At 41.7% G+C, this 144,179-nt stretch overlaps 1 protein-coding gene and 1 pseudogene across 4 annotated transcripts; both read left to right on the top strand.

The window, feature by feature from the left end:
• Positions 1-47,350: 47,350 nt before the first annotated feature.
• CD96 (CD96 molecule) lies at positions 47,351-136,863 on the top strand. Of its 4 annotated transcripts, XM_020905643.2 has the most exons (13): positions 47,351-47,521; positions 49,281-49,637; positions 61,391-61,515; positions 72,868-73,075; positions 76,775-76,830; positions 89,272-89,362; positions 91,320-91,508; positions 98,673-98,765; positions 121,111-121,182; positions 129,747-129,809; positions 130,554-130,643; positions 134,422-134,545; positions 136,457-136,863. In XM_020905643.2, the coding sequence occupies exons 1-13, from the start codon at positions 47,461-47,463 to the stop codon at positions 136,563-136,565; spliced, it is 1,638 nt and encodes a 545-aa protein (XP_020761302.2). In that variant the 5' UTR covers positions 47,351-47,460; the 3' UTR covers positions 136,566-136,863. The 4 variants fall into 4 exon arrangements, with proteins under 4 accessions (XP_020761302.2, XP_070311014.1, XP_020761303.2 ...); XM_070454913.1 differs by lacking the exon at positions 121,111-121,182; XM_020905644.2 differs by lacking the exons at positions 134,422-134,545; positions 136,457-136,863 and adding an exon at positions 131,170-131,595.
• On the top strand, positions 126,847-127,387 carry LOC139031034 (cytosolic 5'-nucleotidase 3A pseudogene; annotated as a pseudogene).
• Positions 136,864-144,179: the final 7,316 nt, after the last annotated feature.

The following is a 144,179-nucleotide window of genomic DNA, read 5'->3' as shown; positions in this document are numbered from 1 at the left end:
CTGATTTGGAGTGATGAGAATAGGAACACTGTCTGGTCAAAGTGAAAAGTGTGAGTCGCTTAGTCATGTCCAACTTTTTGAGACCCCCTGGACCGCAGCCCGCCAGGTTCCTCTGGCCATGGGATTCTCCAGGCAAGAATGCTGGAGTGGGCAGTCATCCCTTCTCCAGGGGATCTTCCTGACTCAGGGTTGGAACCTGGGACTCCCGCATTGTAGGCAGATTCTTTACCATCTGAGCCACCTGTTATGACTTATTTTGCTGGACTATCTCAAGCAACAAGGAAACCAAAGTTAAGTAAGAAATCACAGAGAGGCCATATTTGTTGGTAAAGCAGAGCATAAGAGCCTTTGCGTGTGGTAAGCCATCCTGACAGATTGATTCTAGTGAGTTAGGAGAGATAAAGGCAAAAAGAAGCCACACACGCACACACACACACACACACACACACATACACTTTTCTGTGTATTTCTACAAGCTTGAAATATAGAATTAGTTTTTAAACCATAAGAAGCTTCAAATTGAGTATCAGGTCCAGGAATTAACATGAATAGTAATAAAGTCAAGCATTATTATATAGATTTACAAAGAAACAGAGGAAAGGAATATGGAAGAACTTATAGGTAAAACTGACTCATTCAAAAAATTTTTGATGGAACAAATTGTAATTGTGTATATTCCATAAAATTAAAAATCAGAATCTTTATCATCTCTTAATTGTCTTTAAAGAATTTCTCTAAAATAAATGGGGAGATGTGACAAGGCAACAGAAGGAAGTAATATCTGAGCTTTCACTAGGCAAGAAGTAACAAAATGTATTTTTTAAAAAAGTATTTAAAACCCTAACAGAAATAAAGGACACATTAGAAACAAAATATTACAAATTGCTGAAAACACAGTAAAAGGGACAATGATAGGCTTCAGGAAAAGGAGTAAAATGAAATAAAAAACCAAGTAAGATGAAAACTACCAGACTATCTTTATGGAAAACAGACAAGGGAAATCCTACATAAGTCCAATCTATTATCTCCTCTGTGCCACTCTAACACCATAAAAGAGATCTGAAATAATAAGACAGAAATTATTTAAAGATATTTATAATCCTGTCCCTTCCAGAACTGCATCTTTAGTCTATAAGGGCACATCATATCATGGAAAAAGTATTTACACTTCTGTCACCACTAAGAAATATATTCTCATAAAATTATCAACTTCAAAGATAAGAAAATAAGACATTGGCCACTGAAAGCTAGTTATCTGTTATGGGAAAATATAAGATTTATTTCAGATGTTTCCAATCCAACTTTAAAATCTAAGTGCTATAAAATCCTCAAGGGAAGAAATTGTGATCCAAACTAGTGCACAATTGTACTCATTTCACATGCTAGCAAGGTCATGCTGAAAATTCTCCAAGCCAAGGTTCAACAGTACATGAACTGAGAGCTTCCAGAAGTTCAAGCTGGATTTAGAAAAGGTAGAGGAACCAGAGATCAAATTGCCAACATCCATTGAATCATAGATAAAGCAAGAAAATTCCAGAAAAACATCTACTTCTGTTTCATTGACTTTGCTAAAGTCTTTGACTGTGTGGATCACAACAAACTGTGGAAAATTCTGAAAGAGATGGGAATACCAGACCACCTTACCTGCCTCCTGAGAAACCTGTATGCAGGTCAAGAGGCAACAGTTAAAACCAGACATGGAAGAAGGGACTGGTTCCAAATTGGAAAAGGAGTACGTCAAGGCTATGTATTTTCACCCTGCTTATTTAGCTTATATGCAAATTACATCATGTGAAATGGCTGGATGAATCACAAGCTGGAATCAAGATTGCCAGTAGAAGTATCAATAACCTTAGATATGCAGATGACCCCACCCTTATGGTGGAAACTGAAGAGGAACTAAAAAGCCTCTTGATGAAAGTGAAAGAGCAGAGTGAAAAAGTTGGCTTAGAACTCAACTTTCAGAAAACTGAGATCATGGCATCCGACCCCATCATTTTCTGGCAAATAGATGGGGAAACAATGAAAACAGTGAGAAACTTCATTTTCTTGGGCTCCAAAATCACTGCAGATGGTGACTGTAGTCACAAATTTAAAAGATGTTTGCTCCTTGGAAGAATAGCTATGAGAAACATAGATAGCATATTAAAAAGCACAGACATTACTTTGCCAACAAAAGTCCGTATAGTCAAAGCTATGGTTTCTCCAGTATTCATGTATGAATGTGAGAGTTGGACTGTAAAGAAGGCTGAATGCCAAAGAATTAATGCTTTTGAACTGTGGAGAAGACTCTTGAGAGTCCCTTGGACTGAAAAGAGATCAAACCAGTCCATCCTAGAGGAAATCAGTCCTGCATATTCACTAGAAGGACTGATGCTGAAGCTGAAGCTACAGTACTTTGGCCACCTGATGGGAAGAGCTGACTCCTTAGAAAAAGACCCTGATGCTGGGAAAGATTGAAGGCAGGAGAAGGGAGTGACAGAGGATGAAATGGTTGGATGGCATCACTGACTCAATGAACATGGGTTTGAGCAAGCTCCAGGCAAAAGACAAGGAACCTGGCATGCTGCAGTCCATGAGGTCACAAAGAGTTGGACACGACTGAGAAGCTGAACAAGAACAGTCTGTCATTAAGCTATAAGGGTAATGGATAAGTAGTTTTAAACACACCGAGTTTTAAGATATCTTGAAGACAATTGAAACCACTAAGAAAACTTAAGCCAATCAGGGTATAAATGCATACCTTACAGAAAAAGATCTTGCTATAAGTATTTGATTTCATTTAGCTATCAACCTGAAACTAATGCAAATACGAAGATAATGATTATAAAACAGAATGTAGAGTTTAAGCCCAGACAGTGTAGAGATGAAGAATCTAGTAGATAAATTAGAAAAATAATTGTAAAAAACAATAACTCCAAGTAAATGAGTTAATGTTAGAATTTATTAAAAAGTTAGAAATTAGAACTAATAAGTTAGAAATTAGAAACTGGCTGAATAAATCTAAGAGCTGATTCTTTGATAGTAGTGAAAGAGCAGTAATAAAATAGATAAATTGATAGACAATTAAATTTCTAGAATTGGAGATAGCAAAAATTTACAAAATAATTATAATAACTACAAGGAAGTTTTTTGTAATCAACTTTAAGGGACTATATTTTAAGATTTGGATAAAATGGATAATTTTCTAGGAAATCATAACACCCAGCCTTGACCTAAAATAGAAAAAACCTGAACAGATTGATTACCAAAGAGAAAACAGGGAAAGAGATGTTGAAGAGCTAACCTTAAAAAAAAAAAAGTACCAGTTCCTAGATGGTTTCACAAGGTAGTTCCACTAAAGCTAAAAGAAAAGGATAATTTCAAATGCTGTTTAAAATGTTCACTAAGATAGAATAAAAAAGGAGCCAACTAAATTTTTTTTACAAAGTAAGTATGATAATGATACCTAAACCCCAGGCAGCAAAATGAAACAAAAAAATGTTGTTTACAAAGGAAAAGAACCAAGTGAACCTTAATCAGCTTGACACTGAACACCAGACAGTCACAAAACAATGAGAAACTTGTGCCCCAAGAATTTGAGTCAGAAAATGTGGTCATTTAGGTGTGAAGGAAAGAGAAAAACACTTTTAATATGCAGTGGCTCAGGAAATACACTACCTATCTAAAGTGCCTGTGAAATCGATCAATATCTCAAATATTTTAACCAATGGAGGTAAATGAAGTACAGAATCACAGAATGGGGGAAATAATGGTATAAGAGGACTGCCCTTAACACTGAAGCCAGTGATAAGGTTCAGCTTCTATATGTGAGATATATATGTGTCACTTAAGTATACATCTATCTATGCATAGAGATGATAGGTGTTATGTTTAGAAAATTTAATGCCAAATATAACTGTGTGTGTGTGTGTACATAAAGTTTGATGCGAAATGTTCATCTGTGGATCTACTTAATAAAATGGCAATAAATGAAAAATTTAAATAAAGAAACACTTTCTACCAACTATAAAAGAAAAACCACTGGATTGAATTAAACCAAAGGGCTTCCCTCACATTCTCCAGGATAGACCATATCTTGGGTCACAAATCAAACCTCAGTAAATTTAAGAAAATTGAAATCATTTCAAGCATCTTCTCCGACCACAATGCTATGAGACTAGATATCAATTATAAGAAAAAAAAACTGTAAAAAACACAAACACATGGAGATTAAACAACATGTTTCTAAATAACCAACAGGTTACTGAAGAAATCAAAAGGGAAATCAAAAAATTTCTAGAAACAAATGACAATGAGAACATGACAACTCAAACCTATGGGAGCAGCAAAAGCAGTCCTAAGAGGGAAGTGTATAGCAATACAATCCTACCACAGGAAACAAGAAAAACACCAAATAGACAACCCGACTTTACACCTGAAGCAATTGGGAAAAGAAGGAAAAAACCCCAAAATTAGTAGAAGGAAAGAAATCATAAAGATCTGAGCAGAAATAAATGAAAAAGAAATGAAAGAAGCAATAGTAAAGATTAATAAAACTAGAAGCTGGTTCTTTGAGAAGATAAAGAAAATTAACTAACCCTTAGCCAGACTCATCTTGAAAGAAGGAGAGAATAATCAAATCAACAAAATTAGAAATGAAAAAGGAGAGGTTACAACAGACAATGCAGAAATACAAAGGATTATGAGACTAGTATGAACAACTATATGGCAATAACCTGGAAAGAAATGGACAGATTCTTAGAAAAGTTCAGTCTTTCAGGACTGAACCAGGAAGAAATAGAAATTATGAACAACTCAATTACAGGCACTGAAATTGGAGCTGTGATCAAAAATCTCCCAAAAGACAAAAGCCCAGGACCAGATGACTTCACAGGAGAATTCTATCAAACATTTAGAGATGAACTAATGCCTATTCTAAAACTCTTTCAAAAAATTGCAGAAGAAGGAACACTTCTAAAACCAGGCAAATTCAACACACAAAAAACGAAAATGACAGGCCAATATCACTGAAAAACATAAATGCAAAAATTCTCAGCAAAATTTTAGCAAACAGAATTCAGCAGCACATCAAAACACACATACACCATGATCAAGTTCACTTTATTCCAGGGAGGCGAGGATTCTTCAATATATGGAAATTAATTGATATGATACACCATATTAACAAATTGAAAGATAAAAACCACGTGATCATCTCAATAGATGGAGGAAAAGCCTTTGACAAAACTCAACACCCATTTATGATTAAAACTCTTCAAAAACTGGGCATAGAAGGAACCTATCTCAACATAGTAAAGACCATATATGATAAGTCTACAGCAAACATTATTCTCAATGGTGAAAAGCTGAAAGCATTCACCCTAAGATCAGAAATAAAACAATGGTGTCCACTTTCACCACTATTATTCATCATAGTTCTGGAAATCCTCACTACAGCAATCAGAGAAGAAAAAGAAATAAAAGGAATCCAGATTGGAAAAGAAGACATAAAGCTCTCACTGTTTGCAGATGACATGATACTGTACATAGAAAACCCTAAAGATAGTATCAGAAAATTACTAGAGCTAATCAGTGAACTTAGCAAAGTTGCAGGATACAAAGCCAATACACAGAAATCACTTGCATTTCTATATACTAACAATGAAAAATCAGAAAGAGCAATTAAGGAATCAATCCCATTCACCATTGCAACAAAAATAATTAAATATCTAGGAATAAATTTACTTAACAATATGAAAGAACTATACACAGAAAATTATAAAATACTAATGAAAGCAATCAAATACGACATAAACAGTTGGAGAGCTATTTCATATTCCTGGGTAGGAAGAATCAATATTGTGAAAATGACTATACTACCAAATGCAGTCTACAGATTCAACGCAATCCCTATCAAATTACCAATGGCATTTCTCGCAGAACTAAAACAAAAAATTTCACAGTTCATATGGAAGCACAAAAGACCCCGAGTAGCAAAAGCAGTCTTGAGAAAGAAAAAAGGAGCGGGAGGAATCAGCCTTCCTGACTTCAGACTATACTACAAAGCTACAGTCATCAAGACAGTGTGGCACTGGCACAGAAACAGAAATACAGACCAATGGACCAAGACAGAAAGCCCAGAAAGAGACCCGTGCACCTATGGGTACCTTGTTTTTGACAAAGGAGGCAAGAATATACAATGGGGCAAAGACAACCTCTTCAGTAAAAGGTGCTGGGGAAACTGGATAGCTACGTGTCAAAGAATGAAATTAGAACAATTCCTAACACCATACAAAAAGATAGACTCAAAATAGATTAAAGACCTAAATGTAAGACCAGAAACTATAAAACTCTTAGAGGAAAACGTAGGCAGGACACTCGATGACATAAATCAAAGCAAGATCCTCTATGGTCCACCTCCTAGAGCAACAGAAATAAAAACAAAAGTAAACATGTGGGACCTGATTAAACTTAAAATTTTTGCACAGCAAAAGAAACTCTAAGCAAGGTGAAAAGACAACCCTCAGAATGGGTGAAAATAATAGCAAATGAAACAACTGACAAAGGATTAATTTCCAAAATATACAAGCAGCTCATACAACTCAATACCAGAAAAACAAACCAATTAAAAAGTGGGAAAAAGACCTAAACAGACATTTCTCCAAAGAAGGCATACAGATGGCTAACATCATTCATTATTAGAGAAATACAAATCAAAACTACAATGAGGTATCACCTCACACCAATCAGGATGGCCATCATCAAAAGTCTACAAACAATAAATGCTGGAAAGAGTGTGGTGAAAAGGGAACATTCCTGCACTGTTGGTGGAAATGTAAATTGATACAGTCACTATGGAAGACAGTATGGAGATTCCTTTAAAAACTAGGAATAAAACCACCATATGACCCAGCAATCCCATTCCTAGGCATATACCATGAGGAAACCAAAACTGAAAGAGACACATGTATCCCATTGTTCATTGCAGCACTGTTTATAATAACTAGAACATGGAAGCAACCTAGATGTCCATCGACAGATGAACGGAAGAAGTTGTGGTACATATACACAATGGAATATTACTCAGTCATAAAAATGAATGCATTTGAGTCAGTTCTAATTAGGTGGATGAACCTAAAACCTATTATACAGAGTGAAGTGAGTCAGAAAGAGAAAGATAAATACTGTACTCTAACACATATATACGGAATCTAGAAAAATGGTACTGAAGAATTTATTTACAGGGCAACAATGGAGAAACAGACATAGAGAATAGACTTATGGACATGGGGAGGGGGGAGGAGAGGGTGAGACGTATGGAGAGAGTAACATGGAAACATATTACCATATATAAAATAGATAGCCAGCAGGAAATTCTGTATGGCTCAGGAAACTCAAACAGGGGCTCTGTGTCAACCTAGAGGGGTGGGATGGGAGGGAGATGGGAGGGAACTTCAAAAGGGAGGGGACATATGTATACCTTTGGCTGATTCATGTTGAGGTTTGACAGAAAACAGAAAAATTCTGTAAAGCAATTATCCTTCAATAAAAAATAAATTAATTAAAACACACACACACACACACACACACACACACACACACACAAAGGCTTCCCTCATAGCTCAGTTAGTAAAGCATCTGCCTGCAATGCAGGACACCCAGGTTCAATTCCAGGGTTGGGAAGATCCACTGGATAAGGGCTAGGCTACCTACTCCAGTATTCTTGGGTTTCCCTTATGGCTCATCTGGTAAAGAATCCGCCTGCAATGCAGGAGACCTGGGTTCAATCCCTAGGTTGGGAAGATCCCCTGGAGAAGGGAAAGGCCACCCATTCCAGTATTCTGGCCTGGAGAATTCCATGGACTGTATAGTCCATGGGGTCACAAAGAGTCAGACACGACTGAGCAACTTTCACTCAGTTTTAAGCATTTGGGTTTCCGTATGTCAATTGCAACTTCCTAATCCAAATCTCTCCATACAATGTCAAAAAAGGATGCAGATCCACATAGAGAGTAAATAAAACCACCCACCACTCATTGTTTTAGCCAAACTAGAAGATTGAGCATAGTGCATAGGGAGTTCAGTTCAATTCAGTCGCTCAGTTGTGTCCACCTCTGCGACCCCATGAATCGCAGCATGCCGGGCCTCCATGTCCATCACCAACTCCTGGAGTCCACCCAAACTCAAGCCATCGAGTCAGTGATGCCATCCAGCCATCTCATCCTCTGTCGTCCCCTTCTCCTCCTGCCCCCAATCCCTCCCAGCATCAGGGTCTTTTCCAATGAGTCAGCTCTTCGCATCAGGTGGCCAAAGTATTGGAGTTTCAGCCTCAGCATCAGTCCTTCCAAGGAAAACCCGGGACTGATCTCCTTTAGCATGGACTGGTTGGATCTCCTTGCAGTCCAAGGGACTCTCAAGAGTCTTCTCCAATACCACAGTTCAAAAGCATCAATTTTTCGGTGCTTAGCTTTCTTCACAGTCCAACTCTTGCATCCATACATGACCCCTAGAAAAACCATAGCCTTGACTAGACGGACCTTTGTTGGCAATAACCCCCAATACTCTAAAGTTAGCTCTAGAATCATGCCATAATAGAGAGTAAAGTAAAAAAATATATAAATGAGAAACCACCATGACAGAACACAAATAAAATCACCCTCATGAAAGAAGTCCCCATGCTGAGTGTGAAAACAGAACAGATCTCAGGCTAGATGGATCAGAGCACATGCTCCTGGAAGAGCAAAAGGAAATGACTTAAAGAGTGAAGACTAAATTCTAGCAATCTTGGTAAGATATAATTTCTGGAGAAGAGGTGATAACTTGGACAGGAGAGACCTTTCTTGGAGGCTTGGGGTAAAAGGAATGAAGGAAACTGCAATACAAATTAAGATACAGAAACAAGAGAATCCCCAAATCAGAAAATGGATCAGCCCATCCTCTATCCCCAAAACATGCCACTACTTTAAAACATTTTGAATCATTCCTCAGTGGCTCAGCTGGTAGAGACTGCCTGCAATATGAGAGACCTGGGTTCAATTCCTGGGTTGGAAAGATCCTCTGGAGAAGGAAACAGCTACCCACGCCAGTATTCTCGCCTGGAGAATTCCATGGACTGTGTAGTCCATAGGATCACAAAGAGCCTGACATGATGAGTGACTTTCACTTTACACCAACAAAAGAAGGTCCTGTTGAAGCAGGAAACCTAGTAAACATCCCAAACACATTACCCCTTTACATCGGGGCTGGTTAGAAAAAATTAACACCTTGAACAAAAATGTCTGATAGTATCCTATGAGACTGCTATAAGGAAGAATGATGAGAAGGAAAACTGGTGAAGAATTTCCCCAAAAACCTAACTACAGAGTGGAGATATGTTTAACAGTTCCTCTCCTTGAATTAAATATCCTTAAATAAGTTAATAAGTTTTTTACAGAGGATTTTTTGTGTGTATGCACCATATGTTTTGTGGGATCTTAGTTCTCTGACCAGGGGCTGAATCCCAGGCCCTGGCAGTGAGAGCACAGAGTCCTAACCGCTGGAAAGCCAGGGAATTCCTTTCTGTTAGTGTGTGAGTGTGTGTGTCAGAAAAAATTTAACCAGAAAAGCAACATTAATTGAACAAATAAAGTGAGATATGAGAACAATAAATAAAACCTAGGAGAGAAATGGGAGGGGGGGCAGAGCAGAAGGAGAAATATCATCTCACATGGGAAGAATAATTTCAAAGTCCTCAAGAAAAAAATGAATTTGCCTGAAAACTTAAGAATTGAGAAAATAAATGGAGAATTTCAAGGAAACAAAAAAGAAGATAAAAATATCATAGAGAAAAATAACATAGAAGATACATAAGAATATGAGACTTATGTACATTGGGACTTCTGAAAAAGAAAAGCAGAACAATTGACAAAAGAACTAATATTTAAACCATAATCCAAGAAAACTTTCTGTAACTGTTAGAAAACTTGAATCTATGACTCTAAGAGCCCTGTGTACATGGTGGAAATGACCCAGAATGGTCAACTCTAGGACACAGTCTATTAAACCTCTTAGACTTAAATACATAGAGGCAGCCTTCTGCCTTCTGCAACAAGGCCAAGTCACTTACAAAGGAAATAAGATCATAAAGTGAGAAAACAGTGGAAGAACAATTTTAAGAGACTCAAATAAAAAGAAAATGTGAGCCAAGTGTTTTTATATATAAGCAAGCCATCTTTTACATATCAGTCTATAGAAATGTAGTTTGATGTAGACAGAAACTCAGTAAATATTAAAAAAGTCTTCCTAACATTTTTTGAGATACAATTAAAGGAGTGATTGGAGGAAAATATCTATCTCTACACACTATGATGCTTAGATAAATAAAATTAAAAGCTGAAAATAAATGAATAAAATCCCCAACTTAGAATGGGGAGAAGCAGAAAGAAAGATTTAGAAGTAGAAATCAATGAAACAGATAGCTGAAAAATGGTAAAATTAATAAATAAATAAAAATGCTAGTTCTTTGGAAAAAATTAACAACATAGACAAACCACTAGTTAATCTAACTCAGAAAAAGGGGGTACAGCATAGTTGCATAAAATAAAAAATGACACAGGGGAAATAACTTGAAACTGTAAATTTTCAGTCATGATAGAACCTGCTGCCTCGAGAATGGGAGCCTCATAAGAGGCAGGGGATTGACAGATAAAATCAACCCTGAATATTCATTGGAAGGACTGATGCTGAAGCTGAAGCTCCAATACTTTGGTCAGCCTAATGCAAAGAACCAACTCATTGGAAAAGACCCTCATGCTGGGAAAGATTGAGGGCAGGAGGAGAAGTGGGTGACAGAGGATGAGATGATTGGATGGCATCACCGATTTGATGAACATGACTTTGGGCAACATCTGGGAGACAGTGAAGCACAGGGAAGCCTGGCGTGCTGCAGTCCATGGGGCTGCAGAGAGTCGGACACGACTGAGTGACCGGAAAACAACAGATTATTACTCCCATTGTACAGATGAGAAAGATGAGGTTTTCGGAATTTGGGGAGTTTGCCCAAGATCAATGCCCAGCCGTTAAGTAGTGAAGTTGGGATTCAAACCCAGGTCCCCTAATATGGAAACCCATGTACAGTAAGGCTGCTGGTACCCTGCTCTGGCCCTCTTTACCAGGCTGGCACACACATTGGCAGCTGCTTTGAGAGTTGACTGCTCACAGCTCACAGCTGCCCTCTTCTCCTGAGAATTGCCTTTGGCCCCCAGCAGCCATTTCATCAAGAATACCTAGAAGATGCCACTCCCACCCAGGGAAGACTCTAGGAAATAACGGGTTGGTTAAAAGCACACAGTGCTGACCGTTCCCAGAACAAAGTGCTCTCCCCAGGGAGGACAACTCTGTGGTGTCCTTCATGCTCTAGAGCTCCCCATGGGCTCAGGCTGAGGCCAGACTGTGGCTGAACCTATGTCTTCACTTAGCTTCTTCCCCACCCCCATCCTATTTTATTCCCTCCCAAGTTTCTCCTGGGAAAGGAGCAGGGACCCCATAAGAGACTGACCCAGACTTGCCGGGGAGTGTCCAGTGGAGGTGTGGTGGGTGGCGGCCTGCTGCAGGGTCGGGGGCAGTGAGTGTAACAGTACACGCATGGCATCAAGACTGAACGTCGACACTCCAGGAATCAGCGAACTAAGATGGGCTGGAATGGGTGACTTTAGCTCAGATGATCATTATACCTACAACTGTGGGCAGGAATCCCTTAGAAGAAATGGAGTAGCCATCATGGTCAACAAAAAAGTCCAAAATGCAGTACTTGGACGCAATCTCAAAAGTGACAGAATAACCTCTGCTCGTTTCCAAGGCAAACCATTCAATATCACAGTAATCCAAGCATATGCCCCAACCAGTAACGCTGAAGAAGCTGAAGTTGAATGGTTCTATGAAGACCTACAAGACCTTTTAGAACTAACACCCAAAAAAGATGTCCTTTTCATTATAAGGGACTGGAATGCAAAAGAAGGGAGTCAAGAAAGACTTGACGCAACAGGCAAATCTGGCCTTGGAGTACGGAATGAAGCTGGGCAAAGGCTAATAGAGTTTTGCCAAGAGAATGCACTGGTCATAGCAAACATCCTCTTACAACAACACAAGACTCTACACATGGACATCACCAGACAGTCAATACTGAGATCGGATTGATTATAATCTTTGAAGCCAAAGATGGAGAAGCTCTTTACAGTCAGCGAAAAAAAAAAACAAGACTGGGAGCTGACTGTGGCTCAGATCATGAATTCCTTATTGTCAAATTCAGACTTAAGTTGAAGAAAGTAGGAAAAACTGCTAAACCATTCAGGTATGACCTAAATCAAATCCCTTACAATTATACAGTGGAAGTGAGAAATAGATTCAAGGGATTAGATGTGATAGAGTGCCTGATGAACTATGGATGGAGGTTCATGACATTGTACAGGAGACAGGGATCAAGATGATCCCCAAGAAAAAGAAATGCAAGAAAGCAAAATGGCAGTCTGAGGAGGCCTTACAAATAGCTATGAAAAGACGAGAAGTGAAAAGCAAAGGAGAAAAGGAAAGATATACCCATTTAAATGCAGAGGTCCAAAGAAAAGCAAGAAGAGATAAGAAAGCCTTCCTCAATGATCAGTACAAAGAAATAGAGGAAAACAATAGAATGGGAAAGACTAGAGATCTCTTCAAGAAAATTAGATATACCAAGGGAACATTTCATGCAAAGATGGGCTCGATAAAGGACAGACATGGTATGGACATAATAGAAGCAGAAGATATTAAGAAGGTATCAAGAATACACAGAAGAACTATAAAAAAAGATCTTCACGACCCAGATAATCATGATGGTGTGATCACTCACACTCACGTAGAGCCAGACATCCTGGAATGCGAAGTCAAGTGGGCCTTAGAAAGCATCACTATGAACAAAGCTAGTGGAGGTGATGGAATTCCAGTTGAGCTATTTCAAATCCTGAAAGATGATGCTATGAAACTGCTGCCCTCAGTATGCCAGCAAATGTGGAAAACTCAGCAGTGGCCACAGGACTGGAAAAGGTCAGTTTTCATTCCAATCCCTAAGAAAGGCAATCCCAAAGAGTGCTCAAACGACTGCACAATTGCACCCATCTCACACACTAGTAAAGTAATGCTCAAATTTCTCCAAGCCATACTTCAACAGTACATGAACCGTGAATTTTCAGATGTTCAAGCTGGTTTTAGAAAAGGCAGAGGATCCAGAAATCAAATTGGCAACATCTGTTGGATTATCGAAAAAGCAAGAGAGTTCCAGAAAAATATCTACTTCTGCTTTATTGACTAAGCCAAATCATTTGACTGGATCACAACAAAATGTGGAAAATTTTTAAAGAGATGGGAATGCCAGACCACCTGACCTGCCTCTTGAGAAACCTGTATGCAGGTCAAGAAGCAACAGTTGGAACTGGACATGGAACAACAGATGGGTTCCAAATAGGAAAAGGAGTATATCAAGGTTGTATATTGTCACCCTGCTTATTTAACCTATATGCAGAGTACATCATGAGAAAGGCTGGGCTGGATGAAGCACTGCTGGAATCAAGATTTCTGGGAGAAATCTCAATAACCTCAGATATGCAGATGACACCACTCTTATGGCAGAAAGTGAAGAAGAACTAAAAAGCCTCTTGATAAAAGTGAAAGAGGAGAGTGAAAATGTTGGCTTAAAGCTCAACATTCAGAAAACTAACATCATGGCATCCAGTCCCATCATTTCATGGCAAATAGATGGGGAAACAGTGGAAACAGTAGCTGACTTTATTTTTCTGGGCTCCAAAATCACTGCAGATGGTGACTGCACCCATGAAATTAAAAGACGCTTACTCCTTGGAAGGAAAGTTATGACCAACCTAGACAGCATATTAAAAAGCAGAGACATTACTTTGTCAACAAAGGTCCATCTAGTCAAGGCTACAGTTTTTCCAGTGGTCATGTATGGATATGAGAGTTGGACTATAAATAAAGCTGAGAACAGAAGAATTGATGCTTTTGAACTGTGGTGTTGGGGAAGACTCTTGAGAGTCCCTTGGACTGCAAGGAGATCCAACCAGTCCATCCTAAAGGAGATCAGTCCTGGGTGTTCATTGGAAGGACTGATGCTGAAGCTGAAACTCCAATACTTTGGCCACCTGATGCGAAGAGCTGACTCATTGGAAAAGACCCTGATGCTGGGAGGGATTGAGGGCAGGAGGAGAAGGGGATGACAGAGGATGAGATGGTTGGATGGCATCACCGACTTGATGGACATGAGTTTGAGTAAACTGCAGGAGCTGGTGATGGACAGGGAGGCCTGGCGTGCTGCAGGCCATGGGATCACAAAGAGTCAGACCTGACTGAGCAGCTGAACTGAACTGAGAATGTTTATATATTTATATGCAAACATATTTAAAAAATTAAATGAAATGAACAGGTTGTGACAGAAATATAATTTGCCAAAATTGACCTCAGTAGAAATACAAGATTTAATAAGATACTTTTTCAATAGCAAAATCAGTGAGGTATGAGAAAATTGCCACAGGAGAAGTACCAAGTCCAGATTTTCTCAAGGGTGTTCTAACATCCTTCTCCCGAGCACAGAAAATGAAAGGAAACTTCCAATTTTTTTGAAGAGAGCAAGTATAACACTGGTGTCTAAATCACATAAAATATAAAAAGAAAGCTTAAGTAGCCTCATTTTTAAATATGGATGTCAAAATTCCAAGTAAAACATCAGTGATTAAAGTCCAATGGTATATTAATTAAAATATACTCTTTAATAGCCAAAGAGAAATAAATGATTATTTCTGTAGACACTAAAAAGTTCTTGACAAAATGTAGCACCCATTCCTGATTTTAAAATATACACTCAATAAGTATTGATTCTTCTTTAACACTAAATATATATAACTCACCTTTTAAGCCATAATTTTTTTAATAGGAAAACTTTACAGATAGTCCCAGTAGGGTCAGGAAAAAGTTAAAGTTGCCCACGTATCTTTGCTATGTTTAGGAACATATTATATGATTTAGCCAATACAGTTAGGCAAAAGGAAATAATTCAACACATGAAAACTGTCAAAAGAAGAAGTAAAAGCTATATCCTTTTAGAGAGACTATGTTTATAAAACTCAAAGGAATCAGTGATAAAACTGACACAAAGATAATGTCGGAAAATATGAAATTAATATATGCAAATATATAGCCTTCATATGTATAAATAATAACCAACTAAAAATATAATCATATAATGAAAGTGAAAACCCATTTATATTAATATTTAAAAAATAAAATGCTTAACAGTAAGCCTTAAGAGAAGTAAGCATACTGGCTCCAGTTCTGGCATGATGGCATAAGTCTGCTACAGTCTCCATTTCCAGCTGATTTCAATTAGAAACCCTGGGGAAAAATACAAAAATGAAACCACCTAAGGCCCTTATATTAAACAAAAGCAAGAAAATTGTGGGGGGAAATCAAAACTTAAAGTAGATGCCACATGAATGAGTTTCTCAACTTGCTTTTTGATGGACTTTGCACTCAGCACAGAGCCCCCTGAAAGTGCAGGGTGGTAAGGCACTGAAATGCCAGTGGAAACCCTATCTTTCTGGTTAGAGGAACCAGCAAGAGGAGACCAAGGATCAGAAGCTCAAGAAGGGAAAAGTCCTGGAATAGGAAGGGATCCCTGATTATGCACATAAATCTGCAGACCTGGGCTCACTCCTGAGTTACACACGTGGGGCCGAGCCGGAGCATCGGAGCCGGCAGAGGCTTAGAGAGCTCGGATGAGATGCCAGCCACAGCCAGGGAGAAGTGGAACAGTGCTGGGGGTCTGAGCCTCTGCGGGCCTTGCTGGTGCTCAGTCACGTGGTCCTGTCCGACTCTCGGCGACCCCGTGGGCGGCAGCACGCCAGGCCTCCCTGTCCTTCCCCAGCTCCAGAAGTGCATCTTAAAACCAATCATTAATGCTCAGGTCTTGGTGTCTACAAAGAATTTCTTCTGTGTTTTCTTTAAATTTTTGGCTGTGATTTCATGGATATGACACCAAAAAGCATAGGCCACAAAAGCATAATTAACCAAGTAGGACTGTATCAAATTTAAAACCTTCTGCATAGCTAAGAAAACTGTTAAGAGAGTGAAAAGGAAGCCTACGGAAAGGGAGAAAATATGTGCAAATCATGTATCCGATAACGAGTTAGTCTCCAAAAATGTATAAGGAACTCCTCTATCTTGATAGCAGAAAACCTAATAACCTGATTTTAAAGTGAGCTAAAGATTAGAATACATATTTTCCCGAGGAGACATACAAATGACCAACCGGCATATGAAAAAAAAAGAAAATTCAGTGTCACTAATCATCAGGAAAATGCAAATCAAAACCACAATGAGATGTCATCTCATTCTCACTAGAATAGCTATCATCAAAAAGACAAGAGGTAACAAGTGTCGGCAAGTTCGTGGTGAGAACCCTGTGCGCCAGCCGTGGAAATGTAGAATGGCGCAGCTGCCATGGAAAATAGTACAGCGGTCCCTCCAAAAAGTAAGGTTAGAAATACCATGTGATCTAGCAATCCTGCTCCTGGGGATTCATCCGCAGGAACTGAGATCAGGATCTCAGAGAGATGTTCGTGGCCCATGTTCACCATCAGTCAGTCAGTCAGTTCAGTCGCTCAGTCATGTCCGACTCTCTGTGACCCCATGGACTGCAGCACACCAGGCCTCCCTGTCCATCACCAGCTCCTGGAGCTTGCTCAGACCCATGTCCATCGATGGTGATGCCATCCAACCATCTCATCCTCTGTCGCCCCCTTCTCCTCCCGCCTTCAATCTTTCCCAGCATCAGGGTCATTCACTGTAGCACTGTTCATAATACTGCAGCCCTATTCCATATACTAAAAACAACCTAAATTTCCACCGGCAAATAAATAGATAAAATGAGGGTTTACATATACAATGGCATCTTATTCAGTCTTTAAAAAAAAGGAACTTCTACAATATGTGAGAACATGAAATAATCTCGAGGATGTGGGGCTAAGTGAAATAAAGCAGTCACAGAAAGCGAATACTGCATGGCTCCGTTTACTAGAAGTGTCTGAAATGGTCAAATTCATAGACTTGAGTAGAATGGTGATTGCCCATGGCTGGGAGCAGAGGGTAAGAGGGAAGCTACTAATCTACAGCCTTGACATTTCAATTAAGCAGGTGAATATGTTCTAGATATGTACGTTGTTCTACATACAACATTGTACTTACAGTTAACTATACCATACTATGCAGTTAATCATCTCTTAAGAGGGCAAGGCGTGCTCAGTAGATCTCATGTTAGATTTTTCTTTCCACAATAAAAATAAAGCTCAGAGCACTATTCAATATAAAAAGGGTTTTTCTCAGAGTTGAAAAATACTTTTTAAAACCACCCAGTTGTTTGACTTTCAGTGTTAACAACTGCTCCCCTCTCCCAGTGACATTAGCAGGATTACATTAGGTAGATGTAAAAATGATTCCCACTACGTCATCTTATGTCAGGGTGGGATAGAGACAACGTTTGGAAGAAACTAGGCTGTTTGTTGTTCAGCATCTTTTTCCCCTTCAGATTCCGATCTTGTGCACTTTTATGTTAAGAAGAGGGACAATGAGATGCGGCTGCTCACGTTGCTGTCACGTCTGCCGTCAGTCTCAGAAGGGAGGCTGCGGCTGGTACGATAGCATCACACCTCCAGCTTAGATCAGGTGGAAGAGAACGAGAGAATATCATGGTCTGTAGCCATCCTGTAAGAGAAAACTAAAGTTAGCTCATCTTTCTCTCCCTGTGTTCCTGCTATAGTAGTCTTAACTTATCCGGGATTTTCTTTGAGCTTCCTGTTAAAGACATTATATACTGTTTAGAGACTTCTCTATCTTCACCCAGGCTATGATTTCAATGCAGAAAAATCAAACTATGAGTTTCTTGAAGGGAATCATGTTTTATTAATTTTTTTCTCTCCAGTCACTTAAGAGTGACTAACACATGCCACTGCTGCTCTTTAGCGGCTAAGTCGTGTCTGACTCTCTGACCCCAGGGACTATAGCCCACCAGGCTCCTCTGTCCATAGGATTTCCCAGGCAAGAAAACAGGATTGGGTTGTTATTTCTTCCTCTAAGGGATATTCCCAATTACCATACAGAAGACCCCATAAATTCTTAAATTTGGAATAAATAAATAAGAAAAAATATTGTGAAAAATTATGCAGAGAAATCCTTGATTTTTATTTTTCACTAAGAAGAAATGTATGCCTAAAATCTAAATTAATAGTCTTTATTCAAAGCAAGCTGAATTTGAGATGGAGTAAATTAAGGATAGATGAGGAATAAAAGGATTAGTAACTTTCATTTGCAGGAAGTGACATCACTCTGGAGAAGGTTAGTTTTTTCTGTTCTCTATTCTTTACTTTCAGTGACTATTATCAACAAGTTATCCTGCTGAGTCCCCGATGATACAGTCAGTTACAGCCTTGAGCTGTGCTAAATAAAGGAACAATTATAAATTTCACAGTGAAGGTCTCTCTGACACACCATTCTTCTGTGGGGAGGTAGATGAAAGAAGGTGGAGGAAATATCATTTTTTTTTTTCTGATTGTGTCCTTTTTCCTCCTGCCCATTGTGTGTTTTACTGCCATCCATCAGAGTTATCTCAAGAATAGACTTTACCTGAAATATTTGGAGAGCACCGTAGTCTGTCACTTACCCCGTCATCAAGTCAATTTGAAACCTACTGTCTTCTAGGTCAAAAGGAATTGCTGATATTTTTAGAGAACATGATGGATTAAGTGAGGATTCTTAAACAAAAGACTAAAATAAAATATCAACATTATTTTCATTTCTGAATTCAATGGAAGAAGAATGGGAAAAGTATAGATGACATGTCTCACTCTACCTTATTTGCCATTTATTTTGAAAGGGAAGAGGGTAATGGGGATAAGCCATCATTTAAAAATGTGGCCACAGGCACTTGTTATTGATGTGTCATTGCATCACGCTACTTGATAAAATTTAAATGCACTTTTTTTTCCTACATCTGATTTAAGGTTATCTGTACAGAACTCCTCCAGGGATGCTTCCCTCTTTGTGCCTTCATTTTTCAAGGAGTGTGAAGCTGACACAAAACTTCTATGAAATTTGGCCCTGAAATCATAGAGGAAAGAAAATTAGTGGTTTGTGGACTCAGCATCCTCTGGTATAGGGCATCACTCGGAAACAGATGTTCTTCCCAGCTGACTCCTTAACTAACCAGAACCACTGACATCTCAGTCTTGTGTTGCATCCAAGATATAGCTTTTAATTCATTGCTTCAAGTACACCTAGTTAGTTTCTAAGGTTTTAGTTCCCTAGTACAAAGGTTCAGAAGTTGGTGTCTATGGAACACTGGAAGGATCAATAAAAGGACAGAAGAGAATATCAAGAACTTGTCAAATCTGCCTTCCACTCAAAGTTAAAATTAGAAAGTGAAAGTTAAGTCGCTCAGTCGTGTCTGACTCTTTGCGATCCCGTGGACTGTAGCCCACCAGGCTCCTCTGTCCGTGGGATTCTCCAGGCAAGAATACTAGACTGGGTTGCCATTTCCTTCTCCAGGGGATCTTCCTGACCCAGGGATTGAACCCAGGTCTCCTGCATTGCAGGCAGATGCTTTAACCTCTGAGCCACCAGGGAAGCCCAATCAAAATTCATTCTCAAAACTTCTGCCTTTATTTATGCCCCAGGTGGCGCTAGTGGTAAAGAACTCACCCACCAACGCAGGAGACATAAGAGATGTGAGTTCCATCCCTGGGTTGGGAAGATACCCTGTAGGAGGAAATGGCAACCTACTCCAGTGTTCTCGCCTGGAGAATCCCATGGAAAGAGGAGTCTGGTGGGCTACGGTCCACGGGGTCACAGAGTCAGACACGACCGAAGCGACCTAGCATGCATACACACGCATGTTAAGATTAATCTACATACTGTGTGGATTAAGGAAACTACTTGTTTAAAAAGTTGGAAAACCATCCCAATTTAGAATAACAGAAGAATTATAAAACTTTAGAGCTAAAAGGGATTTAAGTGACAGTATAATCCACTTTTCTGATTATATGAATGAGAAAATTAAGCTTGGGAGAAGTGACTAGACATGTCTTAGGGCTCATGGTTATTTGCAGACATAGATCTGTTGATGTGTTATCCAATATTTCGGTTTTTTGCTCTATTATGTCAGAGATACTTGAATGAAAAGTAAGGAAGTGTCCTTGTGATAGCTAACTAAACTCCATGATGTCGTTAGCTACTCTGAAGATACGATGGAGTGTTAAAACAAATTAGTCGCCATTCATTCTTCCTTCCATCCTTTCTCCCATCCATCCATTTATTAATCTTCTAGCCAAGCAAATGTAGGTCAACACTAGAATCCTGTTCCTGATTATATTTTAATAGGACAAGTAATATAGTAAATCCATCTAGTCCCCAAATACTTAAAGAGCTAAACACTAGAAGCAAGTCTTTAAGGATTTATAGGTGGACACATATTCCAGATCCTACATTTAGGAGAATCCTGAATCAGATTATGAACATACATATAACATGGGGCTTCTGATCACAGGTTGTTCCTGGGGACTTCCAAAAACAATTTACATGAAAAAGAGGAACTTCCTCCCTAGATTTTACTATGAAAATCTGGACACCAGTACGTCAGGTTGAACTACATACTGATGCCACTTTTTGTTGTAAGTTCTCCGTGTGTCTTCAAGCCACTGATTCCCTCTCCTGGGCATGAGCTACTCTCTAGAGACCATAAAACAAGGGGATTACGTGATGTTAAAAACCTGTGGTTTTCATCGGCTCTTCCTGCCCTCTGCTATGATCATATCACCAGCTCTCACACCAGGCCCCCAGCCCTCAAGTGGTAGCTCACATATGCTTCCAATAATTCTTTTAGTGACCAAAAGGCACATTTCCTTTTTTACGGTCTTCTGTTCCAGACTCACTCAGGGACACGAGTGAGTTTTCCAGGGCCTCTAGGGGATGCGGATCCATGTGAACCTGCCCTGCACCAGCTGGCAGAGCCCGCAGCGGTTCTCTCTCTTACAGGGCGCTCTCGGTCCTGGGCGTCAGCATCAGCTCCACGGGGCCCTGGTGCTGCCCCTGGGCATCACCGCTGCCTTTCCCTGGCCCCCTTCTTTCAGAGTGCGGTCAGGCGCTGCTGCCACAGTAATCTACTGTCATCCCAGCACTCCCCAGCCACTGCGGCTCCCGTCTCCTGCGTGGAGACGCTTTTGCTTACAAACTCTGTCCAAAGGTACACGGGACTCTGTGGAAAACCATAAAGATTTCTTCTCTCCACCTTGTCTTCTCATTAAGAAGAGATCAGAAAGGGGCTATTTCGGTCCTAAACTCTACTGAGTTTTTCTTGAAATGGGTTTGGTGGTGTGAAATTAACATATAGATATTCACAACTTTTTTCCTTTTTTTTCTACCTACTTTGTTTTTTGCCTCCCTCCTCTCTGAAGAGCTAAAGGACGAAATCTAAACGGATTGTTTGAGAAAAGCAAAGAAGCACATCCCCAGGTTGGGGAGGAGGAGTGTTTGGGAGAGGGATATGCATATTGTAAATGCTCTGTGCAGAGGAGAGAGGTGGCTGAGAGACCAGGATGAACAAGACTATGTGGATGGAAGTGAAAGTGAAAGTGCTCAGTTCTGTCCGACTTTTGCAACCCCATGGACTATCCATGGAATTCTCCAGGCCAGAATACTGGAGTGGGTAGCCTTGCCCTTCTCCGGGGGATCTTCCCAACCCAGGGATGGAACCCAGGTCTCCTGCATTGCAGGCAGATTCTTTACCAGCTGAGCCACAAGGGAAGCCCATGTGGATGGGAGAATTCTTCTTTTATCCTTTCTTTGAAAATTTATTTATTTTAATTGAAGGATAATTGCTTTATAGAATTTTATTGTTTTCTGTCAAACCTCAACGTGAATCAGCCATATATGGTATACATATATCCCCTCCCTCTTGAATTTCCCTTCCATCTCTGGATGGGAGAATTCTGTTAGGATGTAAGAATGAGAGACTTCCAGGTATCTAAGGATGTTCAAGAATGTGGAAAAGGCAGGAGGTTTTCACTAGAAGAGCTATGGACTGAGTTTCTTTGTTTACCTAATGCTTGAAAGACAAAAAAGTAAAACCTTAAATTTCAACCTAGACTGGTGAAGTTTTATATACACTGTGTAGTTATACCCATATTTATGTCCTGCCCACCACCGTATCCTCACTCTATTCCTCTCCCTTCTATAGACTAGAACGTGAGTTCATAAATACTAGGTCAGGAGACAAATGTGAAAGAAAGACACCAAGATACATCCAAGGTTCTGGCTGCCTCTTGGGGCTGAGTCTTCACTACACAGCCAAGCTTGGCTGTCTCTCTTCTCCCCTGAGATGAATTCTCACCAAGACTGCTCTTGGTCTCATGCACTTCTGGTAGATCCACTCCTGAGTTGGCCAGAGTTGTCTTTCCAGCCTTGCCTGAGTCACAGCCAAAAAGGAATAGAGTTCAGGCTCAACTGGGAGCCCCACTAAAAAGCAGGATTGTGTCTTGGACCCTGGGGGGGCTCTTGCTCATGTGCGTGAGTTCTCTGGGTGCCAGTGTAAGCAGACACTTTCATTGTTTCCTCATTCCTACATTCCAATTTTATAAGTCTCCAAATTAATTCAGAGCAGCTGAAGACGAATCTGCTTCAGAAGACTGCACACTTCTCAAAGTATCCCAGTTGATTTAAGGGCTGATTTATTGTAGACTTCTGGGCTCACCAGCTCTTAACTTCACTTTGCTTCCCAGATCAGCATCTGTGTTTGTTTAACAGTCACTGGTTGACTGACTCTGAGAATCACGGATGCCACATGAAGGCTCAGGAGCCACATAGCTCATCTTCTGAAGTGACACTGTGGGTATTTCTGTCACTCATCACACTAGGATTTGTCACGTGGAAATTGCAGTCAAGGATTGAGCCTCCCGGTTCCCTGGAAAACTGAATCTCAGAATTCACGATGCCATGAAGGGTTCTCCAAGCTTGTCAACATCCTTTCCTCCTAAAGCCAAAGCAGGATGATGTCATTTCCTGAGAGCAAGAGGCTGTTTTAATTCATGTGTTCAATGCCTTTCCATCACGGACATGATAGCGGTCCCCAGGCTGTTTGTACCAGGAACTAACTTCACGGAAGACAATTTTCCCACAAGCCAGGGGTGGGGTGGTGATGGGTTGGGGATCATTCAAGCGCATTGCATTTACTGTGCACCTTATTTCTATTGCGATTACACCCACTCCACCTCAGTTCATCGAGCATTCGACCCCGGGGTACTAGTACTGAGCCCAAGACTAAGTACCGAGGTCATGGAAGGACGCGCACAGTCTCCGTTCTCAGCTCAGTGGTGACCCTGCCTGCTAAGGGGGAAGAGGGCGCCCGTCGCCACAGGCGGAGTGTGATGCCGGGTCGAGAGGGGCACCCTAGGTGCGTGGGCAGCCAGGTTCGACTGTGGAGGAAGCAGTGGCCCACGGCGGAGCCGGACAAGGTGAGCACACTGGGCTGTCGTCTCTCGCGGCGCCTCATATTTGCCGGGAAGAGAACACTTGCCTTAGACGCCCCCACCCCGGTCTTTCGTGCGAGTCCCTTCCATCTCCCGCCAGCGCCCTCCCCCGAGGCACTGTGGTGGGTGCGTGTGAAACAGTGCAGGCACTGTTGAAATCCAAGACGCCCAAGTCCCACCACAGACTGACTGAAAGTTGTCCATGCAAGGAGGCTGGGATCTCTGTTACATAAAGCTCTTTGACCGGAGCACCCCAGAACCCCAGCTGTGCAGCCGGCCACCCCAGATCACCCCAGATCACTCCAGAGCACCGCAGCGGTGCGGCCGGCCACCCCAGATCACCCCAGAACCCCCCAGAGCACCGCAGCGGTGCGGCCGGCCACCCCGGCACAAGTCTTCCCTGTGGTCTCTGCAAAGCGCTGCTCTGAAGGGTCTTCCCAGAATCCCATCAGAAGGGCTGGGTGAGCATTCTCTGAAGTGCATCACATGACAAAACCTGCGGTTAAAGATGTGGCTGTGGGTCCAAACTGAAGATGAGATGGCTGGGGGAAAGAAGCTCTGTGCTAAACTTGGAAGTCCACCAAGTCTATGTTGATCCCATTCATCATGTCCAGACTCTCAATTGACAGCAAGTAGATCTGTCTAGGACACAGTCAGTCAGTCAGATCACAGCAGGTCATGGGCATGAGTGTATGAGGCCAGATCTAGGTGAGCTTCAAGGTTAGCTCTCAGCCCCTCCATAGTTCCTGCAACTGTTTATTTGTTGGCTGGATCAAGGACTTCTTTTTCTGTTGTGATTTAAGAACATTCCAGGTTAGGCCATTTGCTCAGATCAATGACTGAAAACTTGCAAGCATCCCTGGACCTTCAGGCTTTAGAGACACCCTGTCCATATGCATTTCTTATGTCCCTCGGATGCAGTAGGATCAGCATGGTAGCAGAGGAGACTCTGGACTTGGGAGAGGAGACCTGGTTTCAAATCTTGACTGTACTACCATGTCCCCATGTGTCTCACTTAACCCCTCTGTGTCAATTTCCTTGTCTATAAAATGAGGGAATTGGATTAGAAGATTGCCAAGGTCACACACCTTTTCACTGGGATAGTATATGATCGATAGTACACTGGAAACTGTTAGAAAGTCATTTACATAGACTTTTGTCTCTGCCAATGCTAGAGATACCAAGAGAATATTTCATGCAAAGATAGTCACAATAAAGGACAGAAATGGTGTGGACCTAAAAGAAGCAGAAGATATTAAGAAGAGGTAGCAAGAATACACAGAAGAACTATACAAAAAAGATCTTCATTAAAAAAAAAATATCTTCATGACCCAGATAACCACGATGGTGTGATCACTAGACTAGAGCCAGATATCCTGGAATGTGAAGTCAAGTGGGCCTTAGGAAGCATCACTATGGGCAAAGCTAGTGGAGGTGATGGAATTCCAGTTGAGCTATTTCAAATCCTGAAAGATGATGCCGTGAAAGTGCTGCACTCAATATGTCAGCAAATTTGGAAAACTCCACAGTAGCCCCAACACTGGAAAAGGTCAGTTTTCATTCCAAGCCCAAAGAAAGGCAATGTCAAAGAATGCTCAGACTACCGCACTACTGCAGTCATCTCACACGCTAACAAAGTAATGCTCAAAATTCTCCAAGCCAGGCTTCAACAGTACATGGACCGTGAACTTCCAGATGTTCAAGCTGGGTTTAGAAAAGGCAGAGGAACCAGAGATCAAATTGCCAACATCTGTTGGATCATCAAAAAAGCAAGAGAGTTCCAGAAAAACATCTGCTTTATTGACTACGCCAAAGCCTGTGACTGTGTTCAGTTCAGTCGCTCAGTCGTGTCCGGCTCTTTGTGACCATGAATCGCAGCACACCAGGCCCCCCTGTCCATCACCAACTCCTAGAGTCCACCCAAATCCATGTCCATTGAGTCAGTGATGCCATCCAGCCATCTCATCCTCTGTCATCCCCTTCTCCTCCCGCCCTCAGTCTTTCCCAGCATCAGGGTCTTTTCAAATGAGTCAGCTCTTCGCATCAGGTGGCCAAAGTATTGGAGTTTCAGCTTCAGCATCAGTCCTTCCATTGAATATTCAGGACTGATTTCCTTTAGGATGGACTGGTTGGATCTCCTTGCTGTCCAAGGGACTCTCAAGAGTCTTCTCCAACATCACAGTTCAAAAGCATCAATTCTTCAGTGCTCAGCTTTCTTTATAGTCCAACTCTCACATCCATACATGACCACTGGAAAAACCATAGCCTTGACTAGATGGACCTTTGTTTTAAAAATAATGTCTCTGATTTCTAATATGCTGTCTAGGTTGGTCATAACTTTCCTTCAAGGAGTAAACGTCTTTTATTTTGTTTATTTTTTTATTTTTTATTTTTTTTAATTTTTTTTTATTTTTTATTTTTTTTTCCATTTATTTTTATTAGTTGGAGGCTAATTACTTTACATCATTACAGTAGTTTTTTTCATACATTGAAATGAATTAGCCATGAATTAATTTCATGGCTGCAGTCACCATCTGCAGTGATTTTGGAGCCCTGACCTGCCTCCTGAGAAATCTGTGTGCAGGTCAGGAAGCAACAGTTAGAACTGAACATGGAACAACAGACTGGTTCCAAGTAGGAAAAGGAGTACATCAAGGCTGTATATTGTCACCCTGCTTATTTAACTTATATGCAGAGTACATCGTGAGAAACGCTGGGCTGGATGAAGCACAAGCTGGAATCAAGATTGCCGGGAGAAATATCAGTAACCTCAAATACGTAGATGACACCACCCTTATGGCAGAAAGCAAAGAAGAACTAAAAAGCCTCTTGATGGAAGTGAAAGAGGAGAGTGAAAAAGTTGGCTTAAAGCTCAACATTCAGAAAACTAAGATCATGGCATACGGTCCCATCACTTCATGGCAAAAAGATGGAGAAACAATGGAAACAGTGACAGACTTTATTTTCTTGGGCTCTGAAATCACTGCAGGATGACTGCAGCCATGAAACTAAAAGCCGCTTGCTCCTTGGAAGAAAAGCTAGACAGCCTATTAAGAAGAGAGACATTACTTTGCCAACAAAGGTCCATCTAGTCAAAGCTATGGTTTTTCCAGTGGTCATGTATGGATGTGAGAGTTGGACTATAAAGAAAGCTGAGCGCTGAAGAATTGATGCTTTTGAACTGTGGTGTTGGAGAAGACTCTTGAGAGTCCCTTGGACTGCAAGGAGATCCAACCAGTCCATCCTAAAGGAAATCAGTCCTGAAAATTCATTGGAAGGACTGATGCTGAAAGCTGAAACTCCAATACTTTGGCCAGCTAATTGGAAGAACTGAAAACACCCTAATGCTGGGCAAAATAGAAGGCAGGAGGAGTAGGGGATGACAGAGGATGAGATGGTTAGATGGCATCACTGACTCGATGGGCGTGAGTTTGAGCAAGCTCCGGGAGTTGGTGATGGACAGGGAGGCCTGGTGTGCTGTGGTTCATGGGGTTGCACAGAGTCTGACACAACTAAGTGACTAAACTGACTGAATGATATATGTATTTAGAAGTGTGACTTATAGAAAAAATTTTCAAAGTTATATTTTGTTAATTAAAATGGAAAGGAAGATAATAGCCTAATATTTTTTTATGTCTGTCAAAAATGTCATATCACAATATGTCATATCACATATTGTTTGGAGTGTTTCTTCTTTCTTGATTTCAATCTAATCTCTCCTAAAGTCCAGGAAAATTCTTGTTCCAGTCAGAAAGCCCTGGAAAATTCTCATTTCGGACAAGAAAGCCGACTTATAAGTAAAAGAGCTTGTCTCAGTTTATAGCGCTAGTAAATGACAGAACTAGGGTTCAAGTTCAGGCTTTGTGATTCTAAATCCAGTGCTGTTGATAGTTCAAATTCTGTTATAACCCTGCAAATAAAAGCACGCCTTCCCATCAGTTAGCTGGCTGGTCCACCTCAGTGGGCAACGACTGTGGATAGCACCACGTGAGGGTCAGGCGCTGTGTGCCCTTCCCTTCAGCTTTCCTTCAGAGCACATCACGGGAAATGGACCAGCCTCCGTGAGGCTTTGGTTAGCAACTCAGTCTGACAACGACCAAATGAATGCCTCTGTCTCCTTTCTGCTCTCACTAACTCCTCTTTCTTTAAGAGGAAAAATTAAAAAAAAAATAAAGCATAGCTAAGTGTTGTGGCAAAAATCAATGCTGTGGTTTTAATCAAGAAAATGCCAGCAAAAAATCCCAAGTTTAAAATCCCAAGGGAAACATAGCCAAGCCCATGATAGTGGCAGAGGAGAAATCATGCCACAAGTGCTAATGAAAAGGTCTAAGTGTTTGCCAGGACTCTGCACTGTGGTCACATAGGGCATCATGGCATTATTCTCTGCCTTTCTGTGTGATTAAAATACCAATTTTGAGGCTGTAAGAATTTTAACCATAATTCTCTCCCATTTTATTAGACATTCTTTAAAAAATGCAACATCATTATAAAGACCTGAAATAGTAAAGGGGAGTACATAAAGGTGTTATTGGTTCAACTAACATTCAACTGGATGGACATGAGTTTGAGCAAGCTCTGGGAATTGGTGATGGACAGGGAAGCCTGGCATGCTGCAGTCCATAGGGTCGCAGAGAGTCAGACACAACTGAGCAACTGAACTGAACTGAACTAAACATTCGCAAAAGATGAGGAAGCGGTTTGAAATGACTCTGAGGTCACACAGTAGGGCCTTTAGGTGGTCAAACCTCCATTCACACTTGGCACCTGGCAAACCTTAAACATTTTAGCAACATGCCTGTGAGCAGCTGGCTGGGCAGATGCACCATTCATTGCCCCCAGGTCGGGCGTTTTCCTGTGGTGGGTGTGGAAGAGGCACCAGCTTGACTGTCTCCTTGGCTCCAGCATCCTGTCAGTTACCCAATGTCCAATTTCCCCTCATCTCCCACCACTGCCACCGTCATTTCCATGTCCTCTCTCTCACAAAGTGTTTTTGTTTTCTTTTTAATATTCACAGTTAGATGGGTCAACTCCAGAAGTTAATTGTCCTTGCCAGTTTTGCTGTCAAATAGACACACCTTTCTTTCTGTCTGCCTATAGTATTAGTCTCTCAGTCATGTCTGACTCTTTGAGACCCCCGTGGACTATAGCCCGCCAGGCTCCTCTGTCCATGGGATTCTCCAGGCAGTAATACTGGATAGGGTTGCCATTCTCTTCTCCATAGGTTCTTTCCGCCCCAGGGATCAAACCTGGGTCTCCTGCATTGCAGGAAGAATCTTTACGGTCTGAGCCAGTCCATCCATTTGTCAATAGATTGTACACAGAGTTCTTTTGGTCTAGGACTGTGAGACTTTCCAGGTATTTTACTTCCTATTTTACTTCTCAATAGATTTCGCTGTTGGGTTTCAATATAGACTCAGGCATGACCACTAGATAAAGTAGATACAGCTTTCATGGGCTTGCAAGAGTAATTGCTTTAATGAGGGGTCTGATGCGCTTCTGTTGGTCTCCCAGGAAGCATGGCAGAAGGGACTGGGTTTATAATTGACTCTAATCCTCTCTAATCTTCCACCTTAACCTCCCCAAGAATTAAGTAATTGATTTTTGGTCTCTTGAAAGAAAACAAAGACCTCCTGGGATGAAACTTGGCAGCTGCTAAAAGACAAAGAGACGATCCAGGGCTGGCACCATTTGTATTTGGATGTGGAGAACTTTCTGGACCTAATCAGGTGGTTTCCCTGCCACGTTCCCTTAGAGTCCCAGCGTTTGGTTCCTAATCGAGCACCAGCGTGATCCTGGGTCAGAGCTCAGACAGAATTTTATAACCCTGTCTTTAGCCTCAGTGCCAGACACCATTAAGACGAACATGGCAGAGACAGTGAAGGCCAAGGTTATTCTTTAGCACTCTGCTTCCTCTAAGAATCACCGCTCCCTCCCTGGCCCCCACATCCAAGGCCTGTGGTTCCAATCTGCCCCTCTCAGGCTGCAGGCATCACGCCTTTTCTCCTCCGCCCCTCAGGAAGGCCAGAGCTTCTGTCTTTTCCTTCTCACAGTCTTTTCTCCATGTAGGCATCAGCTGCTACAACAGTGAGCTGTGGAGATAAGGAGAAGCTAAATTTTAAATTGGATATTATTCACACAGTTCTTGTTCTTTTAAAATCTACTGGTGAAAACGGGACCACAGTTATAAACCACTGCGGGTGGAGAATGACACACGCTTTGGGGGAAAGTTTACCTCCTTCTCTCTGACCTCGCTTCCCTCCGGCCCTCCTGGGCTCCCCACCCCGCAGCCATGGTTTGAGTCTCCGTTGCTCCTGTGGAGCCCAGAGTCAGCAAGTCAATCACCTTCTCTCCTTCCTTCGTGGCCCGACCCCCCGACCTCCTGGGTTCACCACCTTGCAGAACTGCAACCTCCTGTCGTGCTGACACCGAGGACTGTTGATTGCCGTCCAAGGTCAACCTGTCATTTCCTGCCACATCCTCACCTCTGCTCAGGAATCCTTTTCCTTATTTCTGTGCCCTCTTGGCATCATCCTCCCCAGCCCGCAATCCAAACTCCTTTCTCCCCCTTTCTCCCGGCTTCTCCCTCACTGATTTTCAGCAAATGATCCAGCTTCTCCTCTGTTTTTATATCATGTTGAGGGCTCAGATCTGAATGTCTTCAACTTTCTTACTCTCCACATTCCAATTTTACTGTAATATTTTTTATTCTCCCTCCCAAAGCAGAAGCAATTCCCACCCCCAACCCCTTTTTTCTTTGCGGTCTGATCACTCCATCTGTGCTCTGGATTGCAGCCCTCTTCATCTTTTCCCAGACATTTTCCTGTAAATTTTTTACTCTTTCTTGAATTATTAGTGTCTTCTTCATCATCTGCTTCCCCTCAGCCTAAAATGAATGCTATATTACCCTAAATCCTATCCTAAACATACTTAACTGTTTCACCTTCCTGCTACCAAACTCTTTTTATTTTTTCCCCCTGGGGGCAAAAAAAAAAAAATCCTCTATTCAGTCTGCCTCTCAAATTCAAGTTCAGCCTCTGTGCACACCCTCCTGCCGCTGCCTATTTAAGCTTTCTAGGGAGAAACAGAGGAGGGAGGAAGTATAGAGAGAGAAGGAGAGCAGAAAGGAAAGAGAACTTCAGGAAGACTAATATTATGGCATGGAAGGTTGCATGGCCTTTGGAGAAGAAGGCGAAGGGTCAGCCACACGGGTGTGTGGCGTAGGGGGTGGGAGCAGAAGAGCTCTGCTACAGACTTGCCCACAGAGGCTGGAATGCATTTCACAGGGGCCCCACCCTCTGAGCAAGGGGAGTCAGGGTGGGAAAGAACCCATGTTCCATTCCAGCCAAGCGAACCCCTAACCCAGTCAGCTGATGGGCAAGTGTCTGGGTCAGAGCAGAGGAGTCCTAGTGACCTTGGCCTCCTGCCAGACACTAGTGGGTGGAGGGATCAGTCAGCTGCTGATGCTCAGTCCTGGATGCAGCTGCTGAAAGATGAAGGCCTCTCCTACCTAGGTGATGTGCCCCCTCAACCTCCCACCCACAAATCCACGGCCGCCTCTATCCCCAGGAACATCAGTTTAAAAAAGCGTTTATTCATTTCTAGGCTTCCGTGGTGGCTCAAAGAGTAAAGAAGCTGCCTGCAGTGCAGGAGACTCTGTGTCAGGAAGATCCCCTGGAGAAGGCAACGGCTACCCACTCTGACAGTCTTGCCTGGCAGATCCCGTGGACAGGGGGGCCTGGTGGGCTACAGTACACGGGGTCACAAGAGTCGGACATGACTGAGTAACTGACACCCGTTTTTACTGATTTCCAGGTTGCGTTCTAAGTTTGTTTAGCCTTAGTGTCTGTGTCAGATGATGTCTTTTTTATTTAAATTAATGAAAAAACTTTTTGGTCTTCAACCGAACCAGCAAACTTAAAGACCTATCTATCATCAAACGTACATGTCCAAGAAGAAAAGCCAGACCAAGACTTGACTATAATTTAGAGGGAAGAGAGTGTCTTACTGTTTTGTCACAGAGGCCTTGATCCAGACAGAGCTAGTTCATGTCAGAGAATATTAAAGGATCAACTCTGCATCTTGTGGATTTGGGGGCACACGCCACATTTGATGTGGTAAAGAGAGGCCTAGCTCGTGATGGGGTGTAAGGGAGGTGTCAGAGGCGTGTGTACCCAATAGCGACCGAGGAGGAGATGAGAGGAGAAACCAGTGCAGAAGGAACCCTTGATCCTTTCTCAGCCAAAAGAAAAAAAAAAAAAGCTCCTTGCTTAAATAGGCAATACTGCACTGAGTAAGAATATCCATCTTTATGCTCCCGCTCTCTTTTACGGTGTCATTATTCCAGGCGAGGATTATTCCTGTCTGGTTTCCACGAAGCCCCCAAAGTCACGGACACATAAACACCAGCTCGCTTAGGGAAGCCACTGGCAGCGGAGCCGGGGAGATTGTGTCATCCGTTTAAGATGTCTCACATCCCAGACACTGTTATCCCGGCCGGCACCGGCTCCCTCGAAAGCAATAAGCAGACAATATAGGAAGCTGTCAGAAAATCCAATATCTGAACCCAATATGAGACGGCGGCCCCAATCTAATAAGAATAGATTCATTTAGCTTTGTTCCTATTTTGTCACCTGCTTTGCGGAGAAAGTGAAACATGATAAATCAGATCATTATGGTCATCTCTGAGTACATATTGACTCATCATTCCCTAAACTTTTATGCTAAATATTTACAACCATGTAAATTCGTGGAGACTGAGTTTCTTAATGTTCCCTCCTTTCCTTGACAGTATTACAACCTTCCTCTGCTAAGGAAACTAAAAGACTCCCTCAGCTTAGCTTAAACAACTTGATTGTTGGATGATCTGGGACTAATTTAAATTCACAAATGAACTGAATAGAAATGTAGATACTCATCTGGTCTAGAGTGAGTCACCTTCAACCAACACCACTCCAGGAAGCAACTATATTTGCTAAGTTGCCTATGATTTCTGTGAATCCATAGTTTTATTAAAACTATAATTTGATTTGAGAAAAATTGCTAAGGAGATAAAAGGATAGAGAACCTGAGACCTCGGACTCTTCCAATTTATTATTTTTTTTAAGTAGATAGATTTATTAATTCAATTTAAGTATCTTTTATGGTGGCTCTATGCCCTAACCAGTACAATCTGTATATTGGGTGACTGTTTACTTTAGGCTTTGATTAAGACCTAGTAAAATCTTCCTATTAATCCAGTCACTACAACGAGCTATGACTGACCTACTGTAGCACTGCTTTTTAAGGATCACAGGAAAAGCCTCAGTTGGGCATGGGGCTGTGGGGAGGAGTATTAAGGGATTACAGGCTGCATCTGCCAGAAGAAGATATTCATTCATATAGTTTATTGTAATTTTTGTGATTTATGTAGCCTATCATCTGTATATTTCATGGAAATCTTTTATTTTATAACTTAATGGCAAGCCATGCAGATTACTCGGCTGGCTCTCTAAAAGTCATTTAGTGATGACCATTAAACTCGTCTTGAATCAATGAACTAGAAAGCAACTTTCATTTGTTTAATTTTTAGCAGTTTACTGTTTTACTAAAGAAGAAAAGTTAAATGACCTGTCTGTCCTACCACACTGATTTGGAGAAAGTTATGTCCAGAAACTGTCTTCCTTCTCTTGACTTCTCTCCTTTGGTCTTATTTTTATTAATAATATTCTGTAGGTAAAATAGGGGCCAGGCTTTGTACCTTTCATGCATGTGGTCTCACTGAATTCTCACAGCGACCCTGGAGTTTGAGTACTGTCATTATCTTTATTTTATATGTAAAAAAACTGAGGCTCAAAGAAGTTCAGTGACTTCACCAAGGGCATTTGACTAATAGCTAGTGAATCCTGGATGTTAAACTGCAGTTTGTTTCAAACCAAACCCTCGGTTGCTCACCATACCCCGTACGTAACCTTGCTTAGAAAGATGACGTTGCAAGGCTCTCGTGGGCTTTCCTCCGTTCCCCAAGGCCTCTCACATGACTTTCTAAATTCCCATGGTCGGAGTCAAATCCTTGGATCGCCTTTTGCTCCATATGTCACTGTCTGTTAGGGATTCAGAACTTGCTGGGAACTTGAGTTAACAATGATGGCACCAACCCAAGCATCAGTCACCTGTCTCCAGATCTTTTGAATCTGCAGTTGATACAAGTAGAGAAAAATAAAATGGTTTTCATCAAGGAAAGAATGAGGCAATAAGTGCAAACTAACATTTTGGCAAAACGTTATTGCTATCATTAGAAAAACAAAGTGTAGAAGGTCTGTGCACTTTGTGTTGGTAATGCTCATCTTGCAGCGGTTTTACTTTGGTTCCAGGTGTTTCACACGTCGGGCATACTTCACACCCCCCTATTTTACAGACATGGCCGCTCAGAGAGGCTAAGCATCTTGTTTCAGGTCACAGATGGGAAACGGCAGAGCCAAGAGCTGAAGCAGATCGAACTATAGAGCCCACATTCAACACTCATTATTCCCAATTGATGAAGTGTTTATCTTTATATCTATATACAGGTTTTGGTGTGATAATCCTTGTGATTAGAAACATGAGGTAGGGTGTTAAATACACAAAGTTGGAAAGAATGAAAAAAAGATAGAAATAATGCTTTTCAAAACTTAGAAGGCTAAATGGCTGATTAGCAGTACTGAGTTTGAGTAAGAGGAATTATCTTAAAGATTAGAGAATATAGAGATGATTTTTTTTTAATTTAGCACATCTTTAGTGTGTTTGAATGGTATCCCCCCACACCTGGCAATATATATATATATGCAAGTCTCAATCCCCAGTACCTATAAATATGACCTAACTTGAAAAGGGTCTTTGCAGATGTCATTAAGTTAAAGATCTTGGGACGAGATCATCCTGGATTAACAGGGTGGGCCCTAGATTCAGCACTAATGCCCTTGCTGGAAACAGAGGAGGAGATCTCCGTGAGGGGGAGGCCCTGTGAAGGCTGCGGCATCACACTGCACTGATGCTGACAGACCCCCGGGCTCAGGAGCCAAGGAACAGATTCTCCCCCAGAGCTGGCGGTGGTGGGGAGGCCCTGCCGACACGTGGTTTGGACTTCCTGTCTCCAGAGCTGCTGCAGAATAAACTTCTGTTGTGTGAAGCCACCACGTTGCTGGTAATTTGTGATAGCAGCCCCAGAAAACTAATACAACGTGGTATACCTTTAATCTCTACCTAAGAAATTATATTTTTAAAACCCATAGTCTCCAAAACCTCTATCCAATGAATTTAGTGACCATGACAACACATAAGGATCCAGGATTGCATGTCTTCAGACGGTGGGATGGAATGTCTTGATAGATATTCATGAAAGGAGAGTCTTAGTCCATAGTTTGTGACTGGGTCCTGCTCCACCTTAAAACCAGTCAGATTCTAGTTATTTTGCCCATTCTCCAGCATTCATTTCCACCATGACCTCCTGTTAGATCATGGGAGTATTTTCCTGCCCCTTATTCAGGCTTCATTTCCATGTTATAAAGGTAAAGAATCTATTGGAAAAATCCAAAGGTTTTCCTAAACAAGAATTTCATATTGATCCCAATGCTCACTCTCAAGCTCTCTGGGGAACTTGATCCTACCGAGAATGTTAAGACCTAATGGAAAAAAGAAGTCTTTTAAATGGTAACACTTGGTGTCCCCAAGGCATGCTCTTGACGTACATGGAGGTGACAGAGTGGTGGATCTGAAGGGTGCTGATTCTTCACTTGTCTTTAAAAACAAGAACTAAATGATATTCTATCATGGTTAGAGTCTCAAAGGCGTGTCTCAGTCACTCTATACACAGAGCACAATGACACTCTCCTGATTTCCACTGTTTCCTTCCATGAAATCTGGGATCCTCTTGAAGGCACTACCAATGGGGGCGGGGGCTCCTCCCTGTGAGAGGACACACCTCATCGCGCAAGACTAAAGTAAGTGGCGCTTGTTAGGCCCTTCTCAAGGGAGGAAAAACATCCTTTCCTGACTTCCATCCATCACGCTCTGGGTGGTTCTGAGGTGCCTCCTTGCCGGTAGGCTGGGCACTCCCTAGAAAGCCCTGTCCTCGACCGGATGGACCGGTGAAGAAAGCCTGCAGCTTTTCCTGTTACAGTACCTGGGCGCTGTTCTGGATGTTGTCTGTCTGTCCCCTGGATCCATCACGCTCATCGTCCTGGGAACCTAAGCTACGTGGGTATGGAAATGAGCTCCCTTGACCTCCAGTCCAGCCAGTGGGTACACATAAATATCTCTTCTTCACTCTCCTCCTTCCCTCTATCTGATGAAATAGAAATTAGGTATTTGTCAAAACTACCTGACAAAATGTACGTAGTCGCTCAGTCGTGCCCGACTCTTTGTGACTCAGGCACTGTAGCCCGCCAGGCTCCTCTGTCCATGGGGTTCTCCAGGCAAGAATACCGGAGTGGACTGCCATTCCCTTCTCCCGGGGGTCTTCCCGACCCAGGGATCAAACCCAGGCCTCCTGCGTTGCAGGCAGATTCTTTACCGTCTAAGCCTGCAGCGAAGCCTCGCTTGACAAGACAGAGCGAGGGAGAAGAGCCAGGCTGACACGCGTATATCCCCGGCCCCTGCCTGAGAGCCTGCCCCGGCGTGGCTGCACTTCCGCGCCGAGGACACGCTTCCTGTCAGGGGCCCCTCTGCCCACAGACGCGCTCTCTGCTGACGCTCCTGTTTTCCTCCAGTCCTGAGAGGGAAAGTTGCCCTCAGCGTTGCTGTTCTGAGAACCCTGCCACCCTTGTTGCCCCATGCCCTGCCACCCCTCTATAAGTAAGCTCCAGGCTGGACTCCTCAGTTATCACCTCTGTTTTCTGCTGGGAAAGGGTTGGCCGACCAGCTCCGGGGTGGTGCACTTCCCAGGGAGCTACTGCTTCAGTGAATTGCTAAGCCACCAGTGACAGCAAAGGTCACATTACAGCTGTCCTGATGTTTCTAGAATATTACGTGCCTATGTGTAACAGGCCCAGAGTTCACCGCATTGATCTCCTCATAGTTACAACAGCACACCATTTAACTCTGGCTATCGGAGGAACTGTGGACATGACCTCGGCCAAGCTTCCGTGAGGTGGTGAGGGACAGGCAAGCCTGGGGTGCTGCAGTCGTGGGATGTGAAGAGTCGGGAGTGACTTGGTGACTGAACAACAACGAAATCGGAGAAAGACTTTTGTCATAGGTAGAGGGAAGTTTCTCACCCTTATTTTAATCTTATGTCCATGACGCGTGTGACAAGGGTTTATGGGTTCTCTATAGTTGATCTGAGCATTTGGCAAGTCAGCCATGAAATGTTTTTAAATTTATATTCACTTCATCAAGGTATATAGCCAGCTGTTTTATGAACTGCTAATTTCCTTAGTCTAGTAGCCTTCATGGGGAACTTACAGGTCATAACTGGTGGCAGGTCTGGCGGGGGTCCTCACAGTAGTCATCACTCTCCTTGGTAATGCTGAAGACACATCAGGGAAGAGAAGAGGTTCCGTATCTTTGTTCCGTAGGTCACCCCTAGTGCCGGACGGAGCTGGAGCCCGATACGTGGTGAGATGCTCATCAGAGTGACGGCCACATCTTATTCTAGGACAACTTTACTAGCTTATTTCGGTTTTGTGCGCGTGGTGAGATGAATATGCAATACTGTCCTCATTGATGGGAAATGGTGTTTTTTAGTGGAGAGAGTTTCACCTCCCTACAAGCACTCACATAGTTTCCATGGGGGCTGGAGAAAGAGCAGGGAGCAGGGAGACAGACTTGGTCTCCAGAAGCACAACCTGAGGATGACACTCTCTGGAACAGGAACGGGGGACTGAAAGCAGTGTTGTAAAGAAGGACAAGGCGGTTCACGGGCGTGTGATTAGACAAGCGACACGGTGGACAAATGTCTGCGTCCCTCTGGTTGCCTTCTAGAGAGCCGGGCAGAACATTCTCGCGTGAGCCTCACCCATGAGCGTCAGAAGAGGAGGGATTTATGCAGCAGCTCCTGCTCCCCGCCGTGTGCCCCGGCCCTGCCGTGGGGCATTAGCTCCTTTACTTTCAACGCTGGGCCTGTGTCAGAGGGGAGGGGACCCTGTGTCTCTTCCCCAGAGAGGCGCACGTCGGAAGGGAAGAGGTGCTCAGGGCAGCTGGGGAAGGGCGCCTTCAGGCTGCGGGCGGCAGCTGCCGATTGCCTCCACAAGGGCGGGAGGTCACAGGTGGGGAGAAGGGCTGCTTGTCAAGGCGGAGCCTCGTACTCAGGGGACTCTGCATGAGTGCTGCACTGTGTCACACCGACAGGAAGGTCGGGAGCTTCACCTCCAGCGATGAGCCTGACGGAGAAGTACGGCTCTCAGTGAGGCCGAGGCCCACGCTGGGAGGAGGTGGGGGCCGAGTCACGGAGGTGAGGAGGGGCCTCCAGGGAAAGGGCGGCCCCCAAATCCAGCCATGTGGGGCTCCCGTGGAAGGGTGTTGAAAGCAGAGGAGACGGCAGACGCAAGCACGCGGGGCTGAGTGAACATGGAGAGCCTGAGGGAAGGGAGGAGAGAGCGGCAGGAGAGGGAGCGGGGCCCTCGCTGAGCTGCCGGCCCCTCTCCAGGCTGCGTCTGGCCCAGGGTGTGCGCGGGAAGGACCCCGGACACACAGAGCTGACAGGTGCGGTCTGCGTCTCTCCAGTGTCTCTCGAGGTCTCTGAGCAGTGTTCTGTCACAAAGGCACACATGTGCGATATGTGCGCTGTGAGGCTGATGTGGCAGGGGTGAACTGCTTCCCTGCGGACTGAGTCTGGTTGACATCCCAGCCCCACACTTCAGCCTGCTTCTGTGGTCCTTCACTCATGGCCTCGTACCTAGCAACATCTGTGATATAATTCATCCTTCCTTCTGCGGAGAAAATAAAGTACCCAAGGTAAAGCCAAACTCTCGAGTCCAATATCTACAGTACAAGTAACTCTTGTGAATCAGGTTCATCATTTCCTTCCCTGGACACCAGAGTCCTCGTTTTTAGAATAAGGGAGCTGATTCTTCTGAGGTTTCTTGGTTCTATAACTGTGCTTAGAGTGTGAAATTGATACAAATAACTTCTAATTCCAAGTAGACTCTATCTTTCTCAGAAGCAATGACCCATGATTCTCTTTTAGGGGGAAAGAAGCTTTTCTAACATTCTCAAAAGTGACAAAACATGATTTTGTTTTGGGGGGGGAACACGCCTTGAGGATTTTCAGCTTGCTTCAGAGGACTCTCCACACACAGCGTTTTCTTTGTGGTTTGGTTTACTCCAGCATCTCACCCTCCCAGAGATATGCCTTCCCAGGCAGGTGCTGGGTTCCCCACTCAGCTCTAATTGTGGGCACTGGGGATAAATGGGAGACTGAAAAGAGAAAAAGAATTGCTCAGAGTTGTAAATAAGAGACCTATGATGCCTTCTCTGAGCAAAACCAGATGGAAAAAAGATAAATGACTAAAGAACAGTGAAAACAGGATAAAACTGATGCTGAATTATAAACACCAGGCTGAGGTTAATTCAATAACTTTAATTAAAATATAGCATGCCTGGTTTCACCCAAAGAAATAGTCAGAATTCCTCCGGGAACCTAACTTGAAAAGCAAGCAAGCAAATGCACAAACAGAAACTTTTCAACAAGTATACATGTATGTGTTTACATATACTGAGTATGACTATGTGAATATACATGTACATATACAAATATATACATATAAATCACTCACTGCTGTTTCCTCTGTAACATACAGGTGCAGGTTAATAGAGAAAAATGTCATCAGTTCAGTTCAGTTCAGTTGCTCAGTCATGTCCAACTCTTTGTGACCTCATGAACCGCAGCATGCCAGGCCTCCCTGTCCATCACCAACTCCCGTTTAGCCAAACCCATCTCCATCGAGTTGGTGATACCATCCAGCCATCTCATCCTCTCTTGTCCCCTTCTCCGCCTGCCCCCAATCCCTCCCAGCATCAGGGTCTTTTCCAATGAGTCAACTCTTCCCATGAGGTGGCCAAAGTATTGGAGTTTCAGCTTCAGCATCAGTCCTTCCAATGAACACCCAGGACTGATCTCCTTTAGGAAGGACTGATTGGATCTCCTTGCAGTCCAAGGGACTCTCAAGAGTCTTCTCCAACACCACAGTTCAAAAGCATCAATTCTTCAGTGCTCAGCTTTCTTTATAGTCCAACTCTCACATCTATACATGACCACTGGAAAAACCATAGCCTTGACTAGATGGACCTTTGTTGGCAGAGTAATGTCTCTGCTTTCTAATATGCTGTCTAGGTTGGTCATAACTTTCCTTCCAAGGAGTAAGTGTCTTTTAATTTCATGGCTGCAGTCACCATCTGCAGTGATTTTGGAGCCCAAAAAATTAAAGTCAGCCACTGTTTCCACTGTTTCCCCATCTATTTGCCATGAAGTGATGGGACCAGATGCCATAATCTTAGTTCTGAATGTTAACCTTTAAGCCAACTTTTTCACTCTCCTCTTTCACTTTCATCAAGAGGCTCTTTAGTTCTTCTTCACTTTCTGCCATAAGGGTGGTGTCATCTGTATATCTGAGGTTACTGATATTTCTCCTGGCAATCTTGATTCCAGCTTGTGCTTCCTCCAGCCCAGCCTTTCTCATGATGTACTCTGCATATGAGTTAAATAAGCAGGGTGACAATATACAGCCTTGACGTACTCCTTTTCCTATTTGGAACCAATCTGTTGTTCCATGTCCAGTTCTAACTGGTGCTTCCTGACCTGCATATAGGTTTCTCAGGAGGCAGGTCATGTGGTCTGGTATTCTCATCTCTTTCAGAATTTTCCACAGTTTATTGTGATCCACACAGTCAAAGGCTTTGGCATAGTCAAGAAAGCAGAAATGGATGCTTTTCTGGAACTCTCTTGCTTTTTCGATTATCCAGTGAATTTTGGCAGTTTGATCTCTGGTTCCTCTGCCTTTCCTAAAACCAGATCGAACATCTGGAAGTTTATCGTTCATGTATTGCTGAAGCCTGGCTTGGAGAATTTTGAGCATTACTTTACTAGCGCGTGAGATGAGTGCAATTGTGAGTAGTTTGAGCATTCTTTGGCATTGCCTTTCTTTGGGATTGGAATGGGAACTGACCTTTTCCAGTTCTGTGGCCACTGCCGAGTTTTCCAAATTTGTTGGCATATTGAGTACAGCACTTTCACAGCATCATCTTTCAGGATTTGAAATAACTCAACTGGAATTCCATCACATCCAGTAGCTTTGTTCATAGTGATGCTTTCTAAGGCCCACTTGACTTCACATTCCAGGGATGTCTGGCTCTAGGTGAGTGATCACACCATCGTGATTATTCTGGGTCATGAAGATCTTTTTTGTACAGTTCTTCTGTGTATTCTTGCCATGTCTTCCTAATATCTTCTGCTTCTGTAGGTCCATACCATTTCTGTCCTTTATTGAGCCCATCTTTGCATGCAATGTTCCCTTGGTATCTCAAATTTTGTTGAAGAGATCTCTAGTCTTTCCCATTCTATTGTTTTCCTCTATTTCTTTGCATTTGTCACCGAGGAAGGCTTTCTTATCTATCCTTGCTATTCTTTGGGAAAATGCCATAGGAATATTTTAAAAACCTATGTTTTCTAGATTGTTGCTTCATTGTCAAGAATTTGAAGGCAATTTGCATATTAACTTGAAGAATGGTTGTTTTCAACTGTTGAGAACATAAAGCTGGATTTTTTAATAGTGTTGAGATAAGACCCAGGGGGCACTAACGGTAAAGAACCTGCCTGCCAATGCACCAGACCTAGGAGATGCAGGTGTGACCCCAGGGTTGGGAAGAGCCCCTGGAGGAGGAAATGCCAACCCACTCCAGTATTCTTGCCTGGAGAATCCTATGGACAGAGGAGGCTGGCAGGGTACAGTCCATAGGGTCACAGAGAGTCAGACACAACTGAAGCAACTCAGTATAGCAAGTAGTATAGAATTCTTTATAAAAAAAATCTTTGACCTTGGGCAAGACAATTTTATCTTTTGTACCTCAATTTTTTTATCTGTAAGATGAAGTATTCTGTCAATAGTAGGTAATCATACAATTGCTTCTAGCTCCAACATTCTGTAGATCTTGGCAGAAAATATTCACGTTTTGTGTGCAACCGCATTTATGCCTCTGTTTTTGACCCTTCCACAAAAGACAAATGTTTGAAAAGTTAGACTATTCTGGAAGTGGGGAGTATGTTTTTATTCACAACTATCCTCTATGTTCTTTTGTTCCACTCTGAGGTCTGAGGTTTAGAACAATATCCCTGGTCTCTGTAAGAACCTGAGTCACCAAATAAAATGAGTTAATGTTCATTACAAGGTTTTTATTGATCCAGAATGAGAAGCAATACCTTTTAAAAAGATGTTCAGCAATGAGGACTTTCTCTCTGACCATTTCCTCTCCTCCTTACAATCCTTCCTCCTCCAGGAAAAAAAATTGGTTTAGCTCTCGGTTACCCTAGAAATCTACTAATCACATCTTGTATTTCCTGATAGCATTATTTAATTAACATTGCATTAGGTTCACTACAAGAAAGAGAGAAGGAAGGAAGAAAGAAGAAAAAAACCTGACATGGTCTCTTTTCCTCTCTTTACCTTTCTCACTTAGTCTCAAACTTAGAGCTTCACTTAAAGCAAATTATTGGGAAAAAAGAAAAGGGGACTTACTGACAAAGGTCAGACCCAGTGCCTGGCTGACTTTCCCTAGCCTGTTGTTTTCACAGAGTGTACTAGCACAGTATCTCTACGTGAATCTGTAGTTTGTGAAAAGGTAATGTGGCTAAAAGTATGTTTGCAGCAGTCTACAAGAGCTGACTCATTGAAAAAGACCCTGATGCTGGAAAGACTGAAGGCAAGAGGAGAAGGGGACGACAGAGGATGAGATGGACGGATGGTATCACCAACTTAATGGACACGAGTTTGAGCAAGCTCCAAGAGATGGTGAAGGACGGGGAAGCCTAGTGTGCTGCGGTCCATGGGGTTGCAGAGTCGGACGTGACTGAGAGACTGAAGAACAACAAGACGATCAGGGTGTGTGACTTTGCTCCATGCTTTCATTTTTTAAGCCCTAAGATCAACTGAACACATCTCAATCTTTCAAGGTGTTTTTAAATTTCTCCATTGAATGTGAAGAGACATTTGAAATAAATTTCATTGCTTTGAAACCAGATAGAATGTAGAATTTAAAATATTTCTTCTAATTCTGTTTATGCCAACTTAACCCTAGAAATGTTAATGGTTTTTCAAGTGTATTTCTGCAAAAGTCGAAATTATTGAGTTATTGGATCATTAGCTTCCCAAGGCTTTGGAAAAATCAGGAACCATCTCTCTCTCTCTCTCTCTCTCTCTCTCTCTTTTCTCTTCCCCTCTTTATTTCAACTTGCCACTAAAAAGAAATATCCAAAGATTACTTACTATAATTATTCAACTGAATTTTGTAATTCTGTTTCTCAAAATGAAAAATGTTTTAAAATTTACTTAAAAACAGTTTTCTGGACTTCTGTAGAATAATATATTATGAAACTATTTTAAAAGGAATAAGTTTGTTTTTGTTGTGTAACATATATATATATGTCTGCAATATAGTATGATGCCAAAAAAGCACAAGTTAGTGTGCATGTGGTAAAGTGCATAGAGAGCGTCCATTTTCTTCATATATAAACATTTATGTGAATGTCTAGAACAATGTAAGACAAAATATAAGTACTTCAGTTGTCTTTGGGTGCTTAGAATGCCAACTGATTTTTATTTATTTATTTTTATCCTTTTAAAGTGTTCTCTTGTACTGAGCAGTTGTCCTTAGAAAGATGGATCACATTCAAACCAGTCCTCAGCAGATGGACTGAGCATGATGGCAATGATGGTGATGAAAGAGATTGTTGTGTGAAAAGGCTCATGAAATTCTTTCTCTTGTATTAGATGATCATTCTCAAGATTCAAACATTTGAGTGAAAAGCAAAAGGAGGATCCTCGCCCTCCTGGAGGCAGGGCCACTGCCTGCGCCCAGTCGGGTCACTTCCAGCTGGAAGCCGGGTGATCTCTTGATGATTGTTCCCGGGGAGGGCAAGGGAGCAGGCGTTCTCCCAGCCGGAATCCCACTGTAGGTGGCTTTTCTTTCCTTGTATCCGGGTGCCTGAGAATTCAGAGGAGATTTGATTCCATGTGCAGTTGGATACCAAGCCTCACCTCCTCTTTCTCTGTCATGTCCACGCCCCATCACACTGTACTAAGGCAACTGCGAGGAAAGCGCTCGTCCTCAGGTGCCTAAGGAAGTACAAAATTCCTAAGAGATCTCCTGCCTCTTTCTTTCCCTTCTTTTTTTCAGTCTACACATGTCTACCTACTAATTCACCTAATTTATCCTACTAAAATGTTACTTTTAAGTACAATACTATTTTGCTGAAAATCCAGTAACTCACTCTGACATGAAGAAAAAAATCTATAACCTAGAAGTCAAAGCTCTCCAGAACTTAAAACTCACCCTAGCATGATTTGCCTCAACACCCCCAAGAAAGCCTTTGCTTCATGATAACAGCTAACTCACTGAATTGACCTTGAAATTCAATACTTCCAAGTGTTGGCTTTTCCTGTTTTCTCTCTCTGGAATGGCTTACCTCACGGTTTCCCCCAGATTCACTTCTACAATATAAAGCCAGGTTAAGATTCACACTTGATATGTTTCTAGCCCACTGATCTCTAAGAGATCGCCCCCTTTCCTGAAGACCTGTGCCACCCACTCATTCCCTTCTGTGCTTTATGTTAGTTGACTTCTTTGGTGCATGCGGACGTTTTCTCCCCAGCAAAATGATCTGTTGTCTTAAGGACATGGGCTGTGTTTTATCATCTGTATTTTAAAATCACCGAGAACTATGCCTCTCCAGTCATCCCTTGAGTTGGCACTAAAATGTGTTTTTTGTTTTTTTTTTTTTTTGATGAACTGAAGCATTAGCTAGAATGTTTTCTAAGCATTTGGTAGAGAAACATGTACAACAGTAGAACACTCCACATTCCTGCTTTTTTTTAATGTAAGTAGTTAAAGGATGAAATCTAAGACTAATCAGTCATATTTTGAGTTAACCTCAGTGAAAACCACAAGAGTAAGACTACATTTTGCTCAGCTTCCTATTTTTGAAAATGTCCTTATCTCGTTGAGGGTTAGTGTTTCCATGGAGCATTTAAAAAGTTTGTCCAAAACACACAATTATGGCTTGCCTCTAGCAGAAATAATGCATGCCCCCACTTCTCTCTGTCAATAATTGAATTTGCCTCTGAAGTTCAAGAAGTTCAAGATTTCCTTTTGTGTGTAAAACTGGCTGCTTCTGTTTTCTCTGTACATGCAGCAGACCCAAATCTAAGGCAGAAGAAACGCTGTGCAGTGGGGATTTGTGAGCAGGGACCATAATAGAAGAGATTGACATGACTTCACAGAAGAGTTATTTTTAAGTGGAGAGAATGCCTATCCTCATGCTGAAAGGGCCTTTAGAAACTATTCCCGGGATTGAAAGGCAGGGTGGGGGCGATTCCCATCACCGGCCAGCAGCGTTGGTCTGCGGGGCGTTGCTGCCACCTGCTGCATGCAAACAGCCATGGAGGGGCCGGCGCGGGGCGGGCAGCTGCAGGATGCCAGGCGTGCACAGTCAACGTTCTCTGTGCACCCCAAATTTTTCTCCTCTTAGAGCCTGGTTGAGTCTCAAGGGAAAACCTGTCCAACCTGCTGACTCTGGGCTGCAGAAGTATAAAACAACACCCAGGAGGGAGCTTTGCCCGGTAGCCACTACATGGGGACCCTGGGCATCCCAGCCCCCACGAGAGGCAAAGATTCCATTAACAGTGAGTCTGTAGGTCTGAAAAATAAGTGAGAATTCCCCTTCTCCTGAATCTGAGGGAGTTTTTTTTTTTTTTTTTTTTTGAAGAGTTGCTTCACCTTACCACATTAAGAGATAAGAGACCTCTAGAAACTTTAAGGGGAGGATATTTTTCTTAGAGAATTCAATAAATTTAGATTCTTATTGGATCCAGTAAGGTAGATTTTTCTTAATATGAAAAGTAGAGTAGGTAGCTGAAATCCCTGCCCAGGCTTGTAACGTGTCTCAGTTTGATAGGGACACTAACCTACCGATCAGGGTCTTCATACTGTATCTTCTGGCTGTTTGTGCTGCTCTGCTCCATCACTGTGACTTACTGGAATTTCTAGGAGAAAGGGGGCGAGATGAAGGCACCAAGATCAGTGATATTTCTTCCCGCCTTTCATTCAAAGACTCTGAACTCCCTATCCCTCCCCGAAAATACCCGTCAGCCCCACCTGACCCAGCGCCTCCAGGTACCTGAGACTTGAGAGTGGGGAGTAAGAATAAAAGTCTGGGAGTCCTGGACTAGGAAATCAGTAACTCTATTGCCTGGCCTTTGCGGGAAACATCATTAGCTGGGTAGTAACGAGTAAGTATGACAGTTGTCACAGCAGATGTTTGTAGTGGTGCCGTGGAGGGTAGCCTGGACATCCAGGAAGACAGTAGCCCTATTTCATCATGTGAAAATCTCTTCTCCCAGGTACTTCTAAAATCTCCTGAATGGCAGGAGTGATGCTTTATATCTTAGCATCATCCATATCCCCCTAAATCCTTGTGTGGGATAGACCAGTACATGCATAATAACATGACACTTGATGACGACCTGGTCAAAATTATCTCTGCCTGACCTCAAAAGAGAAACCATCTTAGGAACACAACTCAGCCTCCTTGTTTGCCTTTAGGCTTGCTGGGTGTTTCCTCTATTTCAGTAATCAGATTAGGGTCACAGAGTATTTCACCAATTGTTCATAAGATGGTATATATTTATTTTAAATCTAGGTTCATTAAACTTATTCTGTAGTTCCAGCCTAACCTTTCTTAATGTTCGGAGGTAAGGACATCATATTTTACCCCATACTAGAGACCCAGTACAGGCGCATCTGGCAGGGAACAGCCATCATGTCCTTCTGTGATAACCAGACATCTTTACCAAGGAGTCACTTCCCTGAAATCTAGTCTCCATCCTCTGTAAGTGGAAGTCAGTGGGTGGATGTTAACAGGCCTGGGAACCAGCTGAGGTGGGAGATACTCGGCCTTCGGATTCTGATTGTTTTCTCCATTTCTGTATGGTGTTTGCTGAAGCACAGACACGCTCCTCTGTCATCGTCACAGCAGCCCTCCTGCCCTCATGGTGGGAGACTTTCCTGCCTGACCACCAGCCTGTCCTGGATGGAGTGGAAAAGGAGGCTTCACCTCTGCACCTGCAGGGAATGTGGGCTTCCCTGAAGGAAAGGAGGTGTTAAATCCCATTTCCTAGCAGGAGCTGACCTCTGTCACTTTTCAGATTTTATTAAAACTAAATGTGTTAATTCTTTGTCCTTTCACCCTGGAGTAATTCTGGAAAGAAAACATATTTTAAAATTGAACAGAAAGACTATTATGAAAGATGGTGAGCTCACATTTGTTAAATGACTTTGTGCTCTTGCAAAGAAATGTATGAAAAGCACATTATGAACTGCTCTGCGTGATTTCCTTTGTTTGGATTTCAGAAGCAGTTTGACTGACACAGATCCTGAAGGGGAGAATCTTTGGATACTGGAAATGCTTTTAACGAAGGTGATGCAGAAGACTGCAGAGAACAATTTCAACATTGTTCTGTTGAAGGTTATACTTAGCTCTGAACCACATTACTTTCCTGTCGACGTTTCATTTCCTGGGGTCTTGCCAAGTGATAAACAAACACAGGCGTGTGGTGGGTGTGGGGTTTTTCAGCACGAAGAGGGAGGCTGGAGTTTTCTTAGTTAAAGGCATCTGTTGACTTCTGTGATCATTATGAAAATGCTGGTGTGAGGCCTTCAGGAGACAATGGGGAGAAAATGGACATACTATGCTGTCTATTCCATCATCCAGATGCACCTGGTCAGGGGTAAGGCTTCGGGTTGTCCCTTCTTGTCACACTGGCTGCTTCAGGGAGGGAACGGGGCCTCTGCTCATTGAAAATGCCTTGTGACTACTGCTGGAATTGATCACCAAAGGCCGATTGTCACTAAAGTTTTCAGTTATGTGTTTAAGTGGCAGCTCTCAGCGAGATGCAAGGATCTAGAAATGATTGCAAATGAGCACTAAAAACAAGAAAGGAATGGGTGGTTTGTGCCGCTGCTCTGAGACATTTACACCCATTTCCTTCCTAAGAGGGTCTCCGGAGTAACTGAAAAACTATGCTTCTTGAAAATGAAATGCTCTCCAAATGGTTGTCAGAACAACTCTGGAACACTAAAAAAAAAAGATTCATAAAGCCATCAAGGCTCAGAGCTCCTTGCTCAACTTTTTCCCTCTCTCAAATAATTTCTCTTTTGGATTTAACAGGCATTTCTCCTCCAAATACTCAGATCTTTGGAAGTTGAACATATGCTGAATTTTAATGAGGCATGTATAGGTATGGACCTGGAAGACAAAGCAGACGCCTTGTGACAGTGGGGACCAGTGCGTAAAGGGCCTACTTAAAATAGCAGGAAGGAAGATTCATTCTGCATTCCATAATGAGGGCATTACTGTGAGCCTGAGTGTCTTAAGAATTAACTGTGCTTTTCAGATATAGCTACGAAGATTTTAAAGAGGATTTCTAAATCAAAGGAGACATTGGACTATAATGCTTTAGATAGGATCAGAGGTGTATTATCAGGCAAAGCTGAGCTCCCAGGCAGCTACATTAAACTGCACTAACCCCTGCCTACCCAAACTTCTGCATCCATAAAAGTTCAGTAATCCCCCTTTGTCAAGTACCTTTGAGAGCCTGTTTTTTTCTCAGTTGCTTGTCATCTTTTTATCTTTTTCCTTTGTGAGCTTCAGCGGTACTTGTCACAATAATATATCATTCCTGAAACAGTATTCCATGTTAATTCTAAAGCTGAGACCTACACTGTGGAAGGCATGTCAAAGGCTTAACGTATCTGAAGAGTCTTGTACCATTTGGTCAAAGAACTGATGAGAGAGAATCCTCTCTCATGTGTAGTATCTCAGTGTTGATTACAGATGATGATGCTCAGTGGCTCATTTTAGTGGGAACTTCTACCACTCTCCCCTCTTTACCCCAGGAATCCTAACTATGGGGAAATGATGGCCCTTTTGACTCTCTTATATTGAATGTCAAATTTCTTACTCTTCTCAACCAATTTGGAAGGCAGTCTGGAGGTCCTGAAGGTTCTAGAAAGAGCACAGACTCTAGACAACTGAGTCCGTGTTCCCTCACTGAAGGATGACTTTAAGCAAACCACGTAATCGCTCTGTGCCTTGGTTTCCCCTTTGATGACTAGTGTTAGCAGCATCACGCTTTGATGTGTGTGGAGGATCAAACAAGATAACCTGTGTGTCAAAGCCACCTGTGAACATGTATTTTTCTAAATTGTTACATTCTCATTGGTTACTTTTCAGCTTCAGAAAATAATGCTTGGTGTTATTATGTGTTGTGTGCTGTTAACTCATAAACAAAAAAGCCAATTATATTCATTGTAGGAATAGCTGTCATAATACATTTGCTAGTGGGCGCAAGTCCCCTCCAAATGCTAAGGCAGCCAGGGAAGAAAGTTCCAGCTGCTCCCTCAGTTCCCCAGAGTAACCAAGGCCTTTCACCAGGGAATCCCTCTCTGGGAATCACGCAAACTGATGGTCACACCCTTGCTTTTCAGGAGTAGTGGAAGAAAGCTTCAGCGCAGAAGAACACATCTACGCTTTACCTGGCTCTGATGTCAACCTGAGCTGCCAAGCGCAGAAGAAAGGCTTCTTGGTGCAGATGCAGTGGTCCAAGGTCTCTGACAAGGGAGACCTGCTTGCTGTTTATCATCCCGAACATGGCTTCTACTGTGCCAGCAAGAGTCCCTGCAGGTCACTGGTGGCTTTCCGAGAAGCGCCTGGGAATGTGTTTGAGTGGACTCTGTACTTGAGGAATGCTTCTTCCTCGATGACCGGGAAGTATGAGTGTAGCTTCACTCTGTATCCAGAGGGCATTCAGACAAAAATCTACAGCCTGAAGATCCAGACAAATGGTGAGTAAATATGACTGCGAGGGAAGGAAGCATGTACTGAAAGCATTCAGCTTTCAGCAAGTATGTCTTCTGAGCCAGCCGTGTGCCAGGCACAGTGCTAAGTGCAGGAAGGTTGAGTGGAAAGAGGTATTTCCTGGAAATGAAGACAGAAATTGATCAAATAATGCCAGGAATTAGTGTTAAATTGAAGCAGTGATAAGCGATAAAGGCTACAGTGGTTTTGTGAGAGTACATGATAGAAGCCAGGGAAATGGACTCTGAGAAAGTGGCACCTGAGCCGAGGTCTGAAGACTGCGTAGATATTAACACTATTTGGGAGGTGGGAGATTTATGATGGATCCAGAGACAGGAAACTAATGTTGTGAAGGGCTGTGCTGTATTTGAGGACATGGGGAAATGCCAGTGGGACTGCGACACAGAATTAAGGGATAAAGTGGGAGATACAGTAAGGACCAGATCATACTGAACCTCGTCAACCATGTTCAAGGCTTTGATATTTATCTAAGCGCCTTGGGAAGACATCGAAGTATTTTCATCCCAAGGATGGCATGACATGATAGCCTGATTGAATTTGTGTTCAAAAAGATGGTGCTGGCTTCAGCAGCACCAGTATGGGAATGAAGTGAGAGGGGATGAGAAGAAAAGGTGGAGAGAACTTAGGGGACAACCCCAGTAACGCAGAGGAGACAGAGCGGTTGTTTGGGGAGATACAGAAAGAAGATGACAGATTTGATGCTTTGGGCACTAAACAGGTAGGACTTGGGAACAGAATGGATCTAGGACAACGGCAGTGTAAGTGAAGGAGAGAGAAAACGTGCATGTGTCTGGCAAGTATTCCTGAATGGTGGTGCCATTCCCTGAGATGGGAGACTAAGGAATCAGGGCAGATTTGTGGGGGGAATTTATCAAAGTGGCTTTGGGTATATTTCATATAAGGCAGGGAAAAGTACCAAGGAGGCTGCTGAATGTGTAGCATTCACTCATACTTGCTTTATAGGGCCACCTTTGGAGGCAGGACTCCTAGGTTGACGTTCTAATTCCTTTCTGACTGGAACTGAATTTCACCTGGGGATTGGCATGTACCTTCTCTGAGCCCGTCTGGAAAATGATGATAATAATGGCTACCCTAAATTAGTTTGTCCTAAAATAAATGATCTCTATACTCCCTGGGGAAGGAAATGGCAACCCACTCCAATATTCTTACCTGGAAAACCCCATGGACAGAGAAGTCTGTTAGGCTACAGTCCATGGGGTTGCAAAGAGTCGACACGACTGGGTGACTGCACTTCACTTCACTTCACTTCACTTCAAAGTAAATGATCTCTATACTAGTGGAAAAAATGAAAATGAAAGTCAACAAATGGAAAATGCACACGAAATGGAATGATTTTAACTTAGGGGCAAAGTGACCTGGTGGTACAAGGAGAAAACACAACAAAAACTAGCGCACAAAGGCCGTGCTTAGAGAAGGCAAGGAGCTGCCCAGGACGGACGCCACGCATGGATCTATTACCTCCTGTCCACTTCTCATCGAGAGATGAGACCACGGTGCTGGCAGCCCAGCGGGGCCTCCTCTACCGCGGCCTTAACAGTGCCCCAGTTCCCATTGCTGATTTCCAGGAAAAATGCTTCATCTGGGGATGGATTGGGGTGGTAAGGTAGAATGAAGAGAAATGAGAAGACCTGTATAGAGTTTACCTGCATAGGATATATTTTGGAGTCAGGTAGCCTGCATTTGAATGTGGGCTCTGTCATCCATTACGTATTTCGTTTTTACCATCTTATTCTAAGTCCCTAAGTCTCTGTTTCCTATTGTAGCAAATACAGATAATTACAGGACCTCCTTCATAGGTACCATGATTTTGATGATTAGGTGAGGTAGTCGCTGTAAGGCACTTAGCATAAGGGCTCCTGCCAAAGAGCAAGAGTTTGGAAAGTGGTAGTTTTCATTATGAATAGCAAACACAATCATCATGAGTGAACGCTGTTTCTCAGGTCTTATTAAAAAATGAGTCCACCCCGTCTCTTTTTGTGTTTGCCTAATATGGACGGCCCAGATGCTAAAGCATTTGCCTGCAATGCGGGAGACCCGGGTTTGATCCCTGGGTTGGGAAGATCCCCTGGAGAAGGAAATGGCAACCCACTCCAGTACACTTGCCTGGAAAATTCCATGGACGGGGGAGCCTGGTAGGCTACAGCCCATGGGGTCACAAAGAATTGGACACGACTGAACGACTTCACTTTCTTTCTTTCTTCTCTTTAATATGGAGCCCAACAGAACATTTGCCACACTTTAGCACAAGTACATGTTGAACTTCACTTTAGACAAAGATTTTTTATCTTCTTCTTAAAACTGTAAACTACGCTGCTACAGATCTGCGAACCTAACATTTATTCCATGGAGAATGGACAACATGGATAGGAAATACGAGGTGGGAATGGCTCGACAGAAAGACAGCCAATGGAAAGGAGATACTGTGTCATTCAGAAAGGAGAGTGGTGTTGCCTTTGAGGGAAAAGGTATTTCTTAAAGGGCCAGGCTTCTAGCTGCTGAAAACAGCTGCAAATTTCTAGCTGCAAATCACTGGGGAGACAGAAGTCATCTGTACATGCTTTGTGCTTGTCAATCAGTCGTCTGGTTATCACTTTGCTGTTCAGCAGCTGGACCAGAGGGGAGAAAAATGGCATCAGTGTTAAAGAAATGTTCTGGTGCTGTGCATTTGGGTATAAAGGGAGCAAAATGGAAAAGAAAAAAGAGAGAAAGGGGAAATCTCTCACCATGCAGTGATCAAAGATGTATGTGCTCAGTCCCTCCGTTGTCTCTGACTCTTTTCAACTCCCGACTGTAGCCCACCAGGCTCTCCGTCCGTGGGATTTCCCAGGCAAAAATACTAGAGTGGGTTTGCCATTGCCTTCTCCAGGGGATCTCCCCACCCGAGGATTGAATCAGTTCTCTCTTACATCTCCTGCGTTGGCGAGGAGGCTTTTTACCACTAGTGCCACCTGATCAAAGATGCGAGCCTGGTATAAACCCAACGGGCAGATACTTAGATGGGGCCTCTTGAGTTGCTACTCAAAAGCCCTGTCAGATTTCCCCAATGGTATCTTTTTCCCTTTAATTCTTTTGATCTCCGCTCACTTCTCCTCTCACCTGGACCACTTCCCTCTCACATCCCTGGGAGATCTGCAACAGGCTGGTTGGGTCGGCAAAGCACACGAGGGCAAGTGTGTGCAGTAGGTGAACAAATACCAACTGAAGTGGCGTGTAAGGATCTAACTGTGAAAATGCGGAGGGACCAGAGGTGGCTGCGACTCTTTCTGTTTCCTCTCTGCTGTTTGGGGTCTGTTCACAAAACAGTGTGTCTAAAGCCTGCCCGCCCGCCCACGTTCCTGGAGCCTTTGAGGGAAAACGCTTTGCCGAAAAGCTGAGAAGGGACTCTTCTAAACTGCGCCTTGTTCCTTTGTATGGACCGGTGCTCCGAGGCTGTGGACGAGGGCAGAGGTGTCACACACCGTTTGGCATTTGCTTCTTTTTTCACTCGCATTTGACAGAGCTTCCTTTTTGATTTATTCCAAGAAACACAATTCTTTGAGTCAAGCCTTGGGTGATTGTAATCCAGGTTCCCTTCATTTGATGCTACTGTATCACACAGTGCTTCAGACTAGTAAGACTTTAATGCGTTTAAAATATGCAGTTCTTAGAACTGGCTATAAAACATACGATGTGCTTTAATTGTGGGGAGGGGTGTTCACGTTTTTAGAAGCGTTAGCAGGAGAAGAAGGACGAAGGGTAGGAGAAGGAGGAGGAGGTGTAGGAATAAGGTAGTGTAGACTGGAATAACAGGTGGTACTGGTAACAGAAAGGAATAATCCTGATAATATAATCTTGAAAATCTTGGTCTAACTGCATGCTCTTACCCTGCCTAAAGGCATAATTTGTTCTTCAACCTTTTTTCCCCAGTTTCATTGAGATATAACTGACATGTAACATCCTGTTCACTTTAGGTATAAATCATGATGAAATTATATGTGAGTATGTATGTGTGAAGTAATCATCACAGTAAGTGCAGTTAATATCCATCACCTCACCCAGTTACAATTTTTTTTTTATGATGGACCTTTAAGATGTACTTCCTTTGGCAACTTATAAACATGAAATATAGTGTTTTTCACTTTAATCACTATGCTCTACATAACATCTGCAGAATTTATCTATCTTATAACTGGAACTTTATACCTTTTTATCATCCTCATTCATTTTGCCCGCCTCCCACCCCCTGCCTCTGACCAGTCTATTTTCTTTTAATCTGAAGGCTGTCTGACATTTCTTATTTTTCTTTGCCAATGCACCTGTTGAGCAAATTTGATTATTTGTCTTGTATAATTACCCACAGCCTGGATTTTGCTTTTATATCTCATGACATCTCCATGTTCTTCTTTCACCTTTTAGTTAGGTATACATATTTGATCACATTTATTTTTATCTTCTGGTAAGAATATTTCATAGATGATGTTGTGTAGTTACATCACCACTACGTAATGTCTGGTTTTGTGATGTTAACAGCCATTGATGGGTATTGCCTTAGATCCATTCATTCATTATTGGCTGCCAAATAGTGATGTTTTAATCTTTCTTTCCTTCATTTATCAGCTGAAATGTTTTTATAAAGAGGAACTTCCTCTCATGAACCAGTTGTTTACTAGATATACAATTTGTTTAAAAAAAAAACCAGAATAGACACTTGATTCTTTCCCTTCACTTACCAGTTTTAAAAATGAGTATGTTCACTAGCATTCTTAGGTGACAAATAAGTATTTGTGTTCAGTATCAAGAATCTATATGAACTTAAGCAATTAGTGAGTTTTAATTCATTATAGTTATTTTTATTAGGCTGAAAATAGCCTATATATAAAATCTATTAACTCTTTGTGATATAAACTGCAAATATTTTCTCAGTTTTTCATCTATCCATATTTTCTTATGGTATTGTTTCCAATGCAGCATAATTCTTACTTTTTGAAATAAAATCTATCATTTTTTTCTTAATGGTTTCTTAATTTTTTTCTTAATTAGAAAAAATTTTTTCTAAATTGGAGTCATATTAAGAAAAATTTTCCCCATTCCTAGATTATACAGAAATTCACTCTTTATTTCTGACACTTCCATGTTTTAAAATTAGTATTTAAACTAATGTTAGATTTCTAGTGCTATATATCAAAATATATTTTTATTATTTCTAGTAATTTTTTTGTATTTCCTACTTTTTTTCCCCTCTGTGGTTCAGTTTGGAAATTCTCTATTGACCTATTTTCCAATTAACAAAGTGTTTTTCTTGATATACAGCAATTTTTTGATCTCATCAAATTCATTCTTAATTTCTGATATTATATTTTAAAGTTATTGTTTTTGATAGAGTTTTAATTCTTTGATGAACTTGTTCATCTTTTCATCTATTCCCTTCATCTTTTTCTCTATTCTTGAATATGTTAAAAAGCTATTTTAATATCCTTACTGTTAACTCCAGTGTTTCTGTTTTTCTATGTATGCAGGTTGTTATATATATTACATATATAAAGAAGACATATTGTGTTGTTAATGACAATAATAACAAAAGGAAGGGATGTGCTGGAGTAAGTTGTGGAAAAAGGAGAAAAAGCAGACATGAAGCAGACACATGAATGATCGCATATAATAGACCCAGCAGAACAGTGTTACAGTTAATGATTCAAAGAATTTCATGTTCTTAAAAAAAGCTGAGAAGAAAAAGAAAATATATTATAAAACCTTATATTGACCCATATATTTACCATTTTATATGCTCTTCATTTCATCCCATGGAGAGAAGTTACTATTTGGTATCATTTCCTTTCAGCCTGAAGGACATAGTTTAGAATTTCATATAAGAAAAATCTACTTGCCATGAATTGTTTTGTCTTTTTTCTCATTTTTTATTTTTGAACATTAGTTTCAATGAGGGTAAAATTCTTAGTGGACTGTTTTTTCCTTCATTATTTTGAACATGTCTCTGATCTTCATTGTTTCCAGTGAGACGTGAGCCATTGATTCTGTTATTGGTCCCTGCATGTGATAAGTTTGAGATTTTTTTTCCTTACTGATTGCTTTCATAATTTTCTCTTTGTTTTGGCTTTTGGCAGTTTGATTATGATATGCTTAGGTGGGTATTTGGTTATATTTATGTTACTTAGGTTTTAAAGATCTTGAATGTGTAGATTAATTTGGAGAAATTTTTTTAAAAATCAAATATAAAGTTTCTTCAACTATTTGTTCTGTTCTCCTCTGTTTCATCTCTCCTTCTATGACTCTAATTACATATATGTTAGAACATTTGATATTGTCCTATATGGTTCTGAAACTCTTTGTTTTCCTTCAATCTTCTTTCTCTCTGCTCTTCAGATTGGGTAATGTATATTAATCATTATTTAGGTATGCTGTTTTTTTTCTTCTGCCATCTCAAATTGGCAGTTGAGAATCTCCAGTGAATTTTTAAATTTTTATTATTGACTTTTAACTCTAGAATAATCATCTGTTTCTTTTTATCTTCACTAAAATTCCCTATGTATTGAATCATTGTCACCATGTTTTGCTTTAATCCTTTGAACATACTTTTAATAGCTGCTTTGAAGTCTGTTAAATCTAATGTAGGGTCTACTCAAAGTGAATTTCAACGAACCACTTTTTTCTTGAGTATGGGTCACCTTTCTTGTTTCCTTCATACATCATCATTTTGTTGTCGTTGAAAGCTAAACATTAAAAAAAGAAATGTAACGTGACAACTCTACATTCTGTGGGTTTTTAAAAATTTCAATAACTTGCTCATATTTAAATTGCAAAATCTCTCTCTTTTGCAGCGTATGGCCATTGATACCTCTGCTTAGCTTTTTACTATAATTCTTATGTCTTTAGTTTTGCTTCCAAGGAATTGCCCGTACATTGTCAAATTCCCTTTGTTGGTCCACAAATGAATGTGGCAAAAATCGTGCTCAAATACCTCAAGCCCAATAGGCTTCCGCCCTCTACAAGTGGACATCTGTATGGGAGGGGGTTAGAGACTGCATTCAAAGTCGGGACAGCAACACCTCCCTTGACTTCCACTTTTCACTGAGCTCTCACAGATCCCCTTACTCATGTATCTTTTTCCCAGTCAGCCTGGGATGTGTAAAGAATTTATGTCAGCTCTTTTAAGACTCTCTGATTTCTAGAATCTCTGTTCACTGTCTGGTCTGCCACTCACCCGACTGGGACTGCACACCCAGGCTGACCAAGCCTCAGTTTTTTTCTGTTTCCTACCAAGTTTATCCCTGCTAGCTGACAAAGTGAAGGATTTTCATGCTCACACCTAACTTAAGCCTGTCCCTTTTGGAAGTAAAGCTGCTGGATTTTGTAGCCAGCTCCAAGATGGTGAAATGGCTTTTCTCTCCGACCTAGTTGAGAACGGTGATGGAAGGATCCCAAAGCAAGCAGGCTGAAGACTCCTACTGTTCTTACGGAAGCTCTGGTGACTTGTCAAGAAGAAATGTTTCTCAATTAAACGTTTGTCTTTGGTCAATTTCCAGGGCCCTGAAAATGGCGATTTTTAACACATTTGCTCAGTTTTATATGTACCTGTTTTTCACTGACCTCTTCATGCTTCTGAAACAAGGAGTCCCTCAATACCCACCCAAGCCTGTTTTTGATACTTATATTGTATCTTCATTTAAAAATATATATTCATTACTACTGACTTATAACAATTATTTATTCTTCGTGCTAAAGGTAAATACATACTCAACACTTACCCTCAGCCTTTATGTAAATGTCTCTTCAGTTTGAACGGGCTTCCCTGCTGGCTCAGAGGGTAAAGCTTCTGCCCGCAATGTGGGAGACCTGGGTTCGATCCCTGGGTTGGGAAGATCCCGTGGAGAAGGAAATGGCAACGCACTCCAGTACTCTTGTCTGGAGAATCCCACGGACGGAGGAGCCTGGCAGGCTACAGTCCATGGGGTCACAAAGAGTCGGACACAACTGAACGACTTCACTTCACTTCACTTCTTCAGTTTGAAGTATGTTCTGTTGGAGAATATTCAGGAAATGTTCATGGGGCAATATTCCCTGAGCTCTTGTGTGACTTTTAATAAGTTTTCTTTTCATAATCTTCATGTTAAAGATTGAATATAATATTCTCAACTCATATTTTTTTCCCTTGAGTATATTAAGTATGTTGTGTGTTATTGTTGCTCAGTCATGTCCAACTCTTTGCAAGCCCATGGACTATAGGCCGCCAGGCCCCTCTGTCCGCTGACTTCTCCAGGCAAGAATACTGGCGTGGGTTGCCCTTCCCTTCTCCAGGGGGTCTTCCTGACCCAGGGATTGAACCTGGGTCTCTAGCATTGCAGGGAGGTTCTTTACATCTGAGCCACCAGGGAAGCCCATTAAATATGTTACTGTATTATTTTCTGGCATAAAGAATTGCTGTCCAAAAATTAGTAACAATTTGATTTTCTTTCCCCAGAACTGATTTTGTTTAACATTTTTATTAAAATATGCTTAATATCCATTCTGAGAGTATTTTCCTACTTTTGCAGTATAATCTTTTAATATATATTTTCTAGTCATTTTATTTTAAGAAATTGTACTAGAATTATAATTTCCAGTGTTTTTCTATTGCTTATTTCCTTGAGTATCTTTTATTAAACATATTCTCCATCTTCCTGCCCATCTCTTTCTTTGAATCTCTTTTACCTCTTTTTCCTTGTAACATTATTTATTAACATTTCACTTAAAAATTTCCCTCACTCTATTTTTAAACTTTTGTATTAATACATTCTTGGGTTTTTTTGCTAGTTTGCTCTTAATTTCTGAAATGATTTTAAAAACATATTATTTCCAACACTTTCCTGAATTTTCTCACTTATCGTCTATAGAATTTCTTCTCTCCAAATGACTGATTTATCAGTCTTTCTAAAATTTATCATAGCTCATATCACTTTCTTTATTTCTTTTAGCTCATTTTGAATAATTGGACTATAGTTTTTATTTATTTTGAAGTCATATCTTTCTAATATGCTGTTATTATTATAGGAATGTTACTTTGCTCTCTATTCTCTTTTTTTCTTATGGTATCTTTATATGTGATTCCAACCCACTTTTTTTCTATTGCTCTAAATATGTTTGTTAAATAGATTTTGACTTTTATCATGGAAGAGTACACCAGTCTATCTTTTCTAGAGTCTTCAGTGTCTCTAGAGCTCTGTCTTCTATTATTTTCAAAATAAGTTATATGCCATTGTACTTCGTAAGATGCACTTCCTTTCCTCCTACCCCTCACTTTTACCTAAATTGCCTCTTTGCTTTCTCCTGTTGGGCCTGTCTGGTGTAATTTGGACTCTACTCGCAGGGTTTCGTCTCAGAGTGGGATTTCTCTGAAAAGTCCCCTCCGCTCTAGCACTGACAAGCCTTTTCGTTTTTCCCTTGAAGGCTCTGGTAATTTGGTGCCTACAAACTTCTTTCTCTATTTCTGCTGCTATTCTCAGGTTAGTCTGCCTTTCTTTCCAGTGATTGTCTGTTGACTTTTTTCTGGAAGGTAGGAGGGGTAATTTCTTAGTTCTAAGGGCCACGGGTTTTCCTGTTTCTTTTTGCACAATTGCTTACACCACAGTGGTTTGTTGATTTGTCCCCAACTATTAATGATGTTATATTGTTATTTAGTGTTTCCATAGATATTGCCTATAGTTTTACTACTCTAGTTAGTCTGTTTCTATTAGGAATCTCAGGGATATTAGAGTTATGCCACTTGTATTGCCAACTTCTCAGAATCTGGACTAACTTTACAAAAATTTACTACTTACGTGCTTGGGTAATGTACATTAAAATAGAATTCACATATCAAGTAGATTTCATAAACTATACAAATATGTGCCTTGGTCAGTCTCTGTTTAAAATAAAGTGATGTAAGTAGAACAATTATAATCTCAAGAATAAAACTAAATAGTATTAATGGTGGTATGCAAATCTGGTGAAAAAATTTGGTGGTGATATACATGTAACTCCATTTGGGAGTGCTGTTATAGTAAATGCTCTTAACCATAAAAGACAGGAATTTTTGTTATTGTTGTTTTGTTCTGGTTTTTAAATTCTGAGGTTGGAGTAATATATGGATGCAGCAAGGAAGGCCCTGATCCAGTCCTCCTGATCTTGAGAGAATAAGGATATAAGAAAATAAACAACCACTATCTGAGAATGATGCAGGGAAGATGGGCCCTAATGGGAAGGCCTGGCTTCAATTAAGAAAGCAGGAGGAGAGAGTTATCCTTAAAGAGGACAACTGATATTGACAAGAGCTTGAAATGCAGCAAAGCTTTAAAGGCAAAATGCAACATTTGAAATAGTCCCATGTTTTTTAAAAAATGTGCTGTTGATAATAAGGAGAATGTTCATACCTCATGACCTATTAATTATACTTCTGGGAATGTACCTTAAGTAGCTAAATGGTCAGAAGAAAGCTATTAGTTTAAGGATGAACCTTGCTATAAAGATTGTAATAGTTTAAATAAGTTAAAAACTGAAAAAGCATATGATTCAATACTTGAAAATTGCTAAACAAATTATGATGTATGTATGTGATATAATAGAAATATCAACCACAGGTAACTTAAGAATCATGCAAAACCTTTTAAGTAAAGCTATAGGTAACATTTGCTGGTAAATAAAATTGCAAGGTATGAAAAAAATACATGCATACAAACAAGATTTGTATAGATATAGGAAAAAAGAATAAGATTTTCAGGATATGAAGATGATAGAATTGTCATTTATAAATTATATTTTGATATTACAGTTTACTCACAAATGTATATACATATGTGTATATAACTTTCCCCAAAAGAGAGACTATAAAACTATTTATCTCATATCATTTTTAAAATGAAAATAATTCATTAAACATGCTTCCTTGGAGTTTCCTGATGTGTTTTTCTGTGTGATTTCTTCTTTGGAGAAATATCTGTAAGCCCTAAAAAGACAATCAGGTATAAAAGCAGTGAAGAGATCAGCATATGTCAGAGGTTTGGTAAAAGGAAGGGATGGGAAGGCAGAGCAGAAAGGATTTTTAGGTCAGTGGAACTATTCTCTATGATATTACAAGAGTGGATATATATCAGACTTTGGTCAAGATGCATGGAATGTACACCACCAAAAGTGAGCCTTATGTAAATAGAACATGGACTTTGGGTGACAGTGTGTTTGATGGCGTTTCATCGACTGTAATGAAGGCATCACTGTGGTCAGGGGCGTTGACAATGGGGGAGATGGTGCATGATGAGGGCAGGGTGCGCGTGCAAAGTCTGCACCTCCCACTCAGGTTTGCTACGCACCTAAACCTTCTCTAAAAAATGTCTGTTAAAAATTTTAAAAGACGACTGAGGCCAGATTATAATGGTTTATATTCTGCCTGGCCCAGGAAATATGATCTAAAGACTAATGCACCAACTTGAGGTTAAAGCAGAAGATACTGACCTGTGAGCTGGATTCTGTTAGGGGATTTTCCCTGCAGTTTTTCAGTGACAGACAGCCCTGTGCATTTCAGTGACCCTGTTAAGCCATTTATATGAGGACTGTCGGTGGTGGGGTCCTCTTCTTAGGTGTACCCTGAAGATAGTTGAATCTCTATACTAAAACTGTTCTCGTTTCTTGGATTAAAAATACTTTACAGACCAATCATAGATCCATGTCTTTCCCTCCTTATGTTTTGTTACAGTTGCGCAAGAAGAATGGAGAAGCAACCGTACAATAGAAATAGAGATAAGCAGGACTCTGGAAATACCATGCTTTCAAAACACCTCCTTAGAAATGTCATCTGCGCTCACCTTTGCGTGGCTGGTGGTAAGTGTTGCCCTTTTCAGTGAATAATGGCCATGATCTTTAAATATTAATGAGGTGAAGATGAATAACAAGTAATAATAGGGAAGGAAGCACCCTGGATAAGAGACAGGCATTATCTGAAGGCTGAGTTGATGTCTGGAGGAGGGGAGGGAGGACACTAGGATTCCTTCCAACTCAGCAAGCCCCCGGGTCTTTGAATGCAGTGACTTAGAAAGTAGTCCCTAACGGTTAGTTTATATCTCAAGCTGCATACTCAGCAATGACAACAGAGAGAAGAAAGTGTGAGGGCGCCCTGGAGAGGAGCCCCATCCAGCAGAAGCCCTGCTCACACTTATTTGTTGACGCACAACATGTGCAGGGGCATAGACTCCCGTTTTCCCGGAACCCTACTACCACATCCTGGAAAATGCACAGCATCGCTTGGACTGGGAAACACAAACTCTTAACGCACATCAAATGCAAAGAGAAAATGTCCACGAGAGAAGCAGTATGTCTACAGGAAACAGCCACTGCCCAGTTCCATCACCGCCACGGGCAATGACAGGCCCATGGTAGCTATGTTTTCTGACTTACAAGAATAAAACAGAACAGAAATATGGATTTTTATGTGAAAGTTTCCAAGGCAAGTCAACCAAATGGCATCCAGCTATTAACCAATATATAGAGTGGGCTTCTACTACTGCTGTTAAATCAGCTGATAACACAAGCCTTACACAGTTATAAAGATTACCATAAGCACAATTTTGAGGATCATGAAATGGGTGGGGTTATTTAGATGATCCAGAATATGACTATATTAATTTTTCAGGTCTTCATCAAAATGAAAACACAAGATTTAAAAATTCCTATGTAACTAATAGATGTCCATGAGTATAGCAGCTGATACCATCTGCAAAATACTGTACTTGCATGCTTGATCATTTATGTTACAAGTTAGTAGATTTTTGTGGACTGTCTTTGAAACTGACCCTTCATGTAAAAAGATTTCTCTGAGGATGTGCCAAATCCAAAATAACTGACTTTCAAGGAGACTTTAAAATATAACCTACTAATAATTTTTATTGTCTAGATATTTTTGGATAGTTAGTATGATCAAAAGACATTATAAAATGCCTTTCTCAAATTGTTCTAAAAGCTACAGTGTCTGTTTATCATGTCAAAAAATGTATGCTCCCCCTTTTTATGGTTTGGTTGCTAAAATGTAAGACTTCCTGCCTGACATTATGCCCATAATTAATAAAAGTCAGTTTTTCTTAACTAATGTGATACAAGGTGGTTCTTAGAAAAAAAAATTAAAAATAGAGAGCTTCTCAAGAACACAGAAACCTGCTGCACTAAACATTACTGTAATGGAAATACGGCGTCCATACCTAGCTTACATTATTAATATTTCCACCAATGGACAAAAATTCTCCACCCTAATTATCACTAATTCACTATCAATAGGGGTAGTAATACTTAATAGTAATCAAAAGACTCAGATTTAATAAAACTTTACTTAGAGATTTTTGCAGGCTATTAAGTTGATCTGTAGTATCCTTGTCTTATCTGAAGAGAGTCTAATCTGTTTTTCCAAGAAACTGTTAAAGTTTTCAGTCAGCTTGTATCTTTCTGTGATGCTGAACTTCTCCAGGGCAAAAAGCTGCATCACTCATTTTAAAAATCCCTGGATCTAGTATATTGCCTTGACTATAGGCACTCAGTAAACAGCTAATAAATAACTGAATGGATTTGCTTCATTTCTCTTTGTCCTCTCCCTTCATAGTCCTATTTGTTGGCTTCCTATTAAATGGGTGATCACTACACCTCATGCTGGCTGTGTGATTAGTTAATGAGATGCTCATTAAGTATCAGTGACTAGATAACTGATAAGACATCCTCTAACAGTTGTCCTCAAAGAAACTAAGAAGGCTCTGTAAACATTATCTTTGAATCCTGCCAAGACATTTGAGATAAATGAGGGATGGAGAGATTGCATCTAAGGTCATAGTAAGAGAGAGTCATAAACTTCTACTGAAACCTCATGCCCTGCTCTCACTTTAAAGGATGCATCATAATTGAGACAACTTGAGGAATCTTTTCGAAAGAAACTTCTTTTCAAAGGGAACGTTGTATTGGCAAATATGCTGATTAAATTCCAACTGTGCATTCCCCTTTTAAATGTCAAAATCTTTTTGCTCCTTTGATTTACATTCGTCCTCCACCCTGCCAGCACTGTGGGATTCAGCAAGTCTGAGATGAAATCATCTAATCTCCCGTTATTAAGGAATAAACTACAGCTCTTTATGTCCTGACTTTATAAGTCTGAAGAAGATATAAATATCCCCTCGATCCATATTTTAGTACTTTAGCCCCTTGTTAAACCAGCAGTAATAATCATAATGATAACCAATTGTTCTTACAGATCTGATATAATGTGACTTTTAGAAAAGGTTACCAAGAGATGATGAAGATGAGCTCAGGAGGGTAGAAACCCCGTATATCAGTATATCCAACTCAGTAACTCTGGGGAGCTGCAGAATGTTCCCCACTTCAGAGCTGCGTTAAACCCTGGAAACAATTCGACAAACTAAAATTAGTTTAATCTAGGTCACAGGAAAACAAAAGCCACGTTCTGTATGTGGAATTTTCTAAAATCTAATTCAGTTAATGACCCTCATGGGAAAGGTAATTATTGGGATTTTCAATTGTCATAAAAATATTATTGACTGTGTATCCCTGATCCCATGCTGAGACTGTTAAATGTGTCCATGGAGCAGATCCACTGCACTCTGGAATTTTACGTTCCAGGATCACAACTACACTGAAGTAGAAAGGCATCTGGTGCAAACTGTGTATCTAACTTTTCTATAGCCCAAGAGGTAACTAAGTAAGCACAGAGGGTGTCAGCTGAGGGTCGGTGTGCATGATGTGATGATGAAAAAGTCATAGAATGTGTTTATTTAGATGGAATGTACTTTGTAAAGGACAAATGATATTCTTCTCAGTTTATGTCCTGGGGCATGAGCCTGCAGTCATCAGGGAAATTCTGCAGGGTTATTCTGGGAGCTTCTCAATTCACTCTAATGTTCTGTATTCATTCCAAACTATCATCCTGATTTCCCACAGTATAAATTTCAGTTCAGTCTAACAAACACATGTGAATCTGTTTTAAGCGCTAGGTCCTACAGGGATAGAAACCTGTATTGGACATGTTTCCGACCATGAAATACAACTTTAATAAAAATGTAAAACAGCAACATGGAGGGAAAATAGTTTGATTCTGACTGAATGGACCTGGAAAAACCTCTTAGGTTATTTTTGAGCTGGATAATTAAAGCCAATGAACAGCAGACATGCATTTCACCAAGACCCTGGGACCTGTGAGCACACGTTGGCAGCAGCCCCTTTGTCAGGGTGGGAGAGATGTTGAGGGGTGGTTGTTCCCAAACTTGGTGGATAAAGAGAAACCCTTTAAAATCAGGAAAAGAAAGTGAGAAACAGATCACACAGTTCAATACTAATGATAAAGGCATACAACTAGAATCTAGATGCTTGTTTCTTTAAACTTTTCTCTATAAATGTATCTTTTCTGTACTCTCTTCTTTACTATTTGTAATCTTTTACATGTAAATGAAAATCAAAATGGGCTTCCAGGTGGCACTGTAGTGAAGAACCCGCCTGCCAATGCAGGAAACATAAGAGATGTGGGTTCCATCCCTGGGTCAGGAAGATCCCCTGGAGGAGGTCATGGCAGCCTTCAGTATTCTTGCCTGGAGAATCCCTTGGACAAAGGAGCCTGGCGGGCTACAGCCCATGAGGCACAAGAGCCAGAAATGACTGAGGCGACAGCACGCACACACAGGAAACTATATTGGTTTTCCAAGCCTGTGGGGAGCCTAGCTACTCAGAAAAGAAAGCTGTCACCTTCTATCTGATGGCAGCTGGCCCTATCTTCACCATAATCAAAGATGAAGTGTTAGCCAACCTACAAAATGTTGACAACCAATTGTGTTGATTGGAAAAAATATTGTTGTGGATTTCTATAAAATGGACATGGGGAGCTTTGCAAGCAGTCTGCTTTGAAAGCACTGACTGGATGGGGAATAAATAGAGCAAAGTGAAGACAAGAAGCAGTTAGGAGATAAAGAAGTGTCAATCGATGCAGTTAACAGAATTTATTGAATGGGCTCTATACACTCAGCACCTGCCTTGCGCTGTGGCAGCCACTCACTGCCTGCGCTGACATGGGGCTCAAGGCAGCCCAGAGATGAGGTGGCCTCACTAAATCAAATAATACCATGGTCTCCTTCTCTGCTCTGAAAATTCTGATTCCAGTACCAAAACAGGAACCCTTCGGCAAATTACCTTAGGATTTATCAGCTCATTAAGAGAATGCAGGAGTTTCCCATGATTCACTATGACCCCCGCCTCCAGCCCTCATCATGCTAATATTTTCTCCAACTCCTGTTTATTATTTACTTAGGCATTTATTTTCCCTCTATGGGTCCCGATTTGCTGTTTGTTTTTCTTGTGAATTTGTTCTTCTCCTCAACAGACTCTCAGCAGAAATGTCAAGGACTGGCTGTTGCACTGCTTTTTTGAGGCTATATGAAGCAAAGCGTGACTTTTAGAGGGAGATCGTTGTTTTCAAGTCCTGGCTCTGCATTTACTAGCAGTGTGACCTAGGAGCTAGGATTAGGGTGAAGTGAGTAGGGCCGTCACCTTGGCTGCAAAATTTAAGGAAGTTCCCAAAGAAATCAGTAATCATGATACTTTAAAGTATCAAAATTTACGGAAAATCCATGATAAACAAAATGCCAAATTTTTAAATAAAGGCACGGTGTCTTCTGTTTGTTATGAGACTGCTATGCTCTTCAAGGAACAGGATTTTCACAATCAGCCTGTGGATCCTGGATCTCTGTGGCATGGTGCCCGCCCAGGGCCACACGCATGAAGGGTGACAAGGACAGGAGAAAAGACTGAACAATGCCTGGCTTTATGAAGTCATTTTTCAAAATGTTAAACTGTAGAGTTTTTGTTAACTTTTCCCACTGTTAAATACATCAAAATATGGGAGGATATTTTGCTAAGTGTGCATAAGGACACACATTTTTCCTTTTGTCTCAGAATTCTCTACAGCCTTGGATATGTTGCCCAGCCTGCTTTTAGTTCTGTCATCCACAAAAAAGGATAATTATATAATATAATTATAATTTTATTATAATTATATAATTATAGTACCAGCCCCATGGTGGTGTTGTAAGGTGGTGATTAACAATACAATACCTATGCTCAATACATATTAAAAAGTAGTTTTTAAAGAGTTCATTTGAGTACTCTCCATAATTCTGTAATTTAACCATGCAAAGAGTAAATACTCATGAATTCACAGCAAGCTGATCCACTTCAGGTTGTCAGACAGTGATTTAGTATTAATTGAAGATTTGCTGAGTGTTAGGACTCATGTAGGTGTATTCTATACACTAGCTAATTCCATCTACATTCCTCATTCGATTGTAAGGGTCCAGCAAGTTGTAAATTTCATGAAGTTTTAGAAATATTTATTAATATTTTAGGGATTCCCAGGTGACTCAGTGGTAAAGAATCCACCTGCCAATGAAGGAGACAGGAGTTTGAACCCTGGGTCAGGAAGGTCCCCTAGAGGAGAAAATGGCAACCCATTCCAGTGTTCTTGCCTGGAAAATCACATGGACAGAGGAGCCTGGTGGACTATAGACCATAGGGTCACAAAAAGGCAAACATTTTAAAAATTATGAAAAGAAGAAAAGAAAAACAGCCAAGAACAAAGATTCTGTGCAAGATCCCCTACCAGTCTTTCTTGCAGAACAAATGCCCTAGAATCATTCTTATCAGGTGAGAGTTGAGGTATATTCTGTGACGCCTGTCACCAAAGTTAGGTCAGTTCAGTTCAGTTTGTGTCCGACTCCTTGTGACCCCATGAACTGCAGCACACCAGGCCTCCCTGTCCATCACCGACTTCTGAAGCTTACTCATGGCTCATGGCAGCCGAGTGGGTGCCCACTTCAAACCTTTCTCATCCTCTGTTCATCCAAAGAACCTTCGGCAATTACACCTTAGATTTTCCTCATAGCAGATGCAGGAGTCTTCATATTCACTATGACCCCGCCTCCACCCATCATGGCAAATATTATTTCAGCTCAACATCCTGTTTCATATTTAACTTAGGCATTTATTTTCCTTTAGATGGTCATTGCTGTTTGTTTTTCTTATGATTCAGAGTCTTCTCAACAACTCTACAGCAGAAATGTCAAGACTGGCTGTTGCATGCTTTTTTGAGGCTATATAACAAGCGTACTTTTAGAGTGAGATCGTTGTTCAAGTCCTGGCTCGCATTTACTACATGTGACTAGAGCTAGATAGGGTGAAGCTTGAGTAGGGCGCACCTTGCTGCAAAATTTAAGGAGTTCCAAGAATCAGTCATCATGATACTTTAAGTATCAATTACGAAAACCATGATAAGCAAAATGCCAATTTTTAAATAAAGGCCTGGTCATTCTGATTTTTGAGACTCATGCTCTTCAAAACAAGGATTTCACAATCGCTTGATCCTGATCTCTGTGTGGTGCCCGCCCATGCCATTGCATGAAGGGTGACTGACAGAGAAAAGACGAACAATGCCTGGCTCTTAGAGTCATTTTCAATGTAAATGTAGAGTTTTTGTTAACTTTCTCTCACTGTATACATCAAAATGGAGGTTTTTTAGTGTGCTAACCATTTTCCTTTGTCTAGTTCTCTACAGCTTGGATATGTGCCCAGCTGCTCTTAGTTCTGTCATCCACAAAAAAGGTATTGATATAATTATTCTAGATTTTATTTAATTATATATTCTCCAGCCAGCCCTCAGGTGTGTTGTAAGTGTGATACAATACAATACATGCTTAAATAACATTAAAAGTAGTTTAAGAGTCATTGATGAGTACTCTTCCATAATTTATTTACATGCAAGAGTAATATTTGATTCACAAAGTGATCCACTTCAGTTGTCAACAGTGATTCTACTGCATTAATGAGTTTGCTGAGTGTAGGACATGTAGGTGTTCTATCAGCTAATTCCATCTACATTCTCTTCGATTGTAAGTCCACAGTTGTAATTTCATGAAGTTTGATCTTATTACATATTTAGGATTTCAGGTGACTCAGTGTAAAGAACACTGCAAATGAGGGACAGATGTTTGAACCTGGTCGAGGTCCCTAGAGGAAAAATGCACCATTCGTGTTTTGCTGAAAATCACATGGACAGAGATGTGTGGCTTATAGACCATAGGTTCACTAAAAAGGCAAACTTTTTAAAATTATAAGAAAAAGAAACAGCAAGAACAAGATTCTGTGAAGATCCCCTACAGTCTTCTGCAGATACAATGCTCTAGAACTTCTTATCAGTTGGAGTTGAGTATATTCTGTGAGCTTCACAAGTTGGTCTCAGTTAGTTTGTGGTCGACTCTTGTGACACATGGATGCAGTCACCAGCTTCCTGTCCACACAACTTTGAAGCTTACTCTTTCTGTCCATGGAGTTGGTGATGCCATCCAACCTTTTCATCTCTGTGTCCCCTCTTTAAGCTTCATCTTCCCACATCAGGTCTTTCAATGAGTCAGTTACATCAGGTGCAAGTATGAGTTTCATCACATCAGTCCTTCAATGAATATTAGGACTGATTCTTTAGAGAGGTTGGATTCTTTCAGTCACAAGGGCTCCTAGATCTTCTCAACACAGCAAAAGCATCAGTTCTTCAGTGCTCACTCTCTTATAGAACTCTCACATCCATACATTATATAAAAAACTCTGGCTTTACTGATGACTTGTTGCAAGTAATGTATGTGTCTAGGTTGGTCATAGCTTTTCTTCCAAGGAGCAAGCCTCTTTTAATTTCATGGCTGCAGTCACCATTACAGTGATTTGAGCCCCAAATAAGTTGTACTGTTTCCATTGTTTCCACATTGCCATAAGTGAGGGACATAATTGCATGTCTTAGATTATCCGAATGTTATTTTTATTTTTTTCTTTATCAGGCTCTTTAGTTCTTTACTTTCTGTCATAAAGGTGGTATCATCTGCATATCTATTTATCTTGGTGCTGTGACCTAAGTACCTTCTCTCTATGACCTTTTAACAAGTTACCTTACCTTGGTTTATTCCAGATTGTTTTAAGGATCAAATAAGACATGGAAGAACTTGGCAAAGCACCTAAAAGTAGGTGCTAAATAAACATAAGCTATGACTAATAATGTAAAAACTTAGTTGTGGTCCTAGCATAATAATACTATCGTCTCTCCCTCTCCCGGCACTAGACACTTCATTGTTTGCCTGCGTTTTGTCACCCTCTTCCCATTCACTCCGTGAAAGCAGGTGCCCACATGCGGGTTCTTGCCCCATCCCCTTTATATCTGGGGCCTCTACAATCTCTCAGGATCTCCCGATGTTATAGGTTACAGGGACACTTTGCCACCAAATCCATCTTTCCCAATGAAGGGACAAATCCCTCCTCTATGACAGTTGAACTCCCAGAAAACAAGTAAAAAAACCTAAGCATGATTTCTTTAAAAAATATCTTTTCTCTATCAGTTAAACTACTCTGGCCAGTCACTCCCAGATACACAATAAGGAAAAAGCCATATTCTTGCCAGTCTCCAACCTCAGCCTCTGATTGCCTATCTTCCCACAACAAAGTAACAGATGGGAACATTCCAAATGGCAAGGTATTTACTAAAAGATCAAGCATTTCGAACTTCTGGATTCTCATAAAAACAATTCCTTGCATAAAACAAGAACAGTGAAATATAGCTTGTGCTGAAGCACCTGCAGGGTGAGCCTGCTTCCTTAATTATAGTAAGTTCCCTACATATGAATGAGTTCCATTCTGAGAGCATGTTCATAAGTCCAATTTGTGAGTCCAACAGTTAACCTAGGTACCCAACTAACACAATCGGCTATACAGTACCATACTGTAATAGGTTTATAATAACTTTGCACACAAATACATTAAAGAAAAACATTTTCAGTCTTACAGTACAGTGCCTTGAAAAGCACAGTAGTACCATCCAACAGCTGGCACACAGAGGCTGGCATCGAGTGAGCAGAAAAGAAGAGTTACTGACTGGAGAAGGGAGCGGAGCTGGGAGATGATAGACCTGAAGGATTGTCAGCAATAGGAGATGGAGAGAAAGCTGCAATTTCACTCACGCCTGATTATGGCACAGGTTCTCATTCTTGGCTGGACTCAATTCTATCTACCCTCTTATTTAAAAAAATGATCCAGTGACGTCTGGGTAGCAGCTCTTTTTTTCCTGATCATAGATGACACGCTAGCCCTGGATTGCATTCTAAATGACTGCTGCAGCCTTTGTGTACTGTTCTACATTTGGGTCCTGTGCCTCAAACGCTAACAGTGCCGCCTCAAATAAAGAGCGTCCCCTTGCTGTGTCCCACGTCACGCATCTCTTTGGTTCTTCGGTTTCTCCTTCCTCCTCTGGCCTCTCTTTGTCCTCTCTCTGGGCCTCCAGTTCCATCAGGTCTTCATTAGTAAGTTACACGAAGTAAGTGCACCAAAGCGCAACCCCCAGTAGAAGATGCATGCACGTGACAGTGTGCGCCAGACACGTGGACTAATTTACATGGTTAGACACGCAGACACGTGTTCCCATCTTTGAAAGTTCACAGCATGAATGTTCCTGTATCGGGGGTTTATGTGCTGGCCTCCAGATCACAGAGGCTGAGTGAAATGCCTTCCTGTCCCTTCTGCTGTCGCCACCCAATACTCAGGGCCCCTTTGGGGACCCCTTCTCCAGAACATAATCCGAGGCCCCTGTCTCCCTTTAATTTTCTGTGCTCTTTCTTGTTAGGAATACAGCAGCCCGAGTATTAGGTCCATCTTTATGTGGGCATGTACTCTGCCTCAGGAGAAGGTCTGTGATTCTCTGTAGGCAGCAGTATCTGTCTATTTGCAGGGAAAGCCGTCACCAATACAAATGGCGTCTTCTGTAAGAGATTCTCCTAAGTGCACTCTGGAAATGCCTGTGTAAACCAGAAAAGAAGTCCGTCTTCCTGTCTACACTCCCTGTTCTGCTCCCAGCTCACGCTTCAGTTCTCTCCCTCACCTAGCCTCCTTTCTTCTATGCAGAATCTAACTTTTTGAACTAGAGATTCCAAGCCACAGACTTTTGTTTTCATTGTTTCGTGACTTGTTTCCCGTTAATGCATCCCAGTTCAGCCTTCTCCTTTTCAGTTCCTTCCATTTTCCCCCAGCTCCTACAAACAATGACTCATCTGCTGTTTGGCATTGGACCAGTGGCTCTCAGACCTGGCTTCTCTGAGGGCCTTTTTAAAACAGTGCCCTGGGATGAGGCTTATCCCAAAACATCTGCACTAGAATCTCCAGAGAAGAACTGTGCCCCAGAATGTGTTCCAAGCACTCAGCTGAAAATGCCGAGTCAGAAAGGAGTATAAATATAAGGTCATGCGCTTCCTCTCCATTTGTGCCCCTCGAGTCCCCTCCTCACTAGACCCTCAGCCAGCAGTGCACTGACAGTGACCAACACTGCGACACCTTGTCCATGAAATTCAGGACCAGGCAAGGACGACGGGAGCATTTCTCATAGACCTGAAAAAGGATATGGACCCAAGCCCTCCAGTTAAACGCCAATCTCCAAATTCAGATTAGCATTTACAGCCTACTCTTCACTGTCCTCTTTGAAGGTCACAGACACAGCTAGGCCAAGGCAAGAAGATGCCAAAGGGCTCAGTATTTAAGGAGGCACCCACTCTCAGGGCCCTTCCTGCACTTACAAGGCCCTGGGAGTGAGTGCCTCCTTAACCTTTGCATTTTAGGAGTCTCTCTTTACCTCATTCTGGTCCTCATTCCAAGTGGAGCTAAAATGAGAGCTTTTCTAAAGGAATGCTGGGAAGAAAGGATGATTGTAATCATCCAGTTCAGTGAAAATTTAATGAGTAAAACTGATACAGCCCCCTGAACATATCCTAGCTTTATGATTTCAGAACTTGAAATGAGAATTATGACCTGACATTAATTCCCAGGGCTGTACCCTCCCCCAAATCCCACTGTCAATATGCAGCTCATGGAAGGTGATGAAGAAGTTTTAATCAGAAAAGCAGCAATTTCTATTTGTGTTAGGAGAAAATGACAGTATATTTTAAATTGAAAGTTGAGTGTGATGATACTTTCTCTAGTAACATACTCAATATCTCTTAATTTCAATTCTTCATTCATCAACTCCCCTGTCACAAGGTACAAATGGATTACTGCATGTGGAATGCCTAGTCCAGAGCTGGCACGATTGAGCGCTCAAAGCTGGTAACCATTTTGTCTCATCAGGAGGATAATGGAACTCAGGAAACACTGACCGCCCGAGGTCGCCCCATCAGCAATTCCACGTTATTTAAAGACAGAGTCCGGATAGGTGCAGACTACAGGCTCTACCTCTCTCCAGTGCAAATCCACGATGACGGGCGGAGGTTCTCCTGCCGCATTGTGGTCAGGTCTGGCAGAGTCTTGAGGAGCTCCACCACGGTCAAGGTTTTTGGTAAGAGTTTCTGTTCTCCGGAGTCCCTGCCTTGCTCCTGTTATAGTCTCCAGATTCCTCCCCCGCCAAAGATGAAACACTGTTAGCTATAGACAGCCGCCACTCAAGGGTCGCTATGCTGGAGTTCGGTTTGTCTTGACACTTGTCATTCATGTTGTGGGTGGAGATGAGGGAAGGAAGCCAAAGAATGATGATTCAGCAGCCGTAGGTCACCAGTTTCCTGGTGACCACTAACCACTACCTTACGTGCATTACTATATGGTTTTCCATATGACCACTACTTTATGGTTTTAACTTCTCCTGAGAATGCTGGAGGTCTCTTTCATTATAACTGCCAAAATCTAATTGCTTAGTTGTCTGGTTGTATTAGTTGCTTGCTGGAGCAAGGTGGTATTAGGCCAGTGTGGGGAAAGGTAGATGGCAAACAGCTCCAGAGAAACTCTGCAGGAGTCCCCTTGCCCCCGCCAAGGCCGGCTGGGGTGAGAGACTGCCCAGCTCCTCCAGCAAAAGACCTGCAGGGCTGGCCCTCTGACCCTGAATTTGCAGGAGAGTGGGCTTAGCTGAAATATCCACTGAGGCCTCAGTCAGACTGCAGAGACTCTGCAGGTCGCAAATTTAAGGGAAATGGGAAAATTCTGTTTTGTTCAGTGATGCAAGGAAATATTAATGAATAGAAACTTGCTGGCTTTAGATATTTTTCATTTTTGTGACCAAGAACTGTGTTTTTCAAAACATCATTTTTCTGTTATTTTTTTGAATTTAATTTTTATTAAAACATCATTTTTAAATGAAGGCCAAGAGGAAAGCAGTGATGTAGATGAGCAATTCATTGTTTTTGAAAATGAGGTAAAAGAGAAAATAATTCACAAAACCTAAGAGCATGGACTGGAAAAAAAACACACAGAAAAAGAGCATGGACTGGTAGATTTTTTTCTCAGTTAACTGAACGATAGGATAAGTGAAAAACCTTTGCTTTTATCTAGAATCTTATTGAATTATTACTAGCAATCACACAATCCAGTATTTTAAAGGAATTGCAAACCCTTTAGTTCATAAATAAGGAAATAGCTGCAGCCAGAATGTGTTTAGTTTGAAGTCTCTTGCCGATAGCGCCTCCTGTATGTCTTTCTTTGACTCGCACCGTCTCCCTCTTGCCTTCCTTCCTTCGCTCCTTCCTTCCCTCCATCTTTCTCTGTCTCCTCTCTGGGATGGGTTAGGGAAGAATCAATTGCCCCCGTGATCAGGTTCCTTATGGGGCCTAGACAGTGTCCTGTGATGAGTTGGAAAGACTGTTCATCTCTTTGATCGATACCACCATTCTCTCATTTACGGGGTGTGACTGTCTTAGCCCAAACATAAGACCAATTCATCTGGCCTCCCTATTAGCAAATTGATGTAGGCAGTCATCCAGGATGTGAAAAGAAATAATTCTGTGTTAGGCGAACTGTGTCCCATTTGACCAAGGGTTTTTGTACCACAACTTGATCTAATTGCCTTGTCAACATTTAAACCATGTCCCGTATCTCTTTGCTGCATTAAAGTATCTTCATCTTGGTCTAGAGTGCTTTCCACTCTTTCCCATCTCATCCTCATGCCCCGCTACATCTCTCGGCCTCTATATTTTTGTTTGCTTCTTCTTTGAACTCCTTTCAGTGGATGCTTAAAAATATGAGACACTGCCTACTTGTTCAAATAACTAGGCTTTTCTGCTTTCTGATTTTCCCCTTTAGCAAATGAGCCAGATTGTATTTGGACGGTCTTATCCAATCTTTAATCTATTTGGGGTGTCACCCGAGTGTATATCATAGTGATCCTGGCACAGAGTTATACTGCATATCTTATTCAGGACCCACTCTGCATCCCCAGGTGATTCCTCAAATAGAATGAGCCAAAACTAAACATGAAAACCTTGAAGTAAATACTCATATGTGTCACTGAGCCATTCTACATGCCCTTCATCCAGTTTATTTCTTCTTCCTGAACACCTCTGTCCTCTACCAGACCATAAACCGGAAGCTTCCCTCTGCCACTTCCTGGATCCCCCGCACTAGTCTCCTATGACTTGACTTTCCTTATGGGGAGTCCCCTGCCGTCACAAGTTCGTTCTCCGTGACTCCCCCCAAATAATCTGTCTCTATCTATCACCCCTGCAACTTTTGGTATACTTGTTCCTGCTTTCAGGCCCTTCATTCTACCAGCATTTATTGCTAATAAGAGGTCAGAAAAAGGCCTCCTCCCGTTACTATTGTGTGTTGGTTTGGGTTCTCCTGAAAGAAAACTCTGAGACAAGAATTTGCATTAATTTATTTGAGAGATAATCCTAGGAAATATAGGAGTGGGAAAAATATGTCAAGGAAGAGAAGGAAGATAATAAAATGTACATGATCAAGGCAGTTAGCGATGTGGGCTTAGAGCTCACTCCCACTGGGAAATCGTGGAAGAACACGCATCAGAGTTACCCGTGACAAAGGCGAGGAAGCTGGGGCATTATCCACAGCTCCCCACCTGTTACCACCATTAACCCTCTGGGACTTCCAGTCTGCCCTGTTTGTGGACTGAGTGTGTGTCCATAACCCCAGTGAATCTTCAGGACAGAGTCACAGGTGTGCCCAGCAAGGGCTGCGTGGAAGCAGCCGAGGCTAAGTAGATGCAGCAGACGCTGATGGTACCTGTGACAAGGGCCTTAATATTTTATCCCCTGGTTCATAGGGGGCTTCATCTGTTATACTCAACTTAGCTTGAGGCCACTTCAGTTCAGCATGATGTTCTCAATGTCTGTTTTATGCTGGGCATTATCAATGCTAGAGATAGAGAGATGAATAGAGCATTCTGGCTTTAAGAACTTACAGTTTAGCAGGACAACAAAATCACTGAAATAGTCCCTGATCTTTTCTGATGCCAAGCAACTAAATAAGAACCAGGTGTTTTTGCAGCTCCCTTCAGGGGCCTTAACTTATGCTTTATTTCTAGACCTGTGGCACATAGACTATTCCTCGCTTCTCTCTGCCCACTGCCTGTCCCCTCCCCTCCCTCACATTTCTTTCACCTGCTCCTCCTGTTGCTGTTTAGTTGCTAAGTTATGTGTTTTGCAACCCCATGGACTGTAGCCTACCAGGTTCCTCTGTCTGTGGGATTTCCCAGGCAAGAATACTGGAGTGCATTGCCATTTCCTTCTCCGGGAAGTCTTCCTGACTCAGGGATCAAACCCTCATCTCCTGCATCAGCAGGTGGGTTCTTTACCACTAAGCCACCTGGGAAGGCCCTTTTCACCTGACTCACCCATAATCATCTTTAAAGCATCAGCTGTCCCCACTTCCAAAAGCCTCCTCTTATTCCCCAAGGTTGGCTTAGAAAGCTTCTCCTAAAAGCTTTCTTCAAATCCTACGTGTCCCTAATAACAGTTCTTATATCATTTCTAATTTCTAGTTTTTGTACGTGTGTTTTCCATGTAAATGTAAATTTCTCAAGGATGATGAATATGATGTGTCCACCTTTGTTTCCTTGGCATCTAATATACTGCCGGAACACAGTGGGAGTTTAATAAATATCTGATGAGTTATTAATTTTTCACACGTGTGCACATGCATGCGCACGCGCGTGCACACACACACACACACACACACACACACACACACACAACTAGTGACCAGGCAGGGTATCATCCAGGACCACTAACTGACTGTTTTATTTGCCTTTAAGCTGAGCCAGAAATCCCCGTGATTGTGGAAAATAAGTCCATGGATGTCACTGGAGAGGTGAGTCGCATTAAAGCCTTTGAAAATTGACAGTATAATATGTCAAGGTGTGTTCATTTGCCTCATTCTCAGAATATTTTCTCAAAGGACCTTAATCCAATTAATTTCTGATAGCAATAAAGGTAAGCTGATTCGTCAAGGCTGTATATTGTCACCCTGATTACTTAACTTATATGCAGAGTATCATGAGAAATGTTGGGCTGGAAGAAGCACAAGCTGGAATCAAGCTTGCCAGGAGAAATATCAATCACCTCAGATATGCAAATGACACCACCCTTATGGCAGAAAGTGAAGAAGAACTAAAGAGCCTCTTGATGAAAGTGAAAGAGGAGAGTGAAAAAGTTGGCTTAAAACTCAACATTCAGTGCTCGCTTCAGCAGCACATATACTAAAGAGCTCAACATTCAGAAAACTAAGATCATGGCATCCAGTCCCATCACTTCATGGCAAATAAATGGGGAAACAGTGGAAACAGTGACAGGCTTTATTTTTCTGGGCTCCAAAATCACTGCAGATGGTGATTGGAGCCATGACGTTTACTCCTTGGAAGGAAAGTTATGACCAAGCTAAATAGCATATTAAAAGGCAGAGACATTACTTTGCAAACAAAGGTCCTAGTCAAGGCTATGGTTTTTCCAGTGGTCATGTACAGATGTGAGAGTTGGACTATAAAGAAAGCTGAATGCTGAAGAATTGATGCTTTTGAACCGTGGCGTTGGAGAAGACTCCTAAGAGTCCCTTGGGCTGCAAGGAGATCCAACCAGTCCATCCTAAAGGAAATCAGTCCTGAATATTCATTGGAAGGACTGATGCTGAAGCTGAAACTCCAGTACTTTGGCCACCTAATATGAAGAACTGACTCACTGGAAAAGACCCTGATGCTGGGAAAGATTGAGGGCAGGAAGAGAAGGGGATAACAGAGGATGGGATAGGAGGATGGCATCACTAACTCAATGGACAAGAGTTTGGGTAAACTCCGGGAGTTGGTGATGGACAGGGAGGCCTGGCGTGCTGCAGTTCATGGGGTCGCAAAGAGTTGGACACAATTGAGTGACTGAACTGAACTGAAGTTGATTCTATAAACCAAAGTTCAATTCAGTTCAGTTGCTCAGTCGTGTCCGACTCTTTGTGACCCCATGAATCACAGCACGCCAGGCCTCCCTGTCCATCACAAACTCCCGGAGTTTACTCAAACTCATGCCCATTGAGTCGGTGATGCCATCCAGCCATCTCATCCTCTGTCGTCCCCTTCTCCTCCTGCCCCCAATCCCTCCCAGCATCAGGGTCTTTTCCAATGAGTCATCTCTTCGCATGAGGTGGCCAAAGTATTGGAGTTTCAGCTTCAGCATCAGTCCTTCCAATGAACACCCAGGACTTATCTCCTTCAGGATGGACTGGTTGGATCTCCTTGCAGTCCAAATAACTCTAGAAAGAATGAAGGGATGGAGCCAAAGCAAAAACAATACCCAGTTGTGGATGGGACTGGTGATAGAAGCAAGGTCCGATGCTGTAAAGAGCAATATTGCATAGGAACCTGAAATGTTAGGTCCATGAATCAAGGAAAATTGGAAGTGGTCAAACAGGAGATGACAAGAGTCAGCATCAACTTTGTAGGAATCAGTGAACTAAGATGGACTGGAATGGGTGAATTTAACTCAGATGACCATTATATCTACTACTGTGGGCAGGAATCCCTTAGAAGAAATGGAGTAGCCATCATAGTCAACGAAAGAGTCTGAAATGCAGTACTTGGATGCAATCCCAAAAATGACATAATGATCTCTTCGTGTCCAAGGCAAACCATTCAATATCATGGTGATCCAAGCCTGTGCCCCAACCAGTAACGCTGAAGAAACCAAAAGGGAATCCTTATTGTCTGCTTTCGGGCTGTCAGAACGTATGATCTTGTGATCCTTAGTCCTTAAATTTCCTGGAAAAATTGTATCAGTTGTTTAAATTTCTGTTGACTAAAAATTGAAGTAGATAGTGAAGGAAAAGTAGGGTGGAAAGCAGTGTGAATGCTGGTGTAAGAATGAGGTCTTGCTCGGCTGACATTTAGTTTGTTCTAATTCATTTCCTATACCAGCTTTCCCGGTGTTTTTATTTTTAAGTGACAAGAGGAAATGTGCCCATCTGCACTTTTTCAGAATTCTGGCTATTTCTCAGGCAATATAGGGAGGGCAGCAGGAAAAGGAAGTTGGATCTGACTTCACTTTCTTGTAGGCAGTTCCCAGCCTCTAGTCTCCGGGATCTGGTCTCACGTCTCAGCTCTTTCTCCTGTCGGCTGTGAACTTGTGCTAATTAATTATTACATCTTTGTAGTCAGGCTTCCCGTCTATATGAAGGGGATGAGGAGAGTTTATGCATATTGTTGTTGCTTTAAGATGGCTTCCCAGGTGGCATTAGTGGTAAAGAAGCTGCCTGTTAACGCAGGAGATGCAGGAGACGCGGGTTGGATCCCTGGGTCGGGAAGGTCCCCTGGAGGCGGGCATGGCAGCCCACTCCCGCGTTCTTGCCTGGAGAAGCCCATGGACAGAGGGGCCTGCTGGGCTGCCGTCCACGGGGTCGCACAGAGTCGGACACGACTGAAGTGTCTCAGCATGTTTTTAAGAATTGAACAAAATAATGTGTTGAAAGTTCTTAGTTCATTGTTTGATATAAAGTGCTTAGGAAGCATTTTCGTTGACTGTTATGTTTTGTTACTCAGCTGTCTTGTGACATTATGACTTCATTCAAACTTTTCAAAACCCCAAGTAAAATGAATATTCTCCATTAATTCTCAAACATGTCCTGTTAAATAGGATTGGAGAAAATTATACTCCTGGCTTCTTCTAGCCCCAAGAACATTAAATAACTTATGATATCTTGTCGTATTTCCACTAATATCAATCATGTAATTTGACACTGCATACAAATCATAACTCAGGCTCTGTGGTATGATTTTAGATGAGTGTATTATCCAAGCCTTTGTATCTTTTGTTGATTTTATGGATGGATCTCTTAGATTGTTACTGTAATCCTGAGTACATAGAAAAGGTTTCCATTTTTTCGGTTCTGCCACAATTAATTTTCAAGTACTTCACTTCAGTAGTTTAAATAAAAGACATAATCTCATGATATAATGTTTTGTAGGTGTTTTTGTTTCTTATGAGGATTTTTCTGTAGTTTCTTGGGCCAATGTTTACAGGTAATGTGGACTCAGTCCATGTATTGTTCTAATTCATTTCCTACACCAACTTTCCCAACTTTCCAATCACAAGATTGTATCCAAGAATTTCAGTTTTTAAGAAAAGGACTTTGTCTTATGTGTCATCAGATTTTCTCTTCTGTACCCATAGTTCTTTGGGTACTAACTAGAAAAACCAGAGAATGTTCCTTCCTGGGGAATTAGTGAATAATTTCTCACAACTCCACATAATCAGCTGCAGGACACAGCTTGTCTATGGATCTTTTAAGACTTTGCCAAACATTAGTAATTTCCCACTCTGATATTCTTATAATCCCCATTGTATTTTAAATAGCATATTAACTCTTCAAAGTCCTTTCACATACTTTTACCATGTGATACTCCCAATAAGCCTCTGAAATAGGTAGAGGTATGTCAAATTACAGATGAGAAACTGGGACCTGGAGAGTCTAAACCACTGGCTAAGCCACTAACAAAAGGCAGAGCTAGGATGAGAATTTAGCATGTCCATGCCCAGGCAGGACCGCATAGCAAGGAGATCATGCTTCAGGGGCCAATAGAGAGGAGGTCAAATCCTGATTCGACCACTTACCAGCAAGAGAGCCTCATCAAGTAGTTAAGCTCTATGTGTCTCAACTAACTCACTTCTAAAGCTAGGATCATAATAATATTATGCTGGGTCCTTAGGTACATTAGATTTATCCATAGTAACGAGTAAATAGCACAATGTCTCAGAAATGTCTTTTTTCCTTGCCACTATTTATCATGTACTCACTCCTTTCACTTATTCTTTCCTCTGCATGTATATTCATAAATCTACTGTGTGACTGATTCTCAGAGACAGTGGGGAATAATGAAATGGCAGAATATAGATTGTGGAATTTGATAGATCTTGGTCTGAATTCTCCTTCATCACTATTAATTCCGGGCCTTAGACCTCAGATTCTGAGGCTCCTCATCAGTGAAGAGGGACAATTATCCCAACCTGACAATGGTGACCTGAGGACCAGTGAGAGAACCACACGCAAAGTCTCTGCCATCTGGCAACCACAGCGCTCAGCACTGGTAATTTCTATCCCCATTCCTTCATCTCTTAGAGATTATCATGCACCTGTGGAATGCCTTACTAGGTACTGCACATTCACGACACCAGCAGCCCTGCGTTAGAGCAACAGGGATTTGAACTGTGTCTTCCAGTGTCACCAGTTACAGTTACCAAGTGTATGGTTAATTTAGTTTTCCTGTAGAAGAGAAAAGTCCCCTGATTAGTCTAACACTGAAGTCTTTCAGGCTGAGACATGCTAGAGAGTGACAGTGAGACTGTCACATCCCCTATGGATGTCGTGTTTCCAAGGGCTCGGCTTCGCCAGGGCCCCCAACAGGGCACACAGCCTTGCCGCCACAGCTCCGTGGAAAGAAAGGGAGTCTTTAGCCTAAACTTCAACACGTCCTCCCACCCACCCCCTACGCATGTAAGCAGAGTTTTGCTCTGAAGCAAAAGATACTGGGCCAAAGAGCCTGCCAACACAGCCCGCAGCCCTCTATATCCACTCTGATAACACAGCAAGAGGAGACGCAGGAGAGAGAGAGGAAAACTCTGGCTCACTCAAGAGGGCAGTCTTTCCACGATGTCTCTTTCCACGTGGGTCTCCTGTTTCTGCCTGTGCTTTTACGTGATCATCTCCATGGGGTCCTCTCCTTCTCATTCTCTATTATGCTTTATAAAATTTAAGGAAGAAACTAGAAAACAAACAAAAAACTACTTCACATGAAACAGGAAGCAAAAGTAAATGGGATTAAAATGCCTAAAAAGGGAAGAGAGGTTAAAATAATAAGACTCATGGAAAAAAGACACTGTAATCTTAAATCCAAACATCGGAGTTTAGCAGGAGAGCTCTATTAGCTATTTACAGAATTTGACTGTTCGTGTTAATTTAATTTTGCTTTTACAAAATTTGAGTTTCTGTGGATTTCCTGACCTTCTTAAACTCCGTTCCTTGTGTCTGTGTGCTTCAGATATTGCAGCCTCTTTTTACCTCCCAGCATCTTTGTGGCATTATTAGGCTCCTGAGTCCGTCTCCAGCCGGGGACGACCAGCAGACCTGCCACCATCACTTGCAGCAGTGAGCCCTGAGCTTTTACCGCGGGTGGAGAGGGTCCTCAAAGGGGCAACAGACGTCTGGGGGTGACCACAAGGGAAGTGAAAGCTTTAATATGAGGCCATTTCTAGAAAAAGAGGGAATTACAAGACTACAGTACAGTGTGGGTTTCTCACAAGTCTGGTGTTTGGACTTGTGTCTTTTCCACAAACAGCTCACAAGGAAGACAGATATGGCTGATAGAGCTGCTGACAAGTCTAAGAACAAGCAGGAGAAAGGAGCCACATAGGTGAGGACCGAATGAGGCACGATGCCGCTATTATGCCAACCATCCTGTCTGCTTAGGGAGATGAGTGACTGAAAGCACTCGCGCTCTCTGCAAGATGAGACACTGGCGTAGTCTCCACTTGCCTTCTGCATCTCTCACCATACCCTCCTTCCCACTCCCAGCCCAGTTTTAAGTGTATGTAAATAATAAGGTTTAATAGGAGCCATCCAAAATAAGTCAGCTCCAGCACAGAGGCCAGAGTGGCTTCCAGTCTGATCTTATCCAAACCCTGTGTTAACATTTTAAACGTGCTCTCAGCAGCCCGGAGAGTCTACCTTTTCCTCAGGGACTGCTGGATTCCTTTTTTCAAAGCGGCTCTGAATACTTAAAGATGAACAACTTTTTAAAAATTGGAGAACAAAGCATTGGCCTGTAGCTGTAATGCCAATAATCTGGGGTGTATAATACAATCTGAAACCTACTGCTTAAATGAATGAGTGGTCTGTGTGGTCTGTGGATACAAAACAAAAGCAACTTGACTCATTAAAACTGACCTCAGAAGTGAACAAAATGTTCTCTATCCTTCATTCTCCCAGACAGTCAAGGTCTCTTACCTTTCCATGGTGAACTTTCTCTGGGGAGCTGTCTTTCTCATCTTCACATTACTTCTCTGTCCCTTTTTCAGTTTTCTGCCTGTCTTCTTTCTTTCTCCTTATATAGCCCATCTCTCCACCTTTTTCTTTTTCTTTCTGAGTTTCTTTCACCTCCTCCTCACAATCTCCTCCTTCAACAAAGCTTAATATGAAATCGAATTATGTTTTTAAAATATTTACGAACAAATTTTTATATGCTGTATTCTTAATGTTTAATTCAAGTGAGTTGGAAAGTCTTTAATTCTCTGTGCTAATTATCCATTAATTACTTATCTGATAGATTTCTGTAAAGACTTACAGGATTAAGATGGATTATTTTGATAAAACAGCTTTAATATAAGACTGTAATAATGGGAGAAAGAGACACATTGAAAGAGTCTGGAGATCTCAGGCCCATGTTTCTTTTTTCTTCCATTGCTGGGTCCCACAGAACCAGCTTTACATCAGTTCTTAAATCAACACCAGAATGTGTGCAGACATTTCTGTCCCAGGAAGCCTGAGCTCCGCTCATCATGGGGTCTCCAGAATGAGCTGGCCACATAGGCATATTCCAGCCACCCATCCAGTCTCAACCATCAAAACCTTCGGCTCCACCAAAGCCAAGTACTAGGCATAAATCCCATTATTTTCACTCACTGAGGCTGACAGACTGGTGCATTCTGCCCCCAAATAACTCACAGACCCATGGTTAATATATTTTAAAGTTTTGGTGAGTACTATTCGAAGGAACCTTAGATAAGCATTTGGCCAATTCAGACCTGCTGAGATTAACCCATACTATTCTTTCTCTTAAAATCCTACCGAGATACTTTGCTGTATATTTAAGCTGGAACTAAAAGGACTTTTTTGCTGTGGGCCTAAAGTCAGTGTTTTCAGAATAAACTTCCCCCAAGCCCCATTTAAACGAAATGGAAGGGGTGAGCGGCCCCGGCCTGGTCTTTCTCCCTCGGGCAGGCCTCCTTCTCTGCCCGCACCTTCCGCCTCATCTCCAGGATGGCCCTTTCCACGTCCTCCAGGGCGCGCTCCCGCCTCGCCACCGCGCGCTCCCGCCTCCGAAGCTCCCTTTCCCTCTGGCTGGCCCACAAGGCCAGCGCCCCCGCCTGCTCCAGCAGCCGGGCCCGGTCGCCCTCAACACCCGCGGGGAGCTGCGGCCCTGGAGGCCGGGGGTCCGGGCGCGGCCCAGCCCGGCCGTGGCCACTCTTGTCCAGCTCGTCCTTGTGCACGCTCTTCAGATGCTTCCAGAGGGCCGTGGTGCCCACGTTAACCCCCGGGCCGCGGCTCACCTGCCTGCCACACAGGCGGCAGGTGGCATACTGGTTGGGGTGGTGCCCGGCGCGGGCAGGGGCCAGGTGGAAGTACCCCCAGGCCTCGGAAAACCGAGTGCCCTTGCGGTGGGGCAGCGGGGCGGGCGTGGCGCTGGCGAAGGGGCCGGCCGGCTCTGCCGTTTCGCTGATCTCCCCCTCCTCCTTCACCTCCAAGCGCCCTTTGGCCTTCATCCTGTTCCCGGCCTCGTCCTCCTCTTCCCGCCTCATCCTGTCCCCTCTCTACAGCGCTCCTTGAGCCGGAAGTCTCTAGAGCCGAACCGCGCTCGGGAAGCGCCTGGGTGGCGGGGTTTGCAGCAGCGGCCGCGCCGCTGCGGTGACTTCCCTCCTTTCTGCTCCACTGGAGTCAGGGTGAGGCAGAGCCAAGCACAACGGCCGTGGAGGCTCCCGTGTGCCTCGCCTCCACGACCCGGATGCGTGCCGATCCCTGCTGGGCTGGGCCAGGAGGCGGGCAGCTCAGTGGAGCATTGTTACTGCAAGGCTTCCGCGAGCTGTGCTCGGCTCCGCAACCAGCACCACGGGCGCTTGCCAACACTGAGAATTTCGGGTGTTCTCCTGACTCTTCCCCTGGCTGCTCCCACTGCCGCGGCGCTCCCGGAGACCTGATGCCCTCTGGAGGCAGGAGGAGCAGCCTCAGGGTCCAGGCTGGCCGGGATGCCAGGGCGAGGGCCTCACTGGGTCTCCCCCAGCGTGGGTAGAAGCGGAGACTGATGCTAACTAGGAGAGACTCGCGGTCCCCCTGAGCAGATGCAGAAGCCACTCCAGAAGCTACAAAGCCTGCCAGGGTCTGGGAAATGCAGTTCCCGGTGTAAAGTCAGCTTGCTGCTAGAAAGGTTCCTCGAGGGCTGGGATTCTGAGCACTCCCAACAGCAGGCTTAGCTGTTTTCAGCAGGAGGAGCTGGCATATCTGGAGGACAGGGCTGGGGAGTGCATCTCCACAGCCTGGTGGTGGCGGGGTGACCTCGGCAAGCAGCTCGCCACACTCCACCTTCCCCGGCACCATCACCTGCAAAGCCAACAGTGGATGAGATCTTCCTGATGGCAACTTCCTCCAGATGTCTGGTGTAGGGACCCCATTTTAAGGATAAATTAACACATGGAAGGTTATGGTACATTTTAAAAAGAGCCTGACTTCTCTCTCTTTGATCATTGTTTAAATGATTGAGAGCCTTATCCATCAAGCTTTGCCACCCTGAGCAATTCAGAAGTACCACCCAGCCCCAAGCGGGTACTTACCGGCGAGCAAGGCTTGGGACTGGCCTCTGAGGGTTCTGATGCAGGCAGTGCTTCTACCCCATGGGAAGGTTGTTAGCTGCCTGCTGCCGCGGGGAGGAGGGCACCTCCACTTCCTGTTCCCTCCCACTTCCAGGGAAGCCTTGTTTCTACATGGGTGTGACCCTACCTGTAGGGTTTTTCTGCAATAAATGCAGGGCTTTTCTCCTCCTCCTTCCACCACCAAAAAAAGTTGTCCCTGGCAAATGTTGTGAAGTAAAACAATAAATCAAGCACCTACAAGTCTTAGTTGTTTCCAGAAGACTAGATCATCTGGCCTCTCAAGCAAAGAAGATTTAAGACAGAGGAAGGGTGAAACATGGGCAAAGAAACCACATGCCTTGAGGATACCTGTGGTTTCAAATATTTTGTCCAGTTGTCAGGCCGTGAAGTCTCCATTGTTGGTTGGAAACTATTGGTATTATAAATAAAGTCAGTAGAAAAGTCAGAGAACTTGCAGAAAGGGAAGATTAAATAAAAGGGCCCTTCTTCTGCAATTTAGAGAAATATAGCAGATTTGGGGTTGATTTCTATTATATTATGTAACTAGAATTGGAAAAGCTGAAATCTGTTGGCTTCTACTTTCAGTTGAAGTGAAATAAAGGGATAATCACAACTTAAGCAAAAAATATAAATTTACAGATAGATAGATAGCTTTTAGAAGGAAAAACTACTAAGAGGAAACAAGCCCATTTTACAGATATCCATGGAAGGAAAACCTTGAGTTACAGGAAGAAAATACAGAAATGGTAGAGTAGAAAGCATGGAGAGACTAAAAGTTAAATTTCAAATGAAAACTAAGTGTGTGGGGCCTAGAGAGGCTCCAAATAGAAAAGAAGAGTTAGTGAACAAATAGGGGAACTTTTTTTTAAGAATTTTTCTTTCCAGACTAATAAGCTAAATATTTTCAAACTGATTCTGTGAAAAGTCCTTTGGAAAAGGTCCTGTCCAAACTTAACCAAACTGAATATGGGATCATTTACAAATGGTCACCATTTCAGTATTTCATCTGTGGAAATAAGGGAATGATTAGTGTTACAGCCAGATTTGGATTCATTTTTCCTGACTCGTCAATCTCATCTTGCTCCAACCTCTGCTTCCAACATCCCCAGCTCACACCCAAGTCCATGAACCAATCCATCAACCATCTTTTGTGACTTTCCCACTACTTTCCACCTGTAGGTTCCAGGTCTGACTCTTTCCTGTCCACAAAATATAAATGTGCCAAGTTGTTCCCAGATTTATCCTTCTCTGTACTCCCACAGAATTCTCCAAATGCTTTTTTGGCACTTTCTACAGAATTCTTTGTGGTATTACTCACTTATACATATGTACTTAGAATAATGTGCTAGAGAAACCAATAATTTGCTTGTCTCGTGAATACTTCATAAAGAGACTCACACTGAGGGAGTGAACGATTTTGACTTCTCAGCAGAGAAAGGTGTGTGTGTGTGTGTGTGTGTGTGTGTGTGTGTGTGTGCACATGTTTGTATGCATGTGCACATAAGCTCTTTTTTACATTTATTTCATATTTTTTTCAAATCTGACATGTTTTTCTTCTTAATCCTTTGAAAGTTAACAAAGAAATACAACTTGGCTTGCTCAGCAAAATCACATATGCTTGACATTTCATAACATGTTTGACTTCAGTGTGAACTAATTTAACCTGAAGTTTTTCAGTTTTAGAGACCAGAGGAGTTTCAGGACAAGGGCCATATTCCTAAACAAAATCTTAGAACACTGTCTGGAGATAGTATAGAATATTTGAAACCTGAATCATTCCATGAAATCTGAATTTAGAAAATTTACAAGTGTTAAATCTTTTTAATATTTTTATTGAGTTAACAAGAAATTTCTTCAGTGAGCCAGTTGTCTTTATAAAATAATGGAACTCCTACTCATTCCTGATATTACCATATCATCATCTTTTGGTAGATTAGGTGAGCATAGAGAAAATGAATCATGAGAGGGGCTAGAGGTATTCACATTAATACAAACCTTTACACATTTTTAAAACATTTTTTTTCACTATAGATCCTACACAAATCACCTAGATAAAGTCAGTCTTTGGCATTTTGTTGGATTAAATAAACAGAAATCTCTTTCCTTTACTTAATAAGAATATATTTCAGGAGACCTGCTTTTGCTTTTAAGACAGAAAGAGACAGAATTTCATGGATCTGCATTTCTGTCATGTGCCTGCATCCCCATTAAGAACTGAATGGGTGAGAAATCTGGGGCTTCAGTGTTTGCTATCTACCATTTTGGGTACAACAAATAACCTCCTCTGAAAGTCTCAGTATTTCCTTGGGGGTTTTACAGTGATGTTCTGAGGGATGTTCATCTGCGCCTTGGCGGGATCTCACCAGAAAGATGGGGCTTAGTATTATTCTTAGATTTGGTTTCTCAGCTCTGCTCAAAATCAGACTCTTCAGGCATAACTAGTCTGCAGGGGAATTAGCACACCAAGCATTACATATAGGTAACAGTTCTTTACTAATTAACTAGCATATTCATCAGTTGTGAAAAATATCTGAGAATTAAAAACTTAGGGCTGGCCACATGTAAAATACACATACTTCTTGACGAGAAAACAAAACTATAAAAAGGATTATAATTTTCTAGTGTCTCAGATGAAATAATGAAGATCAGATAATACCTTACTGCATATTTTCACCAGGCTCTTGAAGAAACTACCATCTCACAAAAACAAACACAGTGTTGGGAGAAAAAAAATAATAATAAACTAACACTACTGCTAAGCTCCCTGGTTTTGTAACATAAGCTACCTGCTCTTCTACTTGCTTCTTACTTTAATGCAACGTGTTTTACCAGGAAATATCTTTTACTGAGATTAAGCTAACACCTCCAGTTTTACCATCAACTACATTCCACTCCCTTTAACCGTTCGGTGATTCTGTGCCCTGACTTCCCCATCTGTCAAATGGCAGTATTAAAGTGGGTCCTACTTAGCCTATAGGATTGTTAAGATGATAAAAAGTTAATTAGGTAAACTCTTTACAAGTCAAAAGTGAAATGTTTATATTGAATGGTTTCTGTAGTTGTTGCTGCTAACAGTACTTTACATTATTGGGGGAACAAGAACAACAAAAGTCTGGGTCTCTTTTAGCTTTTAGTCTGACAGAATATTCTTCCCTGGCCTCTGCATATTATAACTTCTTCCTATTCTTTGGTTTCCATTTACGCTATTTTATTTTGCCTATGTAGAGATGTAATGTTCCTTTTCCAGAACTCAGAGTCCAAATTTGCAACATTAGTTTAGTTCTAGATTCTTCTTAAATTGACCTTGAATTCTAGCTATTAATTTGTAACATATCTATAGGCAATTGCCTTTTGTAGTTCACATTTCAAGCAGCCTCTTAAATGTGAACACTGCCTTGTTAAAAGTGGAAAGGACTTCCCTGATGGTCCAGTGGTTAAGACTTTACGTTTTCACTGCAGGGGGTGCAGGTTCAACCCCTGGTCCAAGGAGTTCCACCAATAAATAAATAAAATAATAAAAATGGAAAAAGTAATTTTGTGCCAATTTGCCTCATCTGAGGCCCAGTGGAGATGTATGGGGCACCAGTTTCTTCTGAATTGGCAAATAATTCTTTCCATATTCTGTCTCTAACCCCAGAGAATTTTTACCTGCTCACTGAGGAATGTATTTCCCACAGCAAACCTCACCTGGTTTATACAGAGAAGCGTCCCTCAAGCTGAAATAGAAGGTAAGGAAATCAGTCAATGGAAGTGGGTTTGGCAAAAAAAGAAAGAAAACAAAGAACAATAGAAGTTGCCACTGCCCAAGTCGATCTTGGCATTCAAGAACAATTCTCATGCCAAGAAAACATCATCTTGCCTCCCAATGCCACTTTCTGACACCTCATCTGGCTCCTCCAAGGAGCAGGGAAGTATTTCCCAGAATACAAGAAATACAGTTGACTTGGTCCATTCACATATGAACAGTACTGTTCTCCTTTACCTGTTGGTAAATGGAGATCTCCTCTATGAGAGCAAGCAAGTTTAATTCAATGTACATGTATTAATCATGTCATTTAGCTCCCATTAACTTAGCATCACTACCTTAAATCAACAAGCAAATAAATTCTATTTTTTCTTGCAAGGATCTGGGTAGGGTGGGGGTGGAGGATTGAAGGAAGTATATGTAAGTAACTTGGCTCCATGACAAGGAACATGTTCATCAGGAGGATTAAAAGTTCCTGGAGCAGGACACACACGGAGGCAAGCTCAGGTGAGAATGGACAGAGCCGTGTTTTCATGGCAAACATGATAGATGCTGCCAGAACAATCTGGGCCATCTCCTGCCCGGGACAATGGCCCTTCTCCTTTCTCCAGAGTCAGTTTTCCTCAAAGCTCAATATGTTTTCAGCAGTAGGAGTCACATATTTCTTGCTGTATTATCTTTAATTGATAAAGTTTTAAGTCTTTGTTGATGAATGATTTTATTGATCCACTTGACTCATGTTGAATTACTGGTTTTGTTACTGGATCACTTGAAAAACAGTTCACCCACAATGATGACAGGATGCAATCCTACAAATATCTGTTAAGGGTCGTTATAGACTGTTCATAATAGATATGTTAGAAGGGTCATTATCCTTACATCCATGAGGCCAGGCACTGTGGCCAGAGGTTTACCAGCACACAACTGCATGTAGTTATTACTTTGGCAAGCGCTGACTTTAGAATTAGCATTTAGAACCTTCAGTTTCAAGAAGCTGTGAAACAAAGTTCTGACCCACAGGGACAGAGAGTTCTGCATTCATGTCCTGCTGCCACGTATGCTATTTGGAGGTGGTACCAACAGTGGCAGTTAGACAGGATTCTATTTCTAAAGAAGACTCACAGGACCCCCAAATGACAGTGTTATAAATACCATACAGTGTTATAAATAAATAACAGCTTATTTCAGGAAAAGGATATAATCTAGCAACCATATCCCTAAGGTAAGCATATGGATCCCATGTACACATTTGAAAGCAAAGTGAAAGTGTTAGTCGCTTGGTCATGTCTGACTCTTCGGGACCCCGTGGACCGTCGCTGGCCAGGTTCCGCTGTCCGTGGAATTCTCAGGCAAGAATACTGGAATGGGGGCCATTCCCTTCTCCAGGGGAGCTTCCAAACCCAGGGATGGAGCCCGGGTCTCCTGCACTGCCGGCGCATTCCTTACCATTGAGCCACCACGCAGCCCGGTACACATTCACAGCGCCTCAGAGTGGGGGACCCGAAACGGAGTCTCAGCTGAGCTTGTTTTATATTCTTCTGGTCACTGAGGTGCATTCTTGCTGCTCCTCACTCTCCACAGAAGAGACCTCCCAGTTATCTCACTCAGGCCAGGGACAAATCATCAATCTCGCTGTTATCAGCAATGCTGATGAGCTGGGAAAACTTGCCCCCAAGCCCGCTAGACTCATGGTTATAAATAAAGGAACACCTTTAACCAGTATATTCCATACCTTGACCATGGATCAACGCCATGTAGGAGCTTGAACAAAACAGTTCAGTTTAATTCCAGGCCTGTCAGACAAAGGGACAAGAGCTTCAGTTTGACCACCTTTAGACCTCACCACTGGAAGCTGAACTGTCTCCAGTCACGCCTTGGCATCATTTTACGGCTCATATGGGAAATGTTGGTGACGAACCTTGTTCTTATCTGTCTTGCAGAAATGTATACTGCTAGTGAAAAAAGAAAAGACAAAGACGGATTTTGGGAACTGAAGTCTGTTTTGACAAGTGTATATGATAATAAAGCAGCCCACTCAAACACCCTGACCATCTGGTGTATGGCTCTGTCTCCAGCCCCTGGACACAAAGTGTGGAATAGCTCCTCTGAAAAGATCACATTTTCCTTGGGTGAGTTATCTGTTTAATGAGGTCAACAAGGGGGTGGCCAGGACTGCCATAAGTTCAGAACATTTCTAACTAAAACAAATAGAATACTGATTGTTTCCATGACATTTTAATGTCTGAAAACTCTCTCTACACTATTCAAAATTATTCAATTTCAAAATATCACACATTTTTTGACTAAAGGGACTCTACTGAAAAGAATTTCTTCAAATAAAAAGTAGCTAATTCCTGTTTCCAGGAATTTCTGGTGAATACAGTGAACTTTTTGTTCAGATTCAATTAATAATAACTCAATTAACTAGCATTTTTGTTAATCTACCATATGATGAAATTTAATACTAATATATTGATAATCAAGAGAGTTTTTAAAATCCTAAAATTACTTCTGAGTCTATAAAAGCATTCATTTATATATAGCATATTTAATTCTAATACTTAGGGATGGATAAGCCATGCTGTATATGTGTGTTTGCTTAGTTGTGTCCAGCTCTTTGCTACCCCATGGACTGTAGCCCACCAGGCTCCTCTGTCCACGGAATTTTACAGGGAAGAATACTGGAGCAGGTTGCCATTTCCTTCTCCAGAGGATCTTCCCAACCCAGGGATCGAATCCACGCCCCTTGTGCCTCCTGCATTGGTAGGCAGATTCTTTACCACCCTGCCACCAGGGAAGCCTGGAAAAAGCCGTGTATACCATACCACGATTTTAGTATACCTAGATTTGAAGCCCAGAATCTCACACAGAGGAGTTTTATGACTTCAAAGTTGATATGTGGGATCATTCTACGTATTACAACATTTGATTAACCAGAATCCATTACTCTGAACCAGATCAAATAATAAAGATTTACTACAAAAAGATGTGAACAAATGTCTCAACAAATAGAGTGACAACAGATTGTCCATAAAAAACTGAAGTGTGAAGTGACAACTGTCATCTATTCTTATGTAACAACAAAGTAATACCTATAAAACTTAATATTGCAAGTCATTATTACAACTCTGCAGAATCACTGACATCGTTTACCACCTTCCTATTTTCAGAGATATTATAGTCTATAACTTATAAAAACCAGAATAATTTATGAGGGAAAAATTTCCTTTGTTTCAAGGCTACAGTCTGCATATTGGGTGCTTCCCAACCCTGACACCAATGCCAGTGGTTGGTTCCTGTGAGCCTTGGATGGGGTACGTGGCTCTGTAAGTCCACCCCTACCTTGCAGAAACAGGTGCCATTCAGACACCAGGACAGTAGCATCGTCACTGCATCCCTGCCCATTCACCTCATTCTGTGAACTTTGAATTAATTATTCAGGAATGGTCATGAAATATCCATACTCAGCTTGACCTAATTCCCTCAGAAGTAAGTGCTCCTCCTTTCCAGAACACTGTGCAAGGTTAGGGCTAGTCTTGGGAAAGGGTAAGGTAACTGGTTCTCACGTGGATTTCCCAGTAGCCTTGGCAGCATCCAGGATCATCACAGACAGATTTTGTTGTTCTTGTTCAGTCGCTCAGCCGTGTCTGACTCTTGGCAACCCCGTGGACTGTAGCCCACCAGGCTCCTCTGTCCATGGGATTTCCTAGGCAAGCATACTGGAGTGGGTTGCCGTTTCCTTCTCCATGGGATCTTCCTGATCCAGGGATTGAACCCACATCTTCTGCACTGGCAGGCGGAGTCTTTACCACTGAGCCACCAGGGAAGCATCACATTTGAAAAATAATTTATGATATTAAGACTGTTTCTTGTTTTTTTGTTATTGTTTAAAGACTATTTTTTAAAGCAGTTTTAATGTCACAGCAAAATTAAGAGGCGGGTACAGAGATTCCTCATATACCCCTTCCCCACACGTGCATCTTCTCCCTAATCATCCGCATCACCCACCAGAATGGTGCCTTTGTCACCACTGATGAAGCTACACCAACGCAAAACACGTGCCCAATGGCCTTAGTTTACCCTCGGGCTTCCTCTTGGTGTTGTGCATCCTATGGCTTCGGACAGATGATGTACTCATCATTATAGTGCCATAGAGCCCTAAGTTTTCACTGTCCTAATATAGATTTCTTTCACTTAATAATATGCATGTAGGACTCCTCCATGTCTTTTCGTGGCTTGATAGTTTTTTAGCACTGAACAGTATTCCTTTCGATGAGTATATCACAGTTTATATATCCATTCATCTACTGAAGGACATCTTGTTTGCTTCTGAGTTTGGGCAATTAAAAATAAAGCCTTTATATTCTTTTCCCATATAGGCCATTCACTTTACTATACACCTGAAACTAACACAACATTATAAATCAACTACACTCCAATAAAACTTTTTAAAAAGTAGAGCTTCAGTAAACATTCATGTGCAGGTTTGTGGGTCATGTGTTTGCGGCTCCTTTGAGTAAATACCAAGGAGCACAATTGCTATATTGTATTTTAAGAGTATGTTTAGATTTATAAGAAATCAACAAATTGCCTTCGAAACTGACTATATCATTTTGCAAACCCAGCAACCACTGATGGAGAGTTCCTACTGCTCCACATCCCTGCCAGCATTTTGTATTGTCAGTATTCGAGATTTCAGTCATTCTAACAGGTGTAACAATATTTCATTGTTGTTTCAATTTGCATTTTCTGATGATATATGACGTGGAGCACGTTTTCATATGCTTATTTGCCAAATGTATATTTTCTGTGGTGAGATGTCTATCTCTGGCCCATTTTTAAATCAGGTTATCTGTTTTCTTATTGTTGAGATTTAAGAATATCTTTGAATATTTTGATAACGGCACTCTATCAGATGTGTCTTTTGCAAATATTTTCTTCCAAGCTTGCCTCCTCTCTTTGAACTGCATTTGACTTGAATATCAGAAAATAGTGAATATTTTAGCAATAAGGAAGAACACTGATTCCGGTACTCAAAGCATACCACAATTTCAATTTTACAGGATAGCCCGGCTCTAGCATAATTTTAAGCTCTAAGCGGATGGTTAATTTTACATTGTCAAATGAGTTTTCACCCTTTACAATAAAATATTAAAGACAATAAATCTTAAACAGTTCAGTTTCCCAAAATTATAGCTTATATTCTGCTCATATTCTGACATCTGTCTTCATGAATGATTTAGAAGATACAGTTGAGGCTCCACAAAACACTGTCATTGCAATATCAGATTTTCCCATTTGCTATAAGTTCTTAAGCATTTACTTGCACACATGCCTTCTGCCTGCAGTAGTACCGCCGGATGCTTCACAAACTCGAGCAAAGTTCTGATGCCTGTGCAGGGGTCATTGCCGTGTGGAAGAGTCGGACTATTACTGCAGGCAGATACTGAGATGAAAACGCAGGAGATGAATCTGTCTCTCAGTGCTAAAACAGAGAAATTCTGAGACTACTAGAGGACAGAAAGGAGATTTAGAGAGACGGGGGGAGGAGTTTTTGCTCTTTTGTACCCAGAAGAGTAATAATGTTAGCAGGCTAAAAGGCAACGGCCCTCTGAGGTGCTTCCTTCCCCACCTGCCCCTGTCTTCCAGGACATTCGCCTGCTCAGCGGGTCTTACTCTAGAAAACTCCGGAAGGGGAAGGGATCAAGGGGCAGGTGGCTTGTCAGGCAGCTGTTTGAGTACCAGGGCCTAAAGAATTGTCATGATTCAACAGTAGTTTAAAAAAAAAAAGAAGACTCTTTCTAAAAATGTTCTAACATGTCAACCTAGTCTATGAGAATGTCTAACATTGTAGTGCTGCAGAATCAGCGTTTTGGCATATGCAAGGAGTTATTTTGTTTGGGGCAGTAGAGGGAGTATCTTATGTTGTTTCAACTCAAAAGTTAAGTGCAGATACCTCCCCAGGGTGGGTAATATCCTGGCTATCATAAGCCTCAACAGAGATTTGTTGATTAAATTGATTTCCAACTGTAACAGCCGAGACCCAGACCTTTGGGATACAAGAGGATTGATGAGTGGTTCACTGTGTAAGAGAGTGTCCGTATGTGTTTGAGGATGTGGAAAGAAGATTCAAAAGGGATAGCTCAAGAGCGGGATGAGAGGACTAGTGAATACGAAGGTGACATATGCCAGCCAAATTCTCCTGGTTTCCTGGATTCCCTCATACCTGTGACTGATCCCAGGAATGTTGAAACTATCAAGAAAGGCCTTTACTATACATACGGATCACCTGATGATCTTCTTAAAAAGCAGATTCTGATTCAGTAAGTTGAGGGATTGGGAGGGGCCTGCATTTCTAATAAGATCCTAAAAGTTACTGTGGACCACATTCTGAGAAGCAAGGACATCCCCAAACCCTGAGGTTCAGTCCTTTCCTGAGTGAACCAGCTAATGGCTGAGGCACACTCTGAGGAAGCTCTGGAATTGACCCCGCTGCCCTTGTGGGACAGACACATGGACACTGCTGCCCATGAGGGTGGTCCTAAGCGCCCTGCCAGGCCAGTGCAGAGTGGATGCACTCAGACATGGATGACGTGTCCAGCAGCCCAGCCCTTTACAACATCATGGTAAATGTAATGGTCTGAAAACTAGCTGACATGTTCCTGTTAAATTCTGTATTTGATTTTGGGAAATAAATTGTCTTTGTTAGGTTTTAGCCCCTCCTTTTTATACCCACTTAGTTTTGTTTTTACCAGGACAGAATTTCTACTTCACAGGCCAGTCTGAAACTAGAAACTCTTGATAGCCTTAGCAAAGCTGTGCATCATTTTTGTCATAGAGCAAAGAGCTCATCTCAAAATGCAAATCTTGCAGCAATAACATCGTAATGTACTGTGAAGCTAAGGACCCTGCAGCTTACAAAGATATTTAGTGATGAAACCTGACAAAATAATATCCTAAAATAGAAATAGTCAACAAATAAAAATTAAATGCTTCTTTCCCAATTTGGAAATCTAGGATTGAGCATAACCTATCAACAGCTTTTGTTCCAGTTGGCAAACATTTTCTGTTTTTAACCCGCCAGATAGTAACTATGTTGTTTTGTGGACCGTGTGATCTCTATCCTAATTATTCAGCTCTGCTATTATAGTACAAAGACAGCCATAGACAATACGTAAACAAATGGGCATGGCTGTATTTCAATAAAACTTTATTTGCAAATATAGACAGTGAGTGGAATTTCACCTTAGCCATAATTTGCCAGTCTCTATTCTAATCAATCTACAGACAAAAACACCTGTGCATTATTTTTCCATACCCATGCTCCATCTCATTAAGGTTGTTATTTCTGTAAGGTGTTACCAAAAAAACCAAAATGAACTTTTTGGCCCGCCCAATAGTTTGGAAAATGAGGCGTATGACACAACAGCAGTCAGATACATATTTAAAATTGATCTTCTTTCAATTCAGGGGTAAGAGGGAATATTCAACCACTTGCATGTGCCAGGAACCAGGAATACAGTGAGAAACAAAACAAATACTTCTCTTGAGAGACATAGCAACGAAGTAATGAGGCCTTTGCTAGGGTAAACAGTAAGTCCTATGAGCACATCACACAGAACCCCAGGATTCTTCAAGTTTGAGACGCACGTAGTAGAAAGTTTAGAGTGGGAAAATGTTAGGAAACAGCAAGCACAAAGATCAAGAATTTATGGAGAACATATTATGTTTGGTAAATTGAGCTGGATTGAGAGTATGATTTTAAAGAGATGTAAAAGATAAAGATTCCCTGGTGGTTCAGTCAGTAAAGAATTTGCCTGCAATGCAGGAGACCCAAGTTCAATCCCTGGGTCGGGAAAATCCCCTGGAGAAGGGAATGACTACCTACTTCATTATTCTTGCCCGGAGAATTCTATGAACAGAGAAGCCTGGCGGGCTCCAGTGCATGCAGTTGCAAAGAGTCAGACATGACTGAGCAACTAACACTTTCCAAAGATAATGGGCAACATCAGGAAATGAAGATGGAAATCTAATGTGGGATTAACTGAGGATCAGATTTGCGTGTCACACTGAGGGGCTCAGACTTGCTCCTGATAGCATGGGAGGAAGAGGACGGTCACCCTGCTGAAACATCCACATGTTCTTCATACAACCACCCCTCAGGATGCTCAATAGCAAGTGGTCACTGACGATAGCAACACAGCCAACTGGGAGCACAACCTATAGTCAACAGCAATAACAAACTACCAATAAAAATAAAGCACAGATGCTTTTAGACTACAAAAACAAATTCCTTCCAATGTTATATGTGCTATCAAGTGACATAAATTATATATACTCTTTCCTTAAAGTGTAGAAACAATGATATCATTTCTAATTAAATGTCCAAATAATTGATTCAGATCATCAGATATGTAATACTATAATCAATGCCATTATATATAGAGCAATCACAAAACCCCCTAGCCTTAAATAAAAATAACTTTATTTAAATAAAATTAATTTAAATATAATTAAATAATTATATTTAATAATTAAATATTGACTATATTAATCCACATGTTCCTAAAGTCAATAGGTCCTTCTGACATTTGTAAATTGTTTTAAACTGATGGTAGAATTATTTTACAGTACAACAATGAACTTTAAGGAACTGACATGAAGAATAAGTGAAGCAACATATATCAGCCTCTCTTTCATCCCAGAAACTGCTCCCCCCCCCAACACACACACGAGAGAGAGAGAAAAAAAAAGTTGTAGCCAAATAAAAATCTTATGAAAAAATAGAAATTTTAGCAAGAGCACACAACACCATCAGTCTTATGCCCACCGATGTCTGTCCTTTTGCAGAGCTGTATCGCTGTTTCCACTCTTAGTGATAAACAATATTTTTGTGGGTCTGTGGATCTGGTTACTTGCCAAACGCCTCGAAACACTGCTGCAATTGTTTTACCAGGTCTCGGTTAAACGTGGAAGGTTCCCTGACCTCTCAGTGTTGGCTGGTGCCCCTTCTCGCATTCTCCTGGCCTCCTGCCCTTCTGTTACTGTAGCACTCAGCATGCTGCCTGGCTGCCTACCTATATGCTAGGCTGTATGCTCTTTAAAGACAGTCCTATGTCCTTACCTTTCGCCAGTTTAGTCCACTGCCTTGCCCGTGGCAAGCAATAACAATGACTTTTAATCAATAATAATTTGTTAGATGAATAAATAAAGGTTTGGAGGGGACTAAGTTAATATTTTATCTTCCTATCACAGTATTTTGTTCATTAGCAATGTCTGTTTCATCCTTCCAGGCTCAGTGAACCCTCCAACAGATTCTCCACTCAACGCTACAGAATCTACCCTTGGCACGCAACCTTCTCCAGCCAACAGCATATCTCCTACAGGTAAGAATGTTTTCATGCTGTTTTACTTCCCATGAACTATTAATCCTTTAAGTAGATTGATAAAGAAAAAAAATTTCAGAAAATTTGTATGATTCATGCCCATTCTTATCTATGGAGATTTTAAATAAATATATTAAGTACTATTTTCATGGATTAAAAGAATTAGCACAACTTCCAAAGTCTTTCACTTTAAGACCTGGCAAGACCAGGGTCAATAAATATTCAATGAGAAATTTAAATTCGGTATTTATTATTAAAGAAGTTAATAAATTGACAGTGCTCCTCTCCAACTGTGCTCTCAGTAGGGTGTTTAAGAAATTGTTGTAAATAAGGATCCTGTGGGCCATAGGTAGGTAGATAGTTTTAAATTTAAATTTGTTCTGGTTCAAATTAGTTTTGACCAAGTTGACTGGGGTGAGGACTTGAATTCAGCCTCTCAATGCCATTATTAATAATGGAGTTCAGGCTGGGTCAGTGTTACTATGGCAAAAGGATAGCAGTGACTTTCACAAGTTGGCATTGATGCAAACAAATCATAAATTTCCATGTCTGTGGCCTTTATGTTTAATAAAAAACCAAGGTGACTTTCTCTAGCACAGAAAAGTGTGTTCTACACAGAGTAGAAGTATGCTTTTTATTTCTCCTTTAATTAAAACTATCAATTTTAGCTCAAAACAAGAACTGAAAATGGAATAAAACAAAGCAGTCTCTAGAAATGAACAATTCGTTTAGCCTGTAGCCTTTGACAGATAGCCTGCAGTCACGTCACAAGCTGATGGCGCTCAGGGAATGAAGCATGCAGCAGGGTGAGAAATGCCTGCAAATCACCCAATAGAAGTTTTGCATCCATCTATTTTTCCCTAGTTCTTAAGACTTTGTGATTTTCTCTTATCTGCTTCTTTTTCTTCCACTTCTAACTCGTCATTCAGCAATAAACGATAGTAAATTATGATATTCTTCATTCAACAAACAGCATATTCAACAGTAATACCTTAAATCTCTCTAGTACTCTATGTATTAGTTATCCATCACTGTATAACAAATTACCCAAACAAAAATAAACTAGGTATGACTTATATATTGTCTCTTGTAGTTGTACATGAGACAGGAGCAGCTTAGCTGAGTGTGTGGCTCAGGTTCTTTGCTGAGGGTGGAGTCAGGCTGTCGGGCTCCCGTCGTCTGAAGGCTTGACTGAAGCTGACGGCTCTGCTTCCAAACTGGAGCGTGTTGGCTGGAGGTCTCAGCTACTCACCGCATGGACCTCTCTACAGGGCTGCCTCTCTCTATGGAAGCTGCAATCCCCCAGACCAAGTGACTCAAGAAATAGAGGCACCAAGATAAAACCCCCCACCTCCTTATGACCCAGTCTACAAAACTGTACACCATTATTATTGCTATATTCTACCTGTTAAAAGCAAGTCACTACATCCAGCTTATACTCAAGAGGAAGAGAATTGAGCTACACCTCTTTTTTTTTCATTTATTTTTATTAGTTGGAGGCTAATTACTTTACAGTATTGTAGTGGTTTTTGTCATACATTGACATGAATCAGCCATGGATTTAGGAAACCAGATCTGAATGAGCTACACCTCTTGAAGGAAAAAGTGTCAATGAATTTGTGTACAAAATAAAGCAACCACATTTTATCACTTAGAAAATGTTTGCACCTAAAATTCAATGTGGTTTGATCTTTTTTAAAATGAGAGGATCCCATAGACAGAGGAGCCTCGTAGGTTACAGTCCATGGGGTCACAAAGAGTCACACATGACTGAAGTGACTGCGCATGCACACGCTCATCAAGAGAGGCAGACAGAGTAAGCGTTCCCATCCCATTCCCATTTTCCAGATGGGGAAACTGAGATACTGAGAGCTTAAGTGACCACATGACTAACAAGTGGCAAAGTTAGTGTTCACACCAAAGTCTTCTGAATATAAATCTAGTTCTCAATACATTAGGTGCCATGCTTTTTCCAATTGGTCTAAAAACTTCATGAGTACAGGGATCATATTTGTTTTGCTTCCTCACACATGCCTAGCACAGTATTGGCATGCAAAAATATTAGTTGAATAAGTGAATGAAAAAGAATAAATGAGAATAATGTTCCTTCACTATGTAGATATCATGTAATATACTCTGTGCTGTCAAAAAAGATAATAGTTTGTTTCCACCTTCAGAAAGATTGTTGTGTGTTTGGAGAGAGATGACAGGCACATATGAAAATAGTAAGTCCGAATAGTAACGTGAAAAGTGCCGTGTTTTATAGAATTACAATTATAGAATTACAACACTGGGGAGAGGCCGTGTCTTCATTGTCATGCTCGGGCACTCAGTTCTGTCCAACTCTTTGCGACCCTTTGGACTGTAGCCAGCCAGGCTCCTCTGTCCATGGGATTTTTCAGGCAAGAATACTGGAGTGGATTGCCTTTATCTTTGAGTGTGGAAGGGTGTCTATGAGTTCATGAATTCAGGAAATGTTACAAAGAGAGATGAAATAAGCTGACCTTAAGTACATGTATATTTATTTGACAAGTTAAGAGCATGAGAAAATACTTTAAGCAAAAAATTGGGGTCACCAAGAGTCAGACAGGACTTTGCAACTGAACAACAAATGAAAAGAACAAAGTGAGCAGTTGTGCGCTGGTGACGATATTCATGGGGATTAGAGAAAATATTGGTAGGTAAGTTCTGGTTAAAGGAGTGGGATTGTGTAGCATCCTTGAGAAGCAAGGATGAAGACTGGAAAATGCAGAATAAAGAGAGCCTTAAGACCAATCTAAGAATTCTAGTTGTTATACTTAAGAAATGGGAGGGACCTCATGAAGCATTTTTAGAAAGGAATTGACATAATTCATTCACCAAATGTCTATTGAGCACTTACTATGTACCAGATACTCTTCTAGGTGCTAGAAATTCAACAGTGACTTTTTCTCTTTTTCAAAAGAAAAAGAATCCTGATGGTATATCGTGGTACATACAGTCTGCCAATTGAAAGCATAAGTGAGTTTCTTCTGGCTCACTTTTCTATGCGGTTAATTGACATGCACTACTAAACTGTTCCATCAGGTCAAATATCATTCTTATTTCTGTGAAGAAATCCAAGGAAAGAAAAGGACATTTGCTATCCTGAAGGAGTCTACAATCTAATATAGCTCTAGTATTAGAGAAGTTGAAAGAGCACGAAGAAACATATTTGTTTAAAGCAGAAAAAGTGCTACCTCATCTATAGTCGTACTAAGGTGATGTAGTTGGGAAATTCCTGGAAAATCAAAAAACCTCCTTAAAAATAAGGTCCCACCACGATGGACTCAGGACTCCTTCAGATCAGTGGTTCTCACCAGGGTGATTTTGTTCTCTGTGCCCTGCGCCAGGGGCAAATGCAGTGTCTGGGGACAGTTTGGCTGCCGCAATGAGGGAAGAAGTGGTGCTCCTGTCATCTCTTACGTAGAGGCCAAGGATGCACAACAGAGGACGAAGAGTTACCAGGGTCCCAAGTGTCAGTGGTGCCGAGGCTGAGAAAGCCCGCTTTGCTTCCAGACTCAAGCAGCTCAGTGTGATGAGAGTAGCTATTTCTCACTCTACAAAATCTAGACCTCTGTCAAGATAGTAACAAGGTTATGTTTGATTTATTTTCAAACATAAGCAATTTTTATGTCAAAAAAAAAACATGACTTAACATGGCTGCTTATATCTAAATGAAATTCACTTGCTTAGAATAAACATTGAATTATAACTGAAAAATCTAAATTTCATTTTGGCTATCCAGAGGGTAATTATGAAATCACATGATGACTGGCTGCCTCAGAAGCTGGTAAGGCTTACCTTTATGTTCTTTTAAGAAAGGAAACGGGATGGAACTTGTCATGAAAACCAACTTCAAAAGGCTATGGTTTCATTCCAAATTCTAAGATCTAGTGAACTATATAATCAGTCATAATTATTAAGCTACAGATCTTGCTGCAAACATCCAATTCATATTCCTTTTCTTTTTTTTACTTTTTTTATTTTTTTCCTTTTCTTACTAATGAAATTATATTCTTTATAAAAATGTAGAAAGTAATGAAAAAATGTAATTTCATAGCCAATGGCAAGAGTGACTCAGGAAAGCCCAGCTCAGTTCAGCCTGAATTACCGTGTTTTCTGAGTCCCAGCTGCTTTCTCTGTGCTATCCTAGGGAAAGACAAGAGGCTGAAAAGGTGAGTGGTAACATAGGCACACGCCTGTGTGGAACCACAGAAGACCCCAGGCAAATTTAGGATGAGACAGCACTGGTGTAAATCCAGGTCTTCCAGACGTGAATGCTGGAGTGCGTTGCCATTCCCTTCTTTAGGGGATCTTCCCAACCCAGGGATTGAACTCGGCTCTCCTGCATTGCAGGCAGATTCTTTCCCATCTGAGCTGCTAATGGTAAAGAAACTGCCTGCCAATGTAGGAGACATAAGAGATGTGATTTTGATCCCTGGGTTGGGAAGGAGGAAGGAGGAGGAGGAAATGGCAACCCACTCCAGTCTTCATGCCTGGAGAATCCCATGGATAGAGGAGCCAGGTGGGCTATCATCCATAGAGTCACAAAGAGTCAGACATGGCTGAAGCAACTTAGCACACACATGCATAGCCTCAGAGAGCAGACCTCAGAAATGCCACCCCTGACGCTGAAAATCATCCACGACCTTCTTTCACTCAACAAGAAAACACTGAGTGCTGACAATGAGCCAGGAATTTTTGAGGTGCTGGGATCCAGATGTTCAAGCTGGATTTAGAAAAGGCAGAGGAGCCAGAGATCAAATTGCCAACATCTATTGGACCATCGAAAAAGCGAGGGTGTTCCAGAAACATATCTACTTCTGCTTCATTGACTATGCCAAAGCCTTTGTGTGGATCATGACAAACTGGAAAATTCTTCAAAAGATGGGAAAACCAAACCACCTGACCTGCCTCTTGAGAAACCTGTATGCAGGTCAGGAAACAACAGTTAGAACTGGACTTGGAAAGCAGACTGGTTCCAAATAGGAAAAGGAGTACGTCAAGGCTGTATATTGTCACCCTGCTTATTTAACTTATATGCAGAGTACATCATGAGAAACACTGGGCTGGATGAAGCACAACCTGGAATCAAGATTGCCAGGAAAAATACCAATAACCTCAGATATGCAGATGACACCACACTTATGGCAGAAAGTGAAGAACTAAATAGCCTCTTGATGAAAGTAAAAGAGGAGGGTGAAAAAGTTGGTTTAAAACTCAGCATTCAGAAACCTAAGATCATGGCATCCAGTCCCATCACTTCATGGCAAATAGATGAGGAAACAGTGGAAACAGTGACAGACTTTATTTTGGGGGGCTCCAAAATCACTGCAGATGGTGACTGCAGCCATGAAATTAAAAGCTGCTTGCTCCTTGGAAGGAAAGCTATGACCAACCTAAACAGCATATTAAAAAGAAGAGGCATTACTTTGCCAACAAAAGTCCATCTAGTCAAGGCTCTGGTTTTTTTCATTAGTCATGTATGGATATGAGAGTTGGACTATAAAGAAAGCTTAGCACCGAAGAATTGATGCTTTTGAACTGTGGTGTTGGAGGAGGCTCTTGAGAGTCCCTTGGACAGCAAGGAGATACGACCAGTCCAATCTGAAGGAAATCAGTCCTGAATATTCTTTGGAAGGACTGATGCTGAAGCTGAAACTCCAATACTTTGGCTACCTGATGCAAAGAACTGACTCATTTGAAAAGACCCTGATGCTGGGAAAAATTGAAGGCGGGAGGAGAAGGGGATGACAGAGGATGAGACCATTGGATGGTATCACCGACTTGATGGACATGAGATTGAGTAAGCTCCGAGAGTTGTTGATGGACAGGGAAGCCTGGCATGCTGCAGTCTGTGGGGTCGCAAAGAGTCAGACATGACTGAAAGACTGAACTGGACTGAATTGGGATATAATGAATGAGACAGGCAGCCCCCAGCTCCACAGAATTTATAGTCTAGCCAGACCACTATCTTAGCCTTCCATTTCATTGACCACTAGGTCATAGACCTTTTGCCTCTGCCCCCTATTTTTATGTTTGTGCACAACACTTGATCTGATGGCATTAATTTTTGATATTAAGCCCTCTCTAAAAATGTAGCTAATTTTTACAGTCTGGATCTTTCTGCCCTAACTTTTAGAAGTTTTGAGGGAAATATCAAATCCAGTCTGTTTCTAACCATTGACCAAGCTCTGAAGGTGAGTACACCTGATCCTTGGCGAGTGGAGAGTCAGACATGAAGGGGACAGACTGAGGGGAGCATCACCCAGGGGATGCAGTGAAACTACTGGTTTATGAGAAAGCATGTCAGAAATGGATGGGGTCAAACCGGAATTAGACAAGATTCAGTTCAGTTCAGTCACTCAATCGTGTCTGAATCTTTGCGACCCCGTGAATCGCAGCACGCCTGGCCTCCCTGTTCATCACCAACTCTTGGAGTTTACTCAAACTCATGTCCACCGAGTCGGTGATGCCATCCAGCCCTAACACAAATACAGGGGAAGCAGATCAGATCAGTTGTGGTCTGGATATTGCATTCTAAAGTTAAGCGAGAAGGATCCCAGAGAGACACTGCAAGGCAGTAAGAAGCCTCCATGATTTCTTTGTGAGAGCAACTTCTGGCACCTTCTGCGGCCGTGACATACCTGGCTTCGAGGGTCAGGACAGCTCTGTTGCTGTCTGAGAGTTTTATCGTATGTGTCCAAGCACCGAAAATTAAGAAAAAGAAATGAGTTCTGGGAGCAGGAAGAGTAGAATCAGGAAAGTTGCCCAAGGGATCTGGAAAGCAATATAGAGCACGTGGAAGAAAGATGAGAGACAGATCTTCAGACAACAGTCTTGAGCAAAGACCTAAAATGCATGTAGGGCGTGGGAAGACAAGCAGGATGAGTGCTGACAACTCCTGCTGGGGAGGGGGCTGCAAGTTGCTCAGGTGAGGTGGAACCAGGTGGGAATGAACTTAGGTTGTTTAGTTGCTAAGTCGTGTCCAACTCTTTTGCGATCCCATGGATCTAGCCCACCATCCTCCTCTGTCCATGGAATTCTCCAGGCCAGAATACTGGAGTGGGTTTCCACTTTCCTCCTCCAGGGCAGCTTAGGTTAATGGGATATGTATCTGGGCTGTGACCTGATCATCAACAAACAGCCACTATGGCTTTTTGAGTATATGAAAAATTTAAGTAAAACAGAAGACCAAATGATGTAGATTGAAAGTGATAATGGTCTAAACTAGAATGGACACATGTAGAAATGGAGAGTAATATGTGTGACAGCTGTCTCAGCAGGGTTTTCTGCCTAAATGTGGGAGAATAAATTAAACACTTTTAGTAAAACTATTGTACAAGGGTCTTCCAGGCTTTTTTCTACTAATTTTCCCAAATCTTTACCAACCGCTATGATTGTATTGCACTGCTGAGCAATAATTTTAATAATGTTTGTTAATATTTGAGTGCCTCTGATATGCCTGGCACTATTCTAAACTGGTTATTGTATTATTCCATCTGTTGTTGTTGTTTAGTAGCTGAGTCACGTCCACCTTTTCTGCGACGCCATGAACTGTAGCCCCCCCAGGCTCCACTGTCCGCGGGATTTCCCAGGCAAGGATGCTGGGGTGGGTCGCCATGTCCTCCTCCAGGGCTTGAACCCAGGTCTCCTCCATGCAGACAGATTCTTCACTGTCTGACCCACTCCTCCAATGGTGTAGGTTCCATCAATGGTATAGGTTCCATCAATGGTATAGGTACTATCAATGGTAATCGTACTAGCAATGGTATAGGTACTATCATTATCCCCATTTTACAGATGGAGACACCAAGGCACAAAGAGGTTAGTTAACTTACCCAAAATTGTGCAGAAAGTGAAACAGCCAAGATGGAACCTAGACAGTTAGCTTGAAAGCCTGAGTCTTACTTCCTCTGAGAGTACATGTTGGGTGCTCAATAAATGTCACTGGACGTTGAATAAGTCCCTTCTACTATGGTGTTGGTATTGCTGCTATGAAAAGGTCAACATGACAGCTATGCCTATAGTAATCTTTCCCTTGTCTAGACCAGCGCTTTCTGAGAAATGCAGCCTCCTGAAGTGGGGCTAACGTTTCCTCAGTCGAAAATAAATTGGAGAAAAATCTCCTCCTCCATTCATTTTCCACTTTCCTCTCGACATCATTATACTATAATTCTTACTGCCCAGAGATATATACAGAATCCAAATAAAACTTCAGTGCTCTCCATTGTATTCTAGGAAATTCTGGACGTTGCCTCTTTGTCACCACCATTCACCTGGGACACACATTACAGTTTGTTAAATAATTTCTCAGTTCCTTCCATAGCTGTTGCACATAAGTCAAGGGTAGCCTCCTTGATGACTGATTTACCTTGGGTATTTGTTTATTCAGTTTTCCCCCTTGGGGTGAGTTACCTCTGAGGAAAAGCTATTGGAAATTCTTCAGTTCATTTACTGATTATTGGGTGTCTGTGAATGCACCACATGATGTGTGATGAGCTCGGTCCTGCCTACTGTCATCTTCCCCCATAGGAGTCTTGAAAATTCTTTCTGGACCAGTAATCCAGCAACACACACTGCCTTTAGTCCAGTGAGCACATGTTCCACCTAACTATCTGCCTTCCTTGGAAAAGAGTTGTATGTAAAAATTAAGATTTCACACCTCACATCTTTTTTTGTTGACCTGAGGCTCAGTATCCACCTTATCCTGATATCAGGGGTTGATGCGGCTGACTCAGGTGTGTTTAGATGTATTTGCTGACCTATATTCTTTTAAGTGCAATTGTCCAGCTAATGCCATTGTGGGTTTAAAAGCTCTATTTTTATGCTGCAGGTGAATTGATGGAATATAAAATTACACATTTGTCAAGGAGACTGGGTAACTATGTCAATAAATGCTATGTCAATAGAGTAGAAGGTCAGGTGAAAATATTACTATTTGAGAAAATAATTTAGATTTTTAGGTTTAACTCTACATAAAATTAGGCAAAGTCATGGACAACTGAGTTTGATGAACCAGATCACTATGACAGTAGCAGCCTAAACTTACAAATAAATTTTGCCTTTGTTTTTAGTTGAATAAATAAGGTAAACTGAGTAGCTTAGCAAAAAGAATAATTTTCTTTTTTCCTATCATTCCCTGTTCAAATGAGCACTGTATAGTTTCGGCCTAGCTTCTGAAAGAAATTTTAGGCAATGTTTTTCCTTGGCTTTTTGGTGATTTTTGTATAATAGTTATCTGGTCCCTTTCAGTCACAAGAGCAGATTTGTGTCCATAATTTAAAAAGCAGGTCAGTGTAATGTCAGAATTTGAAGAAGTTAATTCAGAACTTCTGTCCCTGCTCTGCACCAAGCTTGGGTCTGCTTCAGCTGTGGAATCCTAGAATGTCAGGTTGCATCTTTCACGTGTGAGGTGGGAGCGGAGAGATGTAGGAGGTGTGGGTGAAAGTTTCTGGCTCCAGCCTCTTCTCCACTCTTACTTTTCGGCTTGACTCTCTCTTTGGAGATTTGGAGAAATGCAGAAAAATCAGGAGGGGTAGATAAGGAAAGATCTTCCTTGTCAGCCTTACTGTAATGTGATTTAGGTGCTGTGAGGATGAGGAAAATAAAAACTGCTATCTTGATTCCACGAGAGCACCTCGTCAGCTTTCTCATTGGCCCGTGACCGGCCTGTGGACCTGCCCCCTTGTGCGGGCCGTGCCCATCCTTCGGCCTCCTGCTCACTGCCCCCAGCACCGCCTGCCCTCCTTCCCACAGCCAGCTAGCTTCCACTTGGGAACTTTCGTGCTCCTCTCAGTACTTTTCTTGGGTGAGATTTCTTTTTGTTGGGGGAAACATGTGCCCCAGCTTCTGTTTGGGGGATGTGCTCCTTCCCCAGTATGGCTTCATCTCTCTTCTCGATGCCCATTTAGCTCCGTCACCCAAGCAGGGACTCCCAATGCAGCCTCTCTAGCCTGGCAGCAGGCTTCTTTGTCCCACACTCCAACACACACAGGTCGAGAACTCTGAGTGGTCTCTTGAACCTCCACTCCACTTGGCTAAGGTAAGGAAGCATATTCTTCTTTCCTTCCTCCCCGGGACCACTTCCACGTGCTTGCATGACCTTGAGGTGCCTGCTGGAGCCGACGGAGCCCGCTCTGCTCTAGCTTCACGAGTCCTTCATAGGTGGTCTAGAACTGCTTTAGAAGTGGAGGTGACTTGCCATATAATATCATTCTTAGCCTTTGGGACCTCTCCTCAAACAGGGGTACAAAGAGTTCCATTTGAAAATTCTGCTCTGTGTTATACATTAAGATTAAAAGAAATTCAGTGACACAACAACAAAGAAAAGAAAGAAATCAAGAAAACAGTCCTATTCACAATAGCATCAAAATAGAGTAAAATACTCAGGAATAAGTTTGAGCAAGAAAGTAAAATACTTGTACACTGATAATTATAAAACACTGATGAAATATGCAAGCACATGACAAGACATCCACTGTTCATGGATTGGAATAGTTAATATTGTTAAATTGTCCACACCACTCAAAGCAATATACAGATTCAAAAATTTATTCAGTCTCTATCAAAGTTCCAAAGGTATTTTTCACAGAAATAGAAAAAACAACCCTAAAATTCATACTCACCAAAGACACCAAATAGCCAGAGCAATCTTGAAGGAGAACAGAGTTGGAGGCACAGCTGAGTTTTGTTGCTGAGAACACAGTTCTCGAGTGATCGAGAAATCACATCCTGGTTTCTCAACATACTACGAAGGTGCAGCAACCAAAACAGCATTCTGTGTGCATGAATGGACATGTAGGCCCGTGGAACAGAATAGAGAGCCTAGAAATATACCCAAACTAATTTTCAACAAAAGTACCAAGAGCACACACTGAAAAAGGATAGTCTCATCATTAAATGATGCCTAGGAAACTGGATATCCACATGCAGAAGAATTAAATTGGACCCTTTTCTTATACCATATACCAAAATCATCTCAAAATAGATTAAAATGTAAATATAAGTCTGAAACTATAAAAATCCTAGAAGAAAACTTAGGGGGAAAGCTCCTTGACATCAGTTGGCCTCATCTATGACTTCTTTGATATGACACCAAAAGTTCAGGCAACAAAAGCAAAAATAAACAAGTGCCCTACGTCAAACTTAGGGAAAAAAACAAATTACAAACCTCTTGCACAGCAAAGGAAGCAACAACATGCAAAAGCAATCTGTGGGTTGGGAGGAAATATTTGTGAATCATGTATCTGATAAGGGGTTAATATCCAAAATATATTAGGAACTTCTTCAATTCAATAGCAAAACAAGAAACAACCTGGTAAAAAATAAACAAAAGACCTGAATGGACATTTTCCTAAAGGAGATATACAAATGGCCAAGAGGTATATGAAAAGCTGCTCAACATTGCTAATCATTAGAGAAATTAAAATCAAAACCACAATGAAATATCACCTCTTACCTGATCCAAAAAATTAAAGACATCCTTGTGTTGGCAAGGATATGGAGAAAAGGGAACCCTGTACACTGTTAATGGGACTATAAGACACAGACTTTAACTGAAAATAGTATAAAAAACATGGAAAATGGTTTCTGAAGTTCCTCAAAAATTTTAAAGTAGAACTACTGTTTGATCCAGGAATTTCTCTTTTTAGTATATACAGAGAGGAAATGAAATAAGCCACCTTTAAGGGATATTTGTGCTCCCATATTCACTGCAAAGTGAATTAAGCAAAATTAATCTTAAAATAAATCAACACCTTTACTTGTATTTTTTAATTCCTTGAAGAAGAAAGCATTGACCAAATCAATATTCCGTTTTGTTGTGATCATTGCCATTTTATCCATTATCCTCCACTTGCCTCACATTACAACTGCTCACCTGTCTTTTATAATGCACATAGTCATCCATGTTAAATAATTAATTCACCATCGGGCCTCTAACATTTCCCTTCCCTTCCTTCTCTGGCAGTGAGAGGGACGGTCACTGGGAAGATGGCTAGAGTCCAGGTTAAGAGGCTGGGTTTTGCTTTCTAAAGTCACAAAGAGCCAACCAAACTGACTCTTAAAGAAGATGTTTTGTCTTCTCCATTCAACTCAGAACTGACTAGAGCTGACTTCTGACTTAATTGAATTTCTAGTGATAACATAAAGGATGATTTTTAACCTCAGTGAAAAAACATTTTAAGTTTTAATAGGAATGGGCTTCAAAAAGTTTCAAATCTCATCTAACCTCGTGGCAGTTCATGAATTAACATAGCAAGACATTTTCTATAAAGCGATGTTTTCTTCTAAACCCCTTCTTTCCTAGAAACCAAGGATCAGGGTTATGTATCTCTGGACATGTACAAGGTTAAATAACAGTAAATATTCAAACTGAAGAAATAAACAACCAGCAGACAATATCTAGCTATCTAAACAGAGCAAATAACTGTCTATCATGGGGTAATACTTGCTGGATTACTTGCCTACAAAGTATGTCATAATATAAGGCCAACTATTGAATGCTGAAGAGGATTTGCCGTGTTGTGAGTGCAAACATAACCTTGATACAGAAAGACAAAAAGCAAGGATGACTTATTCACATGCCAAACTATATAATGCGAATCTTTTATAAAGACTTGACTGAAAGGGGTATGAAGACAAGTCTTAAAATGTAATACTTGATGTCAAGAGATTGTCAGACACACACGTCCCCTTAAAGTTACGGAATCTCCAGGTCAGGCCCTAGGAAGCGATTGCTTTCAGAAACAGAAGTAAAGTAAAACAACGAGAAACAAGCAATGCTGGCCACCACCCGCGCGCTGCAGTTTGATCGCTGTCCTCCTGACGCGGAGGCCGTGAGTGCGCCGCTGGCGACACTCAGCTCAGCCCTGCACGCGGATCAGACGCGGAGGGCTTGCCAAGGCCCAGCCCTGGGGTAGACGGGCACCGCCCGCGGCTGTCGCTAACCCCCTGCGTGTGAGGCCCCGCCGGGCCTCTGCCCTCGCTGTGTGCTGGGCCCGGAAGCTCCCACAGCCCTCAGGCCGCCTTCCTGAGCCTCTGACCAGGCCTTCCCTCCTCCAGTGCGCTCATATGCGGACCGACTGATGTGAGTCTCTGGTTAGGAGCCGCACCCTCTGTAAACCCAGACTCCAGAGAAACTGATCACTGTGTCCCGGTGCTGGGCAAAATGCCTGGAAGACAGAGGCCCCCACATCCTGGGTGGATGAATGAAAGAAGGTGGACAGGGAAGAGAAAGGCACACCAATGCTGATTGCTGAAGTTGGGTCATGTGACGTCGAGGGGCCTGAACCTTGGCCCGCTGTGTGAAGCCATCTCTGGATGGCTTCAGCTCTGACTTCTGCAGGATAGACAAAGTCCCAGAGTAAAGGGGTCACTCTTTCCATAACCTGTGCAATTTGATGCAGACCCTTAGGCCAAGAGCAGAACAAAATTCAGCTGGAGATGAGTAAGACTGAAATGACCTTGGGCCCCTTCAAGAAAGTGATAGGTGCCATTGATCCTTTTCTTCCCAGAAGCTTATTGGCATGTATTCAGCCCTCAACAAACTCCATAGGCCTGCTCGTGAGAAGACGCATAGAGCTGTTCTCCGAACCAGGCAAGAGACACAGGGAAGTGAAGATCAAGGCAGCATGCGTGCCCCGGCACTGTTCCTCTTTTCAGTCGTCCACGAACGGCACTTGTTAGATGGAATCGAATGGACCCTTGCCCTGCAGTAAATCTGCAGTAAGCAAGGATTTATGTCACATTATTTTTTGACCTCCAGAAAAGAACACTTAATCAGTCGTTTTAATACAAATGAAATTCCCAGTTATCATACTTCATCACAATTCCAGTGAATCCTGCCAGAATTAAATCATATGTTACCAATCGGTGCCAGCACCCAGTGTGGGCAATTAGAAAATGTCTGTTCATTGTAAGTAAGAAGTATTTTCAGAGAAGGCTGGCAGCTGCTTATTAGCCTGAGATTTCTAGATGATGGTGGTGAAAAAGAAGTGACAGTCGCTCAGTCGTGTCGGACTCTTTGCAACCCCATGGACTATGCAGTCCGTGGAATTCTCCAGGCCAGAGTACTGGAGTGGGTAGCCTTTCCCTTCTCCAGGGGACCCTCCCAACCCAGAGATCAAACCCAGGTCTCCCACATTGCAGGCGGATTCTTTACCAGCTGAGCCACAAGGGAAACTCTCACAAAAAAATACCAAGTTCTCTGATTATTGCTTCCTCGCTCCTTTCATTCATCGTCATTACCGTTGTTATGATCATATCACCAATGTTAAAGCCATTTCTTTCTGCCTTCACTTACTAAGTCATTTGGTGAATACTGTGAAGGTCAGCTCTCAGAATGAGAGGGAGAGAATGAGGAGGGAGGAAGAGTGAATAAATGAATGAATAAAAGATGCTGGTCCATGGGAGGGGAGGTAAGAGACTACTGACTGACAATGAAAGCCATGCGTTCTCTCATACAAGGAACAGAGTCCCAGAGTAAAGGGATCATTCTTTTCTTATCCTTCTGAGAATAGTCTAAAACATGGATAGTCTTTCTTGTTTTTCCTTTCCCCTCCCCATTTCCTCTTTCACCTTTTCTTCCTATAGTAATTAGGAGGAGCAGAAGCACATCATATCTTTCAGAATCCCACAGTATCCAATGATCACTTATAGCTAGTTATTTACTTCTCTGTAGTTTTTACCTTGTTTTGTATGGTTATGAGAAAAAAAGTCTGTTGCTAAGTTGCGTCTGACTCTTTGTGACCCTGTGGACTGTAGCGCGCCAGGCTCCTCTGCCGCGGGATTTCCCAGACAAGAATACTGGCGTGGGCTGGCATTTCCTTCTCCAGTGGCTCTTCTCTAAGCCTGGTCTCCTGCATTGGCAGGCAGACTCTTTATCATTGAGCCACCAAGGAAAACACATAATCACACACAATTTAAAAAAGTAGATAGCTGAAGAAATTACTGCAAAGAGGGACAAAGATAAAGCCATCTTGATGAGAGAGAAATGCAAGTTCACTCTTTGATCCATAGGTTCATAAAATTATAAGGAACCAGTTGTGGAGCCATGAAATTAAAAGACGCTTGCTCCTTGGAAGAAAAGCTGTGACAAACCTAGACAGTGTATTAAAAAGTAGAGACATCACTTTGCCAACAAAGTTCTGCATAGTCACAGCTATGGTTTTACGGTAGTCATGTATGAATATGAGACTTGGACCATAAAGAAAGCTGAGTGCTGAGGAATTGATGCTTTTGAACTGTGGTGTTGGAGAAACTCTTGAGAGTCCCATGGACTGCAAGGAGATCAAACGAGTCAGTCCTAAAGGAGATCAACCCTGACTATTCATTGGAAGGACTGATGCTGAAGCTGAAACTCTAATATTTTGGCCACCTGATGCAAAGACTTATTTGACTTCTTTGAAGAGACCCTGATGCTGGGAAAAATTGAAGGCGGGAGGAGAAGGGGACGAAGAGGATGAGATGGTTGGATGGCATCACCGAATCGATGGACATGGGTTTGAGTAAGCTCTGGGAGTTGGTGACGGACAGGACGCCTTGCGTGCTGCGGTCCATGAGGTTACAGATTCGCGCACAAGTCGGGTGACTGAACAAGCTGCGGAGGAGACGCAGAGAGGCTCTTCATGCAGAGACGGCCCGAGACGTCCACTAGAGGGGCGGCGGAGCACACCCCGCAGAAGGTCCCTGCGGGGTGACGCGCGCCCGACCCCCCAGCAGCCTAGGCCGGTGAGCCAGCGGGCGAACGCCAGGGCTCAGGTCCTGTGTGTCCAGGAGTGTGATCCCAACACGGCTGGAGACAGTCCGAGCTTACTCTGCAGACTGCACGTGTCCCGCGAGCAGTCTGGTGGGTTTCTGTCCTACCCCTCGGTGAGTGGAGGCAGGCATCCCTCGGTGAGTGGAGGCAGGCATCCCTCGGTGAGTGGAGGCAGGCAGTGAGGCGGCAGATACAAGGACTGCGCGGCCTCTGAACCGCGAGGGGCTCGGTGAGGGGAAAGAGCGGAGATGCCGCCGATCCGCCGGCGGAAACGACTACGCCGCAGAGGGCTGGTGCCCAGCGGGCTGCGTCTCTTCACCCCCGGCAGGTGCCCGCATTCTGGTACAGCCTTTTGGAATGCAGTTCTCGACTTGGGCCAGCCTAGGCACGCAAGGATTGGCTACCTCACATCAGCCCCCTTCTAGAAGGGCTGGGGGAATGGGGCAGTGGCAGAACCCATCAGGAGATTCCAGTCATCCGTTGTTACAGTATGCTGTCCGTTCAACGCCTGAGCTAAACTGCAGACGAGCTGTGGTGTAGCTTCTCAGATTACTTTCTAGCCCTTACCTCAGGCCAGGCGTACTTCTAAGTCCTTTATACACTCACCCTATAGAAAAGTACTGTTATTTTACATGTGAGGAATTTGAGAAAGAAAGGAAGGTCAATGATTCTATCAAGATCACACATCTAACTTCGAACTAAGGCAGGCTTCAGTTCACGGTACGTGGTTCTGGAATTGATGCTTTTAATAGCTAAGCTGCGCTACTTTTGCAGATCTCCAAGTGATTTGCAAAACCGTCTTGTAGACTCTGGATGCAGTATGATGTGTTTAATGCAATGCTTCCTCGCAGGTAAGAGCCAGATGGAAATCGGTTTTCTTGGCAGCATCTGAGTGCACTGACCGCACATCGGGCACCCAGTCTTCCCGCACGAACACTCGCTGCGCTGGGCTGCCTGGCCCTGCTTCTGGACCCCTCCGCCACCCTTGGCGGCTCTAGTAACGTAGCCCCTGGCTTCCTTGCTGCCTTCTGGCGCCTCCTCTCGCCTCCTTTCCTCCCGCCGGTATGTTACCTGGGAGTTTTCTCCATCATTCCATCCTGGACCCTGCCTTCTCCCGGGACCCATCCGCCTTGGAGCGCAGTTACTCCACTTACGTCTACGCTCTGTGTCTCGCAGATGTTCGTTAGCAACCTGATCTCACTCCCACGATTCAGACTCACACGAGCAGCCCTGTGCTGGAAGTTGATATCTTACATGCAATCAAAATCAATCTGTCCAAAATTTATTTCACTTTTGTATCTCTGGGCCTTCCAAGGATATTTTTTCTGTTTCTCAGATAACGACATCTTGATCCAAACAGCTGCCCAAACTGGAAAACTGGGAGTTATTCTGACTTCTCTCTTTTCTTTATCTCGTACATTCAGCTATGTACCAAGCCCTGTCGGGCCCGCACTTGAAACCTTCCCACTTCTTTTCTTCCCTGCAGCCTTCAACCTATAGTCCAGGCCACCTGTCACTTACCCTGGGCCATAGCATCTTGTAAGGACCAGCTGGATAGTATTCCTCTGTGGAATTTTAAGGATGTAACTTCTTCTTATTTCATCCTCATCTCTTTACTTCTCACAGAGTGCCTTCAACATTCTGACCAGACTTCAGTTCTCTCCCCCATTTTCTGTCCACACTGCTTGGAATATTCTGCTTCTTGATTGCTTTCTTTCTCTGATGTGTGTTGCTAATTCTTCTCATTCTTCAGGCCTAGTAGTTAAGTCACTTCCTCCAGGAAACCTTCCCTGAGCTTCCATGCCTTGGTCACGAGTTCCTCCTCTGGAATCTCACAGCGCCGTGTATTTTCTCTGCCATAGTACTTACCATCTTATGCTGCAGTTCTGTTTTCAGTCTTTAGGAGGGAAAGGAAACAACCTGCAATAACAACAAAGTCCAAAACTTCATTTTTTTCATTTATACTTGATAAAAATTTATTTATCCTAACAGAGTCGATATAAGGCCAAGCTAGTAGCTGACTGCTCTGCTCCATAGTTACTTGACAACCCAGGCTTCCAGCTCTTTCACATACAATGCTGACTTCCAAATCACTCTGCATCACATCTGGATAGTACATGAGGAAAGATCATGGAGGACCATGTGTGGGGTGTTTTTATACGACAACCCTTGAAGCAGCGGCCATCACTCCTACTCACAGTCCACTGCCTGGGCCTTGGCGTGTGGCCCCCACCCCCAACTGCACCGGAGGCTGGGAAGTGCGGTTTCTCTGTGCCAGAAAGAAGGGGACTGGGTTTGGTGATCACCAGTAATCTGCCACAATGACCTTTATTCTCACTAAATTATATACTCCATAAGGGCAGGGGCAAAAATTCTCCTTTTATGCACTTTATCCTCAATGCTAATACACAGTGGGAACTCGCTAAGTATTTGTCGAATAAATGAAATTGTGTGTGTCCTGTCTTTAAAAGACTTTTTCTGCCCATCCTGATGCTGGATGAACATTTTTTTCCTCAAACAGCATCATCTGAGGCAGCGTCTAACATGTCTGCCTGATTCATGGACCTGGGGTATAGTATGTCTTTGGTGTTCTGGCAGGCTGCGTGGAAAACTGATGCTTGTTGATCATCTCTTGTGTGACCTGCTACTGGTGCTAATGGTAAAGAAGTCACCTGCCAACATGGGAGACATAGGAGACACGGGTCCAATCCCCAGGTCGGGAAGATCCCCTGGAGAAGGGCATGGCAACCCGCTCCAGTGTTCTTACTTGGAGAATCCCATAGAAGGCAGAGCCTGGAGGGCTGCAGTCCATAGGTTGCATAGAGTCAGACACGACTGGAGTGACTTCACACACACACACAGGAGCCATGATGCCAGTTTATTTATTTATCTTATATATATTTCTTTCAGAGATTCAATTACCCTTGTTTTCTATTTAAGGCATGCCCTTTCCAGCAACTGAAATGCCTGGGAAGTGCCAGGCTATTCACTACTCATTAAAGCTTAAGGATGAAGGAATATATTGGCTGCCATGCTGTAAAGATATTGTTGAGAATATTGTACACATTTTACAGTACACTTTTTATAGAACCTGGGGATAAAATCCTTTCTAATCACAATAAAATGAATAGCGGTATTTTTCTTAAAAATTGACTATTTTTATCTTATAATGTTCATCAGTGGTGTAACAAATGCTCTTTATTTCTTAACATTGTTACTAGAACATTCTGACCAAATGTGCAGTCCATATCTACTAAGAGAATATTACATCGAGAAATACATTATGTAATATCCCCAGCTAGGTTTTAACAACACTCAACATTCTTTATCTAACTTCATTTTTTCCTACCCTTATTTTCCCTTTCTATCCACTTCTTTTATCTTCTTGTATTTACCTATTTATGTAAACCACCATGAACATGTTTCGGAGCAAAGGAGAAATACATAGAAATAAAATCTATTAAACATTTGTCTTCCCAAGAGACATAACATGTCTCAATGGCTATAGTTGAGTATTTTTGTATTTCAATCTACCTTGCTTTATCTCTAGAGGTATTTTCAAATGAATATGAATTAGTCTTTCATTTTGGGGGGAAGGGAGGAAGGAGGAGAATGCAAAATTATGGCTTATGAAGATAAAGATGATTTAGAAAGCTAAGAATTGAAGTAAATTTGAAACTATATTTCATATATGAAAATATTATATATAATTGTGAAAATTCACTACAAGATAAGTTCCATGAGGGTGAAGATCTTGTCTTCATTGTTCAAAATGCAGGTTGACTCATCTTGTACACAGTAGACACTAAAATGATATATTTTGAAAGTGTGAGTGTAATACACTAGCAGTTAGAAGAACTTAGGAGAATACATTATTAATATGAAACAAATAGTATTGAGCATTGCGTGTGCAACCACAAGCATAGAACTTTTGGACTCTGTTTTATAACTTATAAACTGAAGCCATCAGACTATGTATGCACTAAGATTCTTTCCAAATCCAATACTCCATGTTCTACATGCCGCCTTTGTTAGTATAGTGGCACATTTAAACGTGTGAAGGTAAATTCCTATGACAGTTTGGAAATTTTGTCTTCAAAATAGGTTATTGAACCCCATCATCAACAGCCCTTGTAGATGTGAGCACATCAGATTCAAACATCACCCCTCCAAGTGCTCAAAGTGAGTAGCAAGGCTCCTCATGTGACTCCAAAGAGACAATACAACCACAAGTTTTATTGCAACTATAACAATATTGGGTTTGGGGAAAAGCTATATTTTTCACTTGATGTTGATATTTTGGTTTTGAGTTACTCTGTGGCAAATTGTAATCCAGTGACTATATATTGATATGACAACTACTATAATCTTAAAAATATGGATTCAGTTCAGTTCAATTCAGTCACTCAGTCATGTCCGACTCTTTGTGACCCCATGAATCACAGCACACCAGGCCTCCCTGTCCATCACCAACTCCTGGAGTTTACTCAAACTCATGTCCATCGAGTCGGTGATGCCATCCAGCCATCTCATCCTCTGTCGTCCCCTTCTCCTCCTGCCCTCAATCCCTCCCAGCATCAGGGTCTTTTCCAATGAGTCAGCTCTTCGCATGAGATGGTCAAAGTATTGGAGTTTCAGCTTCAGCATCAGTCCTTCCAATGAACACCCAGGACTGATCTTCTTTAGGATGGACTAGTTGGATCTCCTTGCAGTCCAAGGGACTCTCAAGAGTCTACTCCAACACCACAGTTCAAAAGCATCAATTTTTTGGCACTCAGCTTTCTTCACAGTCCAACTCTCACATCCATACATGACCACTGGAAAAACCATAGCCTTGACCAGGGAGACCTTTGTTGACAAAGTAATGTCTCTGCTTTTTAATATGCTGTCTAGGCCCTCAGATTGGGAGAAAATAATAGCAAACGAAGCAACAGACAAAGGATTAATCTCAAAAATATACAAGCAACTCCTCCAGCTCAACTCCAGAAAAATAAATGACCCAATCAAAAAATGGGCCAAAGAACTCAACAGACATTTCTACAAGGAAGACATACAGATGGCTAACAAACACATGAAAAGATGCTCAACATCACTCATTATCAGAGAAATGCAAATCAAAACCACAATGAGGTACCATTACATGCCAGTCAGGATGGCTGCTATCCAAAAGTCTACAAGCAATAAATGCTGGAGAGGGTGTGGAGAAAAGGGAACCCTCTTACACTGTTGGTGGGAATGCAAATTAGTACAGCCACTATGGAAAACAGTGTGGAGATTTCTTAAAAAGCTGGAAATAGAACTGCCGTATGACCCAGCAATCCCACTTCTGGGCATACACATCGAGGAAACCAGATCTGAAAGAGACACGTGCACCCCAATGTTCATCGCAGCACTGTTTATAATAGCCAGGACATGGAAGCAACCCAGATGCCCATCAGCAGACGAATGGATGAGGAAGCTGTGGTACATATACACCATGGAATATTACTCAGCCATTAAGAAGAATTCATTTGAATCAGTTCTAATGAGATGGATGAAACTGGAGCCTATTATACAGAGCGAAGTAAGCCAGAAAGATAAAGACCATTACAGTACACTAACACATATATATGGAATTTAGAAAGATGGTAACGATAACCCTATATGCAAAACAGAAAAAGAGACTCAGATGTATAGAACAGACTTGTGGACTCTGTGGGAGAAGGCAAGGGTGGGATGTTTCAAGAGAACAGCATCTAAACATGTATATCTAGGGTGAAACAGATCACCAGCCCAGGTTGGATGCATGAGACAAGTGCTTGGGCCTGGTGCACTGGGAAGACCCAGAGGGATCGGGTGGAGAGGGAGGTGGGAGGGGGGACTGGGATGGGGAATATATGTAAATCCGTGGCTAATTCATTTCAATGTATGACAAAAACCACTGCAATGTTGTAAAGTAATTAGCCTCCAACTAATAAAAATAAATGGGGAAAAAAAAAGAATATGCTGTCTAGGTTGGTCAGACTTTCCTTCCAAGGAGTAAGCGTCTTTTAATTTCATGGCTGCAATCACCATCTGCAATGATTTTGGAGCCCAGAAAAATAAAGTCTGACACTGTTTCCACTGTCTCCCCATCTATTTCCCATGAAGTGATGGGACCAGATGCCATGATCTTAGTTTTCTGAATGTTAAACTTTAAACCAACTTTTTCACTCTCCTCTTTCACTTTCAATATGTGGATTGAAAATATGGCCACTCAAAAATATGGATTGGTGATTCGTTATTCTATTGTACCTGTCATGTATCATGGGATTTTTAAAGTAATACTAAAGTAATCTTGAGAGTACTCCCAGTGCTCTGAGTTGGTGACAAGAAGAGAAAAAAAGGAAAATCATGACGAGTTGGCTGTAAACATAAACCACAGACTTTAGCTTAACTCGAGCCAGCCAGTGTTCTCTGTGTCGGGAAGCATATTTTCAATTTCAGATTTCCCCAAAGTCATACAGACTAAAAATTCAGCACACCAAAGTAAAATTAAATTACAACTTTATCAGAAAATAGAATTCTGAAATTTTTGTCTTTCAGCCAGTAATTCCAATGTGCCTACCCGAGGCTTCAACTACTCCTGGACCTCCAGTGGGAAAGACGCCAAACTCTGTAAGTGAAATAAGAGTCCCCTGGAGTCCCCTGGGCCTCACTCATTTATCCAACACATATACTGAACAACTACTGTGAGCTTTGTTTATGATTGTATTAACAAATATTGACAAGGCATCAAGCATGTTTAAAGCATTGTTGTGGCTGCTGGGGATACCTGTAAACAAAACAGGTCTAAGTCCCGTAGTCTGGTGGATGAGAGACAGACAAATAATGATAAGTGACATGGAGAACGCAAGGCAGAGGGGCGAGACGGTGAGAACCAGGACTGAGGGGCAGTGCACTTCTAAGGAGGGTGGTCTTGGAAGGCCTTCCTGAGGAACGTGACACCTGAGTAAAGTGGAGGTGAAGCAGACCTGGGGGGCAGGGAACCAGCTAGAATGTGCACATCACTAAAAAAGGAAAAACAGAAGCTCAAGTGAGGCACAGAAATAGTTTGTTACCTGCCGTGTGACCACGTAGCCGCAGGGTCTGCCGACGCTGCTTTAGCAGTTATCGACAGGGTCTAAGAAGGAAATACACTGCCTGTTAGTGGTCAAGACAAAGTTGAGTGTGATCTTCAGTGGCAAAGGATGTGGCTGAAGCAAAGAGAAGCGAAGGCCCTGGGTACCACGGGTTCAGGACTCTGAATTGAACTCCTGGGCCCTTTGCCACGGAGTAAATGTGCATGGGCCTTTTAAAAAGCATTTAAATTGTCCACTGAAAACCTCTAAGCATCTTTTACACCCACTGACTCAGTCATCTCACTGATGGGAGCTTGTCCTTAGGACATAAATCAAAGAGGGAAAGGAACCTGTGTAATGTTTCTCTTTGAGCATTATTTATTCAGCTTTTTTATGGAGTTCAGGCTTCCTGGGTGGCTCAGTGGTAAAGAATCTGCCTGCTGATACAGGAGATGAAAGAGACACAGGTTCAGTCCCTGTGTTGGGAAGATCCCCTGGAGCAGGAAATGGCAACCGACTCCAGTCTTCTTGCCTGGAAAATTCAATGGATGGAGGAACCTGGCAGGTCCGTGGGATCACAACGCATCAGACACAATTGAGTGACTGAGCTGGAGCTCGATGGAGCTCAGGTTCACAAATTTAGGTTAACCATGATCTTTAGTTCAGGATACTTTCATCGTGAGTCTAGGCACGACCCTCTGTAATTTAATGTAATATATATCTCTCAACAAACATGTTGATAATATAACAGACACCTGTGAATGTAGCGCCCAAATACAGAAAACACAGAAACGAAGAGGAAGGGAGCGCCCACACAGGGGAGAGGAGAGAGGCCCGCAGAGACGCCACCACGCGGTGTCTGTCACACGGCGTCCGAGAGCTGTGCAGACGCCCTGCAGCAAGTGGACCCAGGAGTGCCGGCTTTCTTAACAAGAAAACCGCGTTCAAATGCACCCCCACCATGTACATTACACAGAAATAAACCCCATAGAGTTCAAAACATTTATGTCAAAGAGCTGAATATTAAAACGTGTAATAAATCAGGGTGAATTCCTTCCTGGCTTCGGGGTAGGGAAGGGCAGAGGAAAGAGGAGACATGAAAACGACTGAAAAACTAAATTAAGAAAACTCCTTTATTATGACTCCTTAAAGTTTTAAAAAAGGCAAGCTATAATCTGGGAGAAGATATTTGCCACATGTTTGAAAAAGGATCAAGAATATATAGTTGACAAAGGATCAAAACTTTAAATTGAGAATATATAAAGAATGTATACAAACCGGTTTTTTAAAAGACAAAAAGCAGTAGGAAATGAGCAAATAGGCGCATCACAGAAGACAAGATCCAAGTAGCCAGAAAACACTTAGAGATGCTAAGCTTCTCTAACGACCAGGACATGCCAGTGAAGACTAAGGTCAGAAAGTTATTTCATACGTAGCAATTTGCAAAAATGAACAAGTCTGAAATTGCCGAGAGTTGTATAGGATGCAGACCAATACAATTCGTTACATGTTGCTGGTGAGAGTATTAATTGGTACCATCTCTTTCCACCACTTAGGCATTATGTTTTATAGCTAAAGAGTTTTATACCAGACAATCCAATGCTTCTGCTTCAAGTATTAGTCACTCAGTCATGTTTCAACCCCATGTGCCATAGCCCACCAGGCTCCTGTGTCCATGGAATTCTCCAGGCAAGAACACTGAAGTGGGTAGCCATCCCCTTCTCCAGGGAATCTTCCTGACCTGGGATCAAACCCACGTCTGCTGCCCTGCAGAAAGATGCTTAACCGTCTGAGCCACAGAGAAGCCCACTTCTATATAAATACCCCCCAAAATTAATCATTTCATGTGTCCAGGAGATTTATATGCAAATACTGGGGAGGGGAACACTACTTATAATAACAACAAAAAAAACCTGTAAATAATCGAAATGGTCATAGTCAGGAGTGAAGATGAATAAGTTGTCATATAATCATAAAATACTATGGAATGATGAAAAACGAGTGAATGTCAATCACATATGGCAACATGAATGAATTCTAACAGCACTATGTTAGATCAAAAAAGTAAATGCCAAGTGACAATATATGGAATGATAATTTCAAGTAAAATTTATTTTTTAAGTTTAAAGAGATTTTTTTCAACATGTATTGAAATATAGTTGATTCACAATGTTGTGTTAGCCTCAGGCATACAGCAAAGCAATTCAGTTATACATATACCTTAATATACATTCTTTTTTACATCCTCTCCCATTATAGGTTATCACAAACCTTTGAGCATAGCTTCCTCTGCGATACAGTAGCGCGTCTGCTGACTGTCTGTTTTATATGTGGTAATGTGTGTTTTAATCCTAGACTCTTAGTTTATCCCTCCCCTCTCCTCCCCTTTGGTAACCATAAATTTCTATGTCTATGAGTCTGTTTTGTAAATAAGTTCATTTGTATCCTTCTTTTAATCCCACATATAAGGAATATAATATGATGTTTGTCTTTCTCTGTCTGGCTTACTTCACTTAGTGTGATGCTATTTAGGATTAAAACAAGCATTAATATAACCAAATGCTATATGGCTTAGATTTAATATTTGATAAAAATTTAAAATATGTAGACAATATTCAGACAATGTTTGCTTTTGAATGGACATACAAAGGACAGGAGAGGGAGTAAACATTTATAATGTTATTTATATAATCCCAAAATCTGTGTATGAGTTGGGGAATTATTAAGGAAAAATATGTTCAATAATAAGAGAATGTGGAATAGGATGAGATAATTTGAATATTATGAAGCCACACAAAACGATAGCCAGTGTGTACTACAGTGAGAAGAAATGATCTGCTTGAACGAAGGTTTTGAACTTTCCACTTACTTGCTTTATTTAAATTATTACAGTAGCATCTGTGCCCATACTGAAATCTTTTTCATCCAGTGCATCACAACAGTATGAAGTATAGAGACCACCCAAGGTGTTTTTGCCCCAGAAACTAGAAAATTGAAAGGGTCTTACTTGAAAGTGCTCCCTAATTTACACAGGAATATTTTTGTTCTTTTTAATAGATTTCATAATGAAATGAACTATTGTAATCCTTCACAGTTTCTGTCCTTCCCCACTTCAAAACTTCGTTTATCCTCAGACATCTCTTTACCATAAAAATAGCCTTAGAAATTGTGAAATCTAGGAAGGGGCTCTAAAACCCAGCAAACAATTTTTTCCTGGCAATGAAAACCCCCTTCTCACTTATGCAAGAAGATCTTGTTACCTGGTTGCCATTTTTCATCTATAAGCTTAGAGAAAAAATTCCCTGCAGTGAGTTGCTCTATTTATAATCATTCACAAAAACACATTAAGATCCAACAAGTTCATATTGATTGCTCACTCCCAAACTGTTTTTGAAACATGTTTCTACTCGTTGGATTGGACTGTAATATGACATCCAATATTAGATGATGCATTTGGCAAGATTCGTGGCAGGCATTGGTAATGGGAATTTTTTCTTTCAATATGTTTATTTCAATAGATTTATGAAATGTTCAGAGGCAGAAAAGAATGATAATGGATCGATTTCTAGTGAAATAAACCCACTAGTAGTGTTTCTAGGGTCCTTGCTCTTTGTGAACACATTCTATGAGATATTTGCTTATACATACACTTTGTATAGTTCATATATATTAAATGTCACTAGAAGATTCTGAGCACATTGCATTTACACTAAACTCATACGTATATGTTTTAATATATTCTTTTGTTGTTATTTTGTTATCTATTAACTTGAAGAGGTCTAGAGTGGAATTCACGAATATTAGAATCTTAATCCCAGTTCCTGCAGTCTAGAAGAGGAATGCATATTTTAGTGTAACCATCTATGAAATGGGGATACCAAAACTGAATGTCTAAATACCCAAAATGTATGACTTTAATGACGTCCTGGGACACATTTTCATCCTGACACTCAGGTGACCAGGCCATGGAACAGAAAATTGAAGCTTAATTACTTTTTTTTCCCCCTGGGTTTTCCAGTCATCCATCTGGCCCAGTAGAGCCTGAAGCCACATTGAAATCAGTCAGTCTGTCTCAGACAAGCAGAAAAATGATATGAGTCTCCATGGGTCCCTAAACCCTCCAATTTACTCATTACCAAAATCATCAAGTTTACCTATGCCTGCACACACACACACACACACACACACAAGCCTCAGGATACCTCTTGTTGATCTCACATGAGGTCTTCATTCTGTTCTTTGACCTTGCATCCCTTATTCTTCAAATTTTACATACTCTTCTTCTTTTTTATTTTAAATTTATTCATAAGTTGAAAGATAATTGTTTTACAGAACTGTGTTAGTTCTGCCAAGCATCAGCGTGAATCAGCCATAGCTCTTCTTAACTCTTACCAGTGTACTGCTTATCCTGCCCCTGGTCCTGGCTACTTCTCCTCAGACTCCTGGTAATAATTTCATGAGAACCCCTCTACTTTTCCTAGGCAGAGGGTGATGGAAAAGGTGGAACTAAGGAGCTGAGGACCAATGGAAGGGACCCAGCAATGCCAGGACCTACAACAATGGTGGGCCCATCACAGGCTGCACCAGGATCTCTTTAGCCGCTCTGTTCCTGTTGGTCAGGATGCTGACTCTTCGAGTAATAAACTCACCTTGAGTAATAAGCTCATTCTTACCCTCAAATTCTAAAATCTCACATGTCTCAGGTCACACCTCTTTCCGTTTTTCTCTTCTCGAAAACACTGTTCTGCTCCCGTTCTGTCGCCTAATTCCTCATTAGGTCAGCCTCAAATTATAGTTTTATTCCTCTGATTTAAAATTCTCTCCTTCGTTAAAATACCAGGGGGAAAAAAAAATACCAGGGGCATTCCATGGATTTCTACACTGTTAGTACACAAGCCCCATACCTCCAAAGCTTGTGAGTATCGTCTTTGTTTTGTGGTCAGGAAGAGCATAAGTGTCTCATTTATAGATTAAGTGATCATGGCAAGAGTAAACAGTAAGTAGCTGGTGCCAGTTGCACCTGACGGAGGGGGTGATGCTGACCTTGAAGAAAAAGATATGGCAGAAGACCGAGATCAGTGAGGTCTCTGTGTCATAGCCTTGCATCTGAGGCTATTGCTTGCCACCCTATGCTTTCGCTCTAAGGACAAAATAAGGACAGAACTCAGAATGTCTTAAGGAAAACTGGTTACCCAATAGAAAGTCTGTACATGTAAAAATTATGCCAGAATTTTAGAGAAGATCACGTTGCCTCAAGAACCCTAAAAGAGTAACAGAAATTATCTGTGATGCTGTCAAAAGAGGATCTGCCAAAGCAGATAATTGCGGGCTTTGATGTGACACCAAACAGATCTTCCTTCAAAGGGGGAAGCGCCCCACTGGCCATAATGTCATTGAGAGCTGTAAGCTGGTTACAGATGGGTGTCAGAAAATGTTATTGCAGCGCAAGGAAAAGACAGTACTGTCAAAGCTGATCTTGTTCTTACTATAGAAGAAAAGTACCCTTTCATGGTAGAATGGTATGCTAAGTCACATAGTCTCCTTGTCAAATAATGTTTATTTTATCAAAAGCTAAATTTAAAAGAATTGTGGGAGAAACTGATGCTATGCTAAAGGAAGGATATAAAAATTTATTTGAGAAACTCTAACCACACAGTATCCCTATGTTCATATTTTTGGTTGATAATGGTGATGTACTAGAGGATGTTATCCATCAAGCTCATGTTTATCATCTAAATGTCAAATAATTTACATCATTTTAAATATTGCCATTTTTGCAAGTTGGATGTATCATGCTGATGATATTAACATCTCCTGAAACTGTATTCGGCTTGGTTCTTTGGTTTGGAGAAAACCAATATTGACCAGAAAGGATGGGCACTCTGTATTTGATGAAAAAATCTATTGTTGTCCACATGTCAAAACAAGCATTCTATATTGACTTACTGATAATAAACAAAAAATAGAAAATCTTCTTTTAAATACCCATTTCTCTCAACGTGATAGAACTTGTTAAACCATTTGTATCTTATCATAATTGAATTTATCACATCTTTTCTTGATAGCAGATTTTTTTTTTCCATTTATTTTTATTAGTTGGAGGCTAATTACTTTACATCATTACAGTAGTTTTTGTCATACATTGAAATGAATTAGCCATGGATTTACATGTATTCCCCATCCCGGTCTCCCCTCTTGATAGCAGATTTTGAAGAGAAAAGAAATAGAGGCATTGGGACTTCCTTGGTGGTCCAGTGGTTAAGACTCTGCACTTCCAATGCAGGGGCGTGGGTTCACTCCCTTACTGGGGAGCTAAGATCCCACATACCATGCAGCAAAAAGTTAAATAAAGGAAGAAATAGAGGCCTCAAGCCCTGAAAGTGGGAAATAAAGGAGAGACCATATTGAACAACAACAACAACAACTCTAAGGTTATTCAGCACAAACTGCCTTCTTCATAATTTTACCTAAGCCCAGGCTTGGTTCCAGTTTCTTTTTAGTTGGTTTTTGCTCATTGTCAATAAACTCCTAGCTTAATGGCTTAAACATTAAAACTCAGTGTGAAAAAGTACCCAGTCCATTGCCATCTATAGATCTTAGCATCTTGTCTAGAACAAAAAATCGTCAAGATCACATGCACAGGGTCACAGAACTATATTGAAGATAAGAGCATCTCCTTGACCTAAACAAACTGAAAATAGCTATATCCAAAACCAGCCGAACCTTGGGGGAAATCCCAAGTGGAGTAGCTGTAATGCTGTCCTGGGAGCAGTCCCCAGAAAGCCCTGACTTCCCACTCTACTGAAAGGCGGGGTAACACGGCTTTGTCTGCACCTGCAGCTGCCACTGGCAGCTAGAGAGAAATTACAGAAGGGTCAGGCCATGGAGACTTCCAATGCGTGTTTTATTTTGTTTGGCTTTGTCTCCTTGTTTGGGTCTTGACATGTAAGAAAGCATTCAACTGGGAGAATCACATATGCCAGTGTTTTAAATAAACTAGTATAGTGTCTTTTTACCGATTATAACCATATACTACTGTAGCTATTTTACTTTACATTATAGGCATGTTATCAAATACAGACATGGAGAGACTGCCAAGAAGTGGAACTCTTCTGCCAAAGATGGAAAACTAAACAGAAAGAATTGATAGGTCTATTTCAGAAGCCATATGTGCTTCTGGAATTGCTACCATCCACTTAAAAGGGTAGGTTTGCCTCTGAGTGGATCAAAAGGATTCACCCAGCAGCTAGCAAGGCCTGTAACCACAGGGGCCTGATAATTCACTGTAGACATGGTTCAGTTTTCATACTCAAACCAGAAGGCCATCTTACCCACAAGTACAAATTAGTTTGTTCACTCTCACAAGTTCCACCAAGGTCTTCAAAGTCCTGTTGGCGTCTTCTCTTGACTGAGCCCCCATAGCACACCTAGGCTTCCTTTCTCCCCATTCTTTTAGCCTATCTGTGGGGCAGACATGAGAACAGTCACACCACACTTTCTGTGGCTGGAGAAACTGCTCCTAGCGTTTTCCTGCCCTTTTTCCTGCCTTAACTGGCTCTAATCATGGAACTTCCCGGTGGTACAGATGAGCCTATTTGCAAGGAATAGACACGCAGACATAGGGAACGGATGTGTGGACATGGGGGTGGGGTGGGGTGAATTGGGAGACTGAGATTAGCGAATGTTCACTGCTATGTGTAAAGCAGACAGCTAGTGGGAACCTGCCATGCCGAGCCGAGAGGTCAGCTTGGCGCTCGTGGTGACCGAGATGGCTGCGATGAGGGCTGGAGTGGAAGGGAGGACCGAGAGGGAGGAAATACTTGTGTATTTGTATTGCGATACAGTGATATGTATCGCTGATTCCCTAGGCCGTACAGCAGAAATACAATAATACAACACTGTAGAGCAACTATATTCCAATTTACAAACAAAGAACAAAACCTTCCCTATTAGACACATCTTCAGCTCTCACTTTATTTCGGGACATTCTGAGGTGTGCTGCAGAGTACTTTGATGATATTACTTGAAATGTTCATTAATATCCCTTTTTTCATAATAATTAGACCTAATTGAAGGGCAAGAAGAGACAATAAATTTTCCAATATCTTCTTCCTTTGACAGCTCCATGGATGCCCAGTGAAACAAACAGTTCACCCTCCCCAGATGCAGGTTCAACACTTCCTGGTGAGCACTCAGGAGAGACTTAGGGTCAGGGAAGGTATTAGTCTGCTTTATTTGGGAAGAGGTGGAAAAGAACTGATACAAAGCCAATCTCGGGTTTTAAAAGTGCATCTTGATGGAAATGACAGTGAAAATGAAAATGACAATGAATGAAGGCAAAATTCTTCTCAGTCACTCAAAAAAGTTAGAGACCAAGTCATAGATTTGCCTCTATTTTATTTCAAGATGCATTTGGGGCCAAATAAATCCATTAAAATGTATTTTAAGCTTTAATTTTCCATTGTAAAATGGAAATTATTTGTCAACATGGATTTGTCTATTCAAATGTTGCACAGGAATTTTTAATAACCTTATCAAACACATTAGAATGGGGAGACCTCTAATAACCTGGGACACTAGAGATAAACTTCTCTCCGTGACCCCAGCCTCAGACCCTTTCCCATAATCATTTTGTCCTGGAGATTCTTTAGCAGATATTATTTTACTGTATGTACTGTATGTTTCTCTTTTTTTCTTTAAATTCATAGGAAGCTTCACTCCTTTGGTAACTCTTAGATCCTAGCATACTAATCTTGCATGAATTGGCCCTTAATAAACTCTACATAAAATATTAGTATTTTAGGAGCATTTGAGCCATTCAGATGAGTTCTTTCTAATAGCAAGTGAAGTCCAATCGTCATTTTACACCTCTTGGCCAGATGGAAATGGCCCTTAGGATTAGCTCAGATATCCCCTCTGTATCCCTAGGTGACATCTTCACCAGCACAACCAGAGCATCTTCAGAAGTTCCCACAACTGCCAATGTATCTACTAAAAATAATCACATTCATATCACTGGTGAGTCATTTACCTTTTTTTATATTTTATGTTTTATTTGCTCTACAAATATTTATTGTATGCCTATCAGTTGTCAGGCACTGTGACAGCTGTTGAGTATTGAAAACACTGCTTCCTGAGGAGTATAATCTATTATAGATGATACACAGTAAATAACTCATTATGCAGTTAAATTTATTTGTGACAAATCCTATGATATAGTGCAAGATGTCGTCAGAGTCTAACAGAAAGATCTGATTGTAATTGGGGAACTAGAAAGGATTCTCTGGGGATACATTTAAAATAAAATCTGGAATGAGTAAGAATTAGGCAGGTGAAAAGTACTGAGAAATATTTCAACTTTATGAAAGTATATTCTGATGGTTGGAACAAAGAGTATTCCTATAATTCAATAAAAGTTTGTCAATGCTAAATATAATCCTTGTTTTTTATCATAAGAGGTCAAGGTTTTCAATAAAGTTAGGACCCTCCCAATGCAGATCTTGATTGTAAATTCAAGGCATAATCAACTCTTTAACTTCGGAAGGTATTCACTTAACTGGTGAACTCTACCTGGGGATTCAGTTTATTCCATACTGAAGCTCATCTAGCCCTCAGTCACTGGTGCGTCATCCATCCCGCACGCAACATGGCCGTGGAGCTGCAGACTGGCATCCTGCCGACGTCTGCAGCCGTCGGTGCCTTAAACGACTGCCCGGGACTTCCCTGGTGCCTCAGTGGCAAAGAAGCCACCTGCCTAGGCAGGAGGCACAGGTTCCGTTCCTAGTCCAGCATCCCACAGGCCACAGAGCAGCACGCCCATGAACCACAATTATTTCGGCCTGTGCTCTAGAGCTGGGGACTCGCAGCTACTGATTCCCCGTGGTGGAATCCCCCACGGGCTGCAGCTGCTGCGGCCTGCAGGCCCTAGAGTCTGCGCTCTGCAATGAGAGAAGCACCGCAGCGAGCAGCCCGCCCCCCGCAGCGAGCACCCTGCCCCCCGCAGCGAGCAGCCCGCCCCCCGCAGTGAAGAGGAGCCCGCCCCCCGCGGCGAGCAGCCCGCCCCCCGCGGCGAGCAGCCCGCCCCCCGCAGCGAAGAGGAGCCCGCCCCCCGCAGCGAGCAGCCCGCCCCCCGCAGCGAGCAGCCCGCCCCCCGCAGTGAAGAGGAGCCCGCCCCCCGCGGCGAGCAGCCCGCCCCCCGCAGCGAGCAGCCCGCCCCCCGCGGCGAGCAGCCCGCCCCCCGCAGCGAGCAGCCCGCCCACCGCAGCGAAGAGGAGCCCGTGCCCCTGGCGACTAGAGAAAAAGCCGTGCAACAGCAAAGACCCAGCGCAGCCAAAGTGAAGAAATAAGATTGTTTAAAAAGGAAAAGAACTACATACTTGAGGAATTTGGGGAAATCGGAGCTCTACTTTTCCACCAGGACATTGCTGAAGCCAATGGCCTCATTTTCTATATTTGGTTGGGATAAAATTAGTAAGCATTGATAGAAGATCTATCTAAAACCCGTTGTTCTTTCATTTCTCAAAAACTTTGGAGGTAAAATGTTATAGTTCACCATATTGCCAGTGTAGAGTAAGTCTTGACTTCACTGAGACAGAACTGTGTGTAGTCCTAAATTGGTTTCCTGGGTAATTGTTTCTTTTGTGGTCATGATGCTCTAGTACTTTGAACTACTGTGAACTCTGGCCACCGTGCATCAGTGAGCCACAGGGTTGCTCAGTGTTGGACTGTGTGAGCTTCTGGGGTACCGTCAGCATCTGCCTGACAAAACTGAAGAAACCCAAGCACCAGGAAGACCTCCGATCCCTGGGTATGTGTTGTGAGAGGAAACATCTTCAGCACTGATGATCAGTGTGACGACAGAATCACATGGCTGCCGTCCAAACTATGTAAAATATAAAAAAGATTTGGTAACACATATTTTAAATCTAGATTTTTTGGCTTGTGTGTGTTTTATTTTTTTGTAGACTTCACTTAATGAAAAGCACTGTAATAAACCTGAAGCAATCAAATAAATTAAAAAAGTCTACACATGGTTTATAATCTAGTTAAAATAATGAAAATACTCTTTTATTAATAATAAGAAAGAAAAATGAACTTTTGCCCATAGATTTCTGTAATCTGAAGAGGTAAAGATCTATCTATAATGTATAAGGAATTTCACTGTAGTGCTATTAAAAATAAGAAAAGCCTGGAAGCAATTTAACCGTCCAACATTCAGTTCAGTTCAGTCGCTCAGCTGTGTCCGACTCTTTGCGACCCCATGAACCACAGCACGCCAGGCCTCCCTATCCATCACCAACTCCCAGAGTTTACTCAAACTCATGTCCATCGAGTCGGTGATGCCATCCAGCATCTCATCCTCTGTCGTCCCCTTCTCCTCCTACCCCTAATCCCTCCCAGCATATATTGCACTCATCTCACATGCTAGTAAAGTAATGCTCAAAATTCTCCAAGCCAGGCTTCAGCAATATGTGAACCGTGAATTCCAGATGTTCAAGGTGGTTTTAGAAAAGGCAGAGGAACCAGAGATCAAATTGCCAACATCCGCTGGATCATCGAAAAAGCAAGAGAGTTCCAGAAAAACATCCAACATTAAGGCCAATTAAATAAACTACAGTAGATCCATATATTGGGGAACCATCCAGTCATTTAATCAAATAAGGTAAACTTCTATGCACTTCTGTGAAAAATATTCCAAGAATTTTTTTAAGAGAAAGAAGCCAAGAACAGAACAGTATGTGCAGCATGCCCCCATTTGTAATATGAAGGGATATATATTCATGGTACCTATATTTGCTTATATTTGCATTAAAAATTTCTGATAGGAATTAACTATTAAATAGTTAATGTAATTGACTATTAAAAGTCAATTACCCTCTAGTGTGGGTAGCTGGCATCTGAAGAAGTAAGGATATTTCCTTTTTATTGTAGTTTATATTTCTGTACTGTTTGAATTTTTAACATGAGCGTAAAACACTTTTTAAAATGAAAAAATTAAGTAACTATACAATTATAAACATTCCCTTTTATTCTCTGCCAGGCAGAACCAGACAATATGATTTCCTAAGAGAGTTCGTTTACTTAATTTTTCCTTCATGTTACAGAAAAAGTAAAACAATCCAGAAAATTGTATTTATATTGCCTCTGGCCTTCTCAGCGTTGTACTTTCAGACCTTTAGAATGTTATAATGCCTTTTACTTTTTCTTCCTCCTCCTAACATGCTAATATTTCACAAAGCATTTTAATGACTCCTTAATAAGAATTTAAAGATAGACCAGTATTTCACACATAAAACTTTTACTTTACTGGAGTGAATTTGGAAAACAAATTTATAGATTATCAGTTTTATGTGTTCATTCTTTTTTGAATTTTTTATTTTATATCAGAGTATAGCCAATTAACAATGTGATAGTTTCAGATGGACTGCAAAGGAATTCAGCCATACATACACAGGTGTCCACTCTCCCCCAAACTCCTCTCTCTTATAAATCACATTTCACTGGCCACCCTGTGCCAGGAATTGTCCAGGGCCTTGAGAAAGTGAAAGAAAAGAAAAGATTAGGTCTGGAGCTTTGTAACATGAAAGGCATTCATGTGAAAAAGAAATGCAATTGTATAAATGCAAAAACGATATGAGAACAAGTCATAGAAATGATCCGAGTATGATTGTGATCAATGAACACCCCATGGTTCTTGGAAATGCATGTTGCAGGTAAGCAAACTAATTCAATTCATCCTGCTTCCCAGTTGCCAAACTTTGGTGTTAAAGTTCATCTGTCATTATGCCCTTTTCAGGTATTGTGATCAGTAAGCCCAAAGATGGAATGTCCTGGCCGGTGATTGTGGCAGCTTTGCTATCCTCCTGTCTCGTATTGTTTGGTCTTGGAGTGAGAAAGTGGTGTCAGTACCAAAAAGAAATGTGAGTACAGTCCTGAGACATGCAGGAGCAGTTACTTTTTCCAGCAGAAAATATTCACTCAACACTTTAAATATCATTCCGAGATAGCAGTGTTTCTCTCCTATGTAACTGAGGAAATAAGGCTTGGAGAAGCTCAGAGAGGCTGCCCAGCTTCCCCAGTACCACACAGTTGGAATGAGATGCACAACTTCTGACCTGATGCCCTTCTACCTGTTCAGGCTAGAGTACTCACTCAATGGAACAAGTCAGTAGGCGTGAAATGAGAACGGGGGCTCACATCACCTCAAAACCGAAACTGATCTTTCTTTTTAATCTTCATTATTCTTTTCATTTTCATGCATCTCTGAACTGCCTGGGCCCCGGTGGGCCTAGATACTGAAGTGTGAAATTGAGTAAGAAAGGTAATTTTAAGAAATTTCCAGCTGCTTTTCAGCAAAATGGGCTTTTACTGCCCTTATCCTTTCTCCCCGAGGGGAAAAGTGAGCAGTGGGTTACCTCCTTTTTGTCTTATTGAAATAGTTTCCAGAACTCTCCTCCCTCCACTGAGAAGTCTGAAAGGCATGGAAGGTTAAACCTCACTTTTCTGACTTGGCTGTTTTGGATCAGTCTGGTTCAGGCCATGCTTAGAGAAGATCTTCAGAATACACAGAGCTGATCCTTCACATATCTTACTACTGCTGTCTCAGATAATATTGACTGTGTGGCCTGCCTTCTACTTACTGTATCCTTGAAGACTCTATAGCCACATGCAGGGGATGTTTCGTGGTGAATACAACACCAAACCATGAGTCAGAAACTCTGGACTTATGTTCAAGTACTATACTTTGGCCACCATGTGACCTTAAAAAATTCCTAATTCCCCAGAAAAAAAAGAATTGCAAACTTCTTAGAATGCTATCCACCTTTTGATATACATTGTCACCACTAAAACACCAGAAAACCAGGTAATAGGTGTTAGGGATTTTTAAACCAAAATGAGAAAACGGGAATCTGAAAATCTGAATTGATTTTTTTGTTGTTCTATATTCAAATGTCTGTGTTATATAGAGATGGAAAACAATCCCCCTCCGTTTTTCTCAGTGTCTCTCCTTCTCTGCCCCTCTAAGGAGAAATTAAGATACTGTGGATTGATAGACAAGGGGTAGAGGTTTTTGAGTCTGCCCACAGACATGCCTCTATTTCCTGATAACGAGAGCTGGAGCATTTATACAGCTAAATCCCACACTCACTTACGCACTTCAGACAAAGAGATCAATTGTGCAAACACAGACCAGTACTTTCCTTACACAGAGATGACTCTAAGAGTGCTCACTGACACAAACAGAAAGGATGCGGGTGCCATCCATCAACTCAGGGACTCAGGCGAGTTCACCTCCCACCCCCAACCTTCCCCCGGTTCACACACAATGAGTGTGTGGTGAGGTCTGGGGGCCAGGGTAGCAAAGGGACTCAGAAAAACTGCCATCTTTGGTCCCAGAATTCGACATTTTCTTCTGTGGAGGAATGCATTAACCCACATGAGAGAAACGCGTCCCCTGTTAGGAGGCAGCTGCCATGGGGAGGGCAAGTTCTGTTCAGCAGCCTTGACTTGCTGGTCTGATCCTCTTAAACAAGCTGCTTAAAACCTCTAAGCCTCAGTTTTATCCGTGGGATGGTGGCAATAATAGTCAATTCCTAAATGCAGATTATATAACTCTATGATAAAAATGGCTTACAAATTATAAAATATCACAAAAATATTAATTAATGATACTAACAGGACTAGCAAGCAGGTTATGCCAGGAAAAAAAACTGAGAGAGCCAGAGAAGCATGCCTCTTTCACGTTCTCTGTTTGCTTCTAAAAATATATCATGCATACATGCATCACCCCTGACATTCTCAGCCTTGAATGAGCAATGTTTTGTCCCTAGCATGGAAAGACCTCCGCCTTTCAAGCCGCCTCCACCGCCCATCAAGTACACTTGCATTCAGGAGTCCATTGGAAGTGATGTGCCTTGTCATGAGCTGGAGACACTCTAGTCCTCTGAGGCTTTGACGCACAACAAAATTCTGCTAGAATCCTATCGAAAAAGTAGATGTCGTGCTTTATTAATATAATCGCCCTCTAGCCAAGCCTCTTCTGCAGCTGAAATGGATATCAGAAGTATATGACCTGTTTTCCCCAAAGCTCACCCTCTTTCATCTGCATATGCTGGAAATTTAAACAAGACTGACAGGCGATATGAAGTGTTCACCCAGTGCAGTCTACAAGGATTTTCTTGCCTGTGTAAGAAGTGCAAAGTAGGCTGCTGCATTAAAAAAAAAAAAAAAAAAAAAAGCTTGCAGTGTTTTATTTTTCACTTTTAATTCCCTGAGGTGATGACAAGGGTTTTAAACTTATGTCCATACCAGATCTGCTCTTTGGGGCATCTGCCAACATTCTAAACTATTAGCCAAAATTATGTTCCTCTCTGAGGGAGGGCTTCCCAGGTGACTCAGAGATAAAGAATCCGCCTGCCAATGCAGGATACACAGTTTCAATCTCTAGGTTGGGAAGATCCCCTGGAGGAGAAAATGGCAACTCACTCCAGTATTCTTGCCTGGGAAATCCCACGGACAGAGGAGCCTAGGGGGCTACAGTCTATGGGGTTGCAGAAGAGTCAGATACATCTTGTCAACTAAACAACAACATAATGTATCACAGAATAATAGATAGCTAACACAGTCCAGTAAATGGAGAAATAAACTAATGTGTGCCTGCCTTAATTACCCTTAATTTCTCATTAGGTCTCAAGAAAGAAGACTAACTTCATACATACATATGTGACTGTTGCTTCATGAGTAGTTATTTTTAATACAACTTAATCACCGGTGATTTGAGTAAAGGTCACTATGGTTTTATTTTTACTGTTCAATCAGGAGACATGAATACAAGCAGTAGAAGTGTTGGGGTGAAAAGTGGCAGAGTTGGAGGATGTTTAGATCTTTTTGGAAAAGGGATAGACAGTTGTACAGTACAACATAAGTCACGCGGTTGTCAGTCTATCATATAACAAGTGTCTTATGCTGTTTCTGTCTTAGCCACCTCTTTGAAATATTCTCTTCTGGTTTTATTATAAATAAGTTCTAGTCAGCATTTGTAAATTCATCTCCAACTTGAATAGAGTGAACAGTTGCTTATTCATGGAGGGATACTCATTCTGTGATTTAGAGAAATTTTTCTGCAAAACAGAAGGACTCTCGGTGTTTTTCAGGCAGTGTTACAACCTTGACCTCCCTCACTTGACTCAAAGGACACTTTCACCTACACCTTCAAGTTTTAGGTTCAGAGAGCCTGTCTCAAACCAGCAACTCCTCTCTCTACAAATGGGTTTCATTCTGTCTCACTGGACAAGTAGCAACTTTGCACCCTAATCCCTAAGATTTCTGAATGCCTTCATTATTACTTAATTTTCACTAAGAAGAAGCCATACATAAGCCTTCTAATCACTCATTTCCAAAGCATGGTGTGTTAGATAATGTTGTTCAGAAATATTCATTTCTTTACTCACCTGCATCATGAGCACATCTTGACCTTGGGCTTGGCCATACGACTTGCTTTGGACAATGTAATATCACGGACCTGACTAACCCAAAACTTGAAAGGTGCTTGTGAGGTTGGACTCACTCTCTTGTTCTCTGCCATAATCATAAAAAGAAGATTTTCAGGGTAGACTGTGAGCTCCAAGAAGATAAGAGGTTCACCGATTAGAGCAGAAACACTCGAACCAGGCCCAGTTGAGATCAACCAATCTCCAACCCAACTCAAATGTGCATTATTAAAGAGTGTGATGGTTACACATCATTATTATAGCAAAAGTTAATCTATACACATAAGTCCAGAATGCTGGAAAGGATTGGGGGCAGGAGGAGAAGGGGACGACAGAGGATGAGATGGCTGGATGGCATCACCAACTCGATGGACATGGGTTTGGGTAGACTCTGGGAGTTGGTGATGGACAGGGAGGCCTGGTATGCTGCGATTCATGGGGTCGCAAAGAGCCGGACATGACTGAGCAACTGAACTGAACTGAGGCATATTTCAGGTCTTACTCAAGTACTGGAGTGAGAGATAAAGTCAAACTTAATCAAAGTAATCATTTTCCTTGATTCAGCATAAGCTTTGTTTTAGCTAATGAACATATGGTTGGCTTGACCAAGTTAACTTTGCAGTATAGATTTTTAAAATCATAAAATATATGATCATGTTGGGCATTAAAGGTTACTATAAAGAGTTATGGAATATGTGAAATCGACTTCCCAAGGTCACATAATTAAAAGTGATAAAGCCAAAATGATGAGCCAGCTCTCTGAATTCCAGTCCAGAATGTGATCAGTCTCCATTATATCATGATATTTTAATTTCTTTGGTATCCTTTTACTATAGACAAGAACTATTTTCCATGCACTTAAGTAAATATTGATTTTTTTTTCTAATGCCCAGGTAGTATATTCTGAACATTGTTGACAGAAAAAAAAGAAAGTAGAAATAATTGGCCCCTGGGGTAAGATGGCCAGGAAAGTGTGCAAAAAAAAAGAAAAAGAAATGAGTAGGAAATGAAAAGAGGTCTACAGCCATACCACCCTAAACACGCCCCATCTCATCTGATCTCGGAAGCTAAGCAGGGTCGGGCCTGGTTAGTACTTAGATGGGAAATGAAAAGAGAAAAGAAAGTAATCAAGATCAGAAGCTGGAAAGAAGTTTAAAGAAACTAACCAAGGCTGGAGATCATGGAAAAGACCTTGTTTCAGAGGCTCTGAGCAGGGAGAGAGGTTCTTGAAGGCAGCCTTCTCGGCACTCTGATTTAGAATGATTTGGGCTAGAATTTGAAGCTTGAATCTACAGAAACACAGAAACTTGGTTCTTTGAGAGTCGACAGACATAGCCTGAGTTTTTGATGACAGCAACCGTGGCTGTGTCCACCAGCTGAAGCTTGAGTGTCCGGCAGAGACTGAAATGGTGAGTAGAAGTTACCACGATGGGAGGAAATGACATTAACTGGCAGAAATGAGCTGAGGGTCCAGCCAAAACCACATGGTAAAATGATGGGAACAGAACACTTTATTTCTCAACTTTTTTTCTGGATTCTCTGATGCTAACAAGGCTGAATGCTACAGCCAGGAAGATGCAGCTAGACAGCAAAAGGACATGACTTTGGGTCAGGACCGGGGAACACTTTTGAAATTACCCTTAAACACTGCCCAGTGCTTCTCTGATGGGTCTAGGCATCGGCCGGGTGCAAATTAACAAAGGAATGAGAACAATGTAATCTAAGTTTTTCTCCTCAACCAGCATCTTTATACTCTCCTAACCTGAATGAGCAGGGAGGCCTGGCGTGCTGCGATTCATGGGGTCGCAGAGTTGGATACGACTGAGCAACTGAACTGAACGGAGCCTGAATGAGCAAACTGGCAAAGACGTAACCAAAGTTGTGGTTCCGTCGCTCAGTCGCGTCTGACCCCTGCGACCCCGTGGGAGCCTGGCATGCGCAGTCCGTGGGGCCGCAGTCAGACCGAGCGACTGTCGCTTCGCGCACTCAGACCCCTCCTGTGGCTCAGAGGCTCTGCGGGCCTGCGATTATAAGGAGCAACACTGAGGGAAATACAGGGGAAGGGCGACAAACCCGAGGTGACCACTAGAGAGGGGGACGCAGATCGGGCCTCCTCCAGCTACCCGTGGTAAATACCCGGAATGCGTCTGCCCAGACTTCTGTCGGACGACTCCCATTTACCGTCCGAAACAGTCACGCCACCAAACGAAGCTGATCGTAGCGTTAAAGCCATTCACCCATCACCAGAAAATACTCAGAGGCAGAAGGCAGAGTGAAGTGGACGAACAACAGTCACATGAGTTGTGAGAGGAAATTTGGTGCTGGACCGTGAACCGTGTAAAGAGTTAACGTCTCTTAGGCATGTGCGACTATATGAAACCGTAGCAGTGGATTCTTGTTAAAATACATTGGTCAAAACCCATGGAAGGTACGACATCAAGGGTGAAACTTAATGTAAAGTTTGGACTTAGGGTTATAATTATATGTCTGTATAGGTTCACTGATTGTAACAAATATACTGCTCTGATGTAGGATGTTGATAAGAGGGGAAGACTCTGTGAGGGGCAGAGGTAAGATGAGGAGTCTGTATTTTCCACTCAAATTTTGCTGTGAACTGAAAAGTTCTCTAAAAAATAAACTCTATTAAAAGTTAATTTCTCTGTTCTGTACTTTCTCTCTTGAAGACATAAATATATGAATGGTAAGAGAAATGGGAAGAGAATAAAGACTGAACGGGAAGAGAAGTGAGAATTTGAGGGTTTTATCTATGGTAGAACCATTTCTGTGCCACTAGTTTGGGATCAGCATGATTCCACTCTTGTAAGTCATCGGGTTGAATTGGGTGTTTCTTATACATAGAGCCGGTGTACTGATCCAAAAGGACACACTCTGACGCCTAACAGATCTGAGCGCCACTGAACTATCAACAGGGCACTATTTCTGTGGCCAGTTAATGGAGAAGTGTGACCAGCACCACGCCTGGGTAGCTCCTGGGGGTGGCCAGTTTAGGGTCTGGAGATTTCACACTCGAGTGAGTGATCTAAAAACTCCCTCAGTACCACTCCAGTGTTCCAGTGAGTGCAGAGTTCAGTGGGAGAAACAGATTCTAAAGAAAGAAATACAGTAGAGTGTGATGCATCTGAAAATAAAAGCACATACAAAGAAGAGAAAAGAATAAAGAAGAGGGTATTATTTCAGGGAGAGACTGTGAAAAGTATTTTTTAAAGGCTTCAGAGAGGAGAGTGTTGACAGAGCAAAGGCACTTCAGTAGACACCTTGACATCTGAGACATAGTGATGGGACTTGAAACCTTACCCAAGGATTATACCAGGAATGCAAGGAGGGCTCACTGAGAGAAAATCTCCTAATTTACCATATAAAGAAGGCTTAGGAGGAGGAAAGATGTAGGATTAACTTCCACAGATACTTTAAAAGTCTTTGGCAAAATTCAACAACTATTGCTAATAAAAACTCTTAAGAAAATGAGATATTTTCCTAACTCCATATATACATATCTGTGCATATCTATATCTGTCCATTTATATATAGCTATTTTAATGTAATACATATATAGACTATTGTTATAATGTACAATGTATTGTATAATGTATAATGTTACTATAAGTTAATTATAGTAATAATACAGTAACAGTATAAGTATATATTATTATATAGTTAAATATATACACACATATACTATAGTATATATACTAATATATAGAGTAACAGTATATATTACTATATAGTTAAAATATATATACATATATTATAGTATATATACATATACACATATCCTATATCACTGTTATATATATACTACTGTAACTATGTTTGTGTATGAATATATATATATATATATATATTTCCAGATGCAGTGAGAGGAAAATGGATAAATTTGACTGCTTAAAGAAAAACGATTTGCAGAGAATAAAGGGGAGTGAAAAGGCAAATGATTTACTGGGTGAAAATATCCACAACATATATCACAAATAAAGAATGATAAAGAATTTGCAAAATGATAAAGAACTTACAAATAGTGAGGATAATAAAGCTGAAAAATTCTGTGGGAAAAAAATGGGTCACCAATGATTCACAAAAAAAAAAAAAAAATGAAAGTAACACTTGAACACTTGAAACAAATTTCAAATCCATTCATATTAAAAGAAATGCAAATTAAAACTTCATTGAGATGTTATTTCTTCCCATTCACTTGACAAGAATTTGAGAAGTTTGACAACAAGCTCTATTGTCAAGACAGTGGGGAAGCAGACACTCTCCTGTGTTGCTGAAGTGAATGCAAAATGGAACAACCACGGTGGAGAGGAACTGACAACATCAAACCAAACTACATATTAATTTATCTTAGACTTAGCAGTTTCTCTTTAAGAATTTATCCTGAAGCTCAGCTTCCATCAATATCAAACTGTACATACACAAGATTATTCTTGGCAGCATTATTTGTCATTGCCAAGTACTAAAAAACTAAATGTCCAAACAGGAGATTGATAGGATAAACGATAGTAAATACAAAAAAAATGGAAAATGTCCAGCTGTAAAATCAAGGGAGAAAATCTCTGTTGACTAATAGGACGTGATCTCCAGGAGACATCACTGAGGGGGAAAAGCAAAGAGCACATAATGTGCTGCCTTTGTGTAAGAAAGAAGGAAAAATAAGGGGGATGTGTCTGTATAAACATGTATACATACAGTTTGCATATTAATATGATATCCATCTGGCCCTGTTGGTGGTGGAAACTTTGACTGTGCATGTGTTGTAAGTAGCTATGCACGCCTGTCTTTCCCACATTTGTCTTCTGAATGAACCAAGAAGCAAAGGTATTCTAGTAGCACATCTGACACGCAGATCTTGTTCACTATAATTTCATGCTGAAAGGAATCAGAACTTTCAGAGAAATGTTTGTTTAAGGGCAAAGTAGATGTAATGTATCATTGGAATGTCTTGTGTCAGAAAATAATTCCAAAAAACTGTCGGGGGGGATATTAGAGGATGCAGGAGTCAGCTTGAAGTCTCCTACTTGTTCAATCTAGGACAATTTGAATGCCAATATAATTAAGTATACTAATGAATTAGAAGCCACTGAAAAATGTAAGAATTCATAAATCCTTACCGCAGATATATAGGAAAAGAGATCTAGAGAGACAGGAGGAAGGGACGGAGGGAGGAAGGAAGGGGAAACAGAGAGCTTTTGCCTACAGTAGAATGCTGAGAACTGATTGGTAGATGCAGAAGTGCTGGAGTTGGAAAGTCGTTACTTTGTAATCATTATAGCAAAAGATCAAATTAGGCTAGATTCTTTGACAAATACTAAATAAGGAGGAAATTTTCTTGACAATCAAGGTATTTGCATGGTCTCAAAAAATGCTCTCCCTGAAGTATGCTTATTAGTTACAAGAGAGGAAAAAGAAACAGTAATTATGTAGTGGAAAAATTAAACAATTTGACCAGTGATCAAAGTTAACTTCAGTGAGGGACAGATGGACATCTGCTCCTTCAGATTTCATACCCTGAGGGGGACATACTATTCCCTTTGCAGCATTAAGGCAGAGAATGAATAAGCTGAATCCAGTCACAAAGCAGCATCAGATAGACACAAAATGAGAACTGTCTAAAGGCCAAAAAAGGGGCTTTAAAAATATCCCAGAATAAAGGTTAAAAGACATGGCAATTCATTGCCGCCAGGTGGCGCTAGTGGTAAAGAACCCGCCTGCCGATGCAGGAAACGAGAGAGACGGAGGATAAAGATCCCCCGGAGGATAAAGATCCCCCGGAGAAGGGCATGGCGACCCACTCCCAGCATCCTTGCCTGGAGACCCCCATGGACAGAGGAGCCTGGTGGGCTACAGACCATAGGGTCGCACAGAGTTGGACACGCCTGAGCGACTGAGCATGCACACACAACTCTAGCCTGGATCCTTTCTGGAGGGGTTAAAGCTACAAAGGAAATCTGGCCAATCAGAGCTGACATTTCCCACATCAGCTGACAAAATTGGAATATGGGCAGAAGACTAAATAGAAGATCAATAACTCTGGTTATGTAAGAGA

This window comes from Odocoileus virginianus, chromosome 25 (genome assembly GCF_023699985.2).
Source record: "Odocoileus virginianus isolate 20LAN1187 ecotype Illinois chromosome 25, Ovbor_1.2, whole genome shotgun sequence".
Taxonomy (NCBI): Eukaryota; Metazoa; Chordata; class Mammalia; order Artiodactyla; family Cervidae; genus Odocoileus; species Odocoileus virginianus.
This window is presented reverse-complemented; position numbering and strand designations above follow the sequence as displayed.

Excerpts from the sequence above, each read along its gene's own strand:
- CD96 (XM_020905643.2), top strand. The coding sequence starts at position 47,461 with ATGGGGAGAAAATGGACATACTATGCTGTCTATTCCATCATCCAGATG. Across the intron at positions 89,363-91,319 it reads CCCTCAAGCTGAAATAGAAG|AAATGTATACTGCTAGTGAA; the intron begins GTAAGGAAATCA and ends TCTGTCTTGCAG. Across the intron at positions 91,509-98,672 it reads AAAGATCACATTTTCCTTGG|GCTCAGTGAACCCTCCAACA; the intron begins GTGAGTTATCTG and ends TCATCCTTCCAG.